Source organism: Panthera pardus, unplaced genomic scaffold, assembly GCF_024362965.1.
Source record: "Panthera pardus isolate Hobbes unplaced genomic scaffold, ASM2436296v1 HiC_scaffold_25, whole genome shotgun sequence".
Classification (NCBI taxonomy): Eukaryota; Metazoa; Chordata; class Mammalia; order Carnivora; family Felidae; genus Panthera; species Panthera pardus.
The window spans coordinates 947,913-1,080,069 of NW_026526821.1; the positions used below are offsets into that span (position 1 = coordinate 947,913).

At 64.1% G+C, this 132,157-nt stretch overlaps 4 protein-coding genes across 17 annotated transcripts; 1 reads left to right on the plus strand and 3 right to left on the minus strand.

Moving 5' to 3' along the window:
• The first annotated feature begins 29,625 nt into the window (after positions 1-29,625).
• Positions 29,626-43,336, plus strand: CHRNA4 (cholinergic receptor nicotinic alpha 4 subunit). Its single transcript, XM_053890029.1, is given in 7 exon segments — positions 29,626-29,883; positions 29,886-29,939; positions 31,305-31,456; positions 34,397-34,441; positions 34,782-34,891; positions 38,776-40,153; positions 42,925-43,336. Coding segments are annotated over 7 exon segments (1,893 nt in total). The 5' UTR covers positions 29,626-29,855; the 3' UTR covers positions 43,051-43,336.
• Positions 43,337-51,277: 7,941 nt separating this feature from the next.
• COL20A1 (collagen type XX alpha 1 chain) lies at positions 51,278-81,101 on the minus strand. 6 transcript variants are annotated; one of them, XM_053890031.1, is made up of 36 exons: positions 79,178-81,101; positions 73,266-73,409; positions 72,966-73,103; positions 72,604-72,726; positions 71,784-71,942; positions 71,238-71,357; positions 70,680-70,844; positions 69,772-69,930; positions 69,334-69,506; positions 68,833-68,962; positions 67,934-68,079; positions 67,702-67,825; positions 67,389-67,528; positions 66,756-66,885; positions 66,169-66,311; positions 65,872-66,004; positions 65,368-65,510; positions 65,058-65,187; positions 61,750-61,785; positions 60,689-60,827; positions 58,748-58,890; positions 58,409-58,518; positions 57,844-58,002; positions 57,676-57,753; positions 56,992-57,078; positions 56,269-56,322; positions 55,071-55,166; positions 54,937-54,990; positions 54,773-54,826; positions 54,444-54,497; positions 53,710-53,781; positions 53,242-53,277; positions 53,064-53,130; positions 52,704-52,841; positions 51,855-51,932; positions 51,278-51,439 (listed from the first exon to the last, which is right to left on the minus strand). In XM_053890031.1, the coding sequence occupies exons 1-36, from the start codon at positions 79,239-79,241 to the stop codon at positions 51,414-51,416; spliced, it is 3,945 nt and encodes a 1,314-aa protein (XP_053746006.1). In that variant the 5' UTR covers positions 79,242-81,101; the 3' UTR covers positions 51,278-51,413. The 6 variants fall into 6 exon arrangements, with proteins under 6 accessions (XP_053746006.1, XP_053746007.1, XP_053746005.1 ...); XM_053890032.1 differs by having other exon boundaries at positions 56,992-57,075; positions 61,750-61,788; XM_053890030.1 differs by having other exon boundaries at positions 61,750-61,788.
• Positions 81,102-86,591: 5,490 nt separating this feature from the next.
• ARFGAP1 (ADP ribosylation factor GTPase activating protein 1) lies at positions 86,592-98,688 on the minus strand. 8 transcript variants are annotated; one of them, XM_019426327.2, is made up of 14 exons: positions 98,536-98,688; positions 95,831-95,894; positions 95,523-95,632; positions 95,099-95,270; positions 94,522-94,622; positions 93,630-93,716; positions 93,037-93,133; positions 92,014-92,070; positions 90,858-90,890; positions 89,878-89,907; positions 88,988-89,044; positions 88,497-88,556; positions 87,913-87,989; positions 86,592-87,207 (listed from the first exon to the last, which is right to left on the minus strand). In XM_019426327.2, exons 2-14 carry the CDS (start codon positions 95,888-95,890, stop codon positions 86,868-86,870), a joined length of 1,281 nt encoding a protein of 426 aa, XP_019281872.2. In that variant the 5' UTR covers positions 95,891-95,894; positions 98,536-98,688; the 3' UTR covers positions 86,592-86,867. The 8 variants fall into 8 exon arrangements, with proteins under 8 accessions (XP_019281872.2, XP_053746012.1, XP_053746011.1 ...); XM_053890037.1 differs by lacking the exon at positions 98,536-98,688 and adding an exon at positions 96,908-98,259 and having other exon boundaries at positions 87,913-87,983; XM_053890036.1 differs by lacking the exon at positions 98,536-98,688 and adding an exon at positions 96,908-98,258.
• Positions 98,689-125,300: 26,612 nt separating this feature from the next.
• BIRC7 (baculoviral IAP repeat containing 7) lies at positions 125,301-130,030 on the minus strand. Of its 2 annotated transcripts, XM_019426330.2 has the most exons (8): positions 129,116-130,030; positions 128,258-128,357; positions 127,923-128,004; positions 127,770-127,815; positions 126,856-127,059; positions 126,583-126,654; positions 126,212-126,410; positions 125,301-125,513 (listed from the first exon to the last, which is right to left on the minus strand). In XM_019426330.2, the coding sequence occupies exons 1-7, from the start codon at positions 129,483-129,485 to the stop codon at positions 126,217-126,219; spliced, it is 1,068 nt and encodes a 355-aa protein (XP_019281875.2). In that variant the 5' UTR covers positions 129,486-130,030; the 3' UTR covers positions 125,301-125,513; positions 126,212-126,216. The 2 variants fall into 2 exon arrangements, with proteins under 2 accessions (XP_019281875.2, XP_019281874.2); XM_019426329.2 differs by having other exon boundaries at positions 126,583-127,059.
• Between the last annotated feature and the right edge of the window lie 2,127 nt (positions 130,031-132,157).

The window sequence follows — 132,157 nt, forward strand, 5'->3', positions numbered from 1 at the left end:
CTCTCTGGATCTGTCTGCTTTATGCCCTGAGAAGCTAACAACTTTGAGTGGCAGGTGGCCGGCGGTCCCGGGCTCCTGGGCAGCTCTGGCAGAGGGGCCACCGGGGCCCGTCAGGGGCCCACGCGCCTCACGTCAGCCAGCCCGGCGGCTGTCCAGAGCCTCCGTTCGGCCGGATGCCACGACGTGACTTGGGCTGGGCTGGGGAGGCCCGGGTGTCCGGTTGTAACCCTGGGGCCCTGACCGGCTCCCTCTGCCCTCCCTGGCCACACGGGCTTCACCCTGTCCCTCACCGGCACCCTCTGGCCCAACATCTCCTGCCTGCCCACGTGAACTCATGAGCCATGGCCTCGCTGGGCCTCCCTGGAGGATGGAGGGGCCCTGGCCAGGTGGCAGAGGCCTCCCTCGGCCTGCCCGCCTGGCCCCTTGTACGGGAGGGCGCTCCCCTCGTCGGGGGCGCTCGCCTCAAGCCCGTTTGGAGGCTGGAAAGGTGCCTGCGCTCTGGGACCCCACACTGCAAAGGGTGCTCTGTAGAAGCCCATCTGGTTAGAGCGGGAACTGCCCTGTGGCTGCCCCTGGTCCCCGAGCACACGAACCAGCCAGGTGGGGCGGCATCGTGAACTAACCTTGTCCCTTGTACTAGGCTCACGGATTCAGCACGTTAACACGGGAGAGAAGTGGGGGGGAGAGGGGTGCCCTCTCTTCTGCTGGCCCTCACATTCAGGGGGCACCCCATAAAGCAGGTGCCCCTGCCTCTGCTGTTTGTGGATGGAACTCGGCCCTGAGACGGTTCTAGATGCTTCCTGAAGCCCAGAGGTGTGGAGGGCTCCTGGGAGGCCTTTGTAGAAATGCTGACTCTTTGTATCTATTTCGTATTCACCCCGAACTGTAAATAGTGTACAGACTGTGGTGCAGGCGTTTGTTTGCCTCTGACGTCATGCCGCGAGACCAGAGTGACGACAGTGTCCCCGCCCTCTGATGTCACAAGCCCTTGAAATAAACACGGTGTGCAGAGGGACAGTTTGACACCCCATGGAGGGCTTGGGGACATCTTGCACCCGAGCAGGGTGGCTGGGTTCTGAGCAGCAGGACGGCTCTGTGCCCCTGGTGCCCCTCCCCCCACCCCATGCTCACCGGCTCCGAGGCAGACGCTCCCTTCCCCGACTGACGCTGTCTTGCGTGGTCTTCCACTGCCTCCGGTGGTGGTGTGGACAGACCTGCCCTCTGTGACCCCGGAGCCGGTCCTCGGGCCACCTGCTTGGATGTGCCAATGCTGGGTGAGGGGCAGGAGGGCTGGGGAGGGCCCAGAAATAATGGGCTACCTGCTTCTAGCACCCAGGGGAGCCTGTGTGGCTGCTCCCGGGGGGCAGGCTCCGCTGGGCCCCTGCTGAGCACTAAGTAGGAGAGACGACCAGGGAGGGCTTCCCGTAGGAGGTGGTGTGGTGGGATTAGGGGCTTGCCCCTCTCCTCTCTCCAGGGGACCTGGGAACACCAGCTGCCGAGGCCGGGACGCTGCATAGCCCCCGGAGCGTGCACGAGCAGGGGCCACGGGTCACGGGATATGCCATCTTGTGGGGGTGGGGGCTGACCGCAGACGCCAGGAGGAGACGTTGGAGGGAGAGAGGCTTTAGCAAACAGGGTAGAGACAGCACGGAAGAGACACTCCCTGGAAGGAGAGACCCTCTGTCAACCTCTCCAAGGCACCTGTGGGACCGGAGGAGCCGGCTGGCCTCTCGTCTTGGACACCTGCGTGGTGTCCCTGGCTGGCAGAGGACGCCAGGGAGACCCTCAGGACGGGCAGGTCAGGTGCTGGGGGAGGGGGCCCCGAGAGGGGCGGCCCACACGGCTGGCCCTCCCCCGCCACACCACACGCCCAACTCTGGCTGGGTTTCATAATGTCGTTGCCTTAATGCGCGTTGACGGAAATTCACCGAGGTCGCCCCGTGCCCCCCGGCGTCTGCCGGGCACCGACACAGGACCCCGCCTCCTCCTCCCCGCCGGCTCCGCAGATGGACGCAGAGCGGACGGCGGACCCGGCACCAGCCTCACGTCCGCCGGGCCCTTCCGCGCCCCGTCCCGCGCCCGGTGCCCCGTTCGCCGCCCCGCAGCCCTTGTCCGCGCCGCTGCCTTGGCTGTCTGCACTTTGTTCTTGCTCCAAAGAATACTCATAATGCCTTCAGTACTGCCGTGTACTTTCCACCACTCGTACGCGCCCCTGTACCATTGCCACCGGCCTTTCTTCTCGCGAATGTGTTACCACCGCACACTTGACCCTCGACTTGTGCATTGTCCGTTTTCTAGGGATAGACGCCCAGGGAATGAACTCTAGTTTTCTACGGACCAGCCGACACGCTGACTTACTCAACTCACTGTCAGGTTGACACTTGTACCTGAGAGCGGGGCCCAGTACGGCTTTGCCCAGGACCGCAGGGGTGGAATCTGGCAGCAGGGACGCATGTGGAAAGTTCCAGAAAGTTCTACTGCCACAGGGACCTGTGCACTTAGTAAAACACAGTGATTCAACCTGCACGGTGTGTGGCCTCTTTCCTCTTGCACGCCGTCTCGGGGCTGCTGGCCTCTGGCCCTGCTCGCAACGGGCCGGGCGGCGTGAGGCCTCTGTGCTCCACGGTGGGACTCCCACTCTCCAGGGTCAAGGCCTTGGGCTCTGTCAGTGTCCTTTGCTGCCGTAACAAAGGACCGCAGGTCGTCAGCTTAAGGTAGTAGGAATTCCGGGGCCCGAGCCCGCCAAAGCCCCTTCCCGTCCCTGCTGCTGCCAGAGGGCCGTGGGCTCCAGAGCCATCCCGGGAACCCTGGAACCTGCACTGTGTGGCCCTTGGGTGTCTGGGCCAGCACAATCCACTCTGGCCAGATTTCTCTGCGGCTCTGGGGGTCCTGGTGAATAACCCTGCTCCCACGTGCTCTGGGGGGGGGAGTCCCTCGCTACCCCCTCACACACTGGCCCCCCTCACTGCACGGAGGAGGCTGTGGAGGACGGCAGGAGCCTGCCCGTGACCGCCCTAGCCTCACCGTGGCCATGGGAGAAGAAGGTCATTGTCTCTTGCATTCGATGGTCTTTGGCTCATTTCTCTGCGCCAAGAAGTTTCGCTCAGTTTCTCTAGAATTGTCACCTAGGGTTAGGGTTAGGTTTGGCTGTGACTAACAGAGAAGCCTTAAGTAACCATGGGTTCAACAGAATAGACTCATATTTGTCTCTCATGGTCCAGAGGGAGGCTGTCTGGACTAGTGTGGCAGGTGGCCCTCTGGTGCCAGGGACCCAGGACCCTCCTGATTTGTGGCTGTGCTCTACATGACTTTCTCCACAAGGTCACCTCAAGGACCAACATGGCTGCTTGAGTCCAACCATTACATCTTCATTCCAGTCAGCAACAGGGGGTGAGGGAAAGACACCCTGTCCCTTCAAGGACCAGTCTCTGAAGTTACACACACACACACACACACACACACACACACACACAAACACACACACAGCTTCTGCTTACTTCCATTGGCTAAAACCCAGTCACGATCTGTACAGAAGATCAGAAAATGTGGCCTTCATGCCGGGTGCCATGTGCCCACCTATGCTCTCTGGCAGCCCACCCAGCCCAGGTTCTGCTCCCTGCAGGGCTCACCCACCCTGGGTGGACACTGGCTGCTAGACCACAGGGTGCAGAGAGTAGAGTGGGGAAGAACAGGGCAGAGGGTGACCCCGTGGTCCCCGCTGCTCCCCGCACATTCAGGCTTTCCTTGCCACTCTGCGCCCAGCCCATGTGGCCACACAGCCCTGTGTGTCCGGCCAGCAGCGGCCGGTGCACACCCGCCCCCCTCCTCATCCCACTATGTGGTGGGAGCACGGATCACCACGTTCCCCGGGGAGGAAACCAAGGCGGGAGAGGTAAGTAGGGGCCGGTATGTGGCCCCAGAGCCTGCCTGGAGAAGCGGCCAGAACTCACAGGGGAGCCCACCCCCAGCTGAGCCGCCCTCTGTGTCCCGGCCACAGGGGCCCTGGTGTCTGAGAACGTCTGCGTGTTCCTCGTCCCCATCCCGGTACGCCAGGCACAGGGCTGCCTCCCGCTGTCTCCCGGGCCCATGGGCCCCCTTGTCCAGTGCTGGACGCTGAGGCCAGCACCGTGGGGGACTGGACACTGGGGCCAGCACCGTGGGGGACTGGACACTGGGGCCAGCACCGTGGGGGACAACGGGGAAGGCTACAGATGGTGGAGCCGGATCTGGGCAGCCTGTGGGGGCGGCTGGAACGAGGGCAGCTGGTGTCCCGACTGGCGTCTGAGACTGTGGGGGGGGGAGGCTGCAGATGGGGCACAGGGCGGGGGTCCTTGTGGAACAGAGCGTGGGGGCAGGTTGCAGGTGCCTCTGAGTGTCCGAAGATGTCGTCCCCGGGGGCACCCAGGAGTGTGTATGATGTCTGGAAGAGGGTCAGTGGGGCCGCAGTCAGCGGAAGGACGGGACGGGGGCAGATGGGACGAGGGCGTGGCTCGAGGGAGGCTGGTGGGCGAATGCCACTGCCCGCAGCCACCCGGACACCCCCTCTTGCCCTTTCTGGAGCCGCTGCGTCCAGGACGCCACTAGGGGGCAGTGCTCACTGGGAGGAGGGCTGCCTGCCGGGGCCAGGCCAGGCCCAGGCCAAGGGGACTCCGAGTGGACCCTCCAGCTTCCCACCTGGGATTCTGGAACCTTCACCCTGGGTGGAGACCAGTCCCTGTCCCTCCCCCACTTGCGACTGAGGTTAGAGTCAGACACAGTCCGCAAACGAGGCCAGCGTGAGCTCCTGCCGGGAGAGCTCCGGCCTCCAGGTGGCCTTGGCCGAGGGGTTATCGCCACCTCACTGGCTCGTGTGTCAGCACACGCGTGTGCGAGACGGGAGGCCAGGCTCCGGGGATCCGGACGGGCCCCGCGACATCCGTGAAGCAGCCGACAGGAGGGGGTCCTTGTGGAGACCCAGGGGCGGCCACCGGCTTGGTGGGGTGGTCACAGGCTGGCCCGAGCGGCCAAGCCTGGGTCAGCGGTTCCGCTGGGCCCTTGGAGCAGCCTGGACCCAACGCCGGGGGCCCCTGGAGGAGCCGTTCCTTACTGGGACCGCTGTGTCGGGCTTCACCGGACCCAGAGCCTAGGGCACAAAAGGGGCACCCGCCCAGGCCTGTCCCCCGACCTCGGATGCCAACCCTCCCCGGACGAACCTGTTATTATAGTCTCACTTTCTGGAAGCTCCCGGAACAAACCTCCCCTGACCTTCTCCGGATGCCCCTCAGCTCCGTCCCCGCAGGTGCACGAGGCTTGTTTGCTGACCTTTATCACACGCCCCAGGCCCGGCTCCACTCTGCAGAGCCCTGGCGGAGGGAGCAGCACCCCAAGCTCCCGCTCCCTCTCCTCTGAAAGCACCTTTATGGGGAGCACGGTGGAGTGTGGCGGGGGTCCACAGGGAGGCCCGAGGGGGCTGTGTGAGGGGGCAGCACCCTCCTCCCCGCCGTGGGCACCGTGCCCTCCCTTCCGCTCCCCCCCGGGGCTGGGCCTCCCCCCACCCTCCTCACCTGCTCCCAGCACCAGCCAGCCCCTCCCCCGTCTCCTGGACAGAGTATCCCTCCAGGTGTCCTGTATTCTAGAAACACACCCCCCCAGCCCCGCCCCAGGTCCTATGGGTCTGAGCAGGCCTCAGGGTGGGCATGGGGGGCTCTGAGCGTTGGGGGCAGAGGGCCTGGGGATCAGGGGCTCCCTTGCTGAGCCAGGCCGGGTAGTCTTGGGATTGTCTGGGGTACCTCGTCCGGTGCCCTGGCCTTGGATACCTTCGGGAGCCCGCCATCTCCCCCCTCGAAGACTCTCCCACGGCCCCTGTGCACCGTGTCCACGCCGGGCTCCCAATCGCCCCCGTCTGCAGCCGTGGTCTCTCCTTGCTGTCCCATCGTGACCTGTTGAGAAACCCACCTTGCCCTCTGCACGCACCCACCTCCCCCGGCACCTTCTCCCTCCAGCACGGGTGCGGAATCGAGACCCGGGCTGGACCTCAGAATGGCTGCAGATGGGCACAAGGCCCCGGGCTGCTCAGCCAGGGTGGGGGGCTGGCCAGGAGGCAGGTAGAACACGGAGCCAGCAGGGGCTCCTCACAGCCCCATACACCTGCCCCTAGCTGTTAAACCAGGCAAGTCGGGGTCCCACTGGGAAATTTCGAGCTTTCGCAGGCAGGAGAGAGGGTTTACTAAGAGAGAGGAGGGACCCCAGGGTGAGCCCAGGGAAAGGCCCGTTCGTGCCTCACCCAACAGAGGGAAGGCCAGGTTTCTTCTGTGTGTGTGCACGTGCCCAGCTTCCCCACCGAGTCCTGTGAGACTTTCTGTGCTCCCCTCCACCCGGCCGGCCCTTTCCTCCTCTTGTCCCGGCCTCAGTCTCCTCCTTCAAGGCTTCTGCCCCTTTGGCCATGCACTCCCTACTCTGAAGTCTTCCATGGCTCCCTAGTGCCTGGAGGGAAAAGTCTCACCTGGAGCATCCTGGGGGGGCCTTCACCACCTGTCTCTCCAGCACACCAGGATGGCTCCTCTCTCTGTGCTGCCCCCTCCCTACCTTCCCTGCCCTCTGCCCTCCTCCCAAATCCTCCTAGGCCCGCCAGGCCCTCCTGCAACCCTGCCTCTTCCTGGGGGTCCCTACAGTGCTCTGCACCAGGGTCCCTCCCACGTCCGGACCTGCATCCTGTGGGTGACCTGTGGCCCCTTCGTTCCGCCCTATCCTGTTCTCTGAGGACGCCGCCTCCCGAGTGTCTTTTCTCCAGCCAGGCCCAGGTCCCTTCGCTTGTCCCTGGCCTGGGCGCCCGAGTCCTTGGGCACATGCTAGGGGTGGACTCCAGGAAAGTTCTAGAAGCCCGGCACTGCTGGGTCCTCAGGAATCCATTCCTGGTTGCGGCCATTATCTGGTTTTCTAAGACGCGAAAAAAGTAACTTAATTTTCAATTTAAAAATGAAATGGTCTAGCTCAAGATATTGGCCTTTCCTTCTGTGCAGAGGAAGGTGTAACATCGAGGCTGGGGCCTGGCTTGTTGCCGACACTTTCACATGGAAACGGCCGAGGCAGGCTGAGCGGGAAGGGGTCGGCCGGTGGGCGGCTCGGAAGACCGGGGCTGTCCCAAGTGCCTCTCCGCCTGGAGCGACCCTGGGTGGCACCCGCCGGGGTGTGCGGTCGGCCAGCGGACCAAGACGCAGCCCAGCCCGGAGGACGCCAAGAGCACTGAGGAGCAGCGGCTGCCTGGCGCCCCGGGTCCTGGGCCCGCGGGACCCTCAGGGACGTGCAGAGCTCTGGGTCGGAGGAGCTGGGGGTCAGTGGCTTGTGGGCCTGGTGGCAGCCTTCGTCTCCCTTCCCCAGATGTCACCTCCATCCTCTCTGACTCAGGACACGGTCAGCCCTGCAGTCCCAAGACTGGTGGTCACTGGGCCTCCGTTGCCCCAGCCTGTCCGCTGCCCTCAGATGACCTAGTTTTCACACCCGCGTTGGCCGCCTTGTGGTAATTCAGTCACCCACACCCTCCTCGGCGTGGAGCCCACAGCTGTGCCCAGGGCCCCGGGGCCCCCTCCCTGGCAAAGGCCAAAGGCCCTGTCCCCTCCTTCATTCCAGGTAGGAGAGCTCTTGTGATGCAGCCAAATTAAGTCCTGGGCAGCGAATTCAGGTGTCGGTTTGGCAACTCTGGGTCAGATGTCACTTTGTACCTATTAGCTTTTGTCTTCTGGGTCTGGACTCAGCAAACCTGATGTTGTCATCTGCAGCCCTGCTCTTGGAGGGAGGCTGTCGGGAACACTGCTCCTGGGGCCAGATTTCCCGGACTGGGCTGTTGCTCTGCACCGGAGACAACAAGGCCTGAGGTTGGCTCCCTGTGGCTTCGCAGGAGGGCGGTGGCCCCGCAGCCCGGGGGGCTGGAGGAACGCCTCCGGAGCCACACGGCTGGAAGCAGGGCTGTCCCTGACATTCAGAGCCGCTCACGTTCATCGCACGCTTGGTCTGACATTTGCACTAGAATCGGTCTGTGTTAGCCTCCTCCTTGCCGCTTGCACAGACCAGACCCTCCTGGATCTCAGGCATTGAGAGTCCGAGCGGCCACCCTGCCCGTGGCCTGCCCTGCGCAAGGGAGGTTCTGGGGCCCTGGACCCCCCAGGTGCAGACCCAGCCTGTGGGGGCACCTGGAGCCTCTGCCCTGCCCTCCGACCTCACACGGGGTGCGGGAGGGCGGCTTCCTCCACGAAGTTTCCCCGAGGGGGCCCGGTCCCGGGTCGCCTTCCCCGGTGCTGCCTCGTGTCGGCACCCAGCCCCCGCCACTTTCCAGGGCTCAGGGCTGCTGGGTGTTTTCTGTTCTGTCCCAGAGCCAGCACACTCGGTGCCCAGCGAGCCGCAGTCACCCGCTCCCCTCCCTGCAGCAGGGTAATGCACCTGTGCCTCTCCACCGGCCCTCTCCTGGGTTCCGCTGTGCATGCAACAGGCGCAAAATGAGGGCCTGCCAGCTCCGGGGGGGGCTTGCCCCTGTAGATGGGTCCAGCTGGGGCTGGGGATGGGTTGACAGGAGCGCGCTGGGTGGCAGCACCCACACTGCCCCTGCTCCTGTGGGTTTGCTCGGGAGGGACCCTTCCCATAGCCTCGCCTGCCCCCCTTCCAGCTTCTGATGGGGTGGGGCGTGGGGACGGAGGGGCTGGTTAAGGGGAGAAGCCCAGGGGAGGGGACAAGCAGGGCCTGAGGGGGCCACCGCTGAGAGACTCTCCCGGGATGAGTCCCCGCCCGTCTTGGTCCTCCACTTGCCATGTGCCCTGTGTTCCCAGCCCCCTCCCCGTTCGGGAGAGGAACCCGAGTGTCCAAGAGCCTATCCTGGCCAGAGGCGCCCGGGGAGAGGACGGCAGTGCCCGGAAGTGGCCGCCAGGAGGTAACAGAGCGGGTTGGAACGGGCCTGTCTGGCTCCGCCCTTGAACATGAGTGTCGCTGACAACGGCCCTGAAGGTGTGGGTGGGACAGAGCGTTTCTGGGAAGAGGTAGGTGGGTGGGGTCCCAGGTACCAGACCTGATTCAGGGGGTCCCTGCAGCCACCTGGGGAGGTTCAGTCTTCCCTTCGGGAGCACGAGGAGGCCCGCTGGGGTTCGGGGAGCCCCGCCCCACCATGCTCTCTGAAAACAGCGCTGGAAGCAAGAATCCGTGAGGCAGGGCTGGGTTCTTCCTCCTGTGCACGTGAGACCTGCCTCCGCACAGCCAGAGGAACCCCCTGTGGGCACGATGGGGCAGTGAGGACAACGTGCCTCCCCTCTGGCTCTCCCTTGGGACGCTCGCCTCTGGAATCCAGCCGAAGCCACGTGGGGAGGCCACGGGAAGGGGTCCCGTCTGCCTGAGGAAAGCCTTCGATGCTTCCAGCCCCCAGCGGAGTCCCTGGACACTGGGGCAGAGACCACGGTCCCTGCTGGGTCCTGTCCAGAGTCCCGATCTACAGGAACTGGGAGACACAGCCCATGCTTGCCGCTGTGGCTTGCTTTCTTCTAAAGTTTTATTATTTCTAAGTGATCTGTGCATCCACCATGGGGCTCAAACTCACAACCTCGAGATCAGGAGCTGCATGCATCACCGACCGAGCCAGCTGGGCGCCCCTGGTCGTCGTTGTTGGAAGCCACTGGGTTTTGGGGCAATGTGCTGTGCGGCCACAGATCCTCGAGTACAAAACCACGGGATGTATAGGGCGTGGCCCCCACGGCACAGGCAGGGAGGAGCCGGGCGGCGTGAAGGCAGCTGGAGAGCCCGGCCGTCCCAGTTTGCCGGGAGCTGTCGTCATGGATACGTGTCTGCATCCACCGAGGTGATGCGTGGTCTCCTTCTCGTCTCAGGCCTGTGCCCGGGGTGAAGTGAGGCCGTGATGCTGCGCTCCATTTTATGTTTTTTGCCGGACCCCACGCTCCTGGGCGCCGTTGCGTGCGCAGCGTCTGGTTCCCGCATCGGGCGGTGTCGTCGGGGCGGTGAGTTGGGAGGGATGTGCTGTCTTTCTGGGAGTGATGGTGTGAAAACTCCCTGGAGCTTTCCGGGAGGCTCTTACCTTCCGCACGGGGGGCAGTTCCGACGCCCCCTTCCGCACGGCGCTCTGTAGTCCGTGCTCCAAGGAGCTGGTCATCTGGGCTCAGCTGCGGAGCCCGGCTGGCGACTGGCCCGTCGAGAGTCGGGGAGGGGGCCGTACCCCTGAGGCCTGTCCTCCTCCTCCCTCTCTTACGGGAGTTCTGGTCTGGCTGACCTTTGCCCCCTCGTCCTGCTCTCCTGAGGGTTTCTCTTCCTCCTCTGGGTTCCTCCCCGCGACCGCAGCTCCTCCAGTAGAAGCACGAGGCCCAGCTTTCCCTCGCGCTGCCTCACGGCCCCCCTCGAGCTTTGGTAGACGTTTTCATTTCCATTTTCGCCCAAAATATTCTCAAACTCCCCCCAAGACTTCCTCTTTCGTGGGTTCCTTTTGGGGTGTTTTCACCGTACCATTCTGTTTCTGATTTCTCCCGGGTGCCCTCGTGCTCTGGACTGCGCTTCGTACGGTTGATGTGACTTCTCTGTGAGCTTTGTTTCAGGGCCCAGAAGACGCCGCGTCTCACTGGACGCCCGTGTGCGATGTTGTGGTCCCGGGAGCGTCATTAGCCCCGGTCGGCTGACGGTGTTGTTCCGGTCATCTGCACAGCCCGGTGCGGTGGCTCCGGAGGTGCCCGGCCTGGAAGCGGCACGGCGGGATGCGGGGCGGACGCCAACTCCTGGTGCACGACAGCCGTCGTCCCCCAAACGTGGGGGTGGCAGGCGCCAGCGCCCACAGGCACCCAGTGGCCCGGGGCCTTTCGGGACAGCGCATCCTGGAAACAGGCCCCCACTCGTGGTCACTCTTGCGACTTGGCACCTGGGAGCTCTGGGGTGCATTTGGGGTTCCCAGGGGCTTCCAGGTGGTTAGGTCTGGTCCCGGTGTTGAGAGAGGGGCCCCCAAGTCTGAGAAGATCACACGCCTCAGAGCCTGGTCCCACGAATGGGCTCAGAGCCCCACAGAAGTTTCCAGGAGGTTCCTTGGCACCTTTGTCCAGGGTGTGGCTCTTCCAGCAACTCCCCCGACTCCAGGGGGCCCGGGTGCAGCCTGGCTGGCGGCTGGCTCGCCCCTTCCGTGCCTCTCGGCTGCAGTCCCTGCCTGTGGTGTCTCACAAGGTCACGACCCCCGCACGCGTGTGGGGAGCTGATCTGTCCTGGGGAGGCCAGGCCCCCCAGCCCCAGGCTGCTAGGAGGCCCGTCGGGGCTGGTCTCGAGGGCAGGCGAGGAAGGGGGGCGCTCAGTACTCGCCCGGGCTGCGCTGCCCCCGAGCAGGGGGTGCCGGGCGGCTCCGACCCCCACCCGTGCTCCCCGCCCTTGGCAGTCAGTCTGCACTCCCGGCCTCGGGGAGCAGGTGACGGGAAGCAGGTGAGGGCGGCTGGAGAGAACTCCAATCCGGCTTCTTCGTGGAGACAGCCAAGGCATCGCGTGTGGGTTTTATAACTCAAAAACACCAAACGAATCTTCTGTCATTTTACCATCGAGAAAATAAGACAGGGCGGAAGAACCAGGCGGACGAGGCAGCGAGACCCGCCCGGGCGGGGTGGACGCCTAGGCTGGGCCCGGGCCAGGCAAGCGCTTCGGGAAACCGAGTCCCCGTCATCTGTGGCCGTGGGGAAGGGCTGGCCCTCGCCTCCCGGACAGGAGGGGCCGCGCTGCCGAGGATGCGACTCAGTTCTGTTCTTCAGGCAGCGAGACGTGATCTGGTAGATATTTTATGTGCCTTTTTAAAACACTGGGCTACGGCCGATGTGTGATCGGCAGACAGGGTGCAGGGCCCATGATGCACAAGCTGATAGGTGTGGCCCGGGGGGGAGGGTGCCTTTGGCTGCAGGACCCCTCGTTTGAAAGGGGGGGGGTTGGGTCGAGGGCAGATAGGCCTGTCCCTTGAGGGAGAGGCCTGGGTGACGGCTCCACACGGTGACTGTGGGCAGGGACCCAGCTGCAGAACCACACAGGCCTCTCGGTGCGACCAACCCGGGAACCAGGGCTCAGATGCCCCACTGTGGGGACCGCCTACACTGGGGGCAGAGGGCAGCTGGGGACTTCTTGGTCCTGCCCAGCCCCCTCCACCCCAATGCCTTCCAGGGCCAGCAGGACTGCGCTGCCCCCTGCCACGGCAGGGCCCGAGCCAAGCAAGAGCCCCAGTTCTGGGAGGGTCGGTCACCCTTCCATCTTGATAGGACCAGGAGGTCCTCACTCTCCAGTTTGTTCCCCTTTCCTTCCAACAGTCTTACCAACTCTGTCCAACCCACGCTCTTTAGGACAAGGGCACAGACCGGGACAGCTGTGGACAGTCAGGATCCATAACCCAGCCAGCAGTGCGTGCAGGGTCCTGCGGTGACCACAGCATTGCCACCTGGCTCCAAGCCCAGAAGTCCCCCTCCCGGGGGCTCTGCAAGACCACAGGCCCCTCCTAGCAGTGTGGGGGCTTGGAGACAGTGGGGTCCTGGCATCTGCTGGGTCAGGGTCTCCCGCCAGCAGCCTGGGGTGGGACCCTGGTGCTTCTCCAGAGCTAGCTGTCTGCATCTGCATTTTCTAGCAGGGAGGCCCTGTGCTAAGAGCCTAGAGGGAAAGACCATCTCGCTCCTGTACGTGAAAGTCTTTTTTTAAAAAATTAAAGTTAAAAAAAATATTTTAATGTTTATCTTTGAGAGAGAGAGAAAAAGCATGAAGCATGGAGCATGAATGGGGGAGGGGCAGAGAGAGAGACACACAGAATCCAAAGTAGGCTCCGGGCTCCGGCTGTCAGCACAGAGCCCAGCGAGGGGCTCGAACCCATGAGTCGCGAGATGGTGACCTGAGCCAAAGTTAGACGCTTAACCGACTGAGCCACGCAGGCGCTCCAAATGGGCTCCTACTTAAATGATGTCCTACCTGAGCCAAATCAGAGGCTGAGGAAGGAGACGATAGGGCCTCCGAGAGCAGGCAGCCCACGGAAGGGATTTCGCAGGTCAGCCTGAGGCCCCAAAGCCCCCTCCACGCTCCGCACCACCTGGGAAGAGCCCCACCCTACCCTGGGTTCCCAGATACAAACACAAAGAGGCCGGGGTGCGGGTTGTAAGGGAGAGGGAAGCCGTTGCCCCTCGAGTCGTGCAGGGGGCAAAGGTGGGGGCTGGGCAGAGCCTGGAGGTGGGCGGTGGGGCCGGCTGCTTGCTCCTGGTTTCTCTGGGTTGAATGTCACATGGAGACCAGGTAAGGCAGGTGCTCCGACTGCTGGGGGTTCACGAATACATGCCCGCTTTTCCCTTCTTTCTCTGGTAAATGTCAAGGGCCGCTGGGGAAATGAGGTTGACCCCAGGACTCAAATGAGTTTGAAGCTGGTCTGGAGGTGAGAGGGTTGGTCTAGAGTGAGGGAAGGAAGGAGGGAGGGAGGGAAGAGAAGGAAGGGAAAGGAGGGGAAGGGAAGGGAGAAGGAGGGAAAGAAGGAGAGAGGGAAGGAGGGAAGAAGAGTGAAGAGGCTGGCAGGTGCCTGGGATTATGGAAGGACAGATGGCCCCCATTTTTTTTTCAGCCAAATTCCAGCAATGTCTGTGGCCTGAGAAATTTGCATCAGAACAATGATTTTGCTATCAAAAACTGACACGTAGGGCCTGCGTGTGTCTGAAAGCGCACTAGTTATCCCTCGCCCCGGGGGAGAACATCCGGGGCCCAGAGGAACATTTCTCGGTTGCCGTCTTGGGTGCACACAGGGTGGTGAAGCCGCAGGCTGGAGCTCGGCCACGCCCGGCTCACAGGGGACCCGGGTGCCTGTGCCGCCAGGACCTGGGACTGACCCTCGCTGACGTCGGCCCAGAGGCACGGAGTCCGCCTCTCCAAGGTGCCATAGAGTCCAAGATAGGTGCTGGCACATCGGAGTGGCTTGCTTTGAGAGGGGACACACCAGACAGAAACGTCACCGCACCAGGATGGCCAATGGTGCCTGAGCAGCAAAGCCATCGCCACCGAGGGGGGTTCTGGGTGAGGAGGCAAGGCCGGCCTGGCGCCCCTGCTCAGAGGGCCGGTGGCCCGCCATCCTGTTCCAGGGACACTTCCTGCTGGTGACTTCCAGTTCCCTAGGAAGGGGGTGTGGGTGTTGCTAACGGGAAGATTCCCCCCCCCCACTCTTTCTGTGCCTCAGTTTCCTTTTTCAGCCTGCCCTCCAGAACGCATGAGGTCAGGGACAGGAGGCAGAAGACACAATGGCGGAGAGCAGGCTGGAGGCTCAGCCCCCAGGGAGGCTGGGCTTAGTTCACGGGGCCTCCCTCTGCGCCCCACTCTCCTGGAGATCCAGGTGGGGCCCCCACCTTCAAAGCTCACAGCGAGAGGCACGTGCAGGTTGCCATGGAAACACGCACAGTCTGTGGGCTGGAGGATGGGCCCAGGAGGGTCCGGGATGAGGTCGGGAAAGAAGAATGAGTTTCTGCAGGGAGCAGGGGAGGAGGACGTGGGGTGGGGAAGCGTGACCCTCTCGGGCTGGGGAGAAAGCCTCGCATTCAGCTAGTTAACCGGGGTCCACACAAGGCTTCTTCAGGCAAGTTGTATTTAAAACCTGTGAGCAAAACCAGCTGTAGGACCCCAGCCGTCCGTCTTGTCCCCGGTTTGGTTGTGCACAGCCTTTACCGGTGGGACCGACGATCGAGTCTGCAAACACGTACCTCCCTCCGGTGTAGCTCTGGGCTGGAGAGGTGGGGGCGCCCCGCTGGCAGCTGGGCCAAGCCCCAAATCCTGCGCTGTCCTCCCCCACCCCCACCAGGGACTGCAAGGCACCCAGCCCCCATGGGCCTCTGAGGTCCCAGCGCCCGCGCCCACAGGGGGGATCACGGGTCCCCTGCTCTGTGCCTGCCCTCAGGGAGCTGATTTCCTCCCACGGAAGCCCCTTACCAGCCCATCCCAGACTGAGGGGAGGGTTCCTTCCAGGCGCAGCCCGGTGGTGTGTCCCGAGGCGCCCTGGTCCAAGCCAGGCCCTCAGCAAACCCTGGGGAGCTGGCGGCCGCGGCCCGGGGCACAGGGGGACTGCCAGCAGGGGGATTACCGCCTCTGGAGCAGCCTGGAGCCTCTGGCAGGAGAGCAGCGGGGTGATGGCTTGCACCCACCTGCACCTGCCCTCGGCCCCGCCTACAGCACGGTTTCCCGTGGCAGGTGAGTGTCCCTTTTGGCTGTCCTCAGCTTGCAGGCAGGCAAGCAGCCGGCCCGGGGAGGGGAGGGGCAGGGAGGGGCCTGTGTGCTCAGGCGGGAGGCTCGTAAACCCTGTGGGCCTGGACCCTGTGGGGTCACCCCCGGGCCGAGCTGAAGGCCACAAGCCCTCCTTGCCGTTCCTCCCAGGGCCGAGGCCTGTCCTGAGGGCTGCTCTCTGTCCTCCACTCCTGGGGGGCCCGTGGGGGGGGTTACTCGTGGCGGAAGGCTTGTCACCCTCTGGTCGCGCTGGAATCACTGGCTCTGACCATCACATGTTCTCTCTCCTCTGCCCGGACACGTCCTCTTTCACACCATCGTCACTGTCAGTAGACAGGACCCCAGCAAGACCAGAGCCACGGGCCTGAGTGCACAAGGTCACCCAAGGTCACTCCTGCCAGCCCGGCCCCCGGGGAACTGGGGTCTCACTGTCTATGGCCAACATGGGGAGCTCTTGCCCAAAGGCGTGGTCTCCCGAGGTCCCGAGTGTCGGGGGTCCTGTGACCTTCACGGCCGCCCCCTTGGCGAGGCCCGCAGAGGCCTGGCTCAGATCCCGGTCAGGGCCCCCCCTGCGCTGCCCCACAGCCCGCTTCTCCCTGTTGCCCACCCTCCCGGGGAAGCTGGTCGGGCATAACAGGGTCCCGCTACCCAGATTTCCTGCTCTGAGGGTAACTGTTACAGGGGGGAAGGAAGACCAAGAGGGGGGTTGAGAGCACAGCACAGGGCTGATGGTGGGCGGGCTCACTCTGCCAGGACAGCGGCTGGCACCAGGGCCTGGTGTCTGCCATGGATGCTCATGGAGCCCCGGGCTTCTGGCTCCCAGGTCCCCATGGAGCCTACAGCGCATTTCCTGAGTCCCAGAGCAGAGCCAGACCCCGCCGTCCATCCCGACCTTGGGGTCCAGCCTTTCCCAGAAGGTGCTCTGCGGAACCCCATTGCCTACAGAGGCCCCCAGATAGCTCTGCGTTCAAATCAGCGTGGTCAGTGCATGCGCCCCAGTCCAGGAACCACAGGGGAATTCGCACGACGAGGCAACAAAAAAGGGCTGATTAATGAGTTTTCTCTAACCAGGATCCACAGAAGCATTTGGCCAGAGGTCACTTCTCCAGAGTAGTCCCTCTAAAGTGTCCGAGTGTCCCCGGCTCATGTGGGCCCGCACCTGAGCTGGTCTGTTCCCATCACAGGGGACCGTGACAGCGAGGGGCCTCACTACCGAGAAAGGCAGGCTTCCGGACCCCACACTGGGCATCACGGGGGGGGGGTGCCCCATCACCTATGGTCCACACAGGCACTAGAAGCAACTACGCCTTTCAGAGGCCAGTGAGGACACGGAGGTTTGGGCTGGGTCACCGTCTGCTCCGGGACAGTGGTCCTGGCCTTGGTACCACCATCCCTCCCGCAGGACCACCCTGGGCATTGTCTTCACGAGTCTGGATCTCCCGGGCTCCCCCTCCGGCTCCTGGGTGGTCTATGGGGCGAGACTCAGGGGCGGGCCTTGCCGGTGCTCACAGTGCCCACCCCTGTCTGAGCCTGGCTGGGCCGAGGGGGCCCCAGGGGAAAGGCGGGTGGGGACGGTGTCCGGTCGATCCATTCCTGAGAAGCCAGGAAGGAGGCGGCTGTGGCTTGGGGAGGGGGGCCTGGAGTGGATGCCAGGTGTGTCCAGGCCCCGGTGGGGGGTGTGCCCTGCCCAGCCTCTCTGTGTGTCCCGAGGGCAGGGGCAGCCGCCACCTTACGGCCTGCCCTGGCCTGGGCACCAGCTCTGGGCCAGCAGTGTGGTGGGCGCGGGGAGGCCGAGGGGCATGGCCCTCCTCCCTGGAGGCCTCGTCCGGCAAGCGCAGCCATGGGCACGGAAATCCCATTAAAATCTCTCTCCCCCAGAACCCCACACCCGCCTAGCTGGCGAGTAGAATGCCCCCCGGGTCCTGAGCTGGACCCGCTCACCTGAACGGCTTGTGCTCAGCCTTCCCCTCGCTTCTCGCGGGCGCGTGGCTGGCAGGGTCTGATTCAGATGAGGACGCACGTTGCAGCCGGGGTGGGGGCCGGGGGCAGCAGGGGGGCCCAGCAGCGCCTCCTGCGGGGCTGGCGTGGCCCACTTCCTACAGGAAGTCCCCTCCTGGGGCTGCGGAGGCCTGAGGATTTAGCACCCCTGACTCCAGGGAGAGCAGAGAACAGACTTGCAGGACGCCTGCCTCTGCGTCCAGGTTTTAAAAGGTCTGCAGCTACGACGCACAGCTGATACCCACCGAGAGCTAACGGGATTGCCTAGGGGGCAGGTCTGGGCCCCCCTCTCCCTGAGCCCGGGGCCTCGGGTGGCCTCAACGTCTAGGCCCCAGGTTCTCCCTGGCTGAGCCCCCACCTGCGCCTCCTACCCTTGGCTGATGTCTGCAGACACTGGGCCTGGGCTCACTCAGAGTCCCGAAGACGGGCTGCTTTTAGCCGTGCCCCCGCCAGGGAGGGCGCGGCTGCGGGCCAGGTTAGCCCCACGAAAGGGGGAGCGGCCAGAGGGGTCCTTGTGGGGGTCTGGAGCCGCACGTGCTGGTGAGGGCAGGGGACGGGGGCCACGTGCCTCCAGGCAGGCCCTTGCAGGCTTGGTGGTGGTGGCTGCGGGCGAGCAGGTGCAGACCCGGCAGGACACGGTCTGCAAGGCAGGCTCTGGGGTCAGGAGGGCGGGACTGGGGGGCCGTGACCCCAGCAGCTAGTGCTGCCCAGTAGGGAGCAGCGTGGCCAGGTGAGGGGCAGAAAGAGGCTGCAGGGGTGCCCTGGGGGGTCCAGGAGCTGGGCTGGTCCCGGAGAGGTGGCCGTGGCCTGCCTGCCGGAGTCTTCCTCGGCAGACGCGCCCCTCTCAGCCCAAGCAGGGTGTGTGGAGATAGCAAGGCAGCAGGGAGGGGGCGTGGGGGGCTGTGGGGGGAGCTGGGGGAGAGGCCATCTGGCCAGCGGGGTCAAAGCACTCCCGGGCTCACGTCACCACGGGTCCTGAGTCTCGGGGTCACTGTGTGAAGGTGGCCATCCAGGAAGACGACAGACTTGTCCCACGGGGGAAGAGAGGGGCTTCCGGGTAAGACCCCAGCATCGGGATGGAGGCAGACCCCGTCCCTGTGTGACCGCCCTCCTGGGATGGAGGACCCGGCCCTGAGGCGTCGGGCGTGACCCACGCTCTGAGGAGCCCCATCTCCCTGCAGCCCAACGGCCAGGTCAGCCCTGCCTCACCCGAACCACGGCCGCGCCCGCCCACCGACGCCCTGCTGCAGCCGTGGTCCCTCCATCCACGGGCACCACCCGGAGCCTGAAAATGGGCAGCGGGCACCCCCAGGCCCTGGGCGCTGGCCTCACCAGGGGCTCTGTCCGCCCCATGTGCCCGGGGAGGGCCTGAGGACCGGTGGCCTGCTGTGTGAGGGGGGCCAGAGGGGTCTGAGTGGTGTCCGGGATGGACTGAGGCTCTGTCCCCATACAGTTCCACCCTGCGGGTCTCATCCCAGGGCTTTGCTGCAAAGGCCTCTTTGCACTTGAGCTCTGGGCACACGGGCACATGGGAAAGGGGTTCACTGTGACCCACTGGGCCCTCTGGCCTTGACTCAGCTGGAACGGGGCCCGAGAGGCCAGGCTATGTGGCTGTGCTGGACTGAGGCCCACCGGACCAGGAAACCCCAGAGCCACATAACACGGGGGGACGCTTGGGGTCGGGCTCCAGTGGGGGGCATGTGGGAGGCCACCTCCCCCCCCCCCGCCCCTGGCACTGGCCTTCTCTCAGGGGCTCTCAGCACAAGGTTTTCAACATGAAAAGCCAGTTCTGTGTCCTCCTTATAAACCTTCCCAACCAAAGCTTGATTCTTCCGTGGGGCCTACAGGGAAGCCATTGGCTCAGAACCCGCTCTCAACACGGGCGCCCGGCGCTGAGATGCTTCCCCACTGCCTCACCCTCATCCGCCATCCACGCTTCCTGTCCTGGGCAGGACCAGAGCCACCGTCCTCTGAGAAAGATGTTGGGAGCCCTTTTTGGGGAGGTGGCCTTTCACTCAAGACCTGAATGATGAGAAGGAGCCAGACAGAGCACGGGGGCAGGTGGGCAGGGAAGGGCCCAGCTAGAACCTTCTAGATTCTGGAACTGTGGCAGGCAGGGGAGAGAAAGAGGAGGATGGAGAGGGTCACTCAGGTCCTCTTGGGCCAGAGATGGGGTTGGGCGTTATTTCAGGGGCCCTGTCCCCCCGCCCTCAGCAGCATGTTGGCTCTAAGCTCTGGGGTGCTGGGGTGGGAGGGACCTACCCTGTTCTGGTTTCCCGTGGGGCCATGGGGCCAGCCGTGAGACAGGACGTGGCTGGCCTGACACACGTTCGCAGAGCTCCATCTGGCTCCTGCTGGCCGGACAGCAGCAGCCGTTCCCTGCGTCCTGCAGGCCTGCCCACCTCAGGACCAGGCGCCTGTGGTTGATTCTTCGGAACTAGAGGCCCTGCTCACCCTGCCCCTGCCCGCGGCCCGGAGCCGCTCCGAGTGAGATCCCACCCGCAGCCGCTTTGGGGAACATCTGCACGCAGGTGTGGAGCTTTGCAGCTCCCCGCCCTCCGGCCCGCGTGCACCCCAGGCCCCTGTCCCCGGTGGGGATGTCTGGGCCCCGGGCAGGTTCTGAGAATGAAGTGCCCCCTGTGTGTCCGCACCGAGCTCCGTGCCGGTTTCTGGGTGAGAAGACACCCGGCCCCTCAGTGGTGGAAACGCCAGCCCGGAGCAGGTGAGCCAAGAAAGGGACACACCGCCCACCGTGGCTGCCACAGCCAGATCTGCGTCTCCGACGCCGAGAAAACGTATCGAAGCTCCGCAAACGGACGTCAGGGTCATTTTCTCCACCCAGGACGGGACAGGGTCCAGGGCCTTCCTGAGAACAGGCCAGGGACGTGTCAAGTGCTGTGGAGAGACGGCGAGCTGGAGCAGGGCCCGGGCGCCGGGACAGCCCTGATGGCCCTGACCCCACCTGGGCGCAGAGAGGGGGGTCCCACCAGCCGCCTCCCGCTGCGCCCGCAGGAGGTGAAGGACTGGGCGGGGGGGGGGCCTGAAGGTCGGAGGATTGCAGCCTGCAGAGAAGCTGGGTTGGCTTAATTCACACTAATTAGGAAGATTCGTGAATATTCATGAGCCGCAGGCTGGCCCAGGTAGCTGAGGCGGAGCTGGCACAGCGGCTTCGGGAGCCACTGCAGCCACGAGGAGCTATTTGCAGACATGTCTTTGTCAACAGGAAGCCAAGCTGGCTTTACGAGCTCTCCTGGGCAGTCAGCTCCGGGCACCGCCCGGGGAGGACGGCGGGGTGGGGGCCAAAGTCCTGGGGGACTTTGGGCGCCGTGACGTGAGGCGGCCAGAGGAGCTCAGCCTGGTCACGGGGGCAACATGACACTCATGGTGCCCCAGACGCCGTGACAATCCGTCCGGTGTGACAAATGTGAGAACATGCCAGAAATCAAACAGTACTCCACACTGCAAATAAGTACACCTGTCTTCCCCCCCTCCCCCAAGACACCATGTCTCCCCCCCTCCCCCTCCCCAAGACACCAAGCGCAAGCTCAGAAGCCCAGCGGGAGGAGGGCTGCAGTTCCCGGCCTCCGAAAGCTCCCGGCTCCCCGTGTGGAGGCGGGACAGCCAGCATCCCCCGCGGCGGCAGTGGACGGGACAGCAGAGGGTGATGGCGCCCCTCGGGGCCGGGCTGGGCCTTGGGGTCCCGGACCATTCAGAGTGTGCCTCCTTTTTCTCCATTTTATTGTTTATTTACGTTTCTAGCTTTACGGAGATGTGAGTGACCTTTGGCATTGTGGACGACTGAGGTGCACAACGGGTTGATTCGATGCACACTTTTTTTGAGGTGGGGAAGGAGCAGAGAGAGGGAAAGAGGATCCCAGCAGGCTCTGCACTGTCAGCGCAGAACCCCGACGTGGGGCTTGAACTCACGAGAGAGATCGTGACCTGAGCTGACATCAAGAATCCAAGGACCGCTGCTCAACCCACTGAGCCCCCGGGGAGAGCCCGCCCTCCGCAGCCCCGCCCACCCAGCTCTGCCTGAGCCCGGGGTTTCTCAGGTGGGCTTCCTCACCTAAGCACCTGGAGACCCAGAGGTGCCAAATCCCGCTTCATCCCACCTGCCCCCCCCCCCCCCCCCCAACGGCCGCCCCTGCTCCAGAGGCCCTGTGGGTGGTGCGTTTACGCAGCGCATCCCGGGGGGCGGGGTCAGCAACCTCCACTGGGGAAACCAGGACAGCGGACAGCGTCCTTTCTGCCCAGGGCTCCTGAGCTTCTGGCTGTGCCATGCAAAGCGGCCTTGCATCTCTCGGGCACCCAGTGCTGCTTGGAGGACAAGGACAGGACGCAGAGGACAGAGCCCTCCCCCCCCCCCCCCCCATCCCTGCTTCACTTGCAGGGAATGTGCTGATTTGAAATCCAGTCGCCTGGCTAAAGGAGCCTCTGCTCCCTGGTCAGCCCCTGGGCCTGGCGACCCGAGTTCCCACCAGGGAGGGCTGCGGAGGGTGGCAGGGTGGATGTCCCCAGGCTCGGGCAGGCTGGAGGTGGAGGGGCCTGCCTTCCCTGCAGGGGCGCCTCCCGGGCAGGAGAGCTGGGCCCAAAATGGGGCGGATGTGAGTGGGGCAGGCCAGGCCCAGGGCTGCACTGCAGAAACGGGCCCCCATTTAGGAACATGGACACAAGGACAGGCAGCCTTCCCTGTGCCTACCAGGAAATGGCCCATGGCCTCCAGGATCTCCCCCGGCCTCTGGGCCTGCAGCCGTCCTGAAGATGCTGGGGCTTCCTGTCCAGCCTCCTCTGCCGGCCTCGCCGGCTCGGCCCCAGGGAGACCCCCCCCTCCAACCCCCCGCGTGGCCTTTTGTGGTTCCTCCGCAGGCCGGTCTCTGCAGCCTGTTGGCATTGTTTGCACTGTCGGAGGCGGATGTCTGTCAGCACTCGGGCCCGTGGGACTGGCCCAGAAGGTCTGGCAGGGAGGATCCAGCCTGGCCCAAGGGGCCCCAACTGTGCTGCTCCCCAAGGAGCCTGGGATGGCAATGCAGGTAGGCCTGGCGTGTGTCGGGGGGGAGCCGACCTCAGGGCCGTCGTCCTGGGCCAGCCGCACTGGCACCCTCCCCCAGGCCCCTGTGGCCTTTGCAGCAAGGAGCCTTCCCCTCGGCCAGAAACATCCCTGCTCTCGAGGCCTGGGGACTAAGGGAAGGCTCCCCAACCTCATGGGTGGGATGCTGAGCTGGGGAAGGGCTTGCCCGGCTGCTGTGCCTGGAGGGGCCTGGACCTATATATGCCTCCTGACTTGGGGTCCCATGGCTCACACATGCCTCCCCAAAAGCGGGGGCCCCAGGGCACGTGCTCGGGAATGGAGGTGACAAGCTGGGGAGGGGTCTTAGCTCTGCCCAGGTCTGCAGGGAGCAGAGCCCACCCCCCACGTCCAGGGGCCAAAAAGAGCATGAACTTGGCCTCCTCTCCCCTATCTTGATGGGTGGGACCAGTTTTTGAGGATCAAGCCCCAATTTCCAACCTCAGGAGGTGTTCCTCCCTCCCTGGGAGGCCCCTGGGCCTGCTCAGTGGGGCTTTGTGGGCAGCGGCCAAGCCCAGTCCAGGCGGGACGTACCAAGGCCTGGCCAGCCCCTCCTCTAGGATCTCCTGGCAGCCACCTGCCTTGAGGGTCCCAGGGTCTGGTGGGGGAGGTGGGCACCCACAGCCAGCAATTTTGGGCCCCCTGTGGACCAGCAGAGCTGGGCTAGCGCCAGGACACGCACCTTGCTGTGCTCATAGAAGGGAGGTCCCATGCGTGGCCCGGAGACATCAGAGTCTCCAGACTCTGGGTCACAAACCAGGAGCACTAACCTGGGGCTCAGGGCCTGTCCAGGCCCTAACACGGAGCCTCCATTGGCCTGGGAGGGGCCCGGCCTCATGGCCCTAGGCAGAGCTCCATCTGGAACTGGTCCGTGCCAGGTTTGGGGGCTGAGAGAGGGCAGGCTGATTGGGAGGTGAGGGGCAAAGAAGTAGATTTGCTGGGAGGACTTGGCATTCTCCCTGGAGGATCACAGAGTTTCCCACTTGACCTGTTCCCTCTCCACATGCAGAGCCACTCAGCTTGTGGCCCGCCCTCCCCCTCCCCTGGGAGCCCCCCCTCCCAGGGACGCTGTCTGGGTCCTCCCGGGATGTCCATGTCCGGAGGGCTCAGGCTAGGAATCAGCAGGCCGCCAGCTGGCTGGGACAAAGGGCTTTTCTGTGCCGGGAGCCGTCAGGATGCATTTCTTCACAAAGAGCCGACTCCTTCTACTAAAGTCTGCTCAGGGGCCTCTGCCAGAGGGCTCGATGCGTCTGCCAGCTCGAGGAGCGAGGAGCGGGCATGCGTCCAGAGGTCTGCTGTCTGGGTCCTGGGTTAGGCCACCTGGACAGAGCCTCGTGTGGGGGTCCTCCGCCCCCAACGCAGGCAGGATGCTGCTGGGATGGTCTGCAGCCCCTGGGGCAGGTGGCAGGGCTCACAGGGCGCAGGCTCTGTGTCTGTCCCATCCTCGGCCTGGCCCACGAGCTCCGTGCTTGCACTCTGAAGGCACTTGAGTTGCCACCCCACGCGCAGCCCCCTGGCTGTCGGCACAGGGACGCTTCCCTTGAGAAAGAGGAGCAACATAGCAGTCAGTGCACGGTGGCCACAATTCAGCCGCTGCCAGACCCTGAGCCAGGTCCCAAATGCCCGGCTGGAAGGCCCCCTTGAGTCGAGGGCTAATGCTATCCCCACTTAGCAGCTGAGAAGACTGAGGCTCAGAGAGGCACCGCTGGCAGGGCAGAGCCGGTGCCTGAGCCCATTTTCCTCAGCCCTGCTGCACAAGCACCCCGATCCTCTTGCTCAGTGCAAAGACCCCTCACACTGCAGTCTTTCACTTGGAGTGTGTTTGTAGATAATGAACTACTTAGCAGAGATGCAGGCAGAGCTGGGGGGGGGAGGGGTCGGTGGGCAGAGACACTCAGCTGTGAAATTGGAGTCCGGCCAGTGACAGATCAATATTCTGTCTAAAAAGATCCTGCAGAGTCGAGGGCAAGACCCCGCTCACAGGAAACGCAGCTCAAAGGGGCGCTCGTGAAGGTCGGGAGCAGGGCCCAGCCTTGCTCAGGTTGGCTCAGGGGACACAGGGCCCCGCGGAGACCCAGCTGTGGGATGCCAAGAGTGTGGGGGTCAGGGGCACCTGGCAGAGCAGCAGGGCCTGGTCCTGGGGCAGCGTGGCTTATCTGTGATTCCACAGCAGGCCCGGGCGAGCTGTCCGTGTCTTGGGGAGGGGCTGTGTCTCCTCTGCTACTGTCCACTCCTCTCCCGTGAGGAAAACATCCAGGGCTCTTTAAACTGCTGTGGTCTGGGGCACTGGGTGGCTCAGTCGGTTAAGCATCTGACTTCAGCTGGGGTCATGACCTCGTGGTTTGTGAGTTCGAGCCCCACGTCGGGCTCTGTGCTGACAGCTCAGGGCCTGGAGCCTGCTTCGGATTCTGTGTGTCCCTCTCTCGCTGCCCCTCCCTGCTCACATGCTCTCTCTCAAAAATAAATAAATAAACATTAAAAAGAAACGGATGCTTAGAAGTCAGGGCCTCCCAGCTGCCCTGTCCCCTCTGTCCCGCCCATAAGCCAGCATTGGTGTGACCTTCAGGGGACCAGCAACGGTGTCCCCATAAGGGGCTGGTTGGAAGCATCTGTGGCGGGGGAGAGAGGGGAGCCTTCCCCTTTGGAGATGCGCCCCAGCAAGGGCTTTTGGCCTGGGCGGGAGCGAGGCGCTGTCCACGGTGCTGAGGGCCTGGAGGCAGGGCGCGGCAGAGCCCAGCGGGGACCGGGCCGGTGGAGCCCTCTGGACCGGGAGAATTCTTGTCTCCATGTGGTGGTCAGCATGGCCTGGGGGCCGGACACAGCATTCTCTCCAGGACTCTCTGGCAATGTGTGTGGGACAAGGGCTCCTGCTGCGGGATTCAACCCCAAGGCCAGGCCAGGGTCCTCCTAACAGGCCCAGGGAGAAGGCAGGCAGGGCCAGCCCGGGGCTCTGGTGGGGCAGGGTCCACTGTGCACCAGGGGGAAGTTCCCACGGGCAGGACCGGCTGACAGGAGTGTTTCAGGGGCAGCCAGGGGGCAGGCACAACCCCCGACCGGAGGGAGGGCAGAGCCAGCGAAACAAGAACCACTAAATTCTGATTCACTCCTGATGGATGACAGGAAAATCGATGAGCTGAAAATGGATAGCTCTGAACCCTCCCCAGTCCCCAGTGTCATTGCGCCTGCCTGATCCACATGGTCATTGTTCCTTCCTCCCAGGTATCACCTACCCATAAGCCTAGGGCCAGCCTCAAACACCTGGATCCTCTCAGCCTGAGCATGAAGGGTCCAGGCCAGGGTGGGTTTGATGGGTGGCACAACAGGGGCCCACTATGGACCTGGCTTCCCTTATGCCCTTTGAGAGATATCAATCCACCCCTCTACCATCCATCCATCCGTGTCTCCATCTATCCATCGGTCTCTTTATCCGTCCACACACCCATCCATCCGTGCACCACCCATCTCTCCATCCACTCATCCATCCAACCATGAATTCATCCATTCATTCATCCATGCATGCATTCGATCATTTACCCACCCATCCATTCACACACACACTCGTTCATTCATTCATTCACTCATGCATGCATTCAGCATGCTTACCCAGCCTCTGCTAAAAGCCAGGCAGTGTGTACAAAGCCTGCAGCCTCCCCTCTGAACTGACTTTGTTGGCAGAGGTGTGGTGTGAAGCAAGACCCACGTACAATGTGCAGTAAGCAGTCTGGTGGACAGGCGTCCTAGAAAGAGAGACACAGCCTGGCCTTAGAGCGGAGTGTGGGAGAATGAGAGAAAACACCCCTGAAATCTCCCTTCACAGTGGAGCCCAGATGGCACTCGTCGTATCCCCCCTTCCTCAGGGGTATTTGGGTTTTGAAGGGCCTGCCGTGGCCGACCCTAGAGCGAAAGGAGGGGTATTAGGCGCTGGTGTCACCTGGGTGAGACAGAGGCTCGGGCAGGGCAGGCTGAGGCTGGTGACAGGTTGGAGGTCTCCTGAGGTAGCGGGAGTGCATGCAGGCTGTCCCCCTCCTCACGGGGGTCTCTGGAGCCCCCACTGGGTCCTGGGGCCGAAGGCCCCTCCCTGGGGGCTCTCGCTGCCCCTGCTCAGTCCAGCTCAGACTGGGCCACCCAGCTGGATCTCCCACCTTTAATTCAAATCCCTGTTTATGCCAACAACCGGTTACCATGGAAATGTCCTTGGGACAGGGTGGAGGGTGGAGAGGGCGATGGGAGGGAGGGGCCGAGGCTGTTCCTGCAGAGACGACCTTCCACTTTTGCCGGTAGTAGTCCTTGGAGTTGGCGCGACACTGACTGGGGGTGCGTCTGGGAAGGGGCCTCTGAGGGGCCCGTTCCACATCCTTCCTCCCCTCGGCCCCCACCCGTGATCCACCCTCGGGGGACACTCTGCTCCTGCCACCAAGGCCGTGAGACTCAGGGCCACGGGGGCGCCCCTCTCTCAAAGCTGGTCTCATTTGTTTGTGAATTTTTCCACTGAAACGGCCCGCCTCAGGAGCAGCTGGAGGGAGGGGCCTCGAGGCCCAGAGTAAGAGTCCAATTCAGCGGCCGCTACGATGATTACTAGGCTCCCACGAGGAGTGCTTTCCAGCCGGGTGCAGGTGGGGAGGGAGGACCTTGCAAATTAATGAGTGAGACCCGATAATCTCGCTGCATTAGCAAATCTGCAGGGAAAGCCGAATGAGGTTGGACAGATGCGTATGGTGAGCGTGCGCACGCCGGCCACGGGCCTATGTCCGCCAGAGCCTGGGCCCAGGCACCAGGAGAGACAGGCCTGCTGGCCTCTGCTGGGCTCTCGGGCTGAATTCGCCCGTGGGAATGGCCGTCGAGAGCCACCATCCTGGCTGCTGAGCTGGCCCAAGTGAAGGGGGCAGAGGGCAGAGGGGACTTAGCCTGGGCACTGCGGCAGGTTCCCGCCGAGAGCCGGGATCCCCTTTCCCTGTGCAGGTGCGCACCCCCTGCGGCCGGTCCTGCGCCTGCTGTGGGCCAAGACACCAGGCTGTCTCCCCCTGGCCCAGGGCTCGGCCTGACCCTCCTCATGGGTCCTCGGGACTACGCTCCTCTGTGCCCCTTCTTCCAGGAAGCCTTCGCAGATTGGCCCAGCTCCCGCACACCCCCTTCTCGTCTGACTCCAGTCTGACAATTGCAGGAGCACCTCACCTCAACCAGTCCTGCGGGAGGAGCCTGAATGCAGGGGCGTGAGGGAACATCGTCACCCAAAAGGCTCATGTTTGCTGTGGGATAGTGGGACAGGGCAAAGGTCACTTCATCAGTTAGCGACAAGCCTGTCTATGGCTCGCCTTCCTCGATTGCCAGCTGAGTGTAATGATGATGTCTGCTTCACAGAGACGCTGAGGTAGTTGGAACGGCATTCCAGAAGGACCCAGAGCATGGCTGGCCTCTACTACTGACAAAGGAATGTGGGACTGACCGGGTCTAGACTGTCAAGCAGAACGCTGTTCTATTTGCTCTGGGACATGCAGAACAGGGGATTTCTCGAAATCAGACACAAAATCGGAGGCCCCGGGCAGGTGCTCCCATCCGTCCACCGGCACTTGTCACACTCCCTGGTCCCCTCCCTGAGAGGGAGGCTCCAGGAGGTTCTAAGTGTCCTGGGGATGAGGTGGCTCTTGCCTGGTCCAGGTGAGACACGGGTCAGCCGGGTGGGGGTGGGGGGGCCTGAAGGACAGCCCTGTGCTGGGCTGGGCAGTCCAGGTTCCCCAGAGGGCAGGCTTCCCTTAGCTCCAGGAAATGACAGACCATGGGGTGCTACCAGGAGTCTGTCTCAGTAGGGACACAGGCCAGTCCTGGGACACACCATGCCCAAGGACTGAAGGTCCGGAAGCCAGGCGCCTGGGCTGGAAACCCTCTGCTGGCCGGATGAGCTTGGGCACGTGACCTAACCTGTCCGTGCATTTACCTCCGGATCCGGACGCAGGGACAGCAAGAATCCACCTCACAGGGTGTAATGGGTGACAGCTCATCACCTCTGAGACTGGTCACTGACCAGGGGCTGAGCCTTTTGGAAGCTCTATTTTGTAGGCAAGTGTGGGAGAGCCTGCAGAGAGCTCCCATGAGAAAAGCCCTGGAGGTCTCAGAGCAGATGTGATGAGCTGTGCTGAGCTCAGCCTGGGCTCAGAGTGCAGGTGGGCTGGGGGCAGGGGCAGAAGAGATGGGGGAGGGGAAACCAGCTGGGAGGAGCAGGGGAGATGGGGAAGGGGTATGGGTTGGGGGAGATGGGCAGGGGAGATGGGGGAGGGGAGCCCAGCTGGGAGGGGCAGGGGGAGATGGGGAGGGGTCAGGGGCCCTTGGGACCATCGCCTGTGTCTGTCCGGGTGGGGAGAGGCGGAGAGGGCTCCTGACAGACATTCTGCCCCCTCAAGGGCGGGCTCTAGGCCAGAGGCTCTCAGTGGAGTCTCTTCTCTGCTCCCCACCCTGACCTGAAGTCTCCTCCGGTGTGGGGGCTCCGGGAACTCTGCGCAGGGATGGCCGCCGCGCCCTCTCCTCACCACGACCCGGGTTGTGTGGCACAAAGCGACCCCTCCCAACCCCTCCGGGCCCCTGCTGCGGGTCCGCGGCCACCTCGGCCCACTTGGGGGCAGACCCCCTCCAGGGCACGGGGCACGGTGGCGCCAGGCACCTCGGTTGCGGCTGACATTGTCCACGACCGGCCCGCGGGCGCCGCTGGACTGTCCTCCAACCACCCAGGCCGAGACCCTCCGCCGCTGTCCGTGACGCGCGCTCCAGGCCGGATCTGGAGGCAGCAAAGCGGCTTCGCCTGGGGCGGGGGCGTCAGGGTCCTTCCCTCTCCCAGAAGGGCGGGCCGTGACGCCTGGGCTCCCCACTGGATGCTTCCCGGTCGGTCCGCGGGGGACAGGCTGATAAGGGGTGGTCCTTCCGAACGAACGCCTCGCTGGGGAAGAAGACAAGGGGGTTGTGATTTCTAAACTGCGAAGTGGGGCGGGGGTGATGGAGTTAACCGGGCGCGAGCGGGGCGCCCCGAGCCCCTGGGTGCGCGTCCCCCATCCAGGCAGGCGGCGGGGCGCCAGGATTGGGGACGGGGGTGGGGGGCGGGGGTGGAGGTCAGCGTGTCTCGGTCCCGGAACCAGCCGGTGGCAGGATCCCCCAGTCGCACGCAGTGACTACGGGCCCCCGCCCTGGCTCGGGCACGTCCCCGGCCCCGGGAGGACGACGGAAACTTTACCCGGAGCTTGGCCGAGCGCAGCCTCCGCGCCCCCTCCCGGCCGGTGGTCCGCTCCCCCCACCCGCCCTCCTCCCCTCACGTCCTCGCCCGCTTCCCCCCTCCCCCCCTCCTCCCCCCTCTCCCTCCTCCGTCTCCTCCTCGCCGGCTGGAGGCGGGCAGGTCCGGGCGCGGCCGCGCCGCCGAGCCCACAGCCCCGCGCTCCCGGCCGGGTCGCCGCCGCCGCGCCCCGCGGGAGGAGCGGCGGAACCAGGCCCAGCGGACCGAGCGGCCCGCGCGGCGCGGGGGCATGAAGTTGGGCGCGCGCGGGCCTCGGAGCGGGGGCGCGGCGGAGACGGGAGCCGCCCGCGTCTAGAGCCCGCTCGGTGCGCCATGGAGCTCGGGGGCCCGGGGGCGCCGCCGCGCCGCTGCTGCCGCCGCTGCTGCTGCTGCTGGGGGCCGCTTCCTGCCCGGTAAGTTTCGGGGCGCTAGACAGGCCCCCCTTTCGTCCAGTTCAGGGCGGCCTCGGCTCTCCAGAGCCAGAGAAGGGGAGGCTCCTGGCTGCGGTCCCGAGCCGCGGGTGCGCGCAACGGGGGCAGCGCGGAGGCTCCCCCACCCTAGACGCAAAGGCTGTCCTGCGGTGCGGACCGAGCAGGGCAAGGAAGGAGTTAACTCAACCTCGAATGCCAGAGACAGGTTTGGGTGGGGGTGGGGGCTGCTGTTTGGGGAGCTGGACCCAGAAGCTCCAACTTGGGTAAAGAGAGGCGGGGCCCATCTCTCCCCCTCTTTATCCATTTGGCTAGATTTTAATGCAGACACCCCCATGCCTGCTCCTGATTTGGGGGATCAGAGCGGTGGCTCCCGCCCTTGACCGCACCCCACCCGCACCTTTTCTGCTCCCCCAGGCTCAGTGGGACAGCCTAAGTCCCAGCCCCCTCCGCCTTCCCCTCCCCCCACCCCCTGGCATTCACCTTGTTATTCATAGGTTGGTGCGGGGAATTGAAGCTCCTGGCCTCCCCGTGAGGGGTGGGCTATACCCTCCTGGTCCAAGGGACCAGGAAGAATAAGGTGGGGCTGGGGAGCTCTGGACTGAGAGTGAAGGGTCCCGTTGGTCAAAGACCGACCTAGGAATGTTGGTGGACCCCCCTTTTCACATCCTGTGTGTGACATACAGGTGAGCTGGTATCCTGTTCCCCTCCCCAAATCCCCTTATGATGCAGTGACCCCAGTGCAGGCGCCCAGGAGAGACAGAGAGGTCCTCAGATCACAGACTGGTCAGCAAGGCTGGGCTGGGTCAGAGTGGCCCCTCCCAGGAAGCAGAGTGTGTGTTGGGGGGTGGGTCACCCTTGACTCATGGAAGGCAGTCTGCGTGTCTGTCCAAGAACACAGGGTGCTGGAGTGGTCGTCCGGGTCTGGGTGATGATAACTCAGGGTTGCTGGCAGCTACAGAAGCGGGCTGTCCGTCCCCCGCCTTTGGACGGGTCCCCAGTGTCCTGGAATCCTGTGTGGTTATCCCACCTTGTGTTTTCAGAAGTCTGCTAGTAGCTGGAGATGCAGCCCCTCCTTCCGGAAGTCACGTCTGGCAGGGAGACTTACCCCAGTCAGCTCTTACCAGATCAGTTGTCTGTTTTGGGGGTACAGTGCAGGGTGCTTGAGGGGTCTGGAAAGGCTTCCCTGAGGAACTTACACTTGTACCCAGAGGGTAGGAGTAGGGCAGGATGTGCAAATGTCCTGAGGTGGATGGACCTGGAAGGAAGCCGGGGCCAGGTGGGAGGCCGGAGCGGGCAGCCGGAGGGCCCATCATCCTCCGCCCCTGAGCTGCACACCCTCCTGTCCCCACAGCAAGCAGCCACGTGGAGACCCGGGCCCACGCAGAGGAACGGCTGCTGAAGAAGCTCTTCGCTGGCTACAACAAGTGGTCCCGGCCCGTGGCCAACATCTCGGACGTGGTTCTCGTCCACTTCGGGCTGTCCATCGCACAGCTCATTGACGTGGTAGGTGCCGAGGGGGGGAAGCGGGGAGCGCTGGGCCTCGGCCGTCACACATCGCAGTGGAGGTTCTGCCTGAGGGGCGCCCCTGCGCCCCAGAGGAGGCCGGCCTGGCCGGGGCGCCTGGAGGGGCGGGGGGCTGCCGTCTGCTCTCCGTGCAGGCCGCGTGTGTCCAGCCCCGCCAGAGTCCCGCACACCCGCCCTTGTGGGGGAGCCCAGAGGAAAGACGGGTTTTGCGCACCCCCACCCGGAGCTTTGCTCCCCGCCGCCCCCCACGTGGGAACCCACAATGCCAGAGTGTCAGCAGCAGGCCGGGGCCATGTCCTTCAGAAGCCAAGAGCAGAACGCGCCTCTGGGGGGTGGGGGCACGTGCCCCGGCTGCGAGTGGTGAGGCTGCAGGAGGTTTTGTGAGTTGAGGGGCCGGGAGCTTGAGACGCGACCCTTGTGCCCCCTGGTCTAGGAGAGCCCCGCTACCCACTGGTCTGGAATACGGTGTCCCAGCAAGGCTCGGACAGGTTTGGGTGCATTTATCTTCCTGGTTAGGGACCGAGGAGGCTGCTGGGGCGGAGGGGGAGCTGGGGGTCCGGTCTCCAAATGGTCACAGCTCTGGAAGGGCAGGGGCATCCATTTGGGGTCGGGGCCCATCCTGTGGGGGAGATCTGCCTGGGTAGTGTGTTCACGGGGGTGGGGGCCCAAGTGCCTGGGAGGGGAGGCTCCAGCCCGGCCGGGAGGGGGCCTCGGGGAGCTTGGCTCGCTCACCACGAGGGGGCCCCAGGCCTCCTGATCCCAGACTGGTGCCGTGTGTATCCAGTGGCCACCGGTCTTTTCTCCCGTGACGTAGAAAGGCAGCCTGTCCGGCTTCCTGGGCAGCGTCTGAGAGGCTTTGGGAAGGGGGGACAGAAAGGGCTGCGTGCGGGCCCTGTGGGTAGGGAGACCCGGTCAGTCCACCTGTCTACCTCAGCGGTGTCCAGACTCGAGGCTTCCGGCCTCCTGGAGCCAGACCTCAAACTACGCCTGCAAAGTGCTCCTGGCTGAGGCGCTGGGCTGGTGAGCCCGCGGAGGTCCCCAAACGTGGGCAGAGGCGGCCCTTGGCTGCCCGCCGCTTCAAGTTCCGAGCCGGACTGTCTACCTGGGTTCCTCGGAGCACCACAGAGCTTCGGCTCCCAGTGCCCGGAAGAGCCTGAGGCCTGGGGCACATCGGCTCCAGTCGTGGTGAGGGACGTGCCTGGCAGGATGAGAGGAGCCCCCAGGCTCCTCTGTGTGCACCAGAGCCGGCCTGGGGCACGCCTGCACACGCTCGTGCTGATGAGCGGGCCCGGTGGCACACGTCTGGGCCCCTCTCTGCCCAGCCCCTGCAGGGCTCATGCATTGGCTGCAGGGCTGTGTCTGGGCAGGGCGTGCTCATGTGTGTGGGCTCACACCTGCAGGAGAGCCGAGGAGTCCCTGGTGAGGAAGGAGGCCGGGCCCTGTCACCTTGAAGCTCGTCCTGAGCCTGGGGAGGTCGGGTGGTGGGTTGGACGGGGTACAGCAGGGGCAGGCTGTCCGCCGGAAGGCAGGGCAGGACTGGGGCCAGGCAGGGGCGTGATGGGCCAGGCAGCACCGGGCAGGACCGTGCTACCGAGGTCATTGGACATTGTGCCCAACACCGGCTCCAGGGCCCGCTCGGGTCACACTTGGATGGGGGGGGGACAGCCCTGCTCAGGCGGCTGGGTGGCCTGCCCCGGGTGGGTCTGGGGGAGAGCAGGATCAAGGGCAGTGCCTGGGGGCGGCAAGGGACACGGTCCCCTCTCCCTGAACTAGCCGGCTGGGAGCTTGTCCCCCGGAGAGGCAGGTGGACAGGGGCCCAGGCCTGAGCCTTTGGGGACAAGAGCCCACCCTGACCCTCGTCCGGGCACCGGACACCGTTCTGGTTTGGTGATCCTTCAGATTTCTTTGGTTTCAGCGGTCTTTCCCACTGGCCTGTGTGTTCCTGGCACAGGAGGTTGTGGGGGGGGGGGATGTCAGGCCATCGCTGGGTGCAGAGAGCCTTGCTCAGACACTGCCCCCGGCACCCTGTGCCTCTCTGCCTGGCCCCCTGCCCTCGGACCTTGTGGGCAACGTGCACTCTGAGGGGGGTCCTCCCCGGACCTTGGGCAAAGGGCCCACCTGGGGCCAGCCCCCTCCTAGGTGTGACCCATGGGGGCTGGGGTGTGCTGTGGCCCACAGAGGCGGCATCAGTGCCACAGGACTCAGTGTGAGGCCCCGGGACTTCCCGTCGCAGACCCCCGTGTGCTGCACGGACCCCCGTCCCTGCTGCGCTCCATCACGTGTTGGGGTCTGACGGCCCAGAGGACGGTGCTCCCCAGCAGAAACGTGGCAGATGGCCCCTCCCCACAGAGGGCCTCTCGCACAGAGGGCCTGTGCGAACCCAGCTTGCTTTAATGACAGTCGGCCGGAGGCGCAGGCGCCTGGTCACCTAGGACACACCTGCCCAAGGGCTGTCCTGAGCAGCTGGGAGGGTGGAGCACATTGGCAGGGCCCCCGGAGGGCGGCTGTCCTCCAGCAGCAGCCTGGGAGCCATCACACTTGCCATGTCACACGTCTGCGTGGCTGGGGGAGCGCCAGGCCCTGGCCGCCCGAGAAGTCAGGCAAGCCCTGTCCCCACTCTCCTTCTGGGAGGGTTCAGGGTCCTTGTCCCCACATTCGAAATCCCCTCGGGCTGACCATCCTGGGCTTGGTTGCCTCCAGGGACGGGGCACTCACTCCTTCTGAGGTCGCCTGCTTCCCGTGTTCAGCACAGGCCTGTCTTTGTGGGTGAGGAAAATACTCAGGGTCCAGAGAGTGGGGGGTGAGGGGGAGAGGGGGGAGTAGAGAGAGAAGGAGGAAGGGGGAGGGAGATGGAGAGAGAGACAGGAAGGCTCCAGTCACCCAAGGGAGTTACAACAATGGCCCTTCTCTGTGTCCCAGGATGAGAAGAACCAGATGATGACGACTAACGTGTGGGTGAAGCAGGTGAGGGAGTGCGGCCCCCTCCACCCCTGGTTCCTCCCCCCACACCCCTCCCTGCCTGTCCCTCCTCCCCTCCTCTTTCCCTCTCCCCCTCCCTCTCCCCTCCTCTTTCCCTCTCCCCTTCCCCCTCCCCTCCTCTTTCCCTCTCCCCCTCCCTCACCCCTCCTCTTTCCCTCTCCCCTTCCCCCTCCCCTCCTCTTTCCCTCTCCCCCTCCCTCTCCCCTCCTCTTTCCCTCTCCCCTTCCCCCTCCTCTCCTCTTTCCCTCTCCGCCTCCCTCACACCTCTCCCCCACCGCCCTCCCCCTCACAGCGTGGCTTCCCCCCCACCTCCCCCTGCCCCCAGGAATGGCATGACTACAAGCTGCGCTGGGACCCTGCCGACTACGAGAACGTCACCTCCATTCGCATTCCCTCCGAGCTCATCTGGCGGCCGGACATCGTCCTTTACAACAAGTGAGCCCCTGGGAGGTCGGCGGGCAGGGGTGCAGGTACCTGCGTCCGGGTGCCAGTGATCCAGGCCATCCAGGCGCGAGCAAGAGGTGGTGGCCTGTGTGGGCCCCGCTGTCGGGAGCCAGGGCTGAGGCCTCTGGAAGGGAAGGGGGGTGAGCAAAGCAGGAGACAAGGGCCCTGGGGGCTCTGTCCCTGCCTGGACCAGCCCCGCCCCCCCACCGCCCCAGTCCTGCCCCAGGGCGACTGCAGGCCCCAGAGCTGCCCCCCTGCCGGCCGCACTCACTGTCCCCAGCCGGGCAGGTGGTCCCTTGCCACGCACACAGCCGCCCGGCCCAGCTCGGTGTCCCCAGTCCACCTGTGCGGTCAGCCTTCCCAGCACCGGCACCTTCACGCTGCTGAGCGAGTGCCCCCCGGACGCCTCCCCGAATCTGTTCTTGGATGTGGCTGTTCTGTGCCAGGAAGCCGGTGCTTTCCAGGCACGGCCGTGGCAGGGGGTGGGCTCCAACTCATCCTTTCCCGGGACCCTTGCAGGGGGATCCTGAGCCCGGGGCAGCCCGACGACGTCCTCCTCTGTCCCCGTGTCACTGCTGGGTCACAGCTGGGCTGTTTGTTCGGCTCAGGCCGGGGCAGCAGCTCCCACAGCAGTTACAATTACGAACAAAGCAATGGCAGCACTTAGCTCCTCCGGACCCCTGCCCTCCCCACTGCCAGACCCCAGTGGGCTGTGGTACAAAGCCCCTCCCGGGCCCCCGGGCAATGGGCCTGACCTATAAAACGTTGCTATTTGATTAAGAACGATTGGGCTCCTTTTCCAACTTAATTGATTCCAGTAATAACAGCGGGAGAGCTGGAGGGTTCTCCGAGATGCATTAGAGGGGGTCAGCTCCGTGAGGGGAAGGCTCTCTCCGCAGGGCACGGTCCTCTGCTCTCTGCGACCAGCCCCTGCCGCCACCCCAGCCCTCCCGGGGTCCCCGGTCTGCTCCCCACACCCCTCACCCCAGGACCTAGCACCACACCGTCTGAGTGGCGGATTCAGAGGATGTGCATCAGTGTCAGCGCCCTGGGCCCCCAGGGGAGCCTTCATGCTGTGGTGACACCAGAGCCTCCCTGGGCAGGACGTGCTGGCTGAGGAGCAGCTCTGGGATCTGTACAGACCCCCCGGGACTGCAGCCCAGGATGGGGCTGCACTCAAAGTCCCTCCTTGTTTCTCCTCCTTCCGGGTCCCTGGGGGAGGTAGCGGGTGGACCCCCAGCTTCTCTGTGAGGCAGTGGTCGGCACAGAGGCTTTGTCTACGCAGGGCTGCGGTGGTGGGTGAGGAAGGGTCCCGGAGCCGGTGGCCGATGGTGGCCAAGCCACGGCCACCAGGAGGGCTCGTTTCCAGGGGCAACGGGAGGCCGCTGACCAGGCTGCTGTCCACTTGAGTGTGGCCGGGTGGTCGCCCTGGGCTACTGGGAGAGGGGAAAGAGGGGGGGCAGCTTTCTGGTAGCTTTGGGGAATCCCCTCGGTTGGAGGCCGTGCTGTCTGTCCACTTGGGGGCTTCTCCATGCCCTTGGGGGCAGAGTGTCTCGCAAGGCCTCTTACACGCAGCACCACACGGATGGGGGTTCGCGGGGCCTGGAGCGGGGGGCCCGGACAGGCTGGGACGGCGCCCCTGCTCTGCCGTAGGACGTGCTCGGGCTCTGCCCGTCCAGTCCCGACGTCCACACCCCTCGGCTCCCCGGAGGCACAGCCCTGCTGGACGCCTGCCGTGGAACCAGACACCCCTGGCACCGGGCCTCGCCCCTGCACCGCCGGGGCCTCGGGGCCGGGCCGGGAAGACGTTGGACCCTCCGGGCCGCCTCCTGAGAGCCTCTGCTTCCTCAAGACGCGGCCAGGCTGCTGCACATCAGGGAGCATGTCCACCCGCAGGCCCAGGCCACAGGTCCAGACGAGCACGGCCTCCTGGGAGGCGTCTCGGGGATCTGAGCCGGGGCTGGGCCGGGCCAGGAGACGGGGGCCTTGCGGCTGGGGGCACGTAGGGGCGTGGCCGCAGGGGCCAGCGGGCTGTGTCCCAGGAGAAAACTCTGATCCTGTCTGTGGGCATCAAAACCCAGAGGCCTGGGTGCAGATTCCCGGTTCCTGGGGTTGCTTTCCGTGAACTTCTGGAACATTCCCTGCCCTGCCTGGAGGATCAGGGCTGCCGGGCTCACGCCACCGACTGGAGCCTCTGATCTCCGTGCAGAATGTTTGCTGAGTGGCGCTGGTTCATTTGCTTTGTGCCTCAGAGGGGCAAGGCTTTGGGTTTGGAGGGATGTTGCTGAGGGAGGACAGTCTTGCGTCATCCTGCCGGGGAGAGAGCCTCAGCCCCAGGCCAGCGTCCAGCGGCCCCCAGTGGAAAGCCCTGCCCCTCTTCGTGGGGATGCAGTTGTGGGTCTCCATCTGCCACCGACCTAGACGTCAGCTAGGAAGGGTCACGGAGGTCATGGGATCGGGTTGGCGCCCGCTGAGAGCATGGGGGGGTCTCTGAGCTGGAGGCGGGGGACGGGGAGGTGTTCACTGGGGCTGCGGGCTTCTGGGCCCGGGCTGAGTGCACCCGCGGTGGGTGTGGGAAGCAGGGGTGTGGGCCGGCACGGAAGGCTGGGCTCTGAGCCCTTGGTGGGCGCCTGACCCACACCCAGGGCTGAGCAGCTGGTGTCGAGGGTCTGGGGTCTGCCGGCAGCTTCTCCGGCTGAGCTGCTGTGCCAGCAGGTTGTGGTGAACCCCCACCTCCACGGTCTTCGAGCCACTGTCCTTGGGGCTCCGTGGGGCCGTGGGGAGGTTCCCTGCCAGCCCTTCAGAGCCAAGCCTGGGGCTGCCGCTGTCTCCACCTGCTCGTGGCCACCACGCCTCGGGGAGACTGAGGCCAGGAGAGTGGTGACACTGGCCGGGGACGCTGCTGGCAACCAGGGGCTTCCAGCCACAGAGGAGAGCAGTGCCGACTCCAGGAGCCGATGAGGTTCCTGAGCCCCACTCCACACTCGCCAGGCACACTTGTGGAGACAGTGAGGCAGACGCTGCTGTCTGGGAAGCCTGGGGTCACAGACAGTATCCCCCCCGGCCCTGTTCTGTGCCCACTCGGCCTGTGGACAGGAGCCAACACCCGCCCCCGGCCAAGGGCGAGGCAAGAGGACAGATGGCCAGGGCCTGGCCCTGTCGTCTCCTGCTCATGTGGCCTGGGGTCCTCGCCTGTGCAGGAGGGGAGTAACCTCACCTGTGAGTTGTGGGGGTAACAGAGAGAGAGTAGCAAAGTGCCCAGTGGTGCGGGCACGCCTGGTCTGGGGCAGGAGACAGTGACCAGACAGGCCCCCGCCCCACTTGGCCCAACCCCCTAGGTGACCTACAGGGGACCAGGCCCAGTCCCCCGAGACCCTGCGGAGTTCTGTGGCCTGGTGCCCGCAGCCATTTTCACGTCCGTGCCGTCATGTGCACGGGGTGTGGGTGGGGGCCAGGACCCTCTGAGGAGCCGTGCCCTTTGCCCTCTGCCCTGGGCTGTGGGGAGGGCCTCCCTCGCCCTCACACCGGGGACGGGAGCTCCCCGACCTCGGACCCTTACAGGGACCTGACCCCCCTTTAGGCTGCCCGTGGGCCCTGGCCCAGACTAGTTCCTGGCTCCAGGACAGAAACGGACCGGCTGCCAGGCCCCCCGCCCCTGCCCCGGCGCAGGGCCCCCTCCCTGCCTCTCCCCCCCACGGTGTCACCGTCAAGCCGCGTGTCCCCTCAGGGTAGGGGTGATAAGCTGAGGCAGGTGGCTGACCACGACGCGCCCTGGGCCACCAGCCCCGCCCCGCCCTCGGCGGGGGGGGGGGGGGGCGCGCCCGTGAGCCGGGAGCGGTGCCGGGGGGGTCTCACGCCCCTCTCTTCCTGCGCAGCGCGGACGGGGACTTTGCGGTCACCCACCTGACCAAGGCCCACCTCTTCCACGACGGGCGGGTCCAGTGGACGCCCCCGGCCATCTACAAGAGCTCCTGCAGCATCGACGTCACCTTCTTCCCCTTCGACCAGCAGAACTGCACCATGAAGTTCGGGTCCTGGACCTACGACAAGGCCAAGATCGACCTGGTGAACATGCACAGCCGCGTGGACCAGCTGGACCTGTGGGAGAGCGGGGAGTGGGTCATCGTGGACGCCGTGGGCACCTACAACACCAGGAAGTACGAGTGCTGTGCCGAGGTCTACCCGGACATCACCTACGCCTTCGTCATCCGGCGTCTGCCCCTCTTCTACACCATCAACCTCATCATCCCCTGCCTGCTCATCTCCTGCCTCACGGTGCTGGTCTTCTACCTGCCGTCCGAGTGCGGAGAGAAGATCACGCTGTGCATCTCCGTGCTGCTCTCGCTCACCGTCTTCCTGCTGCTCATCACCGAGATCATCCCCTCCACCTCCCTGGTCATCCCGCTCATCGGCGAGTACCTGCTCTTCACCATGATCTTCGTCACGCTGTCCATCGTCATCACCGTCTTCGTGCTCAACGTGCACCACCGCTCCCCGCGCACGCACACCATGCCCGCCTGGGTCCGCCGGGTCTTCCTGGACGTCGTGCCCCGCCTGCTCTTCATGAAACGGCCGTCGGTGGTCAAGGACAACTGCAGGCGGCTCATCGAGTCCATGCACAAGATGGCCGGCGCCCCGGGCTTCTGGCCCGAGCCCGAGGGGGCGCCCACCCTCACGAGCGCAGCTCAGAGCCAGGGCCCCTCGCCCTCCTCGCCCTCCCCGTCCTCCCGCGGCCCCCTGGACGAGCCGGCCAAGGCCCAGGCGGCCTGCAAGCTGCCCTCGGACAGGGTCCCTGCCCCGCAGCCCTCGGAGGCTGAGAACGGGAGCCCCTGCCCCTCGCCTGATCCCTGCCACCCGCCCTCCGGCACCCGGGCCCCGGGGCTCGCCAAAGCCCGGTCCCTGAGTGCCCAGCACGTGTCCAGCCCCGCCGAAGCCGCGGAGGACGGCGTCCGATGCCGGTCTCGGAGCATCCAGTGCTGCGTTCCCCCAGACGATGCCGCCTCCCAGGCCGGGGGCCCAGCGGCCGGCTCCCCCGCCTTTCTGAAGGCCAGCTCGGCCGAGCTCCCGCCTCCAGACCAGCCCTCTCCGTGCAAGTGCGGGTGCCAGAAGGAGCCGTCCCCAAACGCCGCGCTCAAAGCCCACGGCACCAAAGCCGCGCCCCGGCACCTGCCCCTGTCCCCGGCGCTGACGCGGGCCGTAGAGGGCGTCCAGTACATCGCAGACCATCTGAAGGCGGAAGACACAGACTTCTCGGTAAGTTTCTGCCCGTGGCTGTGTCTGGAGGTGTCCCTGGCTGGACAGACGCTCTCTGCCTCTCTTTCGTCTCCGGAGGAGGGAGCGGCCAGGGAAAAGTCCGAAGGCCGGGGCCCAGACCCGGGCTACTGAGCTCTGGGACGCAGGCACCTCGAGCCCCGACCCTGTCCTGCTCTCTATTCCCTGAGCATCTGACGCTGGCGGGAGGTCCCGGGGGTGGCACTGGGGCAGGTGGCCCAGAGCGTCTAGCGGAGAGTGGACCGCAGGGGCGTCCTTGCCATTCAGGACACAGGGATCCTGCAGACAGAAGGCAGGCCCAGGACGTCTGGGCGCTATTGCTGGCCTCCCTGTCCAAGCGGGGCGTGGGCTTCTGGGGAGGGGCTGGGGGTGGCAGGGCCCCGGGGCGGAGGAGGAGGAGGAGTAGGGAGAGGGAAGGACTGGGGTCTGGGGCACAGCCCTGCCTCTTCGGCCAGCACCCCACATGTCAAGCTGGGAGTCGTGGGCGAAGGGGCTCTATCGCTGGCCTGGCTACGAGGACCTGGGGACCCCAGGACCCCAGCTGTGGAGGAGCACAGTTACCGGCAGGGATCGGAGGGCGCCCTGACAGTGTCCTCAGTCCCTCTGCCGAGTGTCAGCCCCTAGGGCTGAGATAGGACTGCCACGCACCTGTTGTGCTCGGCTCACGAAGGAGTGGCTACTGGATGTGCCCGGGACGCCCAGCTGGTGGGCACTGGGCCCAGGGACGGGCCATCTCTGCCTGACCCCCACCGCTAGGGAACGTTCCTTTTTCCTTGTAGTGATGCTTGTCCACCCGTCCCAGCTCAGACTTGGCTGAAATCTCAGGACCTCATGTAGCCAGGAGTGAGGTGGGGACATCTGCAAGGTCAGAGCACAGGCAGAGGAAGTGAGAGGGGTCTCCGGCCCTGGTCAGTCTGCTGGGCCACTATTTGCTGGTCAGCCTGGGGCCTGACCTCTGCCCTGCTGCATTGACCTTGCCCTTGTCAACTGTGTCCTGCCCGCCGGTGCTGCTGCTGCCGTGATGGGGATGCTGCTGTCCCTGCCTGCACCTTGGGTAATGGCCCCTGATTGTTTATGGGACACGTGTGGCCCCAGGACCATGTGCCCCATGGCTGAGTGAGCCCTGGAGAGGATCAGGGGTGCTGCCTGCACAGCACATCCCAGTTTCCCAGGTACCCTGCTGAACCTCAAGAGGCTGTGAAGCTGTTCTGGAGGTTTCCAGAAGTTTCTGCCCTGGACCCCATTTTGCTGCCAGCTCTTAAAGAACAGATGGTTCCCTAACTCGATGTGGGGGTCCGAGCACAGCTGGGGGTGGGAGCACTGCTGGGGGTCTGAGCACTGCTGGGGGTCCGAGCTGGGGTCCGAGCTGGGGGTGGGAGCACAGCTGGGGGGTCCGAGCAGTGCTGAGGAGGGACTGATGCCGTTAGAAGTGGAACCAGAATCCTCAGGGAGCCCAGCGGCTGGCGGTGCCTGTCTGGTGGGGGCCTGGCCCGTCCTTTATCCGCATCGCGGGTCTGGCCGCCACGACCTGGTTCTGGTTTGGGAGCATCGCCAGGCTGCCTTGACGAGGACGGGCCTTGGACGCTCTGGGCGGCTTTGTCCGCGAGGGCCTTTCATCCGCAGGATGGGGGACGGGTGCGTGGGGATCAAAGACAAAGCGGAGGTGTGTGTGTGTCTCAGCCTCCCTGGAACGGAGGGTCCCAGATGGACTTCTTATTTATAAGTGGCCTTGCTTGCCCTCCGGCTTCGGTTTGCTTTGAAACCCTCAGGATGTCTCTGATGACTTGAGAAATCAGAGCAGAAAATGGCAGTGAAGGGCCCTCTGTACCCTCCACACCCCAGAACGAGGGCTGAGCCCACCCCTGCCCAGGCTGCCCACCCGCCCAGCCCGCCACCGCTTGTGCCTCTCGGAGCCTCTGCCCTGGGCTGCCCTCTGTGCCTCGGGGTCCCCACCTGTGCGTGGACAGCACTGCCTCCTTTCTAAAGGTGAATGGCCGCAGGTGATGTGCCCTCTGGCCTCCGTGTCCGGGACCTCCCCTCAAGCCAGGGCATCCTCACCGCCTCTGAGGAGCCCTCCGCTCCTGCTGCCGTGCCCCACTCCGAGCCTCCCCGCAGTGCCCTGGTCTGCCGTTTGCTTGTCCCCCCCACTCCACCCAGGGACCTTAGAGACAGAGCTAAGAGACCCCGTTGACTCAGGAGGGCAGCTGGCCTGTGAGCACCGCCCCTTGGAACAGGGTGGGCGGGAGTGCAGGGCAGCTGGGCCTCGGCCGTCGCCTTCTGGACGTGGTCCACTGCGGGGGAGGCCCCCAGGGTGCTCCCGGCCCTGGCCCTGAATAGCCGAGGCATGTGGGCATCCCCCCTCTGGGCCTCACTTTCCCCATCTGCAAAATGGGGGCGCACCTGATGCTCTCCATGGTGTCGTCCGTCCCAGCTTTGGTGAGGTGAGAGCAAACGTCACCAGAAAGTAGCGTGGCTGCTGGGGTCCCAGAGGCTCTCCACCTCCCTGGCCCTGGGGCTTCTGGCCAGGCAGGTGAAGTCAGGTGGGCCAGAGCACCAAACCCCAGGCCCGGCCTGCAGGATGCGTCTCTGAGCCCCTCCTGCTCAGCTCAGCAGGCGGTCACCCTGATTACCTGGGTGTCCAGGAGGGGAAATGGAGATCCTGCCGGGAAAAGTACCAGGTTCTAGAAGGTTTTCGCCGCCTGGAGGCCTGAGGGCGGTGGGCTGGGAGTGACCACACGCGTCTGTGTTTGCAGGTAAAGGAGGACTGGAAGTACGTGGCCATGGTCATCGACCGCATCTTCCTGTGGGTGTTCGTCCTCGTCTGCCTTCTGGGGACCGCGGGTCTCTTCCTGCCCCCCTGGCTGGCCGGCATGATCTAGCGGGACGGGGGCCAGGCGCCCGCAGCCCCAGGTCTGTGCCTGGCCGTCCTAGGGGTTCCTCAACTGCGTGGGGTCACAGCATTTGCCAGATTGTCCCCCTGTTTTCTGCCTACTGTGAGACAGCCTTGGAAAGGGTCACTGCACCCCAGGGGAGCTGGTGCTGGCTCGGTCCTGCTGAGACCTGCCTGGGGGGCGGCCGGGCTGGAAAGGACGGCTAGGAAATGCCTGTTCTTGTCTGGAGGGCGGGTCACCGCCTACGTCTTATTAAAGTTTATCTGGAGCATGGTGACACGTTGGCTTCCTGCCCAGGACACGCGTCCGACCAGTCAGCAAGCAGCTAGCAGTCCCGACTGTCCCGAGGGCCACGACCTTTCGCCACCGTCAGCCCCCAATTCCCCTCACCCCTGTGGGATCACGGAGGCCCGGGCATCTGCGTGCCCCCCCACCCCCCCCCCGCGTCCTCAGGCCGGCTCTCTTGGCCCCCGCAGAGGCCAGGCAGCAGACTCTGGAATCTCATTTGCCAGGGGTGGGTCCAAGCAGGGATGTTTGTTTTGTTTTATTCTGGGTAAATTAGTGATAATGCAAGTTCTGGGCCAGCGTGCGGTGGAGGCTATGACAGGCGCCCCATGGGCACAGGTACCCTTCGCACCAGGGACTCTGGACATGTGTCTTCCTGGGGTCCTGGGAAGTCCTGGGCAAGCATTTGCAGACTCCCAGTGGACATGGGTAGTTGTGAAGGTCCCGGAGCAGTGTCCAGTGTCCGGGGTCCCTGTCCGGGCTCTCCCTGACCTCCTGTGGGTCCCCTCTGTACACAGCCCCTTGGGAGACCCTCTCTGAAGCACAGGCTCAGTGGCCATGGTGAGGGTCCCCGAGGACAACTTGCCCGGGCTGACTCTGGGACCCTCTGCAGTGTGGTCCCAGAGAAATGTCCTATGTGAGGGGCCCCCACAGGCCTCCCAGCCCTGGCTTTCATCCCGTGGCCGGCACAGCCGAGGAGCCACAGCTGGGGGACCCGGTGTCATTCCCCTCCCCCGCCCCAAGGCGACGTCAATAGTATCCCCGTGACCCTGGGGAAACGTTGCCCCGGGGGGGCTTGGGGGGGCACGTGCTGTCCCTGGGCTCTCCCTCTTTCTCCGGAGCCCTTAGGCCCCGAGTGCCGGGGAAGGGGGGGAGGACAGTGTATTCAGAGGCCACCCGGAGGCCAAGGAGTCTGTTCCTCATGTTGATGGTCAAAATCGTACCTCCCAGACCCCCTGACTAAAGGGGTGCCGTGTGGCAGGTAGGAGCTGGGCCTGGAGCCCTGCCTGGCCCGCGAGGTCTGGGTCCAGAGGTACTTGGCGGCCTGGAGAGAAGAGTCACGTTCGGAACCGAGCACAGACCAAGCATCCGGTCCGAGGACTGGTCACCGCCCAGGCCCGGTCGCTGGTCCCGGTCGGCCGTGGTGCCGGGGCACAGCCACACCCTCACCCGTTCTGTGAGGCGCCTGTGACGCGGACCCTGACTGGGGCCGGAAGGTCCTCGCTCCCAGAAGCGGGATAGAGACCCGAGGTTCTGAATGTCCCGCCCCATCTGCCGGGCTCTGACCGGCACCTGCCCGCTGGGGGCCATCCGGGCGGCCTTCCGCAAGAGGCAGATGTCACATGTAGTCCCCTCAGTGCTTACGGAGTCGGACCCGGCTCCAGATGTGCGGCGGTGGTGGCGGGAGGGCCCTGGCACTGGCCCAGCCGCGGACACTCGTTTCTGGATCAGGAGAGACCGCGGAGCCGCTGGGACGGAGACGCTGCCTTTCCCTTCCCTGTTTTTGTTTCTTTGTTGTGCTTTCTTGAGACTCAATAAATAATGTCAGAAAATCACACACAAAAACCTAAGTACCGGGTTCCCCTCACGCCAAATGAAGGGACGACACACACTATTTTGTCGTATTTGCCTCCAGGGTTTTGCTTTTTGGATCGAGGCAGATTTCACATGTGACCAAAGTGCACGATCTCAGCCCTCACCTCGGGGAGTTTTACCAGACGAGACACCAAGGACCCGGGACTCCGCTCCACACTGAGGGCGCCACAGTCGCCCGGAAAGCCCACCGGGCCCCTTCTGGTCGTGAGTGGAGCCCTGCGGCATGGGGTCCACGGGCATCGCTGAGACCCCTCGTGGTCCTGGGGCTGCCAGTAAACGCAAAGGAGCTGCTCAGCGCTGTTCTCCACCCGAGCAAACGGAAACGCGTTTTCTTGCCCGTCACCTGTGAGCAGACCGTCCTTCCCGTTTTCGAGGATTATGGCTCAGGCCGCTGTGACCACACAGGACCGTGCCCTGAACTCTCTTTGTATTAACCACGTTCTTATGTTCTGTATCTTGTGACGTTTGGCATCTCGGGGGCCTGGGGACAGACGCCCCCCAGGGCCAGCCCGTTTTGGGGGTGGTAGACATTTGCCTGGAGCGGGACATGTGTGTGCCACACTCCCTCCCCACCCCCACCCCACCCCCGCCTGGGGCCAGGCGTCACCACCGGCCACTCCGAGCCTCTACTCCCAGCCGTGACACCCAAGTCACCCAGGGCCAGGTCCCAGGCAACGAGGGCGGCCCTGTGCGCCCTGCCCTGCAGGTCCCTGGCCCAGGCCTTCCCCTCGCCCTGCCTGGTGGCCCTGTGGGCATGGCGTGCCCTCTGGGGAAATTGAGTCAGATCCTTCTTTCAACGGCACTGGTCTCTCCGTGGCATCACGTGGTCACCTGCACCAGCTGAGACGGGGCATAGAGAACTGTGGGCGCGCACGTGTGCGAGGTCCAAAGCGACCTCCCCCTTCTCGCCAAGTTTCTAAGTCCCTCGACGGCACCTGGGGCAGCAGACCAAGCTGGCCAGGGCATGTGGACACGCCCTGTGGCACGTGGCCCGCAGCGGCAGGCCTGGGAGTTTCCATGGAGACCTTGTGGCCCACAAAGCAGAAACTGCTTAGTACCTGAACCTTTACGGGCCGGGCCCGTGGTCCCAGTGTGCGTCCCCACATCAGTGACTGACCTTTCCTACGGTCCTGTGCTCTGGGACTTTTTATTCTAGAGTTTTCCCTTTCCATCTGAATAACAATGGTAAGTTGGGGGTGGGGTTCCTGCCGGGTTACCGCAGATCATGCCAGATGCTGTCCACCCGGCTGGCAGGGGTCCCATCCCTCAACTGCCGCCGCGTCTGGATATCTGCCTGTCGCACGGGTGTAGCGACAAGGGCATAGCTTGACCTGTTTTCTCTGGCTGACCGTACAGCCGGCCCCCAGCCCCCAGCCCCCAGCCATCCATTAGTCCTGCCTCTTCTGGAATTTCCCGGAGAGGGGATCACACAGTGTGCGCTCGTGCCGGCTTCCTTCCCTCAGCCTGAGTCCACACTCCATCCACGTGCCACACCGGCCACCATCGGCGTGTCCCGGCTGCTCTGTGGGTTGCCGTGGGAGGATACACCGGTCTTTATTCATCTGTCTCCCAGTCGATGGCATTCGGGCTGTTTCCAGTTTGGGGCTGTTAGTATTTCTTTCTTTCTTTTAAGTTTATTTATTTTGAGAGACAGAGTGGAGGAGAAGAGAGAGGGAGGGAGAGAGAATCCCAAGGAGGCTGTATGCTGTCCCTGCCGAGCCCGATGCAGGGCTTGAACTCACAGACTGTGAGATCGTGACCTGAGCCAAAACCAAGAGTTGGATGCTTAATCGACTGTGCCCTCCAGGCGTCCCTGGGACAGCTAGTACTTCTGCTATGAGCCTCTTGGGGCATGTTTTGGTACATTTGTGCATTTCTACTGGCTGTAACCCCGGGAACGGACCGCTCTGTGCCCCGCGGGATCCGCCGTGGTCAGGTGGTTGGCCCACAGGCTGTGTCACTTTGCCTCCCTGCATCAGGGCCCGGTTGCCCCGTCCACAGCAAGGGTTGTCATCTGTGCCTTTGGTGGGGACACAGCTGTGCCTCCCTGTGCCGTCCCCTGCATTTCGGTAGCTAAGTAGTGAGGTGGGTTTCTTATCGAATGTTAATCGACTCTTCCAGAAAATGCCCATCATTGGCCTTTGTCAGCTCCCTTTGACCAGCTTCAATGCTGGTCTCTAACGTAATTCTGTTGTAGACAGAGAACTACTCGGTTTGATCTGAAATTTGTGACACTTGTTTTGGGCCAGCCTTCCACATGTGCTTGACGGGGAGGTGTCGCTTGCTGTGGTCTGGGGAAAGTTCTAGCAGTGCCGGCCAGGTCAGGTCAGGGGAGAGGTCTGCTCTGGTCTTCTGTCTGCTTTCTCTCCCGATTCCCGTGCGGGTGTTAGTGCCACTGAGGACAGCTGTGGGTCTGTCCCCTGCTCCTCGGTCAGCGTTTGCTTCCTGTATTCTGCAGCCCTGTCACGTCGAGGGCTGCCGTGTCCTCCCGGTGAGCAGCCCCCTTGGCCTCATGTCACGTCCCCTTCCTCTCTGGCCCATTCTGTGTTTTGAAGTCTACCTTTGTTGACAACAACATAGCCACTCAGCTTCCACCTTTAACCGCTAACCTGACTCTTGTCGCTGTTTACGACGTGGACAACCCGTGGCTACCACCCAAGTGGATGGATGGAACACGTCCATCTACCTTCCCTGCGCCTCCCCGGGAAGCCGCTGCCCTGACCGCCATTGCACTAGAGCCTTCGTGTGTTCTAGAACCTCACATAAATGGAGGACTCTCCTTTGTGCACAGCCTGTTTGCTTCAGCGGGCTTTGCCGTTCATCCCCGGTAGTACGTGTGTGATTTGCTTGTGTCTGTCAATACTCCGCCATTTGTTTATTCATTGATGGACGCTTGGATTGTTTCCTGTTTGGAGCTGTGACGGATCATGCTGCTTCCCGTGCATGCACGCACACGCGTCTTTGTGTGGACATGTTTTCATTTCTCTGGCGCAAATACCTACTAGAACTTCGGGGCCCCGGAAGGCCCCAGGAGGTGTTTCCAGAAGCTTCCCAGCCATGTGGCCTCGCACCCCTGCGACAGCCTCAGAGACACGGGGTGTGGGTTGCACTGCATGAGTGGCTTTCTCGTCTCTGAAGACCAGGGCTGCTGAGCGCCGTGTCGTGGATTCACTGACCGCCCGTGTGTCTTGCTTAGTGAAGTGTTGAAATCTTTTCTCATTACACATCGCCTTCTTTTAATGAGTTGTTAATATTTCTTTCCCATCTGTGACTACAATTTTCATTTCCTTAATGGTGTCTTTTGAAGAAAAGTTTTTAATTTTGATGAAGTGCAATTTATTTTTTTTCCTTCTATGGTTATTGCTTTATGGACCCTGCTTAAGAAATCTGTGCCTATCCCGAGGTTTTGAGTATGTACTTCTAGATTTCCTTCTAGAAAGCTTTGTTTTAGCTTTTATGTTTCGGTTTATCACACTTTCCGAGCCAGCTTTTGCACGTGGCATTCGATGAGGGTGGTTCATGATTCGAATCTCCAGCTGCCTCTGCACCATTTTCAGAAAACACTATCCTTCCCCGTGGAAACGCCCAGAATGACCACCTCGTACATTCTCCCGGCTTCCGGGTGCTCTAGTCCAACCCTGGCTGCTCCGAGCTGGCTAGAGGCAGAAAGCTGGGTCGTGCCTCTCAGCACAGTTTGGAAGTTCACTCATATTTATTGTAATTTCTGCTACACTGGGAAATGCTTCTGTTTACATGTTCTATCCCCTCCCATAAAGGAAATGCTAATCTCGAAGGTTACACGTTCTATTTTCTTCCTCCTCATGGCTGCTGCCAAGATTTATATGTTCCAAGAGTTTAATAAATTGATATCAGGCTGCCCATCTCCGAATAAAGCAAGCGCATTGGTTGCCTTCAGGAATCCTGGCCTCCCACGCACCAGCCACAGCGGAACAATCTAGAAGTGCAGAATTTGTCCACGTGGAGGGCTTCATTGTCCAGTCGGCAGTGAACTTCATCACGTGTCTCAGGGACTGGGCTTTCCTGTGTATTGGATCTAATTTCCGGTTATTTTCCCCTTTCTGGGGGGGCTCCCTCCCCCCCTCAGGGGGAAGGTGTTTCCCCTTCTGAGACTTTGTGGACTCGGGACATGTTTTTGCCCCATTCATTCCAGTGATAATTCACTGGATGTGACACTTGAGTGCTTTCCCTCAACACTTCGGGTCATCATGCTCCCGCCTTGGACACCAAGCTGACTCATTCTTCCAAGAAGTATTTCCGTTCGCTTCACCATGTTTTGCATTAAAGAGTCTAAGGGAGTATTTTCATAATCGATCCCATCCAGCTCTCTGAGCCCTTCAGTGTGAGGTCTGAGATCTTCTCTAATTTTCTAATTTTTAAAAACTGCCTATTTGAACATTCGCCAGTCCTCGCTTCCCACCTCTTCCCACTTGGACCGCCCCCCCACCCCCCACGTGGATGCCAACACTCGAATTCTCTGTTTCATCCTTTTCTGAGCCTGAGGGGAGACGTCTTCAAGCTGACCCTGCAGCCCGGCTTCGGCGCGTGTCCGTAACCGCCCGCCCGCCTCGCTGATACTTCTCCTTTTGCAACCTCCATGCCGTGTTTCCGGCTGTCTGTCCTTTCTACTTACTGATTCTGGCTTCGTGTCGTTACATCAATCCTTCCCTCTTTGAACTTGGGAGTTTTAGGTTAATGGGCCCAAGAGGACATCCTTGTCGGTCCTCGTTGGTCTGGTGGGCGCGGCACGGTCTCCCCGGGGCGTGGCCCTGTCCCTCCGATGTCGTTTTCCCTGTTACTTGTCTCCTGGACCCGAGAGTCGTGCCGCACGTGAGCACGTGTGCGGTGCGTTCATCCGGACACGCACGTGTGGAGGGATTGGGGGTGCTGCGGTGGGCTCCCACAGACCCGCACGGTCAGCCACACCGGAGGCAGGGCCGGGGAGGGCGGGCGGCAGGGTTGCGCTCTCCCCAGCCCGCTGGGCCGGGACGTCGCAGGTTGGGGACGGGGGGGTGAGCTGGTGCCTGCTCCCCCGCCTGGGCTCTCGTGCCCCGGCTGCACCCCGCCTCCTTGAGCAGACGGTCCAGAGCGGGCGTCTCCCCCGGTCCCTTCTCTGACCGTGCCGCTCCTGGGCCAAGCCTGCCTGCAGCCCAGGGAGCCAGCCCCAAGGCTTCCGCTCACACTGAGATGGTGGCCGACACGCTGCCCGCCTGAGACCGGACCCAGCACCCCTCTCCGGTGGGCTCCCGCCCCAGATGCCTCCCGCAGTCGCTCCGCCACCGCCCCTCCTCCCAGGCTCGGCCTCCCGCCTGCTCTCGTCACCTCCGTCTCAGCTCGCAACGATGAGGCCCCGACCCCACGGGGCTCCCTGAGTTCTTACCCACAGATCATGTATAACAGAACAGACTGCGGGTCCCATCAGTTCCTTGCTCAGAAGCCCTGGTGACCCGCTCCTGAGTCCAGACCACACACCCCTCCCCCACCCCCCCCACCCCCCTCCCCGTACCGCCCCCGGGTCTGTCAGAGCCGAACTTGCTCCTGGCCCCGGGCTCAGCTGTCTCTGTCCCGGCCGCTCCGGCCTGTGTAGCCTCCTGCCGTTTCTGGGTGGTGCTGTGGGTTCAGGCCCCCCACGTGCTGTGCCCCTGCTGGAACCTTCTCCCATCTTCCACTCCCCACTTTGTTCCTGTCTCTGCGCAAATGTCACCTCGGAAGTTTATGTTGGCCTCCGCGTCTGAAGGAGGCCCGCCCCAAATTCTTCCCAGTTTAGAAAATGACGTGGTGTTTATAGGCCACAGCAGGTGAGGTTTCCAGGTAAGTAAGGGTCAGGGGCGGCCAGGGTGGTGTCCAGGCTGGTGGGCTGGAGAAGGGGGGTGCTGGCAGTGACAAGGCACGGGGCCAGCAGGTCAGGGTCCCCAGGGACTCAAGCGCATGGGAGGCGAGCCGGACGCTATGTCGTTACTGAGGGGATGCTACTAGGGAGAGAGGAGCCCCCTGACACCTGCCCGGGAAGGTCACATCAGCGAGTGTTTGACAGGGGGTTGGGCACCGATCTCCAAGCCCCCCCGGGTCACTCAATGCGGCTGAGAAACCCCGTCCTGGGCAGGGCCTGGACTGTGGGGGTGCCGGGGCACTGAGTCACAAGGTCACAGGAGGCTGCAGGGGCGGCGGGGCGGCGGGGGGGGGGGTGTCCCTCAAGCCACGGAAGGATGCCGGTTTGTCTCTCTGAGGGTGGGGGTGGGGCGACTTGGACTCGACTGGGCAGGGACGGACTCCGGGTCCCAGGGACGCCCCTCCCTGCAGTGAGCAGGCCGCTCCCTTGCTGAGCACGCTGTACTTTATCTGAGTGTGGAAACAGTACAGAGGGAAGGCCCCCCACCCCCACCTTCTGCCTCCAGGCCCCTCCCGGGACTCGCTTTCCAGGCTGCTCCTGCAGGGTCCAGGGAGGGGCAGGGTCACTCTGGGCAGCACGGGGGCCGTCCTGGCAGGAGAGAGGGTGAACAGTCTGAGGGAGGCGGCAGCCAGCTGGACGGCAGCAGCCCCGCCCACCTGGCACCGAGGACCCGAGCCCCCAGGGTCCCCGTGCCTCCAGCTGGGCCACGAGCCCCGGGCACGAACCTTTCCCCAGGATGCTGCTGCCAGGTGCCCCCGGCCCTGATCCTTTCGCCCACCCAATCCACCCTCCTGCCCTGCTAACCCCTGACTCGGGCCTCCCTGGGCTCTCCTGGCTCCCCCCGACGTGTCTCCAGGTCTGCTGGGCCCCCCAAGGCCCAGGAACCCCCACTCGTGTTCTATCCCAAGCCGCTTCACCAGCTCCTGAGCCATCTGTCCGTGCTGCACCCCCGCCTCCCAGCAGCCCCCCGGGAGCTCCTCCTCCCCGAAGGTGGGGGGCTCACCTGTTCCCCCCAGGGGTCCGGGAGGCTCACTCCCTTTCAGCCGAGGGCTGCTCCTCTGACCAAGGGCTCCGGGCTCACCTGAGCGGAAGGGGGTGTGCTGGAACCGGGGTGCGTATGGTAACGGTCTCCCTTCTCAGGGACCCTGTTCTGACCGAGGGGAGGTGGGCACCCGAACCCAAGCAGGCACGTGTTGTTGGGTCAGTGGCCAAGGTTAACTGAGGGGGGGCACTTGTAGCCTTGTCCACGAGGCTGGGTACAAAGAAGGGTATTTATGCCAAAGGCAGTGTCTGGGGCACTCTGACGGACCGTGGGGGGCAGGGTTTCCCGCAGGGGAGCCCCTCTCCCCTCCCAACGCCCAGCCCAGGGGGTGAGGCAGGACCCCGCGGTCCTGCCCATGGGGCGGCACCACAGCCCCACCCCATCCAGGCCCACGAGCTCTGTCTCCCCTGATCAGCCTCCCATCCATCTCGGCACCTGAGCCGTGACCGGCGCCACGGCCCCAGTCGGATGGACGAACGCGTGACAAGGTCATTAGACCAAGCCTCCTGCTGCATCAGAGCAAGGAGAGAGAGAGCACATGGGAAGGACAGGAGGGAGGGGACGGCAGGGCAGGAGGTGGCCCTAATCTTGGGCTTCCCGGGAGGAAGGGGAAGGGGGCCCTCTGAGGACCCCGGGGAAACCAGGCCACGTCCGGTCCTGCCTTAGCAACCTCTGTGTGGGCTCAGGGGCCCTGCCTCCGCACCCCGGCCCAGGGAGGGTGCAGGGGATGCCGGGGCCACACGGAACTCCCAGCCGGGGACGGGGAGGGAGCTGCAGTTGCCCCCACACCCCCCGCAAGGGGGCCAGTACCTCCGTCCTCAGGGTGGGGGCCGTCTCGTCCTCCTCTTCCAGGGAGCCAGGCCTCACCGTGAGAGCTGGGGTGTCCGAGGGCCTGCAAGATGGGCCTGGGGGCCCTGGCGCTCTCATGGTGGAACTTCAGCACGTGAGCTGGGGATAGGGGTGGAGGGGTGACAGCAGGGCGGGGCGTGGGGCAGGGGGACTCCCCGCTCCTTCCCCCGAATTCACTGGGGCATGGCCGAGGAGAAGGGCTGCATCAGGCTAGTGACGGGTGCCCGCGGTCCCTTTCGGCCCGGCTGGGGTGAGACAGAGGCCGCACGGGGGTGGGGGTGGGGGGCCCTGGCACCCTCACGAGGAGGCCACACCACTCACTCTGGATGGCAGACTCGCAGGCCTGGTTCACGAGCTGGTAGATGGTGGCCAGGGACTGCGGCTCCCCCTGCAGGGCAGATGGGCCATGTGGCCAAGTGCTGTGCCCAGCGGCACGGGGCCGGTGCCTCCCACACACCCCCCAGGAAGCGCCTGGACCCTGGACAGGGGCCTCACTCACCTTCTCTCCTCGCTCCCCTTTGGGCCCCGGCAGCCCCTGAAATAGAGGAAGAGGAGAAAAGCGGGTCAGCACAGAGAAGTCAACCCGCCTGGACCCTGTCCCGGGCCGGGTGAGGGCTGCATGCTGGGGGCCGCTGCTCCCGACTCTAGGGAGCTGGCAACGCAGAGTCCCCCGCAGCTGGGACACGGGCCCGGACGCCAGCTGGGCCTGCCCGGGGCCTGCCTTCCTCCACCTCCCAGCTGAGCCCTTGCCTAGGTGTGGGACCAGGCCTGCCCCACACCCTGGGGCCCCCAGGCCCGCCCTGTTCCCTGGCCGGTCCCATCTCGGGCTCCCTCTGCTGCAGATCAGTTCCAAACCCAAGCTCCCAAAGTGGCCCTGACTGGGCGGGAAGGAGGCATTTACCCAAATTTGCTCCCCCGCCTCCCATCTTTGCTGAGTGGCTGGCCGGTAGGTGGGAAGGGGACTTACCGTGAGCCCCACAGGCCCCGGGAGTCCTCTCTGCCCTCCGGAGCCCCTGGCCCCCGCCGTGCCCTGGAAGCCCTGCAGGGGTGCAGAGGGTGTGGCCGTGGCCCCCCCCCCCCCACCCGACCCGGAGGACGTGGGTCCTCCTCCCTCCAGCCTTGGCTCCCTGAGGACTGGGTCCCTGCCCCCTGCAGGCCAGGCCGGGCCTCCTCACCTGCCTCAGAGCTTGTCCAGGCCAGGTACCCAGGGCAGAGGCCCTCCCACCCCACCCCACTTGGCACTGGCCGTCCCGAGTATGACCACTGTCGCCCCCCACCCCAGGGACAGCTCCCCAGCACTGAGCCCAGCACAGACCCCGGAACCACAGGCTGGGGAGGGGAGGTGCCTCTGAGCGAGGCCGCGGAGAAGGAGAAGACGGCCCCGGTCATTTCCCCGCCGCCAGCCTCACGCGTCCACCCTCCCTCGGCCTACCCTGGAGCCCGGGCACTTTCCTGCCACACGGACCGAGGGTGACTGGGGCCATGCTAACGTGGCGTTTCCGACCTGCCCAGCGGAGGTGAGGAAGACCCTCGCTTGGAGCCGCCCCTGGGCACTCGCGCGCCCTGCGGAGCCCCACCAGGTAACAGCCCAGGAGAGAGAGGCGTCCCCAGGTCACCTGCGGGGGAAGGGGCTGCAGCCACAGGGCAGGCTCTGACCTGATCGGCCCTAGGAAGTGGGGGGAGCCTCTCAGGAGGACCTACCCTCGGGCCCGGAGGTCCAGGCAGGCCAGCACTCCCCTCCAGACCCCTCATTCCCTGAAGAAAGAGGACAGGGCAGGCTAGGGCAGGGGGCGGCCTGGTGCCCCCACACGCCCCTCCCGCGGTGGCCCACGTCACCCCCACAGACAGAACCCAGCACCCAGGGACCCACACCTCTGAGCGGGGGGCAAGGCCAGCCAAGCTCAGGGCCTGCCCCCGGCCCCTGGCAGTGACCACCCTCCCCTCCCCGCTGGGGAGGCCCCCGCCCCCACAGTCTCTATCCGAGATCCACCGCCCCCCCCGCCCCACCCCACCACAGGCTTCTCTCCCACCTTAGGTCCCTGGAGGCCGACCTTCCCGGGAGGGCCCTGGTGACCAGGATGGCCCTAGAAGGAACAGAGACAGCTGGCCAGGCTGAGGCCCCATCCCGGAGACCCAGGTCCCCAGCCCGTGCCCTCCCTGCCCACACACTCAGAGCGGCGTCTGATCCCACTACCTGCAAACCCGGGGCTCCGTGGTCCCCCTTCTCTCCTTTGACCCCTGGCGGACCCTGGAGAGGAAAGGGACTCAGTCTGTCCCAGAGGAGCGGGGGCGGCAGCCGGGGGGAGGGGGAGGGGAGACAGCACCTACCACAGGCCCCTGCACGGTTCGGCCCTGGGTCCCTGGCGACCCCTGCTGACCCCCAGGACCCTCAGGTCCCGTCTGTCCGGGTGGCCCGGGCTCTCCCTGCAGACACAGGCGAGGGAGGGGCTAAGAAGGCCTCCACCCTGCCCTCAGTGGCCCCCCTGGCCCTCCAGCTGACCGTGGCAGCCAGACCCAGCCCTACAGAGACGCCCTCCCCTCACTGCCCACCCCGGGAGGGGTCCTGCTGGGACCTGCTCGACAGCCGGGGACTGACCCCGGCCACTTCTCCGGGTCACAGAGCCAGTGACCCCGTTCTGCCTTCCTGACCGGGAGGGGTACAGAAAGCCCTGTGGCAGAGCCGACCTGGACAGGCCAGTCAGAGCTCTGACGCCCCAGCACTAGGCTCTGTCCTCTCTGGAGTGTGCCACGGGATCCCTAAGGGCCAGGGACAGACTCTCTTTCCACCGTTTGAGATTCCAGGGCAAAATCAATGCTTTCAAAGAATTTTTGTGAATTTAGCATATAAGTGTACCAAACTCCCTAAAGAAAACTGCAGACATTCTCATGTCTGAATATCAATGAGAAAATCCTAAGTAAAACGTCAGCAAACAGAACCCTGCAGCACACGAACGGGTGACAAGTACGCGGTTTAACGGGTACAGGAAGAGTTCAGTGTCAGGAATGCGCTAAAATCATTCGCCAAACTAAGAGCTCCAGGAGAAAGAATTATTTGGCTGTGTCCAGCTGAGGCAGCACCAGATCTTAATATCCACCCTTGATTTTCTAAATCTCCTAATAAATAGGAACACCCAGAGGTGACTGTCACACAACAAAATCTATCTGTCCCCGCGCCAGCTCCACACCAGCGGGGGGCAAACCGGTCACAACGCAGATCACAGACATGTGGCTAACGTCCATAATCTGTCGAGTGCTCCCAAGAATTAATACGAAAAATAACCCAGCGGCAAGGGTTCCAAGGACATTTGTCAAGGGGAAAACTCCAGCAAGTTCCAGCAACTCCCACAGGGTGTTGGAGCTCCTGTAGGAGAACTGCCAACGCACTTCACCTGTCAGGTTGCTCAAGGTCAATGACGTCGCGATTTCTGGGGTCGGGGGTGGGAAACGGGCCCCTCACTGGGGAGGGCACTTTGCTTCTGGCTGTGGGGCCCCACCCTCCGGCCCCACAGGACCCCCCACAACTCACCCTGGGGCCTGGGAAGCCCCGTTCTCCTGGGACTCCGTTCCTTCCGGGGAGGCCCTACCAGGACACAGACCGGGCTGAGCTTCCGCGGCGCCCACCCGAGGGCCCCGCTGCGCTGCCCCCCGGGGACTACAGTCCCCCAGTTCAGGTGGGGGAGGGGAGGGGTCTTCCAGGGCCAGGCCTAGCCCGCCCTCCCCGCCGCCCCCCACCGCCCACAGCTGCCGGGTACACCAGACCAGTTCTGGCGGGTCTCCGTTCAAATTGCGGCCCCTGCCCGGTGCGGTCCGCGGACGGCCAGGCCAGAGCCCTGCGCTTGAGCGACGCTCCCGCCACACGGGCCCCGGAGCCTCGGGGCTGGCAGGGGTGCGGGCCCCGCCCCACGGTGGGGTCCCACAGCCGGAGCACCTGGGACGGAGGCCGCCCACATGGCTGCGACTCACTGCCGGGCCACATCGCACCCACCGGCCACCACCAGCACGGTGCCGCAGACTGACTGGGCCGACTGGCCCCCCCCCCGCCCCACAGGGTTGGCTCAGGGGAGGGAAGCGGAGGGAAGGAGAGGCTGGCTGGGAGGGGTCTCACGAGGCAGGGGGGTGGGGCCGCTGGGGGGCTCGTGAGAACATCCCATCTTTGCGCAGGCTGGCTCTGCTGCTCGGCGGTGTGAGTGAGGGGGCAGCGGGCTTTGCCAGGAGCCCAGGTCACCCGGGGAGCCGATGATGGACTCACCGGAGGTCCCTGGGGCCCCGGGGGCCCCGGGGTCTGCGAGGAACAGGCACAAGAGGAAGAGAAGGCAGGGCAGCTCTCTCCATCCTTCTGGGAGGAAGGAGACCCCACTCATTAAGTGGACCCCCACCTGTTCCTGTCTGACCTAGAGCTCGGACAGCCAGACAGCTGGGTTCCAGGACGCCGGGGAGGCTGGGAGTGAGGGGCGGGGAGCTGGTCCCCGGTGCCCTCCCCCCCCCCCCCCCCCCCGCTGCCGGCTGCCCTGCACGGGCCCTCTCCCAGTCCCTCCCAATCCCCAGCATGCCCAAGCCCCGTGTGGGTACAGCGTGAGGAGCCCTGCCCACATCTTCATGGTGCGGAGGCTGCCCGAGTCTCTGGCAGTCCCTCTGGCTTTGCTGGATGAGCCCCTTCCTTCCTGGCCAGCTGTCTACACCCCAACTGCGCCCACAGAGAAGGGAAGTGGCCCCCGAGTACACAGCAGTGGCCACCCCCGCAGCTGGCGGCTTCCTGACGCACTCCAGCCTGCCTTGGCCTCCAGGGTCTCTTGCATTCAGCTGCCCGGGGCTCTGGCTCTGACCAGAGGCCACCTCCTCCAGGAAGGCTGCCCTGCTTTCTCCCGGTGCCGTGCTGGTGCGCCTCCTCTCTACCCCCAGACTCTGCGCCCTTGGCAGGCACTGTCCCACCTACCGACGCAGGGAGCTCGCAGCACATGTCTTCCTCCGCCCAGGAGTCATTGCACACGATCTGCAGCGTCTGGAGCTGGAACTATAATGCAAAGCAGGGTCAGCCAGATACGGTTGTGGGCTCTGGGGCGCCCCCTCCAGCCCGGTGCAGCAGGACGAAGCCCATGCTCACCGTGGCTGAACTGCTCCGGGGCCCGCGGGCCTTGGCCAACCGTCCCAGCATGACGAAGCCAGTAACAGGTGGGCTGCCTGCCTCCCCCATGGGCCTCTCAGCCACCTTCCGGCAGTCCACATAGAGCCTGACCTTGGAGCGGCCCACAGCCACATGCACCTGCCAGAGAGACACCACCATGGGTTCCCCCTGCAGCCCCGGCGGGGGTGAGCACCCATCTGTGGCCGCAAGGCCAGGCCAGATGGGGAGGAAAGGGCCCATTTACCTGGGGGTCAGGATCCTGACTCCATCCTGGGTCGAATGGGACACCCCCTCACTGGGCCTCAGTTTCCCCTTTGTATAATGGAGCAAACTACACGTGTTGCAGACCCCTCCCAGGGATTCCTGGGACCGGGGAAGGGTTGGGATGCTCTCTGACCCAAACTAAGACATCTGTCATAGAGGGGATCAGAGGGACAGAGGCTTGGACAGGACAAGATGACTTTAGAGGAAAGTGGGAGGGAGTGGGGGGCAGCGGATGGTCTTAGAGGAAGTGCACTTCAGTCTTTCGGGAACCTTCCAGGACCTTGTGGAAGCTTCCAAAGAATATCCTCCTCACTTCGGGCAGGTCAAAGGTGACCTCTTGCAAGGTGGCCCTGGGGTCGTGGTTGAAGTAGGTCAGAGACTTCCTGCCGGCTGCAGGGGAGGGGTGAGGGACATGTGAGACCCCCCAAACAGAACAGGACAGCCCCACGACAGGGCAGCGTGCAAAGTCAAATGCACCCCAAGCCTCGGGGACCCGAGCTACAGACATGGCCCCTGTTTGGGACTCCTGCCTCCCGGTGATGGCGGTCCCGGCCTGGCCTGGAGGCAGGGTTTCTCAGGACCCACAGCCCTGGCCCCACCGCCCTGCCTCTGGGCTGACCATCCAGCAAGACCCCCAGGACGGGCTGGGAGTGCTCGGCCGTCATCTGCCACAGTGCAAAGGTCTCGCGGGGTGTCTCGGGCAGCAGACGCAGGAGGAAGACAACCGTGTGTTCCGGTGGGAGGGCGGCCAGGTGGACGTCACTGTTGGGACACAGGCGGGGGCCGCTGCAGGCCTGGGAGGAGACGGGGTCCCGCCATGCAGAGACTGCAGAGAGGGTTCTGTGACGGCGCCGGGCCCCTCCTGTCTCCAATCCCCAACAGTAACAAGGGGTATACAAGGGACAGAAGTGCCCCTGGGCTGGTGGGGGCTCAACAAGATGGGCCCTGAGGACGCAGCCCACAGCCCCCTGCGCCCTGAGGCCTGGCCGGGATGGAAGGCCCTGCCACAGCCAGTGTTCACGACAATCCTGGGCAGGGTCCGCCAAGACCCCATTCTCCAGGGCCTCTGCAGGGATGGAGAGGAGGCAGGTCAAGGAGGTTCAGCAGGAGGGTCTCTGGGCCCGTTCCCTGGGGTCAGGAGCCCACAGGCAGCCCTGCCCTCAGGAGTCGCTCCCACTGACCTGAGCTTGTTGGGAGGGGAGTGCTCAGAGGGGTTCTGTGCCAGTGCTGGGGCTCCCAGGGCATGCTGAGACTGTTCCTAGAGGCCTCCAGCCTTGTTCTTTGCCCTTCATTTGCTCTTGGGATAACCAAGAGCCCAAAAGACCCAGCCCTGCCCATTCCTGTGGTTCTTTAAGTAAACTGACCCCAGGGCCTTGGCACAGGCTGTTCCTTCTTCCTGAGTGCGCTTCCTTTCCCCATTGTCTCCCTGCCCTTACTTGTTTGCCACTTTCTTGGGGAGTCTTCCCGATCCCATTACAGGGAGGGACCCTTTCTACTCTTAGGAGCCCAGAGCCCCATTTGTGGCAGCTATCATGTGGGCGGGGGGCACCTGTGCTGGGCGACCTCACCTGGGGTGGATGATCACATCTGGAGTGGGGGCCACCCCAGCAGAAACATCTGCCCCCACCTCTTGGGCTGTGAGCTCCAGAGGGCAGACAAACATGAAGCGCCCAGTGTGAGGGCCCTGGGACAAGGCTGTCATTTGCAGAAAAGGGGTAAATCACAGGAGAGCTGCCCCCACAGTGATTAACAACGGTGGTGGCATCCAGGTAGGGTTTGCTCTGAGAGTCGGAGCGCAAGCCTCGGGCTCGAGCCCCACATTAGAGCTTGGACGGGAGGAAAAGCCAGGCTTCAGCCACCCCCACAAACGTGAAACCCGTATGCCGCCTAAAGGAGAAGTTAACACAGGAACAGATCGGGGCCTGGGTGGCACAGGGAAGCCATGAGTTCAGGGGTGAGGCCGCGGCCGTGCCTGCTGCACCTGCTGTGCCCGCTGGACTGGGGAGAAAGTCCTGAATCTTAGCAGCGTTGGCCGAGTTTTGCAAAATTATCTATTTTGTATTTTTCAAATTTCCATTACAAAGCATACGACTGCGTTGACAATTTACAACATTCTAACTTAAGAAGAGGCTTTGCTGTGTGTGTCACAGTTGCGATTTTGATTCAAGATCTCTCCACAAGCAGGGGAGGGCGGCTGTTAGACGTCAGGAATCACGCGGCCGTTTTCGTGCTCACATAGCAGCCGCTCGCTAAAACCAGGCATCTGCCTGCCTGGAGCCCACACGGGAGGCAGGGCTTCCCAAGGAGACAAATGGGGGCCACTGTGCGGAAGTCTGCAAGTCTGATCGATGCCTGGGCCACACGGAACAGGACCCACTCGTGGCCTCATTCCACCCATGCAAGATTTGTTCAGTTGGAAAACGCTGCTCGCCGGGGTTGGGCGGGGGGGACGTCCGCCTGGTTGGCTCCGGGGGACCGAGCGGCAGGACCTCCCCAGGACCCACCCCCACTGTGCAGCTGCCCCCCATCTCGGGCCGCGGTCTGTCCCCTGTCCTCCCACCTGGCCCGGCGCGTCAGCTGGGCATCCTTGAAGAGTGTGAAGGTCCTGGCGCGGCCGAATGCCGAGGGCTCCATGGCGACGCCGCGGATAGACGCATACTCCTTTTCCACCAGACCAAAGGCCGCCATGAGGTCAAAGCCTGGGACAGGAAGCAACACCAGGGGACGATCAGAGACGAAAGGTGAGGGCCGGAGGGGCAGGACGCAAAGAGAAGGCAGCAGGAGTCAGGGGAGAGGAGGGGAGACGCAAAGACAGGACGCCCATCGACGGGAGGAAGGTGATCAGGGGGCCCACAGGTGGACGCGTACTCGGGGCGCCCGCCCGCTGGCCTCCCCCTCTGGTGCACAGCCCCCGACCTCCCGGCAGAGGCGAGGGTGCACACGGGTGGGTCACACCGCCCGCCCCGGCCCGGCGGGCTCCCAGCGTCTGCACCTTCTGTGATGCTAAGGGCACAAAGTGAAGGGGAAATCTTATTTGCTGCATGCTCAGCGCGGCCACAGGCCTGGGGCAGGAGCGGGAGCAGGACGGAGAAGCCTCAGCTCCCTGCCAGGAGTGGCGCCGCCTCGCAGCTCACGGTGGCCCCCGAGGGACGCTCGGCCCTGGAGACACAGGCCTCCACCGCCCCCGCTCTGCACGTGTGTGCCTGACCACGGGCGGCTCTCACGTCGGCCCCGCGTCTGGGAGCGTCTCAGACCCACGAAGCACTGAAGACGCTGTGTGAGCCCCGTGCTCGGCCCCTCACCCGGCTCGAGTCAGCAGAGAGCCTCGAGGAGGCCACACAGGACCCAGGGCTTCGTCTGCCCTGCCGTGTCCCAGCTGTGACCGTGGACAGGCCTCAGCAACCCCGACGGTGAGGCAGGAAGAAAGCTCTGGCCAGCCTCATCCCCACTCTCCCCTGCGCAGGTGAGACTGGGGCCTCCGACGACCACAGGACCTTGTTTCTTGTCACTGCCCCTTTGTGGCGGGTGGGGTCCCAGGCCACCCTCCTCAGACGGTTGTGAGAGGAGGGGGGGACAGGTGGGGGGTGCGGAGGGTCAGCTGTCACACAAGGGCAGGCCTACCTGAGAGGGAGCCATCTGGGCTGAGGGCGGGGCAGGCTGCTGGGAGGCAACAAGGAGTCGGTCAGGGCCAGGCTGGCACGAGGCCCCGCCCCACCTGGGGAGCGCCCTGCCCTGAAGTCGGCAGATGCCCTGGAGATGCTGGTCTTCAGCCTGCGGTCTCCACGCCTCAGGGAAGGATGGACATGATGTCCCGCTCCCTCGGGGACCTCACTTCCACCCCCTGCAAGACAGCACGCACCCAGGGGCGCTCCCACTGGGCACCGAACCCTGAGGGTACTGGCCACCCGATGTGCCCCAGGTGGCAGGGCCAAGGAGACGGACACACCGACCTGGGGACACCTCGACTGGGGGACATGCCAACCTGGGGACAGGCTGACCTGGGGACATGCCGACCTGGGGTCATGCCGACCTGGGGACACCTCGACTGGGGGACATGCCAACCTGGGGTCATGCCAACCTGGGGACACCTCGACCTGGGGACACGCCGACCCGGGGACACACTGGCCAGGTCCCTGGCTGTGCAGGCTTCCTCCGCTGCCAGGGGCACAGTGGGTGCTTAGAAGTTGTTCATGAGCCAGTAAAGGCACCACTGAGTAGGGAGACCCCCATCCCCAGAGGCATTCAAGCCAAAACTAGATGGCCCTACGGGGGGGACACAGAGGGAGACTGGAGTGGCCCAGCTCAGTGGCCTCAGTGGGCCCTCTGCTCTGCAGTGTGTGACCCGGTGTCCTCAGCTGGTCCTGCCTGTGGGTGGCCATCCCCCAGGGCCGACTGAGGCCACATCCCTGTACTCCGTGCGTCGAGGGAGGCCAGCCCGGGCCCCTCGCCTGCCCTGTCTGTGAGGTACAGCCAGCTTGCCCGGGACTCCCGCCGGGCTGGACGGGACTCCCGCCTGGCACCCCCAGACGCAGAGATGGGAGAATTACGAGCCCGTTCCCCAGCTTTGAGCATTGCTGGCAAGGTTCCAACCAGGAGCCCCCAGCCACATCAGCCTGCATGCATTGCATTCACCAGCATGGTCCTAACCCCTGGGTTGGTGTTTGCGCTGTCCAATGGGAACAGGTTCCATGAGAACCCTGATTGCCCTTCTGGTAGTTGGGCAGTGCTCAGCACAGCCTGGGGCAGGACTCCAGTAAGGAGGCCCACGGGTTCTAGGCTCCCAGGGGCCTGGCTGGGTGTGAGGGTCTGGGGCTTGGCTGGGGCCTGGCTGGGTGTGAGGGTCTGGGGCCTGGCTGAGGCCGGGCTGGGTCTGGGGTCTTGGCTGGGGCCTGGCTGGGTGTGAGGGTCAGGGGCCTGGCTGAGGCCTGGCTGGGTCTGGGATCCTGGCTGGGGCCTGGCTGGGTCTGGGGTCCTGGCTGGGGCCTGGCTGGGTGTGAGGGTCAGGGGCCTGGCTGAGGCCTGGCTGGGTCTGGGATCCTGGCTGGGGCCTGGCTGGGTCTGGGGTCCTGGCTGGGGCCTGGCTGGGTCTGGGGTCCTGGCTGGGGCCTGGCTGGGTCTGGGGTCCTGGCTGGGGCCTGGCTGGGTCTGGGGTCCTGGCTGGGGCCTGGCTGGATGTGAGGGTCTGGGGCCTGGCTGAGGCCTGGCTGGGTCTGGGGTCCTGGCTGGGCCTGGCTGGGTGTGAGGGTCTGGGGCCTGGCTGAGGCCTGGCTGGGTGTGAGGGTCTGGGGCCTGGCTGAGGCCTGGCTGGGTGTGAGGGTCTGGGGCCTGGCTGAAGCCTGGCTGGGTCTGGGGCCTGGCTGGGGCCTGGCTGTGTCTGGGGCCTGGCTGGGTCTGGGGTGCTGGCTGCGGCCTGGCTGGGTCTGGGGCCTGGCTGGGGCCTGGCTGTGTCTGGGGCCTGGCTGGGTCTGGGGTGCTGGCTGCGGCCTGGCTGGGTCTGGGGTCCTGGCTGGGGCCTGGCTGGGTGTGAGGGTCGGGGGCCTGGCTGGGGCCTGGGGGTCTTGGCTGGGGCCTGGCTGGGTGTGAGGGTCTGGGGCCTGGCTGAGGCCTGGCTGGGTCTGGGGTCTTGGCTGGGCTTGGCTGGGTGTGAGGGTCGGGGGCCTGGCTGAGGCCTGGCTGGGTCTGGGGTCCTGGCTGGGGCCTGGCTGGGTCTGGGGTCCTGGCTGGGGCCTGGCTGGGTCTGGGGTCCTGGCTGGGGCCTGGCTTGGTCTGGGGTCCTGGCTGGGGCCTGGCTGGGTCTGGGGTCCTGACTGGGGCCTGGCTGGGTGTGAGGGTCATGAGCCTGGCTGGGGCTTGGCTGGGTGTGAGGGTCTGGGGCCTGGCTGAGGCCTGGCTGAGGCCTGGCTGGGTGTGAGGGTCTGGGGCCTGGCTGGGGCCTGGCTGGGTGTGAGGGTCTGGGGCCTGGCTGAGGCCTGGCTGGGTCTGGGGCCTGGCTGGGGCCTGGCTGGGTCTAGGGCCTGGCTGGGTCTGGGGCCTAGCTGGGTCTGGGGCCTGGCTGGGGCCTGGCTGCGTCTGGGGTCCTGGCTGGGGCCTGGCTGGGTGTGAGGGTCGGGGGCCTGGCTGGAGCCTGGCTGGGTCTGGGGTCCTGGCTGGGGCCTGGCTGGGTGTGAGGGTCGGGGGCCTGGCTGGGTCTGGGTCCTGGCTGGGGCCTGGCTGGGTGTGAGGGTCGGGGGCCTGGCTGGGGCCTGCCTGGGTCTGGGGTCCTGGCTGAGGCCTGGCTGGGTCTGGGGTCCTGGTTGGGGCCTGGCTGGGTGTGAGGGTCTGGGGCCTGGCTGGGTGTGAGGGTCTGGGGCCTGGCTGAGGCCTGGCTGGGTCTGGGGTCCTGGCTGGGGCCTGGCTGGGTGTGAGGGTCTGGGGCCTGGCTGGGTGTGAGGGTCTGGGGCCTGGCTGAGGCCTGGCTGGGTCTGGGGTCCTGGCTGGGCCTGGCTGGGTGTGAGGGTCATTGAGCCTGGCTGGGGCCTGGCTGGGTGTGAGGGTCTGGGGCCTGGCTGGGGCCTGGCTGGGTGTGAGGGTCTGGGGCCTGGCTGGGGCCTGGCTGGGTCTGGGGCCTGGCTGGGGCCTAGCTGGGTCTAGGGCCTGGCTGGGTCTGGGGCCTGGCTGGGTCTGGGGTCCTGGCTGGGGCCTGGCTGGGTGTGAGGGTCTGGGGCCTGGCTGAGGCCTGGCTGGGTGTGAGGGTCTGGGGCCTGGCTGGGGCCTGGCTGGGTGTGAGGGTCTGGGGCCTGGCTGGGTCTGGGTCCTGGCTGGGGCCTGGCTGGGTGTGAGGGTCGGGGGCCTGGCTGGGGCCTGGCTGGGTCTGCGGTCCTGGCTGGGGCCTGGCTGGGTGTGAGGGTCAGGGGCCCGGCTGGGGCCTGGGGGTCTCGGTGCCCACTCACCCGTGTGGCCTATGGCAGACACAGGCCTGCTCTCTCCCGCTCCATAGACCGCGGAGACCAGGACCCTGTACTTGCTGGCCGCCAGCAGGTTGGGGAGCGTCACGTGATTGCTGAGTCCTGGAACAGAGATCTGGGGGTGGGGCGGGGGGGACACGGTCACCTAAGCCGCCTCCTCTGGAGCGTCTCTGCTCTCGCTTGTCTGCATCTGTCACAGAGGGGCGACCGCCCTCAACACACAGGGCGGCTGTGTCTCCCCCGGGACCCGGGGGCGCTCGATGGGCCGTGGCCTCCCTGCGGGGCCGAGACCCACCGACTTCTCGGGCCCCGAGCCCGAGGCTGGCACGTAGGTGAGCCGGTAGTGGAGGACGTGGCCGCTCGGAGGGGTCCAGCTGACTTGCAGGCTGTCGGGTGACTTGGATGCCAGGGCCAGGTCAGAGGGCGGGCTCCGGTGCGCTGTGAGGCAGGCGCCACCCTGGGGGCTCAGGCCGGGCCTGGAGGGTGGCCGGCATGCCCCGCGGGGGTCTGTCCCTGCTCCCCCCGCCCCCACCCTCCCACCACGTCCTGCGGCGCAGACGGGACCACTGGGCACCGGGTCAGCTCCAGGACAGTCCTGAGCACTCTGTCATACCAGGTAACCCGAAACTTCGGCTGCCCCTGAACACCTGCCTGGAGGGCTCAGGGGGGAACCCGTGGACCCAAGTGGTCAGGCCAGAGGGCTGGGGACTCAGGGAGCTGCCTGTCAATGGCTCTGGAGCTCAAGGCCCTGGGCCCCTGGAGCTGGGAGGGTCCGGGGTCCCTCTGGGCGGTCACCTACAGGGGGTGTAGCGGAGGGACACCGGGTCACTGCGGGCCCCATCCCTGTAGTAGGCCAGGATGGTGATCTCGTACTCCAAGTGGCTCCGCAGGCCAGGCAGGACTGCCACGTCCCGGTGCCCTGGGACAGAGATCTGTGGAGAGGAGGGACAGGCGTCCGCCCCGCGAAGAGGTGTCCTCTCCCTGGGGCTCGGCTCACAGGCCGCGGGCAGGCAGCCGTCCCCGGGACGAAGCACGAGGGTCTGAGCCCTCCCGGAGCCCGGCTTTGGGAGATGGTCCTCCTCTCCCCGGCCCACACCTCGTGGGCCTTCCCGTCTCCCAGGGGCGTCCACTTGATCTGGTACACAAGGACGCCGGAAGCCGCTGCGGCCGTCCACTCCAGTCGAACCTCGTCCCCAGGGAGCTCTGTCACCAAGAGCTGGCTCGGGCTGGGGACTTTCCCTGGAAGACGGGGCGGGGAGACTGAGGCTGGGGGGACGGGGCCTGGAGAAGCGGATGCCGTGAGGAGGTGGCCTCCGCACCCCTGCCCCTCAAGACTCATCAGAAACATCCTAACGCACCCGGGAAGGAGATTTCACCGATGCAGGACCACGCTTGGGGGTGACTGCCCCATGGGGGGCAGAGGGGATCCCCAGACCCCACCCAGCAGCCATGCCCACATTTTCCCCCTTTGCCCAGGACCCGGCTGCAGGCTGGGCACGAGCCCTGGTTCTAGAGGTGCCCGGGGTCGTGCCCTCGCGGGCCCTACACCCCGTCGTCACACCTGTCCAGGCACGTGTGCCCCCGGCTCAGCACCGCGCAGGGCAGCTATGTGTTGCTGTGAACCATCCGTCGGGTGGAGGTGTGGAGCGGCCTGGGGGCCCCGGGCAACCGCAGCCCACTCACGCGTAGTCAGGCGGCCGGTCAGCACGGAAGAACTGCCCCCGGGGTAGAGGCAGGTGACGCGGACAGAATATGCAGTGGAGGAGGACAGAGGGCCCACGGTGGCCGAGGTGGCGTTGCCGGGAGCCTCTACCTGTGAGCCGGCAGGCACGTGGGTGGAGGCCTGGAGCCAACTGCCCCCGCCAGGGAGGAGACCCCGGCCTGGGACCCGCCAGGGGGACGGCCCGCGACGGCCCCGAGTGGGGGAGTGAGTGTGCACTGGGAGCGGGGAGCCCAGCACACGTGGGGCCTCCCGGGGCCTCCCCCCTCTGCCCCCCCACCCCTAGAGAGTCCAGCCAGCCTGTCAGGACAGCACGAACCCTGCACACCTCGTCACGCGTGTCATTTAGGTGTATGGGTCCAATTCCCGGCCTCCCACCGGTCTCCCCCCACCCCTGCGGACTGGCCCCCAGGTGGACATGGTCCGTGACGCTCCGCAGCAGGCCAAGGCTGGCGCCCGGGGGCCCAGCCAACACCCAACAACTGTGAATGTGGGGGTGGAGGTGCTGAGGGTGCTGGGTCCCCCCCCACCCTGTTCACCTCATTCCCGCTGGACACCACGCCCCCCAAGGGCCCCTGGGCAGGTGCTGCTCTCACCTCCCCTGAATGGCTGCCGTCACTGGAGGCAAAGCTGATCCTGAACAGGCGCACGGGCTTCGAGACGCCCTCCCAGGAAACACGGGCTGAGTCGTGACTGACATCTGAGAAGCTGAGGTGTCCGGGGGGCGCGAGGGTGGCTGCAGAGCGCGTCGAGGCTTCAGGGACCAGCCAGCACCCTGTCCCCAAGTGTATGGGGGTGGGTGGGCAGGGGCTAGGGCTGCTGGGGCCACCAGAGGGGTCTGCGGTCCCCCACTGGTGGAAGGCTGGGGGGAGCCAGAGTGGGGCATTTGCCCGGTGGGCGGGCACTCACAGGTCCTGGCACGGATGCCCCGAGCCTCGCTGGCCTCGGCCCCTCGCAGGCTCTGTACCCAGACATCATAGTCCCTGCCGGGCTCCAGGCCGTCCAGCAGCACCTCGGGCTGCCCCACCCTCACCTGCGGGGACGTGGCGCTCATGCTGGCCCCTGCCCGCCACCCTCCCCACCCCACCTGCCCCCAGCCCCGGGCACCCTCCTCCGCCTCCCCTTCCGGCTGGCCTCGAACCTCTCTCCCCTCCTCTTGGCCCTTGGCGGAGGCCGACAGGCACCGCACCAGGTACCGTGTGGCCCCGGCCGACGGCTGCCAGGTGAGGCGGATGGTCCTGGGTGTCACTGCGGCCAGGGCCAGCGCCTGGGGCGGAGGCAGAGGCGCTGGGGGAAGGCAGAAAGGAAGAGAGCAGCACTTTCCAGGAAGCGCGCACGCGAAAAGGAGGCCCCTCGCTAGAATAACCGTGGGGCTGGGTCAGCGCAGACCTTGCGACGGGGCCGCTGGAGGCAGGTGGGAAGAAAGGCCCACAGACCATTCTGTCTGTCCCCACGTTTCACTTTGGGCCGAGTCTCCAGCTCACAGCTCTGGGGAATCACAGCCGCCTTGTGGGTTTCTGTTTAAGGCTACCTGCCCTGAGGGTGGGGAGGCCAGGGCCCCTAGGTTAGCAACCCCTTAAAGACGCCCTGCGCTGAATGGTCCCACCTACACAGAAGGTCCAGAAATGGCCAATCCACGGAGGCAGAAAGCAGACTGGAGTCACCAGGAGCTGGGGGACTGGGGGCAACGGCCAGGGGCACACAGCTTCTTGCAGGTGAGGACAACGCACTACAGTGGACTGTGGTGACCCTCAGGGGCCAGACCAACAACCGAGGAGTCTCACACTTGGGAGTTGCACGACATGTGATTCGTTTCCCAATAAAGCTGTTAAAGGGGGCTCATGGCCGGCCAGGTAGGACGGGAGCTCCGTAAAAGGTTTGAGCAACTCAGAAGAAGACACTGAGGGTCAGAGAGGCCCAGAGACTGGGCCGAGGCCGGGCCTGCCCGCGGCATCGCCCTTGCTGGTATGAGGCTCCAAGGGGAGGCTGCGGGCAGGGTAGCCCCTGAACCCCAAGCCCGGCCGGCTCCACCCCACCCACCTGTGGTCACGAGGCGCCTCAGGCCCTCTCCGAACCCAGCCCGGAGGACAGGGAGCACAGACACCAAGTACTGTGTGCCGGCCGTCAGGTTGTGAAGCTCCGTGGACGAGGCGGACCCCTCCACCACAACCTACAACAGGAGCCTCAGTGGAGCCGGGAGTGGGCGCAGGGGGCGGGCGCAGGGGGCGGGCACAGGGGGCACAGGGGGTAGGCGCAGGGGGCGCACGCAGGGGGCGGGTGTAGGGGGTGCAGCGGGTGCAGGGCAGGGAGACAGTCAGCTCCGGTGGGGGCTGTGGTCAGTCCTTGCTTCCCACGTGGCGGCACCCCCGGCCCCGGCGGCCATCAGAGCACCCCACGCGCTCCACCTTCTGCCCCTGGCCGCCCGAGCCTGTCCTCGGGGCTCCGGCCCCGTGGCCGCCGCAGGTCTGGCGGGACCACCCTTGCCACGCTCTCTCCGTGATGGCCGTGTCACGTGTGGCCCTGACTGGAGCCACCTCTCACCTCCCTGGGGGCGCCACCCCTGGAAGGCTGCCACACGATCCGATACTTGAGGGGCAGCTGGGGGGCTGGAGTCCAGGACAGGTGGACGCTGGAGGAGGTCACCTGGGTCACGACCAGGCTGGTGGGAGTGAAGAGGGTGTCCGGGGAGGAGGGGCTGCCCGCCGTCGATGTAACTGTGGGACAGGGGGGAGAGTGGCCAACAGCCCAGCGGGCAGCCTGCGTTACCGGCTCCCCCTGCCCTCCCTGGCAGGCGCTTCCGGGAGGGGCAGGTGTCGTCCTGGCTGCAGACACCCTCAGAGCCCCGAGACCCGAGGAGAGAGGGAGTGCAGGGCGTACCCGCAACCGCCCTGCCCCTTTGCTCGAAGCGGGCGGGCAGGGCCGGGCAGGGCTGCAGCCAGCTAAGGGGGCCCTGCCCTGCCACCGCCACCCGCCACTCACCCGGGGCCCTGCTCCTGCCCTGGACCTTCTGGCAGATGAGGCGGCTGAGCAAGCCGGCCAAGGTGCCCAGCTGGGGAAAGTCCTGCACATTGTGGACGGTGATGTCCAGCGGCCGGGACGCCAGGAGCTGTAACTCGGCCTCGTCCGCGTTCTTCACGCCTGGTCACAGGGTACGGCGGTGAGGACGCCCCGGCCCCGCCCACCAGGCACCGTTGCCCCGTCTTACAGCCGAGACCGCCGGGCCCCTTGCCTGAGTTGCCCCCAAGTTCGAGGGGCCTTCCCAAGCCCCGTACCCAAGATCCTGCGGGCCCCAGAGCCGGGTCACCTGCCAGGCCCCCCCGAGAGACTGCAGCTGGGCGCTGCTGCGGGTGGGGCTGGACCCCCGAAGGCCCCTTGCGGGCTGTGCCCTGCTTGCCTGGGTCTCTATGGGGTCTGGGGCCGGGAGGGAGGCCAGCGTGCTTTCCTCAGAGGCCCACAAACCCCCAGACTTTCCCGTGAACCCGGGGCCTGGGACACACCTGCACGAGGGGGGCTGGGGCACCAAGGAGGCCCACTGCCCCCCAGGAGCCCCCCACACCCGCAGTTCCTTTCTCGAGGGACAGAGGTGATAACTGACCGGTGGCGCGAGCAGAACAAGGTCGCTGGGGGTGCTGGGCGCCCGTGGAGCCCAGAGCACGGAGCACACGCAGTGGGGCAGGTGCACGCAGTGTGTGCAAACCGGGAGCCCCATGTCTGCGCGCCCCCTTGAGCGCCCACGGGCGCGCAGCTCCTCGAGCAGGGACCGTCCTCCCTGTGGCACGGGCGCCACGAGACCTCCAGCCCGGGTGGACAAGTAGGGGTGCAAACGGACCCTGCGGCCGGGGCTGCCACGCCGCGAGAACCCCGGTGGGGGGCCAGGGGCCACTCACCCACAGCAAAGATGTCAACACCCAGGTCCTTGAGGGCACGGCCAGCGGCACGGGCATCATCTTGGGACTTGCCGTCCGTCACCAGAATCACCGCCGTGGCCGCCTCTGGACGGGACCCCGCCCCCGGCCGCAGGTTCTGCTCCAGCACGTGTGACAGGGCCAGGCCTTGGGCACAGCGGTGGTAAAGGGCACGCGGCCCCGGGCGCCCCTCCCGGTGCCCTCCCTGCCCGGGGCCACCCCACCGGCCGCTGACCCCAGCACGGTGCCCGCTGAGTCAGTCCTGGCCCCTCCAGGGGGAGGGGCACCCAGAGGCAGGGACCACCCCCTTCCCTCAAAGCACCGCGAGACCCAGGGTCTGCCCGTGGGAGACGGCAACCCCCGTTTTCATCAAAGGTCAGCAAGGAGAGATTTGCTTTTTACAAAGATGTGACTCAGGCTCAGCGCCCACATAGCACTTGGCTGGATCAGCGTGCAAGTTTCCAAATCTGGGAGGCTGACCCGCAGGGCGGAGACCTGAAAACAGAAACCCCCGGGGTGGGGCTGGGGGCCCAGGCAGACCTGTGAACGTGTTTCCCCCTTTGTAGCGGAGGCTGCGGACAGCGGCCAGCACGTCCTCCTTGGCGCCGAAGGTGCTGAGATCCCACTCAGTCTGGGGGTCTCCGCTGTACTGAGTCAGGCCTGCAGCGGGGGCAGGGCGGGTGAGCGGAGGCCCCACGCGCAGCCTCGCCGGGACGCCAGGGACGCCCCGTGTTCCACACTGAGAGGTCACCAGAACGTGCCCCGAGGAGCCAGCTGTCCCACCTGCCCCTGTGGGGATCCCCCCCCCAACCTGGCTGTCCCACCTGCCCCCGTGGGGACCTCCCCCCTGCCTGGCTGTCCCACATGCCCCTGTGGGGACGCCCCTGCCTGGCCTGGCGGGGTCAGCCTGTCAGCTACGGGTGAGACCCACTGGTGGGGCTCTCCTGTTTCCCCAGGAGGCTCTGGGCCTCTGCCCTGACTTCCAGTTCCTCAGAGCTGGGCGTCCCCTGCATGCTGGTAGGACTTGTGGGGACACCTGGGGGGGGGGGGGCAGGGCCACAAGGCAGGCAAGGGGCCGGTACCCACCGACTTGGACTTTATCCGGCCCGATGTCAAAGGGCTCGATGACGCTGGCCAGGAAATCTTTGACCTGCTGGAAGTGGCTGTGGCCGATACTCCAGGACCCGTCCACCAGGAAGATCATGTCCACAGGCGTAGGGGGTGTGCAGCGGAACTGGGGGCTGGCTGGGGGGGAGGGAGGGTGGCGAGGAGCTGGGCCAGGCCCACAACACCACAGGGCTACCCCCCCAGCGGCTCCGGGCCAGCTCCAGCCCCCCCGGATCTCCTTCCCTGGGGCCGAGGGAGGGGGAGGGGCCACGGGGCTCTGGCTGGAGTGAGGGGGGTGACCGAGTCCCTACGTTGGTCCCTGTGTTGGCCCCCCGAGCACCCCCAGAGAGGGTTAGTGAGACGCCCGGGTGCTCCGGCGGCCTTGGCCGTGCCGGTCCCTGTGTGCAGTTGTCCACGTGGGGGCGGGCCAAGGGGGTGCCCACTGGGGCGGGTGGGGGTCAGCATGGCTGGCAGCTCTGGGCTGAGGTCTCACTGGCTTGTCCCATGACCTAGGAGCTCTCTGGAGACGACGGAGCCACTGCCCGGGTCAGGGGTTTCCTGAGAGTCCGCACAGACAAGTCCTCCGGGCTGAGCGCCCACCCCCCCCACCCCGTGACAGACCCCTCGTGAAGACTCCCAGGTAGGGGAAGTGCAAGGAGACCCCCCTCTAATGGGGGACACAGTCCCGCCTACAGGGCCTCACGGGCCCACCAAAAATGCCCCAGCTGTCTGCCCTGCCCTGGGTCACACGGGAGCAGCCACCTGGGAGCAGGCAGGGGCTGGTGCCCTGGTTGCTTACCTGGCTTCTCGGTCTTTCCCTCGGGGGCCCTGGGGTGGCTCTGCCTCTCCAGATCTTTGGTGGGCTGAGAAGGGGCCTTGCCCCCGGGGCCCCTGGGCGGGCGCTGCTCCTCACGGAGCAGTCCTGGGGGGACACGGCTGTGTGTCAGCTCTTACCCGCCGCACGCGGGCAGGAAGCAAGGCACACTGGGGCCCGTGCGCACCCCCAGCGGTGACCTGTGCCCCCTGATCTGCGTGAAGCCAGGAGAGCGGCCGGCACGCTCCAGGTCAAGCTGGAATGTGGGGTCCCCCGGGAGGAAGCGCCCCGCCCCATGAACACAGCCCGGCAGAGGTGGAAGGTTGCTCCCTCCCCCAGCGACTTACCCTCATCCCATGGGGAGCCGCCAAGAGTGGGCGGGTCTTGGCTCGGGGACGAGGCGACTGGGGGCTCCGGGGCTGGGCTCCCCACGTGGGAGGGCGTGGGCTCCGGGGCTGCCCCCAGGGGCCTCTTCAGCTCTTCTACTGCAGAGAGGGACAAGGGGCTGTCAGGACCGCCCCCCAGGTGGGAGCAGAGCCCGGGGGCTACCGGGGAGCCACAGCTCCAGCCAGAGCAGGGCCAGGGTCCCGCTCCTCCCCACGCGCAGGCTCTGCGGCTGGGCTCCAGGGGCGGGGTGAGGGACTTACTCACAAACTCCCTCTGCGCCAGCAGGGTGGTCCCTGAGCCAGTAAGCCGGAAGATCTGCGCGGTGTAGCCCTTGGAGGGGCTCAGGCCCCCCACCGTGGCCTTGGGGGCCTTCGTGGTCAGCATCACGTCCTGCTCCGCGTCCCCTGGGGTGGGGAGAGAACAGGGAGGGGGGAGGTCTTTGCTCCTCTCTGTGGGGTCTGACGGGAGGGACCGCACTCTGAGGAACGAACTGAAAGGGAATGCCTGTGCGTGGCTCCGTGGCAGCAACACGTCCGTGTCCTTGACGAGGACTTACCCTCCGTGATTTATGCACACGTCCTCTGGGGGCCCAGCACAGCGTCCTCGGGGACACCTTGAGGACGTGAACATGGGGGCACACGGAGAGAGGAAGACGGGGGAGTCGGGGCCCCCGCTCTGCCCTCAGCACTGTGGTTGGACCGCATGGTGCCAGCCCGTAAACACCTCCGTGGGTCTGAGGCCGAGGCTGAGTTTCAAGCATGAAAAACAAGCAAAATCCCAAAGGGGACGCGGCTGTCTGCTCAGAGGAGACACTGAAGCGGGTGTCAGGGGGCGCCGGGCACCGGTCCCATCTCCCGTGCCAGGCAGGGGAAGGGGTAGGAAGGGCCGGCACCCCTGCAGGTGGAGAGAAGGCCGACTCTGCCCTGTTGTGTGGCCAGCCTGCACCGGGGGCGCGCGAAATCCAAGGAATCGCGGAATTGCCGCTGTCGTAATTAGGAGCCACTTTGTCAGGCATTCACTGTGTGTGCGTCACGTTCATCAAGCTGCGTGATTTTTCACAAACCCACTGCCCCCACTTTGTAGGAGGGAAAACTGAGGCCCCAAGGACCAAGCCACATAGTCACTCAATGGTGGAATCGGGATTTAACCCCGTCTGTCGGACGTCAAGCCCACCTGCACAGGTGTGTGATTAGCGAGCAGTCGATGGCGGGATTCACATGTGCATGTGTGCACGTGCGTGCGGGCGCGGACACACACACACACACACACACCCTGCCCTGGCCCGGTGCTCACGCCACACAACAGGGCCTCGGGGATTCTGGACTCCTGGCTTCTTGGGATCAGCTCTGCGCACGCTCAGCCCCTCCCAAAGGCTGCTGTTTCTCTCCTCCAACCCCTCTCGGGTCCCACCGCCTGCCCCTCACCCCCACCCCACTGGCAATGCAGCTGGCTTCACGTAGCCAGGGCCTCACCCACGCTAGGTCCTAATCCCGCACCCCCACAAACTCTTACAGGCCTGTCATCGTTAAAAGGAGCCAAGTATTTTGCGAAGGTGGAGCCCTGAACAGATCGCAGGCGAGCAGCTCTGATGTGTGAGCTCAGTAAGCGCTGACTGAGGCGGCCGTCGCTCTCGGCTTTACTGCAGGGCACCTGCCCACCTGTCCGCCCTGGCGCGTAGACCACGGGCAACGGCGGACTTGGTAGACCACACGACCCTCCGTCCGTAAGAGCTAGAAGAACTGGGTGCAGGACTTTTAAAGAAGCTGCTTGCCGAGAGCTGCTGCGGCCACGATCCAAAACCCAGAGCAGGGATGCAGCCGCTAGGGCGCCCCTACAGCAGGCCTGGCCGGGGCCGTGCTACAGGCTGAGTGCTGGCATCCCCCCAAAATCCACACGTTGACCTCCTGCCCCCTAAGGTGACCGTGTTAGGAGGTGAGGCCACTGCGAGGTGAGCGGTTGTGAAGGTGGAGCCCCTGTGAGGCGGTCAGTGCCCCTCTGAAGAAGCCCCAAGAGTGGGCACAGAGACAGGACAGCTGTCTGTAAACCAGGAAGAGGGTCCTTACCAAGAACCCAACTGTGCCAACACCCCGACCTCAGATGTCCAGCCCCCCAAACTGTAGGGACTGAATGTTGTTTAGGCTGCCCAGTCTGGAGTGCTTTGTCAGAACAGCCTGAACTGGCAACGCAGGGGGTCTGGAAGAGAGGCCATGAGGACAAAGGTTATGGGGGCTTAAGAAGCAAGAATAGGAAGTCTGGGCTGGAAGTGAACTCTTGGCACACGCCCCCTCCCCGAGTTTTTGGGTTGAAACCATAAAGATCTACCCTTAAGAGCAAGGGTTAATGGGAATAGACCAGCCCTTGAAGGGACTGGAGCCCAGCTTCAAATACTTTCAACCTCTAAAATTTAACAAAGATTACCCCAAACTGCTAGTTCCCATTGCCTCTGTCAGAAACATAACTTTTTTCTTTTTTTTTTTAATTGTTTTAAATGTGTATTTATTTTTGAGACAGAGAGAGACAGAGCATGAATGGGGGAGGGTCAGAGAGAGAGGGAGACACAGAATCCGAGGCAGGCTCCAGGCTCTGAGCTGTCAGCACAGAGCCCGACGCAGGGCTTGAACTCACGGACCGTGAGATCATGACCTGAGCCGAAGTTGGACGCTGAACCGACTGAGCCACTCAGGCACCCCACAATTTTTTTTTCTGGAGGAAGACAATGTTACATAAGGTCATAAATTATTTCTGTAAGCTTTCACAACGGCTGGTACTCAATGCAACATAACCAGGTGTACAAGGAACAAGAGGAAGTGATAGAAAGTTAAGAGAAACAACAGACAATAGGAAGAGACCACTGATTTTTCTGGACAAGTTACGGGGCTTTTAAATAATTATGCAAACTAGTTTGAAGATTTAGGGATAAGCCTATGAAGTTAGGTGTCAAACTAGAAACAGTAAAAAAGAAATTCTAATGTAAAAACCAAATGGATATTTTCCAAATGGAAATTCTAGGATGGAAAAACAAAAACTTGAAGTTAGGAATTCTAAAAATGACTTAACAGCTTCTTACGCACAAACGAAGAGATGAATAGTGGAGTATAGGTCCGAATAAAAAACACAACATTAAGAACGGAGAAATAAAATAATTAAAAATATAGAAGAAAATAAGAGGCACAGATACAGGAGAGGGCCCACATGTGTGATGAGAGTCCCACAGAGAGAAAAGACAGCAAACAGGGCACAAGTGATATTTGCATAGACTTGGCTAAAGAATTCTCCAAAATTGTACGACAGTAAAGCCCAGACCCAACAAGCCCCATGAATCTGCAGCGAGGTAAGAAGAGACCCACACCAAGAACATCAGATTAAGTGTGCTCAAAATTAAACAGAGGGAAAAATCAGAAGGCAGTCAGGAGGAAGGAAAGCGAGGAATTACATCTCACAGGGCAATAATCAGGCTGGTAGCTGAATTCTCGAGAAAACACAGTAAAAGCCAGAAGACAGTAAAAGGATTCTTCAAAGTGCCGAAAGAAAGTGCCCACTCCAAATTCTATACCCAGCAACAGTATCTTTCAAGAACAAAGAATGAAGACATTTTCAGGCAAACAACAAAACAAAAGCCCAGAGAATTTGCATCTGGCAGATTTTCAGGCAGGAAAAAAAAAAATCTCAGATTGGAAGACTCTGGAAGGAATAAAGAAAAGGGGTGTACATGTGAGTTGGTCTAAATTAACGTCACATCAACTGCAGTAATTAAAATGTGCTCTGAGATTTAATATAGATACAGAATTAATGTGCATAGAAAGGGGATGAATGTGGCTGTGATGATCAGAGGCCTTGTCTCTACCAGGGGAAAGGCGGTGTAGCGGCCAAGTACAGGACTTGCTCACAAGTTAATGTCCTTGCTGGTGGTCGTCTCCAGGGTGATCGCCACATGAATAAAGGAACCATAACTACCAAGATGATGGGGACACGGAATAATAATGAAAAGTGTTCAATAATCTCATACGTACTGATCGATCCTAACTTCACAAAAAAAAAGAGACACCAGACACTGTGTACCTCCATTTGTGGCACAGTAGAAACTGCATAGAATCACTTATAAGAATTTCTGTCAACAAAATATAACCAGATTGGAATTTGACCAACTTCTGGGACACAAGTGCCAGTCTACAGGAGATACAGGGAGAGAGGAATGGTGTACGTGGCACCATGGAGATGCCATCAGCAAAACACAGAATGTCGGGAAAGCGATTTCTTTACTCAACAAATAAACGTCAAAGAAAAGGGGAGAGAGGAAACAGGTTGTAGAGTAAAGACTACTTGAGACATAGGAACCACATAAAATGCGTGGATTCTGTTGGGATAGCAATTCAAAGAAGTCAAGTATAAAAAGTATTTATCAGACAAACTGGAAGATGAGAACACAAGAAAATATTTAATGGCACCTCTGAAACATTTTTACTTTTTAGGCATGCTACTACTGGAGTTATTTCAGAGTCCTTCCTCTTAGACAAAACTACTAAAATATTCATAGACGGGATTATATGACTACATGACGTCTTGGATTTGCTTTAAGATAACGCAATATATAGAAGGAGTTGGAGAGAGATCACGAAATATTGGCCACATATTGATAACGGTTGAGACTAAGTCATGAGAATGTGAAGTTCATTATACCACACTCTCTTTTAGGTGTTTATTTCTTCCATAAAAATTCAGTTTCAGAGAGGACAAGGAGAGAAAAAAATCATAACAAGTATAACAAAAGATAAATTGGAAAATGTTAGATTTAAACCCAAATACATCAGTAATTTCATTAAATGTAAATGGGAAAAAAAAATCTCAGTTAAAAGGCAAAGATTGTCACACAGGAAAACCAACACCAATTATGTGCTCCTTGGAAGGCGCATCTATGGTGACAGGTGACAGAAGGCTGAGTAGATGATGTAGTGCAGGCAGCGCCCAGCAGAGCCAGTGGCCCTGGTGCAGAGGGACACCTGACGAGAGGTAATGGGCAGCACTCCACAGCAAGATGGAGTCATGCCAGACTCACACGCACCTATTCACATGCACCTGAACACAGCCTAACATACAAAGTCCACTGAGGCAAGCAGAGGAAGACGTTTCTACAAGCCAAGCAGGGGTTAAAGTGCTTCTCTCAGTGACTAATAGGATAAGTAGACCAAAAGCATTAACAAAAATAGAAAAGATTTGGGGCGCCTGGGTGGCTCAGTCGGTTGAGCGTCCGACTTTGGCTCGGGTCATGATCTCACAGCTCGTGAGTTCAAGCCCTGCGTCAAGCTCTGTGCTGACAGCTCAGAGCCTGGACCCTGCTTCGGATTCTGTGTCTCCCTCTCTCTCTGTCCCTCCCCCGAGCACACTCTTTCCCTCTTTCTCTTTCTCTCTCTCCCTCTCTTTCAAAAAATAAACATTAAAAAAAGTTTAGGGGCGCCTCAGTGGTTCGGTCGGTTGAGTGTCCAACTTTGGCTCAGGTCATGATTTCACAATTTATAGGTTCGAGCCCCACGTTGGGCTCTGTGCTGACAGCTTGGAGCCTGGAGCCTGCTTCCGATTCTGTGTCTCCCTCTCTCTCTGCCCAACCCCTGCTTGTGCTCTCTGTCTTTCAAAAATGAATAAGCATAAAAAAAAATAGAAAAGATTTGAAAAACAGGATGAGCAGCCTTGGCTTAATTAAAATATTAGAAAACTACCCCCAAGTCAGAAAGGGGTCATTCTTGGGAGCAGAGATAGATTGGAGCCGGGGGAGGGGCCTGAGTGGGCTGGGGGAGCCCCTTCCCCCTCCGGGGCGTGCCACTTCCTGCAATTACACACTCAGGGTTGGTGTCAAATCTCAGTTTTTGAAGTTTTTAAGACCAGCAGCCAACATCACGCTGGGGGTGCTCTGTGGCTGTACCTTCGCAGGGCTCTCGGCCCCCCCTCCTGCAAAATGTCCGTTAGGGAGGCGTGCAGAATTCTGGAGGGGAAGCTTGAGGACGGACTCGTTTCTTCGAGAGATACCGGTTGACCCCTTCTGGGCGTGCCGGATGTGGGGACACAGCGGCGGGACCCTTAAAGGCTCTTCTCCCGCCACGTTCCCCGTGCCAGTGGGGCAGACGCACACGGGTGTGGGACGACGGGCAGGGCACTGGCACCCCTCCCAGGGGCACCTTACCTGCCATGGGCTTCACCTGCACCAGGTAGCCAAGGCTGCTCCCCTCCGGCTCTGACCACTTCATCTGCAGCCGGTCCTCAGGCAGCACCGCCAGCCTCAGGCGGCCGCTCTCTGGGGAGACAGCACCAGGTGGTCAGGGCTGACCCGAGGACAGCACCAGAGAGTTTGCGCCCCCTAAAGCCCCCACCCCAGGTGCCTTGGCCCCACTGGGGACAACTGGAGAACCGAGGCCCCATCTGGGGCTGAGAGGGACCACCTGCTAGAGCCAAGGAGGGAGGCCTGGCCGGCTCTGCCGAACGGGGCCCAGGCCAGCATCCAGGATTGGCGGGAACAGCCTGGTTGGCATCCCCAGCGTGGAGCCCGTGTGGTGGCTGCTGCCCTGGGGCCCGGAGCTGCCTGATTCCCCCACCGCCACCCCCCAGAGTCCACATAGCCCTGGAGGGGAGCTGCGGCCGTCCTGGGAGGAGGAGGATGGCGGAGGACGGGCCCTGGGACACAGACTGGCCCCCCGGGGAAGCTTCCGGGAGCCCTGTGGCGGGGATGGCTATTTTTGGAAAACAGGGACAGAGATGGGCCTCTTCTGGATGCCCCTACTGAGAGACGGGGTGTGGGGAGCAGGGCAGGGGTTGGGGGGGTCCCAAGGCAGGCACAATGACCAGTGGTTCAGAGTGGGAAACAGCTGGGCTGGGCCCCCGGATGGGCCAGGCTGCTCGCTGGGAGCACCAGGGAACGTCTGATGGGGCAGCCATAAAAAGCCATTTGTGAGCAGGGACCCCCCCACCCCCCAGCTCCTGCTCATGAAAAGGCTTCTGTGTCTTGCTGGGCCGCTGACACCCTGGGGGAGGCATCCCAGCTGCCTTTGGGGTCTGCATGTCAGGGGCCGTGGTGGGGCACAGGGCGGACAGCGGGGCGCCTGTCCCCTCAGCAGGGCCATCCCCGGGGAAGACAGCCCAGACATGTGGGCCCCCACCCACCCTGCCCTCCTAGGGGCCGGGAGACCATCCGTCGTACTGAATGAGTCCTGACCTCAAGGTCTGTGGGCTCACAAGTGACTCGGCCCCACCTTGGGGTGGTCCTGTCAGAGCCACGGGGACCCGGGACACGACCCAGCGGCAGTTGCCAATGTGCAACCCCATAACTAAGGAGACGTGCCACAAAAGAGTGGTTGCGGACTCCACACCAGGTGTGGCCACGCGTGTGCCCCGCTGCCGTGACCGTGTCAACAGAGACCACGAGTCAGACGCAAGGGGACTTGGGCAGTAATCCGGGCAGTGACGTGTGGCCTCCTGCCCTCACACGACTCGGGGGAGCCCCCTCGGCGGGGGGCACAGCCAGGGCACTGGCGGCCAGACACCGGCCCTCCCAGAATCCGTCCAAACCAGCACCCCGCGCGGGGAACACGGCAAGGAAGTCCGTCCGGCTCCGCAGCCGTGTCCCTTTTGGGGTCAAGTCACTCCCCCAGAACACGTCACTCCCACAGGGAAACACTGTAAATGCCCAAGAGGAAGCGATCGGACTGAAAAGGCCCCCGGCTAGACGCGGTGCAGCGGCCACAGGCGCTGGCCACGCGGGTGCCGAGGACAGAGGCAGGGAGGCCCTGCCTTCTCCCAGTGCCTGCAATTGCCAGAAGCAGGCGGCAGAGAGCAGAGAACGGTGCTCTCCTCCGAGGGGACAGGAGGAAAAGGGGCTCCACTTTCTACTCTAGATTTGTGCCGTCTGGAAACTTCCTGCTGAGGAGGTGTCCTGAATAACGCAAAACACAACACGACTGTAGGAACTGGATGCAAAACGTGTGAATAACTGCAATAAAAACAAACGAGGAAACAACAGCATCCCCGGGCTGGGCCGGAAGACGGCAAGGCCAAAGGTCCAGCAAAAAGCGGAGGGCGACGCTTTGGGCAGAGGAGCACAGGTGGCCCCCGGCGTCCCGTCTTTCCTCAAGAGCACGACTTCGGCTTGGGACGGCGGCTCCCGGGGAGGGTCAGGAGCAGGAGGCAGAGCAGTGGGGCCTGTGCCCCGGGCGGGTGTGGCCTGGGCTGGGGTTGGGCGCTGACTGGGGCCACCTTCCCAGGAAGCACCCCCGCCACGTCCTTACCTTGTCTCTGGCCGAGTCCCACGGCAACACCCAGCCACAGCCAGAGGCAGACCCCGAGGTGGGGGCACACAAGGGCACTCGTGGCGCACCGCCTGTGGGAGACGAGGTCCGTCCATCCAATCACTCCTGACCACCCCAAGTGCAGTGATCTGGGGAGTCCTATACCCCACAACCGCCCACACCCTGCCCACAGCAGACCGGTGTCCTGCATGACCTTTGTGGAGAGGTCAGCCGCCCTTCCCCCGCCCGCCCCCAGATGCATGTGGCCGTCACAGCCTCTGCTCCTACCTTCCACCCCCAGGACACCCTCACAGGCGGGCCTGGGTCCTGACTGCTGGCCCGGTCCCTCTCTCGTCATTAGAACAGACTGCTCCCAGGGCCAAGGGGTCTGGGGAGGGAGCTGAGGCCAGGTAGGGGCAGCCTATGGTGTCAGGGCGGGGACTGGGCCCCCAGACTGAGCACAGCCCCTAGGATCGCGTAGGGCCCCTCGGCCAGCCCCAGGACCAGCTTCTCAGCAGGAAGTACAGGTCCTCGGAGGTGGGGAGGGGCCGCCGTCCCACCCGCGGCTGCACACAGCCTGGGGACTGCCTCTGCTGACAGTGCAGAGGGGACACACAGCACAGAACCTCAGGACCCCCGCCAGTCCAGCCACACCCAGGGGAGGTGGGAGCCAGGACCGTCTCACGGAACTGCCCAGCTTATGGGCGTCCTCGGGGCCGCGGAGGGCCAGAGGGCAACGCACGGGCTATCTGGACGCTCCAGGTCCCGGGACCTGCCTGATCCACGTCCTGAAGCCAGACCCCTCCGCCCCCGAGAAGCCTGACCGGACCCAGTGGGACTCCTTCCAGGAGCACAGAGGTCACGACTGTGAACAGGAACCCTCTGGACAGTCTGCCCTCCCTGCCCCAGGACCTGTTGAAAAGGCAAGATCGTCCTCACATCACAGACCCAGCAGACCGCTGGTGGCCCTCCTCATCCCCCAGCCCCCAGGACCACAGGTGAGTCACCAACCTCCTCCTGGGTGCGGGTGGCATCGCTCGGTCAGTCCCTGTGCACTCACATCCAGTCTGGTCCCACTGCAGCCACGAGGGGCCGGGGCTTATGAAGGCCCCTTTCCTCAAGACGTCACCGCCTCGGCCCAGCCCCCACCCCCCCTCCCCCCCACCTCCTCCTCTCCCCAGGCTCTCCGCCCTTCCCATCTACAGCCCAAGATGGGGGTACAGAGTCCCAGTGCGTAGGACCTCATCACCGCAGGGCAGGGGGCTCTCGGGGGTGGGAGAGGGTGCACCAGCCAAATGCCTTTATCCCTCATTCCACAGGGTCTGCCCCAAAGAGGGGCTCACGGGGGAGGCACCTCAGGGACACGGCCACCACGTGTGGTCTCAGCACCAGGCTAGGGGTGACGGGCGTAGGTACCTCCGGCAGGCTAGCAGGGTGGGGACGTATCAGCCTCCGCTTCCTCCCTGCTCCTCCCCAATGGGCCCCGGCGCCCAGGCCCATGCCCACACTGGCCCCTTCCCAAAAACCTCTGCTGCCCCACTGGCCTCGCAACAGCCCTCCCCCCGGTCTGCAAGGGCCAGCCCGGTGTGGCCCCGTCCACGTGGACAGCCCCAGGCCCAATGCTTGGGCAGGGACGCTGACCAGACCGGACCCCGCCCCAGCCCCACCCGACTCGGGATCGCCCCACCAAGGAGCCGATGGGTGAGCAGAGCTGACTAGCAGTTGGTCGCCAGGGGCTGGCAGCCGCTCTGGGTCCAGCTTCCCGAGACAGAAGCACTTTGGCGGGTGGGCACAGCCTGGGGCTCTTGGGCGGGGAGGCCAGAATCTGAGACCTGGTACTCACTGCAAGCTGGGAGCATTTGGGGGGGCGAAGGTCAGGGGCTGGGTGCTGCTGGGGGGGGCCCTTACCCAAGACCCATGGGGGCTTATCCCCTCCCCGGACTCCTGGCCACAGGGAAGACCCCGCAGGACCAGCCGGCGCCCCTGCCTCACGCCTGCCGGTCTACCAGCCCCAAACCCGGGAACACTGGGGGGGGGGGGGGCCCACGGTCCCAGGCCTGGGCCAGGAAACTGGGGCGGCTCCATCCCAGGTGGCCGAGTGCCCCTCCCCGGTCCTGGCTGCGCGGTGGGCCCAGCTGCGCAGTCAGTGCTCCTGCGGCCGGGACGGGCCTCAGACCCTGGGCCACACGAGCTCTCTGACATAGCCAGGGAGCGCCTGTGCCCAAGGACCCGAGCCGGACAGCGGGACGCTGTAGTGCGGAAGGACGCAGCACCTGGGAGCTGGCCCTGCCCGGTCCTGGGACCCACACCCCAGCCAAGCCCCGCACACCTCAGTGGGGCCCAGCAGCCACGGACAGCCGTGCCCCGGGCCTACCGTGTCTGTCCGTGGCTCACAGGTGCTCAGGACACACGTCTGCACTCACACGCACCCACCGAGGCGCCACCTGCACGCGCACAAGCCGGTCGGCTCCTCGGTGCCCTTGGCTGGACCCTGTCCGCCCCTCACCCAGTGCCTGCCCATCACCTGTGATGCCCCTGAACCCCCCGAACCAGTTAGCAGCATCGGGGCCGCCCAGGACCCCGAGAGGACGGGACAGTACAGTACCGGGTGCTGGCCCCTGGCTGAGCAGGGCCCCATCACCCTTCCAGAAACAGCACAGCAGCCTGCCCGCGGGCTGGCACGTCGCCCCCGTCACGGGCCCTCACTCCGGCGTGCACAGGTCCTCCCCCCATCCTGGCCTCAGGGGAAACTGGCCCTCGGCACGGAGAAGCCTCCTGCGTGGCCCCCGACATCCACCCTCGGGGCTGCGGGGGCCGGGCCGCCCCTGACCACACCCGGTGGCTCAGACACAGCAGACACGCCAGAGGGCAGGGCCCCCACCGCCCAGTCATCCCCACCCAGACGGCCCCCGGGAAGGCCCCGGCTCTGGGTGTGAGGGGTCAGGGCCCGCCGGGCGGCTGAACTGGGCCACAGCAGAGGTGGACTTGTGTGAGGGCTTGGCCGGCAGGGCGCACAAAATGCCACGGTCGTGGGCAAGGCCGGAGGGAAGGGAGCTGAGGGGGTCTGGCCTTCACGTGCACCCGCCGGTCCGTCCTGGCGTCCGGCGAGGGGTCTGGGGCCGAGATGGCGGAGCCAACCGGGAGGCCTCGACTGGCGGTGGTCCTACCAGTCCCTGGTCAGCCTGGCGTCCCGCAGCCGGGGTCTGGGTGGGACCCCTCACAGGCAGCCAGGGGGGCCGAGGGCAGCTTCGCAGCCTCCGGCCCCCTCTCTCACCAGGCTGGCCGCCAGCACAGCGGGTGAGGCCCACGGGGATGCAGCCAAGAACTGACCCAGGACTGCCCCATGCCCCCTGGGCCCCACCCAGACCTGCCTTCCCGCTTGGCACCCTCTGTCTTCTGCCCCAGACAGGATGGCCCACGGGAGACCACCCAGGAAGAAAGCTCCGGTTCTGGAAACTCCACTCAGCATCCCCTGGCTGTGCCTCCCTCTGGCCCCACTTCTGCCCAGAGCCAGGCAAGCTGCCACGGGCCCCGGGTCCCAGGCAGACACCCACTGGAGACCTCTCTGCCCCCCCGGGAGGCGTCCCACCTGCACCTCCAAGAGCCCCAGGCCCCGCCCAGCCCGTGCCCGCATCTGCAAGCACACGCTGAAAGTGGCCTTCGGGGCACTCATCCAGGTCACTCTGTTCCCATGTGCCAGTGACCCCTGCACAGGAGAGCACCAGACCGCCGCCCAAGCCCTCAGCCAACACAGCCTGTGGCCGCGGGCACCCCACCCGGGCTCCACCTGGCACAGCACCAAGGGCATCGGTCTGTCGCCCTAAGGGTCTTGGACCACCGCATCCCAGCACCCCAGGAGGGGTCTGGGAGAAAACCCCCTTGGCCAGAACACGTCTGAAGATACAGCACAGACCTGACCGCTGCACTCGGCATGACAAAGAAACTCACTCTCAGCGTGGCCTCCCAGAGGAGAACTTACTGGAAGAGTAACGGCCTGAGCGCCGGCCACCGAAGCCTCCGGGGCCGACAGCAGAGCCCCCGGTTCCCACCCCGACGGAGGAGGAGGTTCCAGTGCAGAAATCAAACCCACGTCCCACAGGGCACCGACCCCGGAGGATGCCCGTAGGGGTGACAGCTGGCCCCGAGCACTCTCCTGAGCACCGGCACCCTGTGACGCTCGTTCCCAGGACGGCAGACCGAGCACGGGGCCTCTCATCACCCTGAGGTTCTGACCTCTGATCCGGGTACAGAGGCCGCCGGCTCAGTGACCGACACCCCCAAACGGCAGCCAAACACCGCAGGTGTTCCACACTGGGTGTCCCTGTCCCCCCACAGCTGTCTCCTACAGGGAGAGCCGTGGGCCGGGAGGCCGTGCCACGCCGGCCCATCACACGCCCCAGACCTGACACGGGCGGTCACGGCCTGGCTGCCGCCAAGCGTCCTGCCGGGCCAGCCTGTCCCGCGACATGAATGGCTAGCAGCGTCCAGAGCACAGAGGGGCCACATCCCGCACGAGTCATGCCAGGACTGAGGCACACGCGGCACCTGGTCAGAGGTTGGCTGACAGCCACGTAAGGGTCAGGAGGCGGGTGCGGGAGAACAGGCACCACAGCCAAGAGTCGCGTGCAGGTGCGTCACGCTGATGGGAGAATGACCCGTTAGTACGAGGCCGTGACCGTGGAGGTGGGACGGCCACGTGCGCTCTGGGTGGACAAGGAGACCCAAACGATGCTGCAGGCCAGGCCGCGGGCGCAGCACGCACTGGCAGGGACGGGGCGCCAGCGGCGCAGCCCGACGGGAACTCCCTCCTCGCCGCAGACGGCCGGGGCGGCTTCCCAACGTGGAAACAAACCCGGGACAGCACCGCGTGCTACTCGTCTGTGAGCCCCGGGAAGGGAGCCCAGCCCCCCTGCCACGCACCCCCACACCTGGCTGGGGGCCAGCCCGGCTCAGACAGGAACGTGCTGGCGTCCCTCCCCCGCTTTCACGTCCCTGTTGCTCAGCCGTCCGGGCCATCCCGGGGTGCTGCCCTCAGTCCAAGCGCAGACAGGAGGCCTGGGCGTTGGGGACGAGGCCAGAGGCCCTGGGGTGTGCGTGGCCGCGCACGGAGGCCTGGAGAGGTGACACAGGAGAGAGGGACAGGTGGTGACCAAGGGCCAGGAGGGCGAGGTGGGCGGTCAGCAGCGCCAGCCCCGGTGTCCCTTCTGGATTTCCACACGGAGGACCCGGGGCAGGGTCCTCAGAAGCCCCGACCAGAAGACGCCTGGGCTGAGGCGCTGGAGAGAGAGCACACGTTTCGCGTCACGACACTGCACGGGCTGCGGTGCGGCCACTCGGGAGGGTTTATTAGCAAGGGCGTTACGGGAATGATGGGGCGGCCTGCCTCCCGCGGGGGCGGGATCCCGCCCTCCTCGTCGCCAGGCCACCACAGGAGGGCCAGTGCCGACGTGAGCGGGCAGCCCCGCCCACAGGCTCCCACCCGAGGTGCCGTCTTCGTGCCACAGCTGGTTTCTTGGGTCAGACGGGAGGAGACGTGGGGACCAAGTGCAGACGCGGTGGCCGTCCCAGCTGCTGGGGGCCGGTGCGCGGCGGGGCCTACCAGTCCTGGTTGTCCCAGCCCTCGTCCACCGGAGCCGCCGGCGGCACCGCCTTCTTGGGGGCCTTGGCTCTGCCCTCCCCGCTGCCCCCCCAGGCCTCCCCGAGGTCGCTGTTGTCGCTGTTCCTGTTGTTGGACGCGGAGCCCGAGCCCCACACGTCCCAGCTGTCCGAGCTCCGCTTCTCGGCCGAGGCGTCCGCACACGTCCAGCTGTCGCTGCTTGGGGACCTGTGGCCCCTGGTGGGGTCGGCGCTCCCGAAGGTCTCCCAGAAGCTCTGGTCGACGGTGTTCTGGGGGTTGTCCCCACTGCCGCTTCGGTAGCTCTGGCCCTCCGGGGGTCTCGGGGGGAGAGAGGGAGACTGAGGACCAGCCAGAGCCACCAGGCCCTCCCTCGGCGTGCTCCCCAGTGTCCTCCCCGAGATGGGGCTCAGGGCCCCATCTGGCGTGACGTCCACACCAGAGCTCAGGGCGGCTCTGCCTTGGAGCTGAGGGCACGGAACCCTCTGAAAGGACTTGGGCAGGCCCCTTGCGGCCAGAGCCCAGCTCCGCCAGTCCTACCCCACAAGAAGCATGTCCCGGTGACTGAGGGAACAAGGCCTCTCGTGCCCCCAACGGGCCCCCTGACCCCAAGTGCTCAGGCCCCACATGGTCCAGAGGGTGACCCCAACGGGCCCCCTGGCGCAGTCATGCTACCCAAACCTCGGGACAGAACGTCAGGAAGACGCGTGGTGCGAGTTCTCCCTGCCCAGCCGGCCCCAAGCGGACGGTGAACGAGGGGACAGCATCCACCCACCGGACCCGAGACCGCACACGAGGGCTCAGCGCCCGTCTCCAGACTGAACCCCTACGCCCATCCCTCAGGGGCCCGGGTACAGCCACACTGAGCACGGGGGCCAGAGCAAGAGGTCGGGCTGCCAGCTGGCTCTGGGGGCTGCTGCAACCCCTGCACCCCTGGGGGTGACGTGCCCCACAGACCTTGTGGGAAGAAACCCAGGGAAAGGGGGCTCCTGCCTTCAGGACAGAGGGACGGGGGCAGCAGCATACCTGTCCGAGGGGTCCTCCGCTCTCCCAGAGAAAAAGGTGGTGACGTCCCGCCAGCCCCTACTGCCGGCCCCCTGGACCTAGAAGGGACAGAGGAGGCAGCTGAGCGGGGTCCTCACGCACGGCACACACGGCCTTTCACTTAAAGCCCCCGAGAGGCTCAGAAACGCAAGCAGCGTGGCAGGGGCTTAGGGCCCCGCTGTCCCACACTCCCCCCCCCCCCCCAGCCCGCCGGGGCGGCCGGTGGCCAGGGACGCCCACGGGCACAGAGAGGCCCAGGGCTCAGCAGCTCCAGGAGACGCCGAGCAGGCAAAGGCCCCTGCACGCCCTCGCGGAGCGTCAAGGTCGGCACTCACCAAGGAAAGGGCAGCGGCAGCAAAACAAAGGCAGAAGAAAAAGAAGCGACAGGTTAGCGGACGGACGGAAGCCGCGTCAAGCCGTCTCCACATTCCTGTGGCGCCGGCACCGCAGGGCCTCTCTGACCCTCCTCCTGCGTCAGCGGGCGCTCAGCCCCTTCCCGCGCTCGGCTCCGGGTGCCCCGGAATGTGGAGACTGGCTTCCAGCGGCGCCCGGGGGGCCCGCCCTACCTTGGACGCCAACTGAGAGACCCCACTGGACACATCCTCAAAAATCTTTCCCTCCTTCACCTGCGTGGGTTAAAACAGCACCTTCAGCGGAGCGGCGGAAGCCGCACGGTCGCCCGTCTCTGACAAAGGACCGACGCAAACTGAAGAGCCCTGTGGCAGCAGCCGCGTGGGACCCTATCTCCCCCCTGGGCTGCCCCCTCCCCAGACGTGAAGGCGCCGGGGCCACTGACTCCAGCCCAGCCTGGTTTAACGCGGCGTCCTCCCTGGCAGGGGACTGTGTCACCGACAACCTCCTGAGGACAGACCGACAATGTCCGAGGTCCCCAGCCCGCGAGAGCTTCCCGCGCTCGGTCAGCTGGGTCCCCACAGGAGGGCAGGACTCACCACCCCCCCCCTCCCCCCCCCCCGCCGAGTAGGAGCTGACGGATAGAGCCCCCTACACCAGCTGCTCCCCTGGACGAGGGCCCACTGGGGGCCGAGGGCCACGTTACCTTCTCCTGGGCGGGTTTGAGGACGTTCTCGTTCAGACTGTGGCCCACCTCCGAAGCCTGTGCAAACGGGGGCAAGTCAGGGGAGCTCCCCAGGCAGCGCGTCCCCCAGGGCACGGGTTGGCATGGTGGCCACGAGCTTGGCCGACAGAGCGAAGGCGGGAGACGGTGAGCGGCCCGGCGGCACACAGATGCCTCCCGCGCTCCTGGCGCTGCGCTAGGAGCGGCCCCCAGGCACGCTGGCTGTGGGGCGGCCAGAGACCACCGTCCCAGGCCTCCTCGCTCCAGACGGAGAGGCTCAGAGAGGCAGCAAGTAGTCGGGAGCCCGCCCCAGCCGGTGGCCACCTCCAAGTGTTCCCAGCAGAGCCCCCGCGATCCCGGCCCATGAAGACCACCGCCGTGCCGGCTACAGGTCCCAGGCTACCCCCTCGACGGGAACGCAGGCAGGCGCACCCACGGTCACCAGAGCAAAGGGGACGGAGCCGGAGGACGAGCCAAGGTGGGTGACTGGTGGGGGGCGGGGGGGGGACGACGGGGCAGCCAAGAGCACGTCAAGCAGCAGCAGCCTCGGTGGACCGGGTAGCCACGTGGGCGCCCAACGCTTGCCACCGGGATTCGCTCCTTCCAGTGATTTGGCTCGAGGTGATCAAGCCGGGAAATGAAAATCCTGCCAAGCAGCTCCTGGTGCCCCGGCAAAAGCAATGTCCCCGGTTCCCGACTCCAGAGCACCACGAGCGGGCCAGACGGGCCCAGTGGGCTGGCGAGGAGCGCCGAGGGTGTGCACACGTAAGCAAGGACACATGACAGGCCACCGTCCAGAACAGCTCAGGGCAAAGCAAGTGACGAGCGCAGAGACAGGGATAGGCATGCACGAGAACAGGCTCGGGCCTTACCGGCTCTGGCTGCTGCTTGGAGCCCCAAAACTTTACCGAGACAGCAAGGGAGCGGGTTGGGGGGCAGAGAGTGGGGTGGGGGGATAAAAGAGAGAGAGAGAGGGAAACAGAGAGAGAGAGAGAGAGAGAGACAGCGCGGGCGCTAGGAGCATTTGACATAGACCAGGAAGCACGTCCAAACATGTCAATAGCCTCACGTTCTCATGGCATCACCCCAGCAGGTGTCCCCAAAAGTGGCTTTGAGTACACACTTCTTGCCATCAGACCTCACTGCTTTCCACTCCCAACGTGCAACTCCCGGAACCGCAAGAGCGAGCGAGCCAGGAGCCCGGGAGGGGGGCCGGGTGAGAAATCACCCTCGGGCAGGCTCTGCTGCAGAAGTAACCATCCTCCCGCCTGGGACCGCCTCCAGGGCTGCCGCCTCCTGCACAGTCCTGACTCCCAACAGCAGACACAGGCGGCCCAGCTCCAGTACCCCTGGGGACTGCCGGGGCTACCAAGATTTGAAGGAAAAGGCCAAGGCCCAAGGCCCCCAACCACCACCCACAAAGAGAACGCACTCACCGGGGAAGGATGAGTGCTATTTCCATAGAACCCAGACCCACCATCCCAAGGAAGGGCCGGGCGCGGCCTGCGTGCGGCTGCCTACCCCCCTCCCCACAACGCATAGCCTCAGCAGCACCCAGCTTCCCTTCGCCAACCACACAGGGGCCCTCCAGCAGTGCAGGGCCCAGGCTGCGATGGAGGGGTGATTTTAGCCCTGCAGGCCCCAGGCAGATGCGGCCTCTTACCCATCTGCACACGGACGTGGGAGCCTGGGCCAAGTGCGGGAGCACAGGCCTGTCCACACCTGAGCCACAGACACGTCCCCTCCCCCAAGCACACGGCCCAAGGAGGGCACACCAGGCAGAGTCCAAACACCAACAGGACATCAGACTAGGAATTTTAACAGCACAGAACACAGAAGCTTCCTTTGTTACCTTCTGACTTGCTTGAGATCCGAATTTCGTTGCCTGAAAAGAAAATCGACGTGGCTCTGGGACCTCCTGTCCCAACGCCAGGCCCCAGGCTGCACCTCCGCAGGGCTGAGACAAAGCTCTGGCCTAAGTCTGTCTGCTGACAGCCACCCACCCCACAGTAGCTCCTGGAGCACGAGGCCAGCTCCCTGTCGGAGGAAGGCCATCGGGAGGGACACCCACACGGTACCCGGGCCTGGGGCAGCAGGCCCACCAGGAGGTGGTGGCCACCCCAGCCCTGTCACCTAGGGGCTTTCCCATGGCCCAGACCATACCACCTACTCGGTGCCCAGGGCAGTCACACAGCTCGCCCTAGCACGGCACCCCGCCACTAAGAAAGATTCCAGCTGAAAGACACCTGCACCCCTGTGCTGCACCTTCCGAAGCCAAGTACACAGAGACAACCAGCAGAGGCTGAAGCACCAGGGCCACAGGGCCTGGGCCCCTCAACGCTGAGCTCCTCCCAGGCTGGGCAGGGCAGGATGCTGGGCACAGTGGCCCACGGGGACCACTGAGAAGCGTCCACAGCGACTTCACTCCAGCCCAGAGCCTGCCCAGGGCTCTCCCTTCTCGGGGTGACCTTCCTCAGCACGGCCACACTGGCCGGGCAACCTGCTGGATCCCACCCACAGCCTCCTCTCCAGGCTGACATCCCTAGACAGGTTTCTGGTCTGTTCTTTTCCAAGCACAGGCCCACTCTCCACTTGTCCTGACAAGATCCCTAACCCCGTCGCTAAGGCAAGGGTGAGAGAATGGTCGGCTTGCACAAACGCTACTCTGTGCCCAGAAGCAGAACCTCAAAGGCCGGCAGGACCGCTCAGCCTACAGGGGTCACGACATGCCCCACCTCAAGACGGCACACATCTCTTAGGGACGCTGGCCCTCAGCAAACAGCGCTGCCCTGACACGGAGGCAGATGGCCGCTACAGAGCAGAGAACGGTGTGGCCCTGAGGTCTGCCACAGCCTCGGGGGCTCCGGGCCAATGGCGCACAGCCTGGGCCTGGGAATGCTCTCCAACCGTCAGTTGGAGCCCCTTCAAGACCCTTCTGCACCCCCAGACCCCAGAGCAGCCCAGCCCGCCTGGGTCCTACGGGTGGAGCACTGGGGCGGGCTACTCACACCCTCCTTGGCAGCCGAGGCAAACTTGCTCGCTCCGGTGGTGAAACTGCTCCAGCCCTGAAAAGAGAGGCCACGGTGAGGCTGCGGGGGCGCCTCCCAGGCAGGCTTCATCTGCCACGCCGCCCACCTCTCGGCGGAGGGGCTGCCCGCGTGCGCATCCAGCTCCGCAGGAAGGCCGCCCCCACGGTGCTCTGTCCACAGCTGCAGCCCGGCCTCCCACGAAGAACGGGTTCCCACCGCGGGCACGCCTGGACAGCACGCCCCCGACCGGTGGCCACGGCAGCCGGGACAGCGCCCGCGACTCTGCGGCGCTCCCCCAGCCCTGACCGTCCGGACCTCACCTCGAGCACGTGGCCATGCTTTCGTCTGCTCTCCACCCCCCACCTCCCCTCAAGGGGCAGGGGCCTGGCACCCAGTCTGTAGAGATGCCTGTTCTCTTTGCCCAAGTTCGAGGCTTCCCCCTGAGCCTCCGAATCCAGTCGAGACCATTTAAAAACATAAATGGCTCACTTAAACCTCAGCTTCCCAACAGAGCCTCCTCCCCCCAAACAATGAGACAACTGCGTTCAGCTTCTTGCGTGAGAACTAAAACGCGGCAGGAGGAGACATGGAAACACGCACGTGCCCCGTACGGGCGGGGGTCTGTTTTTTCGCAGAGCAACTCTCAGGCAGCAGGCTGTCGGCTGGAGGCGTGCCTTTCCGCCCTGGAGCAGTGACCTCGGCTGCCCAGCGCCCCGGCAGGCCTTCCCCAGGCCGCCAAGGGCAGTGGGCACCCTTCCGAGGGTGCTAGAGCCCACACGGCTCAGCTGCCCGCTGTGCCCGGAGCTCTGCCAGGACAGGCACCACACAGAAAGTCGTGCTCTGAAGAACCCCTCCCCCGTTCACTGGCAACAAGGATCTCTAGTCACAGTGAAGAAAGCTCTCTGCGCGTGCGGACCTGAACGCCCCAGGCGAATGAACCTGGCTGTAAAGAAAACAGGCCTCCTGCAGAGGGCGGTCCCCGGGGCAAGACGCGGTCCTCACCGAGCACAGGGACGACACGGCACTGCTGAGGAAGTCGTCTTCCCTCCTGGGGGGGGGCACTGTGTTCCCAAACCCGACGTAGCGGTTCTCCTGGGCCCTGACAGGGAGACACAGGCGCAGCCCCACTGCTCCCGACGGCCTCGGGACAAGAGGCCCCCAGACCCCGGATGGAGGTGGGGGACCCCCCTCCCTGAGTACGTGTATCCACAGCGGTGGCGGGGGGATGGCATGGGGTAGGCTACCCCCTGCTCACTGAAAAAGACCCTCCTGCTGCATTCAGTCGGGGCCCCCGGCCGGACCCACAGCCCCCAGACGGTTATGGCAAAAAGCGTTGAAGTTATTTGACAGCTCCGGAGACAAAAACTCGTTTACGTGTCAGGTTGGGTTCTTTTTTCCTTCTAAATGTTGGGCTTTCTCTCCAATCAAAACTGCGCTTCAAACCTGGGCTGGCCCAGGGACAGCAGTTCAGGACCCGCACGCAGACTCTGCACACAGCAATGGGCCCCAGCCCACGGCCCGGGGGACAGTCCCGCCCGGAGGGACCCCGCCCAGAGCCATCCAGCCACCAAACCCCTTGCTGCCCGCGGCCTCACCCCTGGTAGGAGCCGAGATCGCCATTCAGCCAGTCTTCAAAAGCTTTGTCTGAGGAGCCGGTGGAGCTCTGTGGGTGGCCAGAGGCTCTGAAATGGGAGTCAAAGTTCAATGAGGCCGAGGGAGGTCGGGCAGGTGCCTGAGGGAACCAGGTGGGTCTCTGGGAGGTGCTCTCTCTCCACCAGGTCGCACTGGGGTCCTCCAAGAATGGAACACCTGAGGCCAGCTGGCCTCCAGCTCTGTCCCAAAGGCAGCTCGGGCTCGGTGGCCGAGGCTGGCGACAAGCAAGCAGATACACTGTAGCCCCAGCTGGGGCCGCAAAGGGACCCCGAGAGCGGCTCCATCCTGCCCGTGCCGGCAGGGAAGCAGCCCAGAGGCTGGTGAGACTGAGGCTGAAGCAAGCACCCCGGCAGTGGCAGTGGGGGGGTGGCCTGGGCACCCCCGGTGCAAACAGGGAGCCTTCTCTAGACCGGCCACCCCAGAACAATGCCTCGGCCGTGCAGGAGGACACGGGATGTGCCGTGGGGACCAGCCTGACCACAGCATAGCTGCACTCGGGGGGGCGGGCCACCCTCCGAGAGGACAAAGGCCGCTTCCCAGAGATGCACACGTGTCACGGGCGTCTGGCAGAGCCTGCACCGAACGGGCCCTTGGGAGGTGGGGAGGTACCAGCTTCTACCTCAGGCACAACTTTACGCTTGCATTTCTACCGAAAGCCTGTGTTGCTTCGGCAACCTAGAACGTTCTCTTTCCCACTGACTTTTGGGCGTGTCTCACAACGTGAGCCGTCACCACAACAGTAAGGGGATCCTGAGCTAAGATCAGGGCCGAGATCGGGGCCGAGATCGGGGCTGGGCCGAGAACAGCGCGGAGCCAGACGAGAGGAGCAGCTACCGGGGGGCAGTGGTCGCCAGCGCCTTGGGCTGGGGTGGGGTCCAGTTCTGGGCAGGCGAGGACTCCAGAGACCATTCTCTGCCTTCAGCTAGGGCGGCCACCTGCCAAGGGGACACAGGGATCAGAGAGCCTGTGGCTGCCAGGAGGGACCGGCGACGTCACCCGCTCCAGCATATGCTGCTCCCAGCCCCTCCCAGGCTCAGCGGCCACGGGCTGGGGCCACCCTGACACACGTCAACGGCAAGACCGACTGGGGCTCACGCTGGCGGCAGTGAACAGCGGTGCCGGTGAGTTCCCAGGCAGCGGCTCCAACCCCGAGGGACATGGTTCCTCCGGCAGGCGTGGCCGTCCTGGGATGGTCTGGCCACCACACAGAGATGTGGGAATGCGGTGCTCCCCCAGAGGGTGTGGGGAAGGCCCGTTCTCACCCCCGCCACTACACACCACCCGCCCCCACGTGGGACGAGGCGGCCCGCGTGTCCTGTCCGCAGGCGTATCAGGGTCCACAGAAGAATGCCAACGCCCAGACAACAGCCAGCAGGCAGGCCCCCGGCACGGCTGGTCAGCCTGTCCCCACCTTGTCCCTGAAGAGGGCTGCGGCCTTGCTGTTGTACTTCTCCTGCAGGGACCAGCACGGGTCATAGTCCTCCTGAGACTCCAGGAACTCTCGGAACTTCGCGTTCCCCCCAGCTCTCATCTTCTCGAGCTCCGCGTCCTTCCATTTGTCCATGGTAACAGAGCGCACAAAGCTAGAAGCCGGGCGCCGATCCAGTTAGCAGCACTGGGTACCCAGGAGCCGCCCCCCACGCCCGCCCCAACCAGGGCGTGGACAGGACACTTGAGCTCCCCCGGGGCGGAAGCCTGGCCGCGATGCCCCCGAGGGCACGCAGAGCCAGCAAGGTGGCAAGTGTTGGTCCATCATCCCACACCCAGCAGTGGGCCCTCGACCGCGGCCGAGGATCCCCGGGGGGCCGGGGGTGCGGGGGGAGCAGGGCACTGACCTGAGGTGCACCCCAAGCCCGCGGTGCTTCCCCGAGCACTCCAGGCAGATCCAGATGCCATAGGTCACGCTCACCCACTGGGGGTTGAATGCTCCGCACTCAAAACACAGCTGCAGAGAAACCACATGCGACTCACCCAGGCACGCAGGGCAGAGCCCAGGGGCCCCAAAGGCCCCACAGGTGCCCCCAAGAGGGAGCAGGGGAGAGGCCGACTCAAGACCGGCAGCCACAGGGCGAGCTTTGAGGCTACAGGTCGCTTCCGAGAGGTTTGCTGAAGCTCAAAGCACCGAAGCAAAGCAGACGCTTACGTTGTTTTCATCTTGCGCTCTGACTTCTTTAAGAACTTTCCTGGTTCGTGGGCTGGCCATGGTGCTGAAAGGAGAGAAGAAACTTGAAAAACTTACAAACAGGTTACTTTACGAGAAGACCAATTAGGGCAAAGACACCATAACACACAGCTTCAAAGAAACCCCGCTGAGCTGCCTGGAAGCTCTGGGCAACACCCCTAACCTACTACAGGCAGTGTCGGGGAACCGCTCACACAAGGAAACTGTCCCCCACTCTCTAAGAGAAACCTACAGCGGTCTGCATGCTCCCAGGCCAAAAGCAACGTGACTACGGAGAACAACGTAATCAGCAGCGTCCGCTTTGCTTAAGCATCACGCACCACCGAGACTCCGCAATCTGTACAACATCCTGTCTTGAGAAAACCCGTATCGAGGGGTGGTCTTTATAAAATGTGCACAGACTGGCCGCTAAATCTGACCGCCCGCCCGAAGGCCAACACACCAGACGTGGGCCAATAATCACGGAAGACGGGGAGCCCCAGGTTCTCTGCGCATCACACCTTCCACTCCCCAGCGGGCAGCGTGGGGCGGAAGTGGGAGCCCTAACTGAGGTGTGGAGAGGCTGACCTGTGGGAGGGTCTACGGGTAGGTCCTCTGTAGGGCCACTGTGATGGAGGTGACCGGTGGCATGACCACGGCAGGACAGACCTGCCACCCTGCCTCACGGGGACGCTGTCGGGAACAACAGCCACATAACTTGGGCTGAAGAGCGGAACCAACTCTGTACGGATCTCCTAGCTTTGGCAAAGTTCAAGGTCAACCCCTGGCCCGCTGAATTCACGACCAGGACCACTGACATAATAAGATTCGAGCCAGGAGCCAGCACAGCGCTGGACATAAAGCAACACCGTGGTTCTGCACACACCACGACCGCTCGGCCGTGGGCCCCAGGCCACCTCTCTGCCGCCTGGACAGACCCTCTACTGACGGTGCAGCCTACACAACCCAGGAGGAGCTTCTCTGCCCTGTATCTCACCTTTAACCTTAGTACACAGAACTAAGTCACAGACGGGAACGCCGACTCTCCACACAACTGACCTTTCTAAATCTGGAAGGCCACAACTTTGATGTTCCCGCTCTGAGGCTCGTTGAAGCAAGCAAGAAATGAACAGTTGTTTCTGGTTTTCGGTAACTGACGGAAACAAAACCCAGAGTTCACCCAAGGCTCCTCTGTGCTCTGCGGCTTTCTGTGCCGCGTGTGACAGTCCACCGAAAGCATCGGATCTTGAGGGCAAACACCTGAATCCGTAATCTGGGCCAGACTCATTCAAATGGGATACTGCTGTCACACTGAGCGCCTAGGCCACAGCACGGCATAGACGGGTAAGGGCACAGACAGGGAAGGAAGGGCACAGACACATAAGCGCACACTCTTGGAGAGACATCCTGCCGGGTCTGAGTCACCAAGCCCTCTCCACACATTCGTCTTGTGGCGGCCACTGGGGAAGCCCATGCAAGCTGGTGTGTGGGGCTGACATGCGTCCCTGCCCGATCAGGTCTCCGTACTCAGCCCTGTGCTCTTTCCTGAGGACTGTAGCTTCCCTCAGGGGTTCACATTCTGGTCAAGAGGGCACAGGCAAAGAAAAGCCAGAACGGGGCTGAGCTTGCTCTGAATTGGAAACTGTGTAACAGAAAATTGGGCAGAGCAAATGTTTGCAGAACTAGCAGAAAGGTAACATGTGGAAGCTAAACGACTTGATTTGGATTTAAAAGGAACTCCCCTTGGTGACCCGTTTGGAGGTGAGCATCCTTTAACCCTCTGAGATGCTAACTCTGATGCATGAAAACACCTCCTAACTTTCAAAACCATAAATAAGATTTATCCTGAGAAACAACCCAAAAAATCCTTAATGCTTGAAATCCAGATGGTAAAATGCAGCTTTCTGCAGGTGGACATAACTTCAGGAAACATTGAGCCAAACGAGGACACCTTTTCTTGGTTCATCAGGTAAGCCACTTGCTAACTGCTGAAAGCTGAGTCCTTAAGTTGGGACTTTCTCCATGTCTACCACTAAAAGTAGCTGAGGACGCTGCTCGGTGTCCAAGGCGCTTACACAGGTGACCAGGTGAAACAGAAAGCGCCCGAAGCACCCCTGTGGAAGCACAGACGATCTCCGAACCCCGGCCAGTAACGTCAGAGCTAATCACCCCCTGGGCCGTCGTCACCCTGCTGCACAGCGGTAACCAGAGCGTGGCAGGAGTGCCAGGCCCGCACTTAACGGGCACGATTACTCCTCAACACTGGCGACGAGGCCGATCACCGGGGCAGACAGGATGCATCCGCTTTACCTCCATCCACGCGAACCGAAATGGAACGGGTTGCTTCTGCCTCCCCGCGGGGGTCGTCCACGGCCAAGGGGCGGGAGCACAGGTGGCGAAGGGAGACCGGACGGCCCCCCTCCCCCGACCCTCACCCCCCCTCCCACGCTGGCCGGAACCCGTACTTGCCAGGGTGGAAGACGCCCAGACTCCAGCCCCGGCCCGACTGCACGCTCGTCCCGGCCAGCGCCAGCGCCCGAGGGAGGAAAGGGGCGAGCCGCGCCGGGGCCCGCGGCTGCGGGAGGATTCCAGCCCCCGAGGTGGGGGCGGCGGGCCGGGGGCGCGCGGGAGCGCCCGCCGAGGCGGACCGGGGAGCGGGCGCCGGGGGCCGCGGGTCACGCGCTTACCAGGCGGGGTCCGGGCTCGGTCTTGTGCGCCGGGGTCCGCCGGGGTCGGCCGGGCTCGGGCGCGCCGCTAGCTGCTCCGGGGACGCTCGCCGGCCGCCCACCCCGCAGCCACCAGCTTCCGACTACGTTGCGCCTCTCAAGGCATCACGGGAAGCCGGGGGGCGGGCCGGTGGGCCGGACTTCCGCCTCCGCCTGCCGGGCCGGAGCGAGGCCCCGCCCCTGTCGCCATGGGGACGCGGCGCGGCCGGATTGCGGCCGGAGTGCGGCCGCTGAGCGTCCCGCGGGGCCCGGCCGCCCGCCCTCCCGCACGGCGGGCACGGAAAACGCGTTCCCGCCTGCTCTCGCCGGGATGATTCCGGGACAGCTTCCTCGCCGGGGGCTGACTGGGAAGACGCGGCGGGGGAGGGGGCAGCCGGCGGGCTCCCCGGGGCGGGCGGTTGCGGAGTCCGCGCGTGTGCGTGCGGTGGACGGCACGGCGCGCCTCGGGGACGCTGAGCCCCCGGACTCCGCCCTCCGTCGGCGGGGCCCACCCGGAAGCCACGGGGCCCGAGCCATTTGGGGTGGTCCGACGCGCACGCGGGTGGGAGCGCGCACGGAGCGGTGCGAATGCAGCGCCCCGAATACGTGCCGATGCGCCTGCAGCAAAGGGAACCCTGAAAAGTGTTGATGTCGGGGGAGCGGGAATTGCAAGCGATTTTTTGTTTGGTTTGTCCTTGGTGCTTTCTGCGCATACGCCACATCCCTGTAACTTTTGGAATGACCACGTATAAACGTTTTTATTGAGGTATGATGTGCAGTCAGTAACGGGTACCGTTGAACCACTTGACCAATGCCTACCCCAATGTAACCTCCCCCGCGATCGGCTAAATCAGCTAGGGAACATTCCCATCCAGGCAACCACTGTTTGCGTTTCATCCTCACACCTTACTTTCACCTGTTCCAGAAATCTGTATAAATACAGTCATGCAGTATGTACTGTTTCAAATGGCTTCTTTCAGTTAACATGATGTTTTCAAAATCCCACGGAGTCGTGCGTATCTGTCTCGGGGATTTCATAAGAGAGGAATCATGCAGTACACGAAAGAAGCTTCTTTCACGCAGTATGATGTTTTCAGATTCATCCATGCTGTAGCTGTGTCAGCACTTCGTGCCTTTTCATAACTTAAGAACATTCCACTGAAGGCAATACCAGGGCGCCTGGGTGGCTCAGTCAGTTCAGTGTCCTACTCTTGATTTTGGCTCAGGTCATGATCTCACAGTTCGTGAGATTGAGCCCCTCCACATTGGTCTCTGCTGGGGGCGTGAGCCTGCTGAAGATTGTCTCTCTCCCTCTGCCCCTCTCCCCCGATCGCTCACTGTCTGCTTCTCTCAAAAAAATGCAGTGTATGGGGCGCCTGGGTGGCTCATTCGGTTGAGCGTCCGACTTCACCTCAGGTCACGATCTCGCGGTTTGTGGGTTTGAGCCTCGCGTCGGGCTCTGGGCTGATGGCTCAGAGCCTGGAGCCTGCTTCGGATTCTGTGTCTCCCTCTCTCTCTGCCCCTCCCCTGCTCATGCTCTGTCTCTCTCTGTCTCAAAAATAAATAAAATTAATTTTTTTTAAAGTGCAGTATCAGTTTGTTTATCCATTCACATATTGGACACCAGAGTCATTTAAAAAATGTGATATTATGAATAAAACTGCCTCATTTATGTACAAGTCTCTTTTGAAGGCATACTTTTAAATTTATCTTGTTTAACCTAGAAGCAAGATTGCTGAGGATGGGCAGGTGTACTTTGAACTTTATGTGACATTGCCTGACAGTCTTCCAAAATGGTCTTCCACCCGCAGTAAGAGAGTTCCACGTCTTTGTTAACAACTGGGATCGTCAGTCCTTACACTGCAGCCATTCTGGTGGGCACACAGTGGGGTTTCCCTCCGCTGTTGGCTGAGAGCTGCTGTGGGTGCTTAGCTTACTTCCAGAACTCCCAGCCTGCCTTGTGATGGCTGAGCCTGAGCACCCTGCCAAAGCCAGAGGAAATCCTCAGGGAGGGGCCGCTGGCATTCACGGGAATGATGGCACCAGCAGGGTCCACGTGGTGGCAATATGAGACTGGATGGCAGCACAAGAGCCTGTGGCTGGAACTGTAGGTTCCCCGAGTTCAGAGGGTGAGAGCCGTGAGCCGTATTAGTTACAGTGGGCTTCTTGGAGGAGGTGGGCTGGGAAGGGTGAGCAGATGTGGAAAAGGAGGTGAGGAAAAGGGAAGGCAGTCCTGGACAGGGCAGAGAAGGGGCCGTCATTTGTCACCGGCTAGACCAAACAACCACCAGAGGCTGCCTGCTTACAAACACAGGGAAACCTACTGGAAACAGCATCTGGACGTGGTTTGCCGCTTTCTGTGATCTCAAGGCTCTTGCAGCGTCCAAATAACAGGAGAAAACGCTCATTGACAACAGCAGCATCTGGCAATAAAGTGGTGAATGGTGCAGATTGTGCGGCTACAAACAGAAGATGTTTTATTACTCCCTCTGAAATATTTAGATAATTTGTTTCTCTTTGACAACCACAGGCAGTCATTAATTGTCAGTTACAGTAATAGGATCAGTCTGTGGTTTCTTGGGGGGGGGGGGGGCTTGAAGTTCTTGATGTGAATAGACCTGAAGGGAATGCCAAGGGTAGCAAAATGCAAGCCTCAGGGAAACAGCCACACAAAGTTGCAGAGCTCTTGGCGCCAGCCCAGCCACACCAGGTGAGCAGAAATGAAGTCCCCGCAAGCCGGGGAGTGTAGGTCATCTGCGAGGTCGCTGTGGGAGCTGGGGCAAATCACAGCACTTTGTCCTGACTCGGGTTCTCCACTGGGGAAGGGCAGTCTTCGATTCCCTTTCAGGCCAGGAGCGCGTACTTCCTGAGCACTTTCCCGAAGTCAGGCCCTGGGCTTGATAAGGAAGGCCTTGTAAAGCGGCACAACCACCATGCATGCTCTGATATGACCCATTGTTCAGATGACAAAACTGAGCTGCAGAACAAATAAGCAATTCTCCCAAGACGAAAAGGCAGCTCAATGGAGCCAAGGTTTGCACCCAGCTTCTGTAACAGCCTCCTCAGAGTAGAAGGCAGGTGTGTGGAGCTGGGCATCCACGGGGCGGGGGGGGGGGGGGGGTAGCCAGGTGTGTCTCCGGGTGGGGACACCCAGCACCGGTCTCTGGCCTTGTCTGGGCCCCATAGCTAGGTCAGCTGGATCCAGGGGGTCCAGCCAGCTGCCAGCAGGGGTGGCAGAGGCTGAGGAAACAGCTGGAGCTTCACAGGGCTGGTGAGGGCCGTGTGTGTGCATGCGTGTATATGTCCGCATCTGTGAAGGTGTTTGGGTCTGCACGTGTGTGCATCAGGCATGTGTGTGCATGTGATGTGTGTGTGCTTGTGCGTGTAGGGGTGTGTGTTGTGTGCAAATGTACAGGTGCATTCGAGTCTGTGATGTGCGTGTGCATGCAGACGTGTATGCTTGTGCAGATGTGTACGTGTGTGCATCAGATGTCCGCGTGTGCCTGTGGCCGCTGCATACGTGTGCACAGGTATGGTGTATATGGGTCCGTGCCTGAGGCTCGTCAGGTTCAGTTTCATCGCACCGAGTCAAGCACCTGCACGGACGGAACCAGGGCTTCCTGGAGAGGCAGGTCCTGCCGTGTCCGCTCTGCACAGCTGCAGAGGCTGTGAGAGGGCGCCTGACCCCAGGGCAGTGGCCGCAGCGCGACAATGCGGTCTGAGGTCGCTCAAACCCCAGAGGCCCCGGGGTCAGCCTCATTGGAACGTCGCGCGGTGAACGCGAGCAAAAGCGCAGCCAGCCCCCACGCGCAGGCGCCCCCCGGCAGCACCTCGCCCAGGGCTCCAGGACAAGGCTAGACGCAAAGCCTGCCTCGCCCTCCCTCGGAGCGCTCCTCCGCCGCGCGTCCCCCGGCGGGACCCACGGACCCGCGCGTGCGTGCGCCCGAAACCCATCGCGGACCCGCGCCGTTCCCCAGACGGCCACCGGGGGGCGGTGTGGGGCCTCGCGCGCTCCCGCCGCCAGCCCGCGGCCAGCGCCCCTTCCCTCCCCGGGAGCACCGCGCCTCCTGGTCCTCAGCCGGCTCGCGGGCAGGCCGGGAGCCTCCGGTATGGCGGGCCCAGCGGGCGTCTTGAAATGACATTCTCTAATGCCATCAACTGGCCGGGGCTCCGGGGCCACCAGGAGAGGCTGAGGCTGGCCCCAGATGTCACCAGAGCCCTCGGTGTCACTCTGGACTCTTGGCTCAGCTCAGGGGCCAAGGACCGACCTCAGCTGCTGGCAGGGGCTATTTCCCACGCATGTGAGGGATGGAGGAGGCCTGCAGGGAGGCCCCCAGGGCCCAGAATCAGCTCCTCCATGATATCCAAGAATTGTTTAGACGATGAGAAAGGTGTACAGGTTCCCAGCAGGAGCGCCTGAGGCCAGGACCACCCGTTGGCTGACACGGCGTGAGCCCACTGCTGACTGGGTGCTGACCAGGTGCTGGATGCCGGCAGCGGCTTGTGCCCTGCGTCTCTCGGGCACGCGTGGGTCATGCGGATGTGACACCGTGGGGTCCTGCACTGTCTGGGGATCCAGGTGCTGCTGAGGTAGACGTTTGGGCCGGATCCCAGGGTGGAACTGAGCCTTCCTGGCGGCCGTGTGACGGGAGGAGACCCACAGAAATAAGGGACCCTCAGCCCTCAGTCCCCGGCCTTCTTCCTATTTGTTCCCAGCAGCGTGTGCATCACAACAAAATGCAGCTGTGGGGCTCAGGCTTTGTACTCGCTGACGGAGAAAACAGGTTACGTGGGGCGGGACCCAGGCTGGCCAGTGCTGGCCCCTGTGTAGGTTCTGGAGCACAGTGGATGCCGTGGTTTCCTCGTGGAGCCCCTCACCCAGGATGCACCCACCTCAGGTGTGGGCCCGTTGGATGCATCTGGCTCAGAGAAGCCCCTCCCCTCCTCCAGACTAGCTGTCCCCCAGGTTTGCACCACCCGCAGGGCTTCTCATAATAGCGGTGGCAGGAAGGGGGTACAAGGGAGAGGCGCCTTGTTGGTGGGTGCCTGGCTGGCTCTGGGGCATTTCCTGCTCTAGACACCCTCCCGCCGCCACCATGAGATCAGGCTGAGGCTGGTCTCCAGCTGAGACCACCCCCTGGCTTGGTTTTGCCTGCCCCATCCCGTGTCCCGCCAGCCCTTCTCCTGAGAACCCCTCGAGTGGCCAGTGGCACAGGAGACAAAGTCCCGGGCCCTGCTCCTAGGGACCCCAACCTGGGCGGACCCAGCCCTCCCAGCTGGCATTTGGGGTGGTCATTTGCTGTGACAGATGCCAGTGCCTCTTAGCAGAGGCAAAGGAGACACAGGCAGTCTCTCTGGGCTATCTCCTTTCTCTCATCTCTCCCACCTTCTCGGTCACTTCAACTGGTGAGTCACATCTGGTCACCATGACCACAGCCAAAAAGAGCCCCAAACCATATTGGGCCATGCCTAGACGCGAGAGCTGACGGCACAGCCCCATGATCTGTAGAGGCCAGGCTCCTTCCCTGCAATTCTCCCTTCTAGCCCCAGGAGTGGGAAGCATTCAGGGCAGAAGGCAGAGGCTCAGAGAGGCACAGTGTCTCACGTGAGATCACACAGCTTGTGCTTGGTGGTGTGGGACTGGGCCCAGGTTTCTCTGGCACAGAACCGCTGTGCCCCCCGGCCCCTGGGCTCACCCACTGCCACCAGGAATTCACTCAGTTTCCTGCCCAGATGCTGCCCACCATAGTCAGTCTCCAGGCTGCCAGGGAGCTCAGGCTCTGGTCTGGTGACCGCCCTGCCCCTGCAGTCCTGGAACTCAGGCCTTCCCACCCCCCCCCCCCCCCCCCAGCTCTCTGCTTGTGGGAATCGTGCTCATTCTTCTGGGTCCTCCTCCCTGCCCTGTCCGGCCCGCCTCGTGGTCTGGGAAGGCCAGCCCCGTGCCTTCGCCTCACCCTATCATTCTGTGTGCCTCACCCAGAGGTGCCTGGGGACAGATTCCTACACCCCAACTGCTGCCTCCCACTTTGCTCCAAGATCACAGCAGGTTCGAGCCACAAGCCAGAGGTCCTGGGTGGGAACGGGCTGAGTCTGGGGCCCCCTCACCCATGTGGCCAGGCGGGGACCTCACGGAGCTGGAAGGACACAGCCTGCAGCCCTAGGGCGTCATCCGGGGCCTCTTGGGTTCCCTCGCGGGCCCCTCCAGAGGTGGCCGTGGCAAGAAGTTTGGGGCGGACCCACCTCGCCTGATTTTCCCCAGTAAGCATACATCCTGCACTGCGCACTCCCCCTGGGCCTGTTTACAGCGGAACTTCAGCCTTCCTAACCGTGGGCACAAGTGACGACGTCACGGCTTCTCTAACTGGGCGCTCTGCTATCGTCGCTATCGTTTTCTTATTAGTTTGCTTCATCCTTGCTCTTTGCTGGACGTCCGGGGGCAATGACCTCTCTGCACTCGTGTGTTTTTATGGCCTAGGTCTCCGAGTGGAAGCCTGGGTTAGTTCCGGGAGAGTCTCACCCGTCGTTCCCGGAATCTGTGTACCGAGTGCCCGGTGGTCAGCATGCCTGTTTCTCACGGCCTCTCCGTGCCGTGCCCCCCAGGCTGCTGGCCTTCGTCCTGCTATAAACACACATGCACGTCGCTGCCGTGTTGGGCTCCATCTCCTTCCTGGTTGGCAAGGCTGAGCACAGGCGCGCTGGACAGCGTGCGTCCCCTCCTGAGGACCCCTGTGTGTGTTCTCTGTGGTTCTCCGCCGCCGGGTCCGTCCTGCACCTGGAGGGAAGACGGTGAGAGGGGTTTGGGTTTCTCCAGGCCGGGGCTGCGGGGATCCTGCCTCCGGCCGGCGGGGCGGGAGGACTCAGCCCCTTGTGGAGAAGGGCCTGGCTGGCCCGGCCCCATCTGACTCTCTGCCACTCCTCTGAAAGATGCTGAGGACGAAGTGGGGCCTGGGGCACAAGGAAACAGAGGGGATGCCGGAGCGCGTGGCTCTGCTGATCTGAGAGGCTGTGCGCGGCTGCGGAGGGGCGACTGTTGGCGAGAACCCTGAGCCATCATTCCGCTCTCCGCCCCGAGGAGCTTGCAGCTGTGCTGAGCGAGGCTCGTCCACACTGGCCGAGGAATCACAGCGGGGAATGTGCGGAGTCCGGGCCAGCTGCTCTGGAAGCAGGCCTGATGGCTCAGATCCTGGGCCCAGACGGTGAGGACCCACACGCACTGCCTCAGCCCCTCCCTCGCCCCTCGTAGTCAGGAATGCTTCTAGATTCAAGTTGCTCGACACAGAAAATCAACCCCAAATGGCGTAAACAACAAAGCAAAGTCATCGACTCATGTGATGAAAGGCCCAGTGGTAAATTGGCTTTCAGGCAAGGCTTGATCCAACAGCTCAACAATATTGTCAAGAACTAGGTTTCTTTCTGTGTCTGCTCTGCCGCCTCTTCCTTCTCCTAAGGTCCCAAGATGCAGCTTTTGAGGCTGCAAAATCCCCGGCTCGCATCCAGCTTCGTACCAGCATCCCTGGCAGTCCCTGCCACTGGGCTGGCTCTGGTCACATGTCCACTTCTAAGCCAATCACAGGCCCGGAGGATGGTCTGTGCTCACCCACCGTATCTGAGCCCCAAGCTCTGGCCCCAGGGGGAGGCTCCTTCCCCAGGACCGGAAGGATACCAAACAGCAGTCTGAGGAGCTGGGGAGCCAGAAGGAGAGACACTGGGGAGCGACCAGTCCACAACCTTGCACCTCCAGGCAGCCCGCCTCAGTGGCCTCTGTGTCCCCAGGACCCAGCATGAAGCCACTCAGTGACAGCTAGTGTGGTACAGATGCTGCTGTCAGCTGGGCAGGGGTCTGCCTGCGTCTTCTACTTTCCGACGGCCTCGGCTGCCGCTGGAAGGAAGAAGGGATGGGGGCAGAGACAGGTGGTTTGTCAGGAGAGGCAGGGACTCGGCCTGGGGTCGGGGAGAAAAAGGGGTGTAGGTCCAGGTGTGGGCATGTCCCGTTTGGAGCACCTGGGATGACCTGAGGGGCTGGTGTGCAGACAGGAACAGCACCAGGGGCCTGGAAGGGAGATGAGCCACAGGCTCGTGGCCGGGGGGTGGGGGGGGGGGATGGACAGGGGGGCGGTGACATTTCAGGAGACACAAAGAGCCACTAACTGACTCTCACTGACCCCCAGGCCGACGTGGCCAGTGACGGGCAGATCAGGAACCGTAAATGCATCCCAGTCAAGGCTGGGGGCTGAGAGTGCTCCTGGGCCGCAGGGAGGCCTGAGGTCTTCGTCGCCCACATGAGGCTCCTCACAGCAGCTCTCTGCTCGCAGAGGCAGAGATACCCGCTAGCTTCCCGCCACCGTGTGACCCTGGACCCGGCTCATGTCCCCGAGGTTCAGGGTCCTCACCTCAGAGGAGGCATCACCTCTGGGGGTCCACGGAGAGCACGTCAGACAAAGCAGATGGCGGTGTGCTGGGTCCCCGACTCACGTGTCAGGTGGTCCGTGTGAACCTGTACCAGCCCAGGCACACTGCGGCAACAGCCCGTGACAGTGTGAGATGTGACGATGACACTCAGCCCAGGGGGAGGCTGGGGCCATGCTGGGGGGCAGACGAGGTGAGCTAGGCAGACCCTGCGGTCTGAGCTCCAGACTCAGGTCCCCTGGCCACGGGGGGTGGGGGGGAGCACCGGGAGCCCCAGGCACTCCCAGGGCCACCGTGCGTGCGGCTCAGCAAGAGCCCTCTCCAAGTTTGCTCAAGGTTGTGTCCCCTCTTCCCGGAGGGTGAGAGCTGGAGGGCAGAGAGGTGCTGGCCAGGCCGGGGAGAGGCTGCACCAGGGCCCCAGGGACCAGAAAGCACCAGAAATGGAGGCCCAACAGCTCCAGGGCTTGGCCTCCTGCTGTCTGTCGGCAGAACTATAGGGGACGCGGCTGGGCCCTCGGTCCCTACAAGGCTGCCAGGAGCACGTGTCCTGGGCCCCCCTGAGGTTCAGGGGCACAAGCCCATCTATGCGGGAAACACAGCAGATGCTGCTGGTGAAGGGGGATACTTTTCCTTCAGGACGGAGATGTTGGGTCCAGCTACAACTCGAAAGGGCTCCCTGTCTTTGCTCTTGTGCAGGAAACTGGACGGCAGACAAAGCCGTTTTCTTTCAAAGAAAGAACAGAATCGACAGCCCACCCATCGGGCTGCCTTTTATCCGGTGCGGATGAGGGGCCAAGCCGCCCCTCCGTGCGGTTCTGGGGATCGGCCTCTTCTTCTGGGAGGGGCTGTCGATAGCTAGAAATTTCTCCCAGTTTCATCTGAAAACATCTGTGTGTGTGGCAATGGACGTTGGTGAGAGCAGCGTCCAGCGGGCTGGTAGTGAAGGGGTTCCTCCAGCCGCGGTGAGCTGACCCCACACAGACCTCGCTGATGGCCACGCCCGGGACCCCAGGCGCAGGGGCTTCTCCTGCTGTCTCCTAATGCCTGGAGCCTGTGAATGCGACCTTCTCTGGAAAAAAGATCTCTGTAGATGTGACTGAATTAAGGGTCCCGCTGTGAGATTGTCTGGTGTTGCCTGGGCGGGGCCTAATGGACTCACAAGTGCCCTTATAAGAGACTCGGGGGAGAGACAGAGAAGAAATGCCCCCTGAGGACAGAGACAGAGGCCACGGCCACAAGCCCGGGGACGTCAGGAGCCATGAGAGCTGGAAGTCGAGGATGGACCCCCCCCCGCAGAGCTTCTGGGGGGAGCACCACCCCACCGACACCTTGATTTTGAACTTTCAGCCTCAGATCTGTATGGGAACAAATTTCTGCTGCCTTGAGCCTCAAGTTGGTAGTAAACTGTTACAGCGACCGTAGCAAGTTAATACACCCCGGTTACTCCGGAAGGAAAAGAGAGAGCACATGTGGTCCTGGCCCGCAGAGCCCTGGTGTCCTGCAGCCTCCAGCTGCCGGCCTTCTGAGCGTGACTGCTCCTCCCCAGGAAGAAACAGCCCCACACGCACTGAGCATCTGGAAACCAGGGGTGTCGCCCGGCTGTCCTAGTTCCGCCTTCCTGTTCCCTCCTGCCTCCCCGTTCGCCTAAGCCCGTGGGCAGTGCTGATGATCCCCGCCCCACTTTGATGACTGAGTCCTTGCTGCGTGTCAGGCTCCTCTCTGTCCCCCCAGCCCCTTGCACCGCGGGTGGGGGGGCCTGGACACCGCCCATCTCTGTCCTTTAGTTATGACTGACCACGTTGCGGTTTCTGGCTGCCCTGAATCCGATGAGGCAGCTGGGGGTCTCCGACTGTGGTCTCCTCATCTGGGGGTCTATGCAGAGTGAGGCATTGCTCACCTTGCTGGAACCGGAACCGTACTGCTCAGCCAGAAGGCACAGGAGATGAGGCGCTACCCGGAATCTCACCGCCCAGAGGTGGCGGGGTCCCCATGAGGTGCAGCGCTGCCCACCGTGTGACCTGGGCAGGTCCGAGCCTGGTCATCTGTAACACGGTGACTCTGCACTCTGGGGGTCCCCCCGCCTTGCCCTAGCCGCGTGCGCCCCACCGTGGCAAGTGGGGTGGGGGTGTAAGGACACCGCGGACCCCGTGCAGACCCCACACATCAGAGGTCCGTGTTAGACCCCAGCCCCTCCAGCAGCACCGGAATTGCTGGAACAGTGATGGCTCAACCGATGCCCCCCCCCCCCCCTGCAGGAGGAGGCCAGCGGGCTCCATCGTTGCCCAGCATTCGAGTTCAAGAGGGAGAGCAGACCGTCTCTGGGACTTACTTCACTAGATGTGCTATTTTCAACATTCACCCACAGCATAGTCTGTATAGCACTTGACTTCTGCTTACACCGGAGGACTATTCTATTGTCCTGGAAAGACCTCATCTCAAGGAGTTTATTCATCTGTTGAGGGACACTTCAGCTGTTTCCTCTTTGGGCTGTTACAAATAACGCTGCTACAAACATCGCGCACGAGCTTTTGTGTGGGTGTTTCATTTCTCCCTGGTGAATGCCTAGAAGGAGGATCGCTGGTTCCCATGGTAACCGTGAGGTTAACCTTGCGAGGCGGTGGCCGGTTTTCTACTTTCACATCCCCGCCAGCAGGTGCAGGATTCTGGTCTGGGATTCCAGCCACCAGGGTGGGAAGTACCCTTTCCAGATACTTGTTGGGAACTACGGGCAGTCAGTTAGCCTCTCGTGTGGGCCCTGGGCTGTCCCTTCTTCTGTCCGCAGATGGCACGGTGACAGCCATCGTCCACGCGCCCTGGCACCGATGGGACAAGGTCCAGGGCCCAAGGGCTTATGCGCTGTCAGCTGGTGACCAGATCTGCCGTCCTGTCCCCTGGACCCCTGGATCTGTGTCGTCCAGGAGCCTACATGGCACCTTCCTTTTGAGAAAATGGGGACCACATTTTACAACAGTGAGGGCTGTCCCCGGGGACATTCGGCTCTGCCTGGAGACATGTTTGATTGTTCTGGCTGGGGGGGATGCCACTGGCATCTAGTGGGAAGAGCCCAGGGATGCTGCTGGACCCCCATAGCACCCAGGACCCTCGCAGCAGAGAGCCACTGCCCCATGATGTCCGCGATGCTGACTTTGAGAGGCCCCATTGTGTATTCCCACCCGTTCTTTTCACTGAAAAGGTTTTGATGAACATCTTTCTAGGAGGCCCCTTTACTCGCTGTGTTTTAAAGTGTCAAGACTTGCAAAGAAGGTCAAAGACCTTGGGCGGTGAGTCCAAGCTTCCCAAATGTGGTCTTGCCCCCCCTAGAGCCCCACACCCCACTCCCAGTCTGCTGACTCATTGTGTCAGGAACTGGAGTTCATGGTGGGGGAGGGCTTCAGAGGCCCCTTCTGCTGCCCTAGCCCAGCCTTTTCCATCAGCAAATACCCCTCCACCAACCTGTCCCCCCAACCTTTCCTATTTACTGGGGTCTGAGCTCTTCACCCCTCAACAGAGCCTGGGTTCGGGATCTGCTGTGCCTTTGTCTCCCATGTGCTGGAGACCTTAGGAGAACTTGGCCTTGCCCTTTTGTTAAACTGACTGATAACCTCTGCCCCACATGCTTTCAGGGACCGTCGACCAAAATCACATAGTTGAAAACTCCCAGTGCTTTGTAACTCCCGTGGGAGGGGTCAACTGAATTGATGTCAGTTCGTTCCCCTGTGAATGGGGCGCTCAGAGCTCCTGGGAGTAGGTGTTCAGGGAGCGATCTCGAAGGCTCCCCTTTGCCTGATGGTGCTGCCCAGCCTTGCAAGGCCTTTACTGTCCCTGCCGTCACCAGGGAGCTGGGACCCTCTGGCCCTGGACCCCTGGAGCCAAGATCAATGGCCCGAGGCTGAAGTGTCGCTTGCTGTGCTGCCCTGGGGGTGGGCCCTCCTCCCCACTCCCCCCACGTGCTCCTCTGTTCAGGAGGCTCCTCTCTGGGACGCCACCAGGACCACTCCCTGGCTCCCGGCCTAAGATTCACTTCCTGAGGCAGGCTGATCACGGCTCACACCGATCTAGAACTCCAGTGGCTCCCTATGGCTGAGCGATGAAGTCCAACCCGGTGTGTGCAAAGCCTCTGGATCCCACCTTGCCTGCGTCCCTTCTCCCACCTGCCCAAACCTTGCTCCGTCCCACCTCCACGGCTTTGCGCGGCGGGGTGATCCCCCAGCCCTCCCTCCAACACACAAGACGCGTGCCTCAAGGCCGCCTGCAATGCTGAGGGCGCCCCAGCGTCCTCTCCCTCCAGCCTGACCCTGCCCTGGCCCAGACACAGTTGCAGCAGACCCCACTTGCAGGTCTCCCCATATTCTGTGGGCTGGTGAGCTCTTGGTGGACTAGCCCGCCCGCCTCCCGCTCCTCCGCCCCAGGAGGGGGACCTCTAGTTCTTGACCTGGCCCAGGAGCCTGGGGGCTGGGGTGCACCTGCGGGTCCAGGAGGGAGAGGTTGATGGGGAGGGCACCCTGCGGGGGGGGGGGGGCAGAGGAGGGAAGTGCTGGGGTTTTCCTGGATTTGTCTGGGGCCTGGGTTCTGGCCCAAACTCCTGAGGAGCCGCGCCATCGCCTCTTTAAGAAGGGGGTCCGGGTCCCTCCTCAACTGGAGGGAGGCCGGCAGAGGGACCAAGGGACAAGGTGCAGCCGGTACTTGGAGGGACGGAGCTGAGTGGTGGGGTGGGGGGAACTGGGGCTTAGGGGCGGGGCTGGGCCCGGGACATCTTGCGGGGGTGGGGCTGGGGGGGTGGGACCTGGCTGGCAGCGGACAAGTATGTGGGGCGGGCCCGGGACCCCAGGGCTGGCCAAGAGAGGGGGGTGGCGGGGGCAGAGGCCCCTGGCCCGGGCGCCCCCCGCTGGGAGCACGGGTGGCTCAGGGCCCGGGCTCGGAGGCGGCACCAGGCGTCGCTGCTCTGGGCGCCACACCCTCATCTTCCTCCGCACTTTCCAGCTGGTGATTGGACTCTCGCCTTCGGTCGGGCTCCCAGAGCCCCGGGGGGATCCAGGCGCCTTGCGCCTCCCCTAGCCCTGCCCGCTGGTCCGAGCCTGCCTCGGGGTGGGGGTGGGGGGTACCGCGCACCTCTGGGGCCGATTCCGCCGCCGCCCGGGGGAGGCACGGAGCCAGCCTCCTGTGCGCGACCCCGATGGCCCCTCCGCCGACCTCAGGTGCCCCGCTGGGTGTGTGCGCTCGTGGGAGGTGGGGGGAGGCATGGGGGCCCGAGCGGGGGCGGGCACGCGGCGGGGACAGGTGCCGCCTGGAAGGGGCCCGGTGAGGACCAAAAACCTCAGGGCAGGGCGCCTGGGGAGGGGGGGTGGGGACTTCGCGCGGGGGAACCCGGCCCGCCCCTGGTTCCTCCAGGACTGGAGAGATTCGGAGGGAGAAGAGGGTGGGGAGCTGGCGCCCAGGGCTTGGGAGCCTTTCGTGTTGAGGGTGAGCTGGTCCCCGATTCAGAGCTTGGTCTCAGAACTTGGGCGGCCCTCGCCAAGGGGACGTCCCGTTCTGCCCTCGGAGCTGCTCCCGAGGCCCTGGGTGGGGTGGGGGACGCTAAACCAAGATCCCTGGCCACTGGCCTGGGGGGCAGATACTGATGGGGCCCTTCTTAGAAAGGAAATACTGCTTTGTTGAGGCCAGGCTGGGCAGGCTTCTGGCTCAGCTGGGCAGGGGACTTCCTCCCCTTGAAGCTCAAAGACCCAGGGAGGATGAAGTTTTAAGCAGAAAGTTGTCCCGCACCCGTGGGGCCCTGTCCTTCGCCCGGGGGTGAGGGCCGCTGGCAGAAATGGCAGGGGGCTGAGGTACAAGGCTGGTGTGTCCCACGTGGGGTTCCCTGTGGACACACACTTCGTACTTTGGAAGCCTGAGGGGTGGGGGTGACGGACTGTGTGCAGGAGGTGGACTGCTTGTGCTGGACAGGCAAGGCTGGGAGACACCTCTGGGCTTCGCAAAAGGCTAGAGGCCCGAGGACTGTTCCACCAGCAACAGGGAGCTACGGCAGCTCAGAGCAGAAGTGTCCCCGTGTCTTTCGGCGGGAGGCTCCCTCGGTGGCAGGAATTCCTTGGGAGGCTCCCGGGGGTGGGTGGGGGAAGCAGGAAAGGGGAAGAAAAGGCCTATGGGGTGAAGGACGGTGAGGAGCCCGGGCTGATCAGGTCTGCAGTCTGCATGTCAGAAAGTGGTGCTGCTTTGTGGGTGTGACTTTGGTTTCCACGTGCTGAGCTTGGCGTGTGGGATGCAGTCAGGGTTGATGTGTGGCCCAGAAGGAGGGCAGCAGAAATAGATACACCGGGCGAGGGATGTGGCCTCGGGGCTCGCATGGCTCAGGGAGGGTCATGTTGCCTGTCTCACTTCCGCAGCGGCCAGTGCACAGGGGGGCACCTCAGCGGGCCCCAGAGAGGTCACCTGCAGGTAAGGGAGAAAGGTTATCCTGGCCCCAGGGCAGCGGGTTCCCCTGGACGGGGCAGGTCGGTGCAGGGCGGGGGGGGGGGGGGGTGGGCGTCGCTTTCTGAAGACTCTGGGTCTCAGCCAGGAGGGTCTAGGGCTGGGACAGAGCGTGTCCCACATGGGCGGTCAGGCCCCAGCTAAAGAGCCTTTTGTCCTGGCCACCCCCGTGCTTCCTCTGCGCCCTGGAGGGGAAGCAGAGGGGGAGAGCTGAGCATCGCATGTGGGGTAGGGGCACGTGGGGGGGGGGTCCTGTGGCTTTTCTTTTCTCTTTGACAAGCGTGAGAGTTTTCTTGTTACCGAGCTAGTGCACGAAGTCCGGAGCAACTCTTCTGGGCGCCTCCCTCTCGAAGAGTAGCCTGAACTTTGGCCGCTCTGAGCCGGCCGGAGTGCGCTGTGAAGGTTCCCCACGCTGCGCCCGCCACACGGACGAGAGGGGAGCCTGGGCTCAGCAGGCGGCTGAGCTAAATCGCTCACATTCTCCCTGCCCCGAGGGAGGCCGTAGGGCCCTGCAGCGCCACGGCGCTGAGCCTTCTGGCGCACGGCTCGGAAATGGAGAAGATGACCCCACAGCCCCACCGGGGTGCTGACACCCTGCCCGAGCTGCAGGAGCACATCCAGCCCAGGCTCAGGGAACAGTGCCAGCGGTGACCTGGTGCGCGGAGGCGGCGGGGGAGGGGTCTTGGGGGCCGTCCTCGCTGGCCTCCCCAGGGCGCGTGGCACGGGCAGGGGCACGGAGGCAGGGCAGCGTCCCAGCCCGTCGCTTAGGGTCTTCTGGGCAAAAGAGGAGGCCTGGGGCTCAGAACGTAGTTTCGTTCTGTGTGTAGAGCAGATGGTGCTGGCCAGCTGTGCCCCTGAGCTCGTGTGCGCGTGAGCTTGCGTGTGTGTGCACACGTGTGCGCCTTTCTCTGTCTCCTTGCCCCATGGGGTCACCCGTCACGGCGTCAGCCCTTCATGCTTGCCCCTCACCCCCGCCACCTCCAGAGCTTTGCCAGTCCCTCCACTCACCCCTCCCCGCCCACCACACCCCTCTGGGCCTGGCCAGGGCTTCCTCCGCCCTCATGGGTGGGACCGCCGGGTCCCTGACCCCTCAGTGGCCGAGGGTCTGTGTGTCCATCCTCCAGGGGGTTGACCGGGAGCTCCAGGCCTGAATCCCGCACCCTCGGCGGCCTGGTCAGGCCGGACGGGCTCTCGTGAGGCAGGGGGCACACGAGCCCTGCCCTCAGCTGCGTCCTTCCCGACACGTGTGTGACTAAGTCCGTGGGCCTCCTCTGGACACTGGGGTACAAGCTGCGATGAAGGCAGCTGTGCCGTGACCGGCGATGCCGCTCATTAAGGGCTGGGCAGGGGGCCAGCCCAGGGCGACATCGCAGACAGACAGAGGGCAGGTCTCCCTGCCGTGCCCTTCTGCCGACACCTGAAGGGCTGGCAGAGTGAGCCGGCAGATCCCGGCCCTCAGCGGCCCCACCCTGACACCTGTCCCGTGGTGGGCTGGGGCGGGTCATCCTGCGAATGGAGCCTGTGGGTGCCAGGCTGGGGGAGCAGCACCCCCAGGTCTCCTCCACGGCCCCCCCTTCCCGCGAAGAGCTGAGCTCGTCTTGTCCACCCCCAGCCTCTCTCGACTTCCTGGCACGCCGTGTGGGCGGCCGTCTGGGTCCCCTGGAATGTCTTCATTATCTGCTTCTACCTGGAAACGGGGGGCTGTCAAAGGTGAGTAAATCGGAGGGGGTGTGGTCAGGCCTGCCTGTTCGTCACCGTCTCCCCCATGGTCTGTTCTCGGCTCTGGCCCGCAGGGGCGGCTCAGCGAGGGTTTGGGGATCTGAAGGGCAGGCAGGCGGCCTGGGAGCGGAAGCCGTGGGCGGGAACACCTCCGAGGGGGCCAGGCAGTCCGGCCGCTCCTTCAAATGCTGGTAAAACCCACTGGCCTCCCCCTGGAGGAGGGGGACACCACATCCAAGCCACGTTTCCATGTTTTGCTGGGAGCATTGGTGTGAACACCTCCCGAGCGGCTGTTTTGGGCACTTTGTCCGTGATGCTGTATTTCACGCTTGCCTGGGGCTCAGAGTAGGTCCCGAGAGCTAGGAGTGGGGGAGGGTCTGCCTCCAGGTGGGCAGCAGGCAGACCGGCCACTGCTTTGTGGGGCCACACCTGGGGCAGTGGGGTCGGGAAGACAGACGTCAGTTCAGACCCCTAAACTGGCAGTGACGGCCAGAGGTGTGAAAGAGGGGCCAGTGTGCTGCGAGAACACAGGGTCCGACCTGGACAGGGAGGCCTTCCTGGAGGAGGGGATGAGAGCGGGGGAAGGGGAGTCTGGGCAAGCAGAGGGAGGATGTGGCTAAGAGCGCCTTGGGGGTCCCTGCCTCCCTGGCTGGAGCCCAAGCAGGTGGGGCCGGGACAGGCAGGAGGGCAGGACACCCCTGACCCTTCTGGGGACCCATGAGGGTGGGTGTGCGAGCGGTGTCTCTGGTCCCACCCGCACCCCCGGGACAGCAAGCTCCTGACCTTCCACCTGCCCCAGCACCGTTCCTGGTGGCCCCTGGACGGCCAGGCCTTGGTGCCAGGCATCGGCTGTGCCCTGTGCCCTGGAGCACGGCTACAAAGAGGCCCTGTGGATCCTGGTGGCGGTGAGCCCAGGGAAGGGGAGGGGTGGGGGGGACTCTCCAGCTCTACCTCCCCAAGGGCCCCCGTCGTTGCCTCACAGGTGAGGAATCACACTCCCGCCCCCACCTGTGTGCTTTCGCCACAGGATGTGCAGGATGGAGGGTGGTTCACCAGCCTCGCGGGGCGCGGGGGCCTCTGCAGAACTGGGGTCTGCTGTCTGCTCACGGCACAGAGACGCCAAGTCTCCGTGAGAGGCCCGCGAAGGTGTAGCCAAAGTGCTTTTACCCGCGTTCACGGGCCCTGCTGTTAGGGGAGGGTCTGAGATCGATGGAGAAGGGCGCTCGACTGGGGTGGGGGACACCGTGCACCGCCACTCCACGTGGTTGATGTCACTGCGGTGGCCTCTGTGACCCTGCCTCGGACGTCACACTTGGTCATTTCTGGAGAATGTCAGTGTTGCACAGGCCAGCCCCAGCCAGGGTGGGAGACGGTCCCACAGGCGTGGGCTCAGGGGGAGGTGCACCGGGACGGACTGGGGGCTTCTGCGGGAGCACAGGCTCCCTGTGCTGCTCCTTGCTGCACTGACAACACAGATGGGGCCCAGAGTCCCACCTTCCTCCAAGGCCCAAAGTCTCTGGATTATTACTTGGGGAAACCCTTTGTCCCCATCGTCTCCCCATCTGAAGAAGAGGAAGGTGAAGGGCCATAGTTTGACCTGAGGCCACACGGCCAGCTGCAAGGAGCTAGGACCCAGAAGAGGCTGTGAGGGGCGTGTCCCAACCTCCCCCCCCCCCCATTCACGGATGGGAGGAGGCCAAAGGGAAGGAGGAGGTGACAATTATAACACGTCCTCCTTCAGGGCTTGGTGGCTGTGAACATACGTGCCTGGTCAGCAGAGCCCGTGACCATGAGCATGACCCCATCACCCAGCTGGTGGGGGGGGAAGCCCCCATGTGGGCTCCAGCCCCTCCCGCCCACGGCCTCCGGGAACGTCCCCTGGGGTGTGTGTCCTCTCTCCAGATGCCACCATCTGTGGGCTGACCCTGGCCCAGCATCGGGGTGCACACCCAGTGGGTCTGGGGCTTCTCCTGTGCTCACTTCTCTGGGGGCAGAGCCCTGAGGCGCTTCACAGTTGGAGGTCTCTCCGGGAGTGTGTCTTTTCAGAGGGTGGGGGGGGTGCCTTATCCGCGGATGTGTGTGTCAGATGAGACTGTGAACTCAGAGATGGTCCAGACAGCCTGGAGGTCCCTGGAGAAAGGTGGGGTCATCGAGCGTCTCCCAGGGCCAGCAGTGGGGCTGTGCACAGGCGCTTTCCCTGCGCAGAGAAGGGAGAGGGCCCGGTGTCGGGGAAGCCCGTGCCGGGCTCCACCCTGAACAGGGTCCCCGCTGCCCCCTGTGTGGCCAGGCCACGTGGGCCAGTTCCGACTGATTTCTGGCTTTCCACCTGGGAGTCTCCCAGGGTCCCCGTAACAAGGCACTGAAAACAGGCAGCTGGAAACAACAGATATTTATTCTCTCCGACCCGGAGGCCAGCGTCCAACAGGGTTGGTTCCTGCAGGGGGCGCTGAGGGAGGGTCTGTCAGCTGCCGGCGTCACTGGTGTCTCTGTGGTTCCTCGCTGGTGGACACATCTCTGTCTTCACGCAACCTTCTCCCTGTGTGCATTCTGCGTCCAGTTTCTGTCCCCTTTTCCTTAAATCACGGCAGTCGATGACGTTAGGGTCTGCCCTAATCTGGTGTGGCCTCTTCTTAACTTCATCGGATCTAAAAAGACCCTTTCTAGACAGGGTCATATTCGCAGGTACTGGGGTTAGGACGTGAACACACGTCTCTGAGGATGTGATTCAGCCCACAACGACTAAGCAATTCCTCAGGGTTACATGTATGTGCTCTGGCTCCTGGAGGACCCCCGCGGCAGAGGGCTGCCCCGCGGGGACCAGCCGACCCAGGCCCCTTTCTGAAGCTTCGTGTTGTGCAGGCTGTGGTGGCCCTGAGGAGGCCACTCTCCCTGGGCCCATGTGGGTCACAGAAGGCCGACAAAACCTGATGCAGTCACCAGAGGGGACTGGCCGGATCTGGAGGCTCCTGACTTTGCCTGGTGTGCACGGGGGTGTCCGGGTGGATGTTGGGTTTGTAGCACAGGTTCTGAACTAGCGGCTGGTACTGGAAGTGAATTTCAAATCTAGGGCCATCCATGGCTTGGGGCATCCGTGCCTGTTCGTGGTGGTCTGTGGCATGAGAAAACACAGCAGTTCAGGTGGCCTGCGTACTTCCAGGGTTCTCTCTGCCCCAGTTTTTATAGGCCCCACGGACAATCCGACTGTGGGGCATTTGGGGTGCAGCCCCATAGCCAGGAAACAGACCCGGCCTTCCCTTTGGTGCTGGGGACCCCGTCTCCATGTGCCTCGCTCACTGCTGCCAAATGAGGGCCACGGTTACGTGAAAACACATGGGAACCCAGGTGCCTTCCTCGAAAGGGGAACTTGGCAGGGATATTCATCAGCACTTCTGAAGTCATTTACAGAGTGTGTAAAAGGGCAATGAAAAGGAAAGTGGGGAAGAACAAACGAAGATCTCGGGGGAGTTTCCAACATGCCTCCGCTGGTTCTGGTGCTGGAGGAGAATTCTGCGTGTGGATGGGAGAGACAGGGACACCTGGTAGTGATTACCCTTCACCCACAGGGCTGGGCATCCCGTTAATGAAATGCAAGTTTCTGAATACCAGTCAGCTGGTACGAGCTTTGCCTCCAGGAGCCAGCTCTCTGCTGTTTGCTTTGGAGAGTTCGGAGAGGCAGGCGCTGAGCTGGCCCTGCGGTCTGGCTGGCGGGGAGAGAGACAGCCAGAGGAGGCTGCGCGCCCAGTGTGGACGGGGCAGGGTCTGCAAGTGCTGTGGGCCTCTGGGGGCTTCAGGGAGGACGGACGGGAGGTGGGAAGGCCGAGGTGTGGCCGTGGGGTTGCCTCCCCCGGGACCCTGTGCACAAAGAGCAGTGTTGGGGGGATGGTTTCAGCACCGCGGTCAGTGCCTGGCCCTGGACCCTTCCCAGGGAGGGACACCAGGCACGGGGCCACAGGGCGGCTGGCCAGCAACACTGCGGCGTCGGAAGGCTTCTCAAGCTTGTCTTTCAATAGGGAGGAGACAGGCTTGCCTGGGTCAGCATAGACGAGGCCCACGACCTGCCCCCTGGAAGGACGGGGGCTTCCAGAGCAGGGGCACAGCACCCTCGCGACTTCAAGGGGGCCTGTTGGGCCTGTTCTGTGGATGAGGAGACCAAGACCCAGAGCTTAAGTGACCCCTCGGGTGTCACCCCTGCTGGTGGAGAGCCAAGCCACTCCCAGGAAGGCTGGGGAGGCTCGCTCCTTCCCGAGGCCCCTTGTTTCCAAGACTGTGCTGCTGGCCACGTTCCTGTCCCCCCACCACCCTCTCTCCGAAGATCTGCTGCGGCTTCTCCATAGCGGGCTCCCCTGTGAAACCCCAGAGTGGTCAGCGTCCCACAAGGCAGAGAGGCTGCACTTAATTAGGTTAATTCCAGGGGACGGGTGAAGGGGCCGTTCTAAGCGTGGGCTCCATGCCGGGCACCACATGGGGTATCCCACCCCCTCGGTGTGCGTAGCCCTGGCCTGCAGGGGTGTGGGGAGGAGTCACACCCAGGCAGAGTCCCCCCTGCTCCCGGGAGGCAGCCCTGCAGAGAAGGGACGGAGGGATCTGTGCCCTCCTGTCTCCCTCCCATCGCCTGCTGGGCTCCCCACTGGCTCCGCCCAAAGCTGGAGGGCATTGGAACCCAGACGCCACCCGCACCACGGAGGGTGGAGAATGTGGAGGCGGGTCTGTGGGGGGGAGGTGGGGCACCTCTGACGCACCGCCTTGGACTCCTGCTCGGAGCTGCATCCTTGGGGTGGAGACCATTGCTAGGGGAGGTGCTGCAAGAATCGGTGATGCCCCTGAGGGTGCAGGTCTGACCTGCAGGGTTCAGAAGCCATGGGGCATGACCTCACCATCCTCAGCTGCCTCTCAGGGTTCCAGCGTCTGGGGAAGAGGTGACTGCTTCCCTCTGCAGAGCCCCCCGGATGAGTTGGGGCTGTCCTCCCAAGGGAGCACACGGGGCTGTGGGCCTTTCGTGGGACTCCCTGTGGCTGTCATGTTGTGCACAGGCAGTCCTGCTCATGGGCCACTCTGTGCTCTGGCTGTGAGTCTGGGCTGGTCCCTCATTCTCGTTCACAGAGGACGCAGCTCCCGGACACGCTCAGGAGTGATTCATCCGTGGTTAGCGCTGCTCGGGCCACGAGAGTGCGGAGAGGCGGGCCGTGGGCAGCGTGGACCCTGCACCGTCTCCGCTGGAGCCCTTGCTCCCACAGAGGCTGGTCCCTGGGTGTCCATGGGACACTGAATGCCAGGCTGCCCTCTCCCCTGGGCACCTCCAGTGAGCCTGGCTGGGGAGCTTCTGCCTAACCAAGCCCCTGACGCCCTCGTGGCGGTGGCCAGCCCCGTCCACTCTGCCCAGGATGGCCCGCTGGGCTGGGTCCTGGGAACTTCCAGCTTGGCCAGCTCCGACTTCTCCAGCCAGGGCTGCCTCTAGATGCCCCCTCGCCCCTCCGCAAGGAGGAGAAACCTGGCGGTTGGCTGCTTAAGACAAGAGGCCCTGGGATGGCCTGGCGGTGGCTGGAGGGTTCCTCCTGGGGCTCCATCTGGGCTGTGGCCACGCCTCTGAGCGCTTCTGTCTGCCTGCGTCTCATCCTCTTGCTAAAGCAGGGACTTGGTTATGCTGACTCACCTGTCCGTTGGCCAGCCCTGACCCCTCCCACCCCTCACCTGCAGGGGCCCGGTCAGCCCCACAGGGGAGGTCAGATGCCACCCAGTACATCAAAGCTAAAGAAGTCCTTGGGTCCACTCTCCTGGTTCACTTTACAGACAAGGAAACTGAGGCCTAGGAGGGGCTGTGGCTTCTGTCCCATGCCCTTGCAGCTTGCCCAAGTCCTGGTCCGGACCTCTTGGTGTCTTTCAGCTTGTGGGCTTCGTCTTTGGCTGCTATGTGGTCAGCGTTTTCACCGAGGAGGACAGCTGTTGGTGTGCGGCTGCCAGGCTCCCACGAGAGCCCCTGAGCGACCCGGCCTGGACCCGCCAGGCAGTGGGGAAGGGACAGGGAAGCAGAAGGCACAGAGGGGGTGACTCTGCGTTCTCCTGGCCTGCTGTTGGCCAAGCCTGAGACCTCGCCTCTTAGATGGACCCCTGTGTCCACAGGGTTCCTTGCCTGAGCGGAGGGGGCAGATGGCCCAGGCACCTGAGAAGAGAGGAGGAGGAGCCCTGGGCTGTGAGCACCAGGGGCAGCTCACCCCCAAACCCCAGGTCCCGGGGATCCCGTGCTGCAGGGTTGGCCCCCCCCACAGCCCCCACAGCTGCTGCAGGTGGAAGGCTGAACCCTCAGACCCACAGGGAGGGGCCCCTCTGCCTCCTTGCAGCTGACATCCCGGCCCTGCTGGCTGTGGCTGTCCCCACCGGGCCTTCAGTGCCGGCTGGACCCATCTGGGCAGCATTTTGGCTTCCTGCTCACAGAGGTGAGCCCCCGTGACCTTCCTCTGATTGGCAACCTGAACGCTCAGGCACACTTGCGAGCCCTGATCACCCCTGGCTCTGACTGGTTTCTTGGGAAGACCCTGCAGGGGACAAAGCCGGGGTGGGGGGGAACTGGGTACACCCGGGGGCCACGGGTCCCGTGAGCAGAACCCTCCCTGGGGTCGGTTCTCTGGGGATTCAGAGCCTCTGTTCCCAGGAGTTAGGTGGCTGTGAAGTTGGGGGTCCGCGTGTCCAAATGATACCCTGTGCTCAGGGAGCCGAGTCTGGACCAACCCCAGATCCCTCAGCTCTCGTGCTGTGTGACCCCTGGACCATCGCTCGCGGGCTGAGAGAGAACAGAAGGGGCTTCGTGTGTCGGTTACATTAAAACAAACGTTCTAGGAGGAGAACCAGCCCTGGGGGGTCAGAAATGCCTCAGCTCTGCCAGCGAGCCCGGCCGCCCACCCGCCGTGCAGACACAGACTCAAGGGGCAGGTGACTGATGCTTGTGAACATGGTGGGGACCCTGGTTCAGACAGAGATCCTGGCAGGTCAGGACGGAGCTCCCCACAGCTCCAAGGATCCAGGCTGTCCGGGCCTGCACGGTCACCCCAGGCCACCTCCCCCTGCTGAGGTGGTCAGCGTCCACTGGAACGTTTCCCTGGGGAGTCCCACTCTTCATCCTCCGGAGGGACAGTGCCAGGCCTGCCCTCCACCCACAGCCCCCCAGTCTCACCCCTGCCCCCGCCCTCCCCTCCCCACAGCCCCCCAGCCTCACCACTGCCCCCATCCTCCCCCACAGCCCCTCAGTCTCACCCCTGCCCCCGCCCTCCCCCCACAGCCCCCAGTCTCACCCCTGCCTGCATCCTCCCCCCCACAGCCCCCCAGCCTCACCACTGCCCCCATCCTCCCCCACAGCCCCTCAGTCTCACCCCTGCCCCCGCCCTCCTCCCACAGCCCCCAGTCTCACCCCTGCCCGCATCCTCCCCCCCCACAGCCCCCCAGCCTCACCACTGCCCCCATCCTCCCCCACAGCCCCTCAGTCTCACCCCTGCCCCCGCCCTCCCCCCACAGCCCCCCAGTCTCACCCCTGCCCGCATCCTCCCCCCCCACAGCCCCCCAGCCTCACCACTGCCCCCATCCTCCCTCACAGCCTCTCAGTCTCACCCCTGCCCCCGCCCTCCCCCCACAGCCCCCAGTCTCACCCCTGCCTGCATCCTCCCCCCCACAGCCCCCCAGCCTCACCACTGCCCCCATCCTCCCCCACAGCCCCTCAGTCTCACCCCTGCCCCCGCCCTCCCCCCACAGCCCCCCAGTCTCACCCCTGCCCGCATCCTCCCGCCCCACAGCCCCCCAGCCTCACCACTGCCCCCATCCTCCCCCACAGCCCCTCAGTCTCACCCCGCCCCTGCCCTCCCCCACACAGCCCCTCAGTCTCACCCCTGGCCCCGCCCTCCTCCCACAGCCCCCAGTCTCACCCCTGCCCGCATCCTCCCCCCCACAGCCCCCCAGCCTCACCACTGCCCCATCCTCCCCCACAGCCCCTCAGTCTCACCCCTGCCCCCGCCCTCCCCCGCACAGCCCCTCAGTCTCACCCCTGCCCCCGCCCTCCCCCCACAGCCCCTCAGTCTCGCCCCTGCCCCCACCCTCCCCCCTGTAGCCCCTCAGTCTCACCCCTGCCCTCCCCACATGAGTGCCTGTGGTTGGGCATGTTCTCCATTCTGTCATCTTTTCCATTGTTTGGGGCATGTTTTATTTGGGTCTTGATTTCTTACAGTTGATTTCATTGGTGGATTTGACCCATTTCTTCTCTACCATGTCAGTGAAAAGCCTTCTAACCTCTTGTGCAAGCAGGCGTCCTTGTAAGTGTGGCCATCAGAGCCTGCCCCTGGCTGGGCCTAGCCGGCTGGGTCAGCACAGCCATGAGGCTTCTCTTCCTGAGGAAACTTCACCAGGCATCTGTCTGTCCATCCATCTATCCGTCCATTCCCCCACCTATCCCTGACTTGTCAAGGTCAGCTAGGGGCTTGGCCCACACTCCCTGGAGTTCAGTGCCCAGCAGGGTCTAGGAGGTGGGTTTGGATGGTTCTGTGCCAGGGGGTCGAGGGTGCATGGAGAGGCCTCCTCCCAGGAGGGTGCTGTGACACTTCTCTCGGGGTCTCACTGTGGCAGGACATTTGGGGTGTTGGTTTCTTATCTATCCGGGGCCCTGAACACCGCGGGCTCAGGGTGGGGGCACCTGGGCCGCTGGCCCACCTCCTCTCAAGCAGCCTTTGCTGGGTCCCATGCATAACCCTGAAATCTGGGGTCAGGAGAGGCGGCTGGCGGTCCTTCTCCATAGAGATGCTCGTCCTCTGTCACGCCCAGGCCCTCAGAGACAGTTCTGCCCTTCACGCTACGCCTGTGGCCACCCCCTGGGACCCAGCCCTCTGGGCAGCCACAGCCTTCCTACCCAATAGGTGAAGGCTCATCTCAGCCGAGGGCCACCAGGGGTAGTGAGCGTCCCATTCCCATGACAGGGGAGCCCTGTTCAGGCCCCTGAGCCCGGGCGGAGGGCGGCCGACCACCCGGAGCACACGCAGCTCAGGCTGGACCGGGCTCTGGGGATCTTCCTCTGGCCACCAGACCCTGGGCACACCCTCACCCGACCCCCAGCCGCGTGGCCCCAACTCTGCTGGCGTGTGTGCGGCCAGAGCCCCTGCCCAAGGCCTGGGAGCCCTCGGGGGCTGAGAGGCGGCCCCTCTGACATCTGGAGCCTTCCACGCAAAAGCCTTCCTGCCCTGGTGCCAAGGGCGGCTCCTCAGGGGCCCCCTGACTTCTGCCCACCCCCACCCTGCCCCCACGGGCCTGCATGAGTGAGGAAGCACCAGTCCCTCCTGCGGTGACCTCTCCACCGAAGACTGGAGGAGACACCAGCCTCCCTGCCCCCGGGGCCAGGTGATCGGACACCAGCCAGGACAGCGGGGCCAGTGCCCAGCTGAGGATGGCCGCGGCCTCAAGAGAGCTTATCGTCTTCTTTTTCTAAAAAAATCGAGGAAAAGACACAAAAGACTGCAGCATCGCTGGGACCTCCATCCCCCGCAGCCAGCCTGGGACGGCCCTCCCTCGTGCGCCTGGGACGGCAGCGCTGGACCCCCGGAGGCTGCCCGCACCGCTGCTGGGGGGGCCACCACAAGGACTTTGAGACAGGAAGGTGTGACCCCACCTCAAGGTCCATGTAAACCCACAGTGACACCCCCCACCGCCCTGAGCGGGGGTTCCTGATTAAACACCACACACAATGCTGTGAGCAGTCGCCCAGGCAAAACCCCGCCCCAGGTGCCCTGCCGACAGACCCTGGGGGTGGGCGGCCTGGCTTGACCAGGACCACAGGCCCCTTCCGCCACAGAGCGAGGCGCTTCCTTGTCATTAGCCAGTGACCCTATTCACAGAAGGGATTAAATCCTGGTCCTACAGCATCCCTAAGGTGTCACCAAGTAGGGAGCAGAAAAGAGCGCCACCTGTAGACCCCCTTTCCTGAGAGGCAGGGGTCTGGAGCAGAATTTTAAGCTCAGGCTCAGAAGTGGCCTCAGGCTAGATGCCCTTGGAAGTCCTGTTACAACGCTGAGACACAAGATCAAGGAAGACGAGAGAGAAGGGGGTTGGAGGCGAGGCAGCATTTGGGGAGAGGGCGGCCGCGCTGCCCCGCCGGTGAGGAGGGGGCCAGCTGGAACAGAGGCTGCTGAGTGCCGTCCAGGGAAAACCCGCCACTTTACTGTAAATCTGCAAAAGCGCCTAAGCATCGGTCAAACCACCTTCACGCCCCCTCCCCTTGCCAAGCCGTCTGCAGCTCCCTTCCTCCCTGGGCTGCCAGTGGGGACTCTGGCTGGCCAGTTCTGGACGCCGGTTCAGTCATCCTCAGCAGCCCCCCACGGGACACGAGAGGCAGCCAGCATCTGAAGCACCTGGGAGAGAAGGAGAGATGGATGGGCTACTCTCAGGTGGCTGGTCCAGTGGTCAGGGACCTCAGCTGCAGGGAGTTCCCTCCCCTGCCTCTCGACCCCCCAGAAGATGCTTGGAGACATGGTGGGGCACATGGTGGGGACAGCCAGGAGGAGGCCCCCCATGATAAAGGCTGAGGCTTCCCTCCCTCCCCCATCTCGCACTCCCTCCTGGCCTCGGCTCCCAGGTTAAGGTCTCTGCCCAGTCCCTTTCTCACGACAACACACCTCCACAGCCATCCTCCCCTTGGCCTGGCTCAGCCCACACACGCAGCTGGACAGGACGCATTATCCCCTGATCACTAGCAAAATCAAGGCAGAGATGGCCCAGCCAGCCAGTATGGTCTAATGTGCCCAAGTAGAGCGGCAGGGGCTGCCCAGGGTGCGTGTTGAGAAGGACCTAGAGCCAGCATCTGAGCGCCAAGGGAAGGCAACAGGTTGGCGAGCAACACCCGGCCAGGCCAGGGAGGCAGGAGAAGTCAGGAGGCTGCCTCCCACCCCCTGCAGTGCTGGCCACCCCGGAGGTAAGAGGCGGCCCAGGGGGCAGATGGCAGCAGACAGGGTGTGCTGGGGTCACTGCCCTGGCACGTGCTGACGCCCCTGAGGCCCACGCGGGGAGGCGCCTGCTGGGGCCAGGCGAGACCCGCTCTGGGGCCACTCACCTGGCCTAGGGTAGGAAGGTGCGCACGCAGCTGCGGATGGGGGCCCTGCAGAGGGGGCAGAGCCGCAGCACGGGAGCGCAGTCCGCGCAGACCAGGTGGCCGCAGGGCACGAGGACGGTGCGCACGGGGTGGTCCAGGCAGACCTTGCAGGTCCGTTCCTCCTGCAGACGCCGCAGCTGCTCCCGGGCGTCCTGGGCTCCTGGGGGGACCAGCCGCACCCTCCGGGCCTGGGCTCCGCCCGGCTCCTCCACATCCACCCCCCCCCACCGAGACCTCCACCTTCTGTATGGGGGCCAGGCCAGGAGCACCCTCCCCCGGCAGGGTGCAGGGGAGCCGGTCCTGCCCCCAGCTGGTCCCCAGGGGACCCTCACCTGGCTCTGTGGCACCTTCTGACTGGGCCTCCCTTCTGGGCGTGGGCAGCTCAGGACCCACGTGGACAGGAGCTGTGGGTGGTGTGGGACAGACTAGAAGCCCCCAGGGGAAGCGAGACCCCACCCAGGGGGCCCCACAGGCGAGGTCTGGCTCTGGCGGAGCCCATGCTGCCCGAACCCCCCAGAGCCCGCGCCACCAGGACGGGCCCTCCGGCCCCTGGGCAGTGGGAACTGTATGCCAGGGGAGAGCATGGGGCAGGGGCGGGCACGCACCTCTGGCCTCCGCAGCCCGGCCCCCGTCATCTTCCTGGAGCAGGTCGGCCACCAGCTGGGACGCGGATACGCTGGCCGGCACCGCCCAGAGGTACTTACGCTGCACCAGCCGCCGTACCTGGTTCTGCCCGAAGCCCATGCAGAGGGCAGCCTGCACCGCCGGGCACCGGCTCCATGCAGGCCACTCCTGCCTGCCCCTGGCATCTGCAAGGCAGGGGGAGGGGCACTGGACCCAGGGAGCGGGGGGGAGCAGCCCGCTTGCCACTGTGGCCAGTCCCCGGTGGCCGCCTTAACACAGGGGCCTCTGTGGCCGTCACGGGAGGGCTGTTCCCAGCACGTTTGTCCAGAGGCGCCACCACACAGAAAACACAGGAAACGTCATCGCCAAAGCCACTGCAGACAGAGCCCCAGCGGGTGTCAGGTGCTGCTTCCAGAGCGTCACAGAGACCAGGCTCAGTTCCAAATTCAGAGCTCGGGGCAACGAGGCCCGGAGAGCAGAAGTCCCTTGCTACAGGGCTAGAGAGGAGAGCCAGGATCTGAGCCCCGGAGCCTCTCGGACCCCTGTCCTGCCAGGTCCTGGGCGTGGGTATGGACAGGACAGCCCCGCTCCTCCGTGCTCGTGACCGCTGCTAAGGTGGGGCCGTCCGGTGCACAGCCTCTCCTCCTCCCACCCCTGCCGCCAGCGCTGGGATCGGCCTCGCCCACGGCGGCCTGCTGTGGCCTCCCTTGGGCACCAGACACACAGAACGCCTGCACACAGCCCCCTACCCCCAACGCGGGCCCAGCACTGCTCCCTCACACCTGGCTGAGCACACCTGGCCTGCTCTCCAGCACGGGGACACCCAATGGCCCGAGCCACGGTGCGGGCTGCAGGTGCCCGGGGAGCAGAGCACGGGTCACACTTCGCGGCTCACCTGAAGGGGTGGTGGCGGCTGAGTCTGCGGGTTCTTCCGATTGGTCCTGAAAGGAGCCAGAGGACATCTGTGCCCTGAGTAGATGCAGGGGCAGGGGTGGGGAGGGACCCTCACCGTCCGTCCCGCCACGGCCCTGAGGGGAGCAGGACTCACCCAGGAGCCCAGCGGGTGGTAACAAGACTCCTGGACGCTGCAGACAAAGTCCCTTCCTTTTGTCTGGAGCAGGAACCCACATCTGGAGGAAGCAGCTTGAGAGGCCTCAGGGCGGCAGGCCCGGCCGTCAGAGAACCAACCTCTCCGGCCCCGCCTGCCACCGCGCACCCCACACAGGCCCGCACAGGGCAGTCGGGGCTCACTGAGTGTCAGGCACTTGCTGGGAAGGCCGCCCCCAGGAGGCCCCCCATTCCCGGATTTCACCCCCCCACCCAGGACTGGGGAGGCAAAGCCGGCCCATGCCCCGCCCCAGGAGCGGCCTGCAGGGTCCTTACCTGGGGAACCACTTGGCATGCTCTGTCCAGGGGTCATCCCCTTGCTCCCAGCTCTGCAGACCCCTGCGGCAGAAGAAGCACCTCACTTGGTCTTGCCGCCCTGGGTGGAGCACGGATGCTGGCCCTGCCCACACCCGGCCCCTCGGTGCCACCAGGAGCCCCCTCACCCACCCGCTAGGCCAGGTGTGTCCTCCGGGGCTGGGGTCGCGGGGGCTCCCAGGTGGTCTTTCCTCACGTGGCAGGGGCTCTCTGGGGTCACCCCTGAGCCCCCGCGGGGCCCCCCCCTGCTCTCTGCCACCCCACTTGCCTTGCATTCCCCCTGGATTTCACACGCACCCCACTTTCTCAGGGGCGAAATGGGGGACGGGGCAGGCGTTTGTTCACAGCAAGGCAGGTGGACAGTTAGACCTGGAGCCCTGAGTATTCTGTGACCTTGCAGCTTCAGGTGACAGCAGTTCCTCTGTCACCTCTGCCCCAGGTGCCACCTCCCCAGGACAGATTCCCAGTGATGGGGAAAAGGGGTGACTGGCAGGCTCAGGCATCCATGTGGGGATGTCGCCTCCGCCTCGCCCCCCACAATCAGCAGAGACTGCAGACCAGGGGCTGCTACGGGCACAGCAGACCTGACAGCCCGTCCCCGGGTCTCAGGGGCCCCACGGAAGACCCACACACCTCCTGTCCCCCTCCCCCCCCAACCCCTGCACTCGTCAGAGTCTGAGCGGCCAGGAAAGACTCGGAGGCTGGGGACAGGTGCCCCCCCTCGGCTTTATCAGGCACAGACCCCCCCTGCTGTGGGGGAGGAGCTCCCCGGAGACCCTAGAAGTCTCCTAGAAGTCCAGAAGGGCCCCCAGGGCTCACCAGTGTGGAAGAAGCCTGCGGCAGCCAGCGGCTCTGGCCGCACCACAGCACTCAGCGGCCAGTCGTAGAAGGAGGCCAGCCTCAGCTCCTCAGAGCCCATCCCGGGGAAGGCCGGCCCTGTGGCTGGGGCTGCCCTGGCCCCCCCCTCCTCCTCCTCCTCCTCCTCTGCAAGGGGGCGCAGCTGGCCCAGGATCTGCCCATCTGTGCGGTCCCGGCCTCCCCAGGACAGGGCACAGCTGGTGTCCTGGTCCACAATGGAGCCGCACAGAGAGAGAGGTCCACAGTGGGCCCGTGTGGGACTGCGGCCGGCCACCCAGCAGCTTCGCTCAGGGCCACAGCACCGGCACTTGGCTCTGTCCTCGGGCCCCATAGAGCAAACACCAGCCCTGACCAGTTCTGCAGCAGGCACGCGGGCCCGAGGAAGCCGGTCCTGGAATGTGCCCAGCTAACCTGCCTCCAGGCTCCTGACCCCAGGGCCCTGCCTAGGGACAGCAAGTGGCTTTTGCCTCAAACAGCCGGGCAATGAGAGCAGGCACAGTCCTGACCCCAGGATGCCCCAGGTGGGGGAGTGGCCAGGGGGCCCACTGCCTTCTGGAAGGGGCCAGCGTGGCATCCAGCATCACGCGCTCTCTGCAGCAGGGGTGTGTCATGGGGCTCAGCAGTAGAGGCCTTGCCCCACTCCACAGGGGTGGGGTGAGGTGGGGAGAAGGGGGAGGCAATGCTGTGGGTCAGCTCTGAGCTCCTGGGCCAGATGCCAGTGACGGCCTCTGAAGGCAGAAGGTTCCAGGTGCTTTGAGCTATGCACTTAGTGCCCCCTAGAGGGGAGGATGGCCCCCTGTCACTGGGATGACGCCGGGCTCCCTGGGACAGGGATGCCTAGTGAAGGGCTGGGCCCTGGAAGTTGTGCTCTCAGCCCTGGAGCTGAAGGGGACGCCAGACATCCCCGCTTTCAGCCCATCGCCCAGCCCCGCCCCCAGCCCCGAGCCCCGCCCCGAGCCCAACCCTGCACCCAGCCCATCGCCCCGCCCCACCCCCAGCTCCGCCCCGCGCCCAGCCCCCCAGAGCCCGAGGGCCTCAGTAGGTCAGCGTGCATCTCTAGTCCTTAAGCCGTGAAGTTCGGGGACAGTTGGGCTTGTGTCCTTCCCGAGGTTCTGGGGAAGGGGCTGGCCCGAGTCGCCTCTATCGCCTCCCTCAGCGTCAGTGTCCAGGTGGCACTAAGCTGAAGGGTGAAGTCACAGGGTGTGGGCTCGGTTTTCCCATTGGAATTAGCGCTTCCCAGGCCACTGTGACCCAGACATTTGGGGAGGGGTCACAGTTCCAGCTACCTGTACCTGCTGCGTCAGAGTTGCTGCTTAGGAGACCACACCCACCATCCCATCGCCTTCCCTGGTGCCCCCCACTCTGCGTCAGAACCAGCCCACGTCCCCGGGCCTGGCTGCGGCTTGTCCTCTTGCCGGGTACGTGCCGGGAGCCCCCAGTGTCGGCTGGGGGCCCAGGTTTCCAAACTGCACTCCCACCACATTCTAGGTCAAAGCCGCTGGCCCCTCAGGACCTTCCCCGGATGGGCTTCCCTCAGACCTGTCGTGGCCACACAGGCTCAAGCCCAGGGGCCCCACCAAGCACCCCCAACCCCAACAGTTAGGGAACACAGGATGAGGGCTGAACCCTGGGACCCCGGGTGGGCAGAGCAGGATCAAAGGGCACACAGGGTCCAATGCGGAGAGGACAGACAGGAAGGCTGGATGGGGTGTGGGGGCCGCGGCCCCGGGGGCCCAACCTGACTCCCTGCTTCCTGGAGCAAACCTGTCTCGGGGCCTGCTCGGGCCCGAACCCTGGCTCGTCCCTGACACGCTTCTCCCGGCGGCTCCCATCTGGCGTCCGCGCAGGGCTGCTCGCAGCGAGCACGTAAAGAATAAAGTGAGGAAGCAGGCTAGTCAGGGTCATTGCTGACAGTGGGGCAGGGCGCGGTCAGGAGAGGCTAACCTGTCCCAGGCCTGGCCGCAAAAACACCCCCAGGGCCGCCGGCAGGGTGGGCCGCGCCACGGCGAGGGGCACAAAGAAGCACCGGGAGGAGGCGCGGAGGTGGAGGGGTGTGGGGTCTGACCCGAGCGAGACGAGATGGGGCCGGGCACCTGCCCCGGCACGCTCGCTCACCTTCCACGCGGAGCTGCCTGAGCCCGGCCACAGCCGGGGGCGCCTGCTGCCGTAGGTCAGCCTGCACCTGTGCCTCGCGTCCAGGGGGCCGGCGGCTGCCGCCTCGTCCTGGAGGAGACCCGTCGCTGTCCTGGCTACACCAGCTCTCAGCTGCCGGGGTCCCAGCGCGTCCCAGAACCCTCCTCCTGTCAGAGGCCCAAAGCCACCCAGTGTCCCGCGGGAAATCCCCGCACGGCGAGTGGCCGAAACCAGGCAGCAATCAGCACGGCACGGCACCCCCTTCTCTGCCCCGTCCGGCTCCCGAGGCCAGAGTGGCCTGTGGAGGGGGGTGCAGCAGGGACGCAGGCGGGGGAGGGGTGTAGCTCAGGGGCTGTAGGGGGTGGCCTCCTGCAGGAGGAGGCCGTGGGGGCTGGACCCCAGATGGGACTTCCCAACGTGTTGGTCTCCGGATATCTGGGCCCTCGACCCCTCCGTGATCCCGTGCCTGGGATGCAGAAACACTGTTAGCTTTGGCCATTTCAGCAAACCCCAAAGGGGCTTTTGGGGGGTTCCCTCGGGGGTGGACCCTCTGTCCCTGCTCCACCCCCACCGTCAGATGGACAGGGAGGTGGGTACCAAGTCTCCAGCCCGCTTTTCCCTCCAGAGAGAAACCTGCAGCGCCCAGGTTTGCTGTGGACGCTCTGGACCTGGGGCCCGGACAGGCTCGGACGACCCTCCCAGGTGGCCCTGGGGGCACCTGTGTCGTCTGTTCCCTCTGGCCCTACTGCTGTGGGGCTGGCTCTGGAGAAGCAGTGTCCCACAGAGTTTCGCGGATCAGGAGGTGGGGGGAAGGAGGCGTCTCCCTGGGCGGCTGGGGTTCGCTGCCTGAGCCGAGGGGCGTCTGCGGGA

Excerpts from the sequence above, each read along its gene's own strand:
- ARFGAP1 (XM_019426327.2), bottom strand. The coding sequence starts at position 95,890 with ATGGCCAGCCCACGAACCAGGAAAGTTCTTAAAGAAGTCAGAGCGCAA. Across the intron at positions 95,271-95,522 it reads GGGCTTGGGGTGCACCTCAG|CTTTGTGCGCTCTGTTACCA; the intron begins GTCAGTGCCCTG and ends CCCGGCTTCTAG. Across the intron at positions 88,557-88,987 it reads TCAAACCCGCCCAGGAGAAG|GTGAAGGAGGGAAAGATTTT; the intron begins GTAACGTGGCCC and ends TAACCCACGCAG.
- BIRC7 (XM_019426329.2), bottom strand. The coding sequence starts at position 129,485 with ATGGGGCCCGAGGACAGAGCCAAGTGCCGGTGCTGTGGCCCTGAGCGA. Across the intron at positions 128,005-128,257 it reads CATGCCAAGTGGTTCCCCAG|ATGTGGGTTCCTGCTCCAGA; the intron begins GTAAGGACCCTG and ends TGCTTCCTCCAG. Across the intron at positions 127,816-127,922 it reads ACCACCCGCTGGGCTCCTGG|GACCAATCGGAAGAACCCGC; the intron begins GTGAGTCCTGCT and ends GGCTCCTTTCAG.
- COL20A1 (XM_053890030.1), bottom strand. The coding sequence starts at position 79,241 with ATGAAGTGGTCAGAGCCGGAGGGGAGCAGCCTTGGCTACCTGGTGCAG. Across the intron at positions 72,727-72,965 it reads CGGCTCCCCATGGGATGAGG|GACTGCTCCGTGAGGAGCAG; the intron begins GTAAGTCGCTGG and ends GTGTCCCCCCAG. Across the intron at positions 54,498-54,772 it reads TCGGCCTCCAGGGACCTAAG|GGAATGAGGGGTCTGGAGGG; the intron begins GTGGGAGAGAAG and ends CTCTTTCTTCAG.